General features: G+C 43.3%; 2 protein-coding genes across 3 annotated transcripts; both read left to right on the top strand.

Annotated features, from left to right (window-relative positions):
* Window positions 1-27,257: 27,257 nt before the first annotated feature.
* On the top strand, window positions 27,258-82,872 carry LOC143935290 (chemerin-like receptor 1). 2 transcript variants are annotated; one of them, XM_077459039.1, is made up of 4 exons: window positions 27,258-27,354; window positions 35,386-35,548; window positions 62,933-63,058; window positions 80,127-82,872. In XM_077459039.1, the coding sequence occupies exons 3-4, from the start codon at window positions 63,035-63,037 to the stop codon at window positions 81,318-81,320; spliced, it is 1,218 nt and encodes a 405-aa protein (XP_077315165.1). In that variant the 5' UTR covers window positions 27,258-27,354; window positions 35,386-35,548; window positions 62,933-63,034; the 3' UTR covers window positions 81,321-82,872. The 2 variants fall into 2 exon arrangements, with proteins under 2 accessions (XP_077315165.1, XP_077315164.1); XM_077459038.1 differs by lacking the exons at window positions 35,386-35,548; window positions 62,933-63,058 and having other exon boundaries at window positions 27,263-27,354.
* A 12,640-nt stretch (window positions 82,873-95,512) lies between these two features.
* Window positions 95,513-122,542, top strand: CDK5RAP1 (CDK5RAP1 mitochondrial tRNA methylthiotransferase). Its single transcript, XM_077459036.1, has 14 exons — window positions 95,513-95,657; window positions 97,977-98,248; window positions 101,949-102,052; window positions 104,292-104,326; window positions 107,002-107,102; window positions 107,869-108,079; window positions 109,413-109,533; window positions 109,686-109,916; window positions 110,992-111,089; window positions 111,859-111,914; window positions 112,694-112,824; window positions 112,926-113,075; window positions 115,938-116,078; window positions 122,145-122,542. The coding sequence occupies exons 2-14, from the start codon at window positions 97,993-97,995 to the stop codon at window positions 122,223-122,225; spliced, it is 1,716 nt and encodes a 571-aa protein (XP_077315162.1). The 5' UTR covers window positions 95,513-95,657; window positions 97,977-97,992; the 3' UTR covers window positions 122,226-122,542.
* Window positions 122,543-144,179: the final 21,637 nt, after the last annotated feature.

The following is a 144,179-nucleotide window of genomic DNA, read 5'->3' as shown; positions in this document are numbered from 1 at the left end:
GTAAGCCAAAGCAAATCAGGGTAGTATTTGACTCCGGTGCCAAGTATCAAGGCGTATCCCTGAAAGACGTTCATCTCACTGGTCCAAACCTAACCAACAACCTTGTAGGTGTACATATGAGGTTTAGAAGAGAGCCAGTTGCCATAACTGCTGACATTGAACAAATGTTTCATTGCTCCATTGTATGTTAAGACCATAAGAACTGCCTAAGTTTTCTGTGGCACCATGACAACAACATGGACAATGAGATGATTGAATACCGCATGAAGGTACATGTTTTTCGGAAATAGTCCCTCATCCGCTGTTGCAAAATACGGTTTATGAAGGACTGCCCTTGATGGTGAAAAGGAGTATGGCATGGATGCTCGACACTTCATTGAGAGAGACTTCTATGTGGACGATGGACTTACATTTTTACCTACAGGCGAAGAAGCCATAAACCTGCTCCAAAGGACACAAGGTATGCTTTCTGAGGCTAACCTCAGACTACACAAGATTGCTTCAAATAGTGTTGCTGTTATGAAAGCCTTTCAACCTGGCGATCAAGCCACAGGGTTTAAAGACTTGAATATGGGAATGGACATACCACCTGTACAGAGAAGTCTGGACCTATGGCGGTATTTATTAAAAGACAACAACAAAAGCCTGGGGAATGCCCAGGAAAAAAAAGCCTGCTTACCACCAGTTCGCAGACAACCAAATAAACCTGTCTAACAGTATGTGTTAAAAAACAGGAGTTTAGACTGTATGCATTTGCAAAGGCATGCCTGAGCCACAGAGCCACATCATGGCACCCTGGTATCTGTGGTCCTAACACTAAATTAAAAGACACTTATTAAAAAGACACCTTCAGCTTTCAAGTCAGCTCTGCAGACAAGTCATTTACGAAAAGTGGTGTTCTGTCAGTGGTGAACAGCCTATATGATCCATTGAGATTCGTAGCTCCCATCACCATACAAGGTAAATCCTTACTTAGACAGTTCTCAGAGACTATTAAAGATTGGGATGATCCACTGCCAATAGATCAGCTTTCAAAGTGGGAGTCCTGGAAACAATATCTACATGCCTTCGATGGGATCCGTATACCACACTGCTACACTTCTGCCTCCCTTGCCACAAGTCAGAGAAAAGAGCTTCACATCTTCTCAGATGCATCCACTGAGGCCATCACAGCTGTCTCTTACCTCAAGCTAAGAGTTTCTTCTAAACAAGCCCACATAGGGTTTCTGTTTGGGAAAGCTAAGTTAGCACCTAAGCCTGAACACACGATTCCCAGGCTTGAACTTTGTGGAACTGTGCTAGCTGTAGAAATAGCAGATTTCATACTGCGTGAGCTAGACATTCAGATAGATGACGTCACATTCTACACAGACAGCAAAGTTGTTCTGGGCCACATCTACAACCAGACTAAATGTTTCTATGTCTATGTCAGCAACCGTGAACTTTAGTTGACATGTCTTGAAGCCTTAAAGTGGTTGTATACTCCTTTTTTTTACTTTTACCTACAGGAAAGCCTATAATAAGGCTTACCTGTAGGTAAAAAAAATATCTCCTAAACCTGTACGGTTTAGGATATATTCCCCTCGATATGCGCCGCTGACTGCAGTGGCGCATGCGCACAAGGGGATTCTCGGCTGAAAGTCCGGCAGTGGCCGGACCCGGCCGGGATGAAATCTCCTGCGCGCACGCGCGGGAGTGACGATATTGGGGCTCCAGCCACTCACAGCGCCGGAGCCGCGATACCCGGAAGAAACGCCGAGGGAGCATGTCAGCTCCCTCGGCGTGGATCTGACCAGATGTCGGGCCTCGTTCTAAGGTAAGTATTTCATAATGAGCTAGTGTGTGGTGCATACTAGCTCATTATGCCTTTTCCTTTGCAGGTAGGAAAAATATAAAAACATCTGCGGTTTACTCCCGCTTTAAACGAAGAGTTATTGTTATTGCATTATATGCATGTTCTTTTATGTTTTTCAGGTCTTCGAGACATCCAGAAAATTACATTGTAATGTTATTTGCAGTTGCATCACTACCATTCTGATGTATATAGTGGCATTTACCATGCCAGGCGGGGAGTGTGCTGCCCCAACGGGCATTTTCTATGGGCGTTTATATTTAGTTCACATGACCCTTTGTGGTAATGCACTTGTGTTCTCAAGTTTATTTTCCCTTATGTATGACAAACTTCCTTTGTATGTAACCTTCCACCCTTCTTCCTGTGCTTTTATACTTCCTATGTCATCAATGCAACTATCAAGCCTCATGTAGCAGGGCACATGTATTCTGCATTGTAAGACAATATAATCTTTTAACCGCACAATACCATAACCTATTCATCTGTATCCTGTCATTTGCTGTATCCTGATGTTTAGAATAAAAGCACCTCTGTGGGAAGAATCGGTATTGGTGAGTTCAAGCTATCTGATGAGGATAGTCTTCAGTGATTATATCTTATAGCCAGGCATAGAGGTCTTCACAACAATCAGAGTCAGAATAGATGTATAGATCCAGTGATAATGTTGAATTTAATATATTAACTTTGTTATATTTAAATAATTAAATAATTGACACAAGGAATACAAAATTCTAAAAATAAAGATTTATTAATAAATGACATGAAATTTTTTTTTTACATTGTACATAAATTAATAAACTTTCCATTACTTTGGAATATGTATGCAGCTAAGCAAATAATAAATAACTGCATTAGATTGGGAATATTATGAGATATAATTAAATGCAAAGTTACAAATTTGAGCCAATTAACCTACCTACATGTCTTTGGAGTGTGGGAGGAAACCGGAGTACCCAGAGGAAACCCACGCAGGCACAGGGAGAACATGCAAACTCCAGGCAGGTAGTGTCGTGATGGGGATTTGAACTATCAGACCCTTTTTACTGCCAGGTGAAAGTGCTAACCACTACACCACTGTGCCGCCCTAAACCTATACCACCGCTTTAAGAAGGTTTTCGTGTTTACACGGCCATCCTGTTTGAAGAGAAACCAGATCCTAAAAAAATGATAGATAGCTTATCCCAATTACCAGTGAACACCAACTCATTGTTGTTTATGTATTCCAACTCCAAAAAAAATGCCAGCGTGTCGCCACTTCCTCGCCATAGAATCACAATGTCTTCTCTTGAAAAGAACTAGATCACAAGGGTGGGTAGGTGTTTCCACCACATCCCCTCCTATGGCCTCTGACCGAGCCTCTCTATTTGGCGATGGCTCCCTGGAGTCAATAACCTCATTGATGTTTAATTCCTGCCACTTATATACTTCGTTTTCTCTATAGTTGTTCCAATTCCTTTGGTATTTTTAAGTTTTTTTATGTTTGATGCAGGGCCGTCTTTAATATTGATTGGACCCTGGGCAAAAATTTTCTTAACCACCCTCCCCCCATGCAATTTCGCTCTCCACTTTCTCTGAGACATACAATAAATAGCAGGTAGACTTAAAATCAGTTTACTGTATCTGATCAGGCAGCAATTGCGATTGGTTGCCAGAGATTACAGTATATCATTACTGCTTACTGACTGGTTACTAGAGGTTACAACACTCCTTAAGGCTCACTGATTAGTTGCTAGAGGTTACAGCACATTTCTGCTTGTTGATTGGCTGCTAGAGATTACTGTACAGCAATACTGCTCACTGGTTGCGATAGGTTACAGCACATCTTCTCCTCACTGCAGGGGGGCATGATATACCTATGAATGCTGCCTTTATTTACATATCAATGCCGTTGGCCTCAGCTATTTACATATGAATGCCAGTATTTACATGTAAACACAGGTCTGCAGGTGAGTCATCTGTACACAACAATTAGTAGCAGCACAGGACTAAAACTTCAAGGGACAAGGGAATGTAAACTGGGATAGTTGGCAAGTATGAGGCAGCTGCTTTGGGCCCCACAACAATGACAGGGCCCTGGGCAGCTGCCCCTTTTGCTCTGCCTTAAAGACGGCCCTGGTTTGATGTCTTCATCAGCTTTAGCTAAAAACTTTTGTATTTGAGCAGATATTTCTTTGTATGCTGATGTGTCTTTGAATAGACTCCATCTTTCTTTTAATTCAGCTATTTTTGTGGCTATTTGTTGGAGCAGTGTGACCATATGCAAACGGAGGTGTGCCAGAGTCCCAGAGTCTAAGGAGCCACTTGGACTTCACCAGAGCCACTGGAGGTGCGGATGTTGCACTGCAAGGCAGCTCCCAGGTTGCGGCTCTCTAGCACACCCGTGCGGGCACAGTACATCCAAATAGGCTTAATATTACTTAGGTTCAGGTATTATTGTGTCCACTAATATCAATGCTTGGGGTTAATATTGCTTCTAAAGACACCAATCCTGGGGATTTTTGCACCCACTAACACCATTGTTGCTGGTTGTTATTGCGTCTACTGACCTCGTATCCTTTACAAGCAAGGAAGCTTCCATCTTAATTTCTGATCTGCAGTTCTCATGGTGTTGTATAGGTGATCAGCCATGACATCAGCCATATAATGTGTTTATAGTTTGGTTGAAAGCAACCTGTTCTGATTTAAAGTGTCCTATAATATGATAAAAAGTACTTTTGAAAATTGATAGTCCTTCAGTCTGTTAGATACCCTGCCGCCAGGTGCTGGCAACTGGCTAGGTGCCCTGTCACCTGGGTCTGGAAGCTCGCAGAGTGCCCTGCTGCTGGGGTCTGGAAGCTGGTTGAGTTGGCCGCAGATCAGATCCTTTAAGAAAATTACAACACTTGGAACTTGCAGCTCCACAAGGCAGAAAATATCCTAATGCTGGAATCCCATGGAATATCTGCAGGCTTAACATGGAATCCCTTAACCCATACTGCTGTTCATTTTACCAGTCACCCAGGCCTTACCAAGGAATTGGTTCCCCAGCATAGGTCCCCTAACACATTACAACTGGATCATGTAAAGTACATACTTGGTTTGTCATAGATAGTTTTAGGTTTCCTCCCCTATAGTCCCAGTATAATCCGCCCTGGGGGGGTGGGTGTTTCCACCACATCCCCTCCTATGGCCTCGGACTGAGCCTCTCTATTTGGTGATGGCTCCCTAGAGTCCATAACATCATGCCGCATGTTGACCTCCTTTATGCCAAACTCCAGAAGAAGGACATAGATTCAGTCCACATTAAGGGGAGCATCCAGCAGTTCCAGTGGGACATACAGACGATCAGGTAGCAGCCGTATTCCTCCTTTTCCATGTGTTGTTGTTATTATTATTATTTTTTTATTATTATTGCTCATACATTTTGCAGAGATTCTATCCCATCCCTGGTTGACGAAAGCAATCAAGGTGGTTCTCAACCGAAGAGGTGGGGCTCACTGAATCCAGGAGACCATAAACGCATTGCATCTGAGGTGAGTGTTTATTTGTTGCAATATTTGTCTTTTTGATAGCTCCCTTATAGATATGAAGATTGGAAAGAAAAATATTTTTCTTACAATATTCATATAAAAATTATGTGATCTAAAAGGATTTGTTATTCCCTCTAGTGGATAACATTAGTATTACAACCTTCATCTGTGTTAGCTGCCTGAATGGAGTTCTGAGAAATTATGGATTCCAAACCACTGAAACTGATCTCCCTTTATAACTTTAAACTGAACATTTTAAAATGACAAGTTGTAAGTTATGAAGGGAGATCAGTTTTAGTGTTTTTGAATCCATATTTTCTCAGAACTCTGTACACATGGAAAAGACATTCTTAGTAAATATGTCAAGTTGCATGCATTTCTGATGGTCAGGGAGCTAACAGAGATGACATTGACACCCCTAATTGACATCACTACCTAATTTTTGTTTTTATCCTTCACTCTATAGGTCTGTGATCAGGGCAGGACTTAGGGTGGTGAGGGCCCCTGGGCTTGAGTCACTTTCGGGCTCTACCTTCTATACATTACCGCATTTATCGGCGTCAGGCATATAACACGCACTCCAAGTTTAGGGGGGAATTTTAAGGAAAAAAACTTTTAGGTGGGAAGTTTAAGCAAAAAACTTACATTTAAATGCCCATCAATGCAGCCTTATCAGTGTCCATCTGCAGCATTGCCCATCCATCTGCTGCCTGCCCCAGTGTCATTTGCAGCCTTGTCATTGCAGTCTTGAAGTTTAAAAATGGCGGCAGCGAGATACAGAGTCCTGTGTATCTCGGCGGTTCTCGGGTCCTCTCGGTGGCTCTCGGGTCCTCACGCAGTCCCGAGCGGAGCCGAGAGTAACCAAGTGCACTTGGCTCAGCTACAGTCTTGCCCAGTCCCTGTGTTATGCCCATCATAGGGCGGGACTGGGCCTGACTGTGAGTGGAGCCGAGCCGAGTACACTCGGCTATGTATCTCGACGGGGCCAGCTATTGGGTGGGGCCCATGGGCTTGAGCCCAGTCAAGCCCAATGGTAAGTCCAGCCCTGTCTGTGATACCATACTATTGCACACCATGCAACGTTTCTCCTTCACAAAACACCTTGTTAGTGCCACTTTGCTTCAAGCAGACAGGTTTGAACAGTACGCAATGGAGTTTCCCGAGGATGCACTGAGTGAGACTTTGAAGGCCTATCCAGTGCTGAATAAAAATAAGTTAAAGATAGCTTGGTCTCATCTACCGCACACAAGAGTTCAAAAAGTGTAATGGTGCTGTGGACCTTTTCCAGCTGTTTGTGGACAACAATCTTGCTCATGTATTTAGAGAGACTGTGACTTTGCTAAAGATCTTCATCACCACACCCATGAGCACAGCAGAAGCTGAGAGGTGCTTCTCAACCTTAAAAAGAATAAAGACTTTTCTGAGAAATAGCATGACCCAGGAAAGGCTGAATGCATTGGCCATGCTGTCAATGGAAAAGAGAGTGGTGACAGAGATGACTGACTTCAACCAGAAGGTCATTGAGAAATTTTCAAGCCAGAAAGAAAGGAGAGCAAAATTTATTTTCAAATAGTTGGACTGGTGCTAACGTGAATTTGTATTTAGTCACCTTTACTCTGAGTCTTTTTGTTGTTTGTTGTACAATAAAGTTTGTTTGCTGTTGTAAAAAAAAATCACTGATTCGTGGTACTTTTATTGCATTCTTTAACAGTTGGTTTAAACATTGACATTTTCAATATTTTATCCAGATATATAATCTGTCCTGTGATTCTGGGGCTGTATACTCTGTCCTATGATCTGAGCTGTATACTCGTGACACTATGGGTGGAAGGAAGTGGAATACAGGGGACGGATTAGGTGGATTACATAAATGGCGTGGTTTATGAGAAGTGGGAGGGGCCAACAATGATGGGCGGGGTCATGATGGGCGGGGTCTGGCGCCCCCCCATCCAAAAACGTCACCAGCCGCCACTGCCGAAACGTGTGTTGCATACACACGGTCGGACAAAGTTGTCGGAAAATCCAAACGTTAGGAACGTGGTGACGTTTGTTGCGTAAGACGGGACTACGTAGAGGCTACGTAAAGCCAATAGCTTTGGTCTCGTAATTAAATCTGAGCATACGTGGCACTTTGTCCATCGGAATTCTCTACAAATGTTCAGAAAAAGTCATCTGATTTTTTTGGTTGAAAATTTTAGATCCAGCTCTCAAGTTTTTTCCGTCTGAATTTCCCGACGGAAAAAGTCCGATAGAGCCCACACACGATCGGATTTTCCGACAATATAATCTGATCTGACCTTTTCTGTCGGAATTTGTGTGTACAGGGCATTATATAAAGAAGGACACCATTATTGTAATATATTTTATATTCCAATAATAGTTATTGGATACGTTATACCGCTTTGTGTCATGATCTTTTGCAATGTAATTATTGTCCTGCAAGTAAGAAAATCACAACATGTAAATTCCGAAAAATGATATAGGTTTATTGCAATAATCATTGGGGTTTTTGTGCTAACTAAAACTCCAATTGCTGTAGCTAATATTGTTTACCTGGAAGAATTTTGAAATGTGAATTTCTCACGTATGTTATGGATGCGTGGCTTGATGGTCATGTTGTCTGTAATAGCAACTCTATGTAGTTGTCTTAATCCAGTATTATGTGCCAGAGCTACATTAACTGATTCTATGTTCAGCATGAAGAGCACGCTTTTAACAGGTTTTCAGAAAATCAGAAAAAGATGTAATCGCATATAAAATGTTTTTCTACGAGTATTCATTTTAAAACAGCAGGTTGTTATTTACCCAGTGCCATTCATTAGCAGCACCACATGAATTATGTATATGAGTGAATATGTATATGAATTATGTATATGTGGCTGTTCTCCCCACTTATCACTGAGTATCAAACCATCCATAGATGGCTGGATACACAGAGACAATGTAGCAAGTTGATCTGAGGGGTTGGTACCTTATGGCCAACTACAGTGATCCCATGATTATTATTATTATAAAGAATTTATATAGCGACAACAGTTTGTGCAGCGCTTTACAATCTAGAGGGGGAACAGTACAATTACAATACAGTCCAATACAGAGGGAATAGGAGGGCCGTGCTAATGGAGCATGAAGGGAGGGGGGGTGGGGTGGTACAAAGGGTAATAGCTGCCGGCGGATAATCGTATGGAGGTGTCTTGGGTATAGTTCTTAGGTGGATGTGGGATAGGCTTCCCTGAATAAGTGAGTTTTCAGGGAACGAATAAAGGCAGGGTAGGCGCTGATCGGAAATACTGGGGCAGGGAGTTCCAGAGAATGAGAGAGGCTCTGAGGAAGTCCTGGAGGCGAGAATGGGAGGCGCTAACACGAGAGTTACAGAACAGAAGGTCTTGGGAGGAGTGGAGAGGACAATTTGGGCGATACCTGCAGATGAGGTTGGTGATGTAGCTGGGGGTGATGTTGTGGAATCGCCTTGTATGTTTTGGTTAGTATTTTGAATTTTATACGGAGAGGTAGTAGAAGCCAGTGAAGGGATTGGCAATTGCAAATGTGCTCCAGGAAGAACATTCCTACAGATCCTAAACCTCGTGGACAGCCTTCCCAGAAGAGTTGAAGCTGTTATAGCTGGAAAAGGTGGGCCAACTCAATATGGAACCCTACAGACTAAGACTGGGATTCCATTAAAGTTCATGTACGTGTAAAGACAGGCATCCCAATACTTTTGACAATATAGTGTAAGTCAGTACATAATAGTGATATACAGATTGCCAGCTCATAGTAACATAGTTGATATACATAGTATTGAGAAAACACTCCAGTTAGTGCATGTGTAGTACAATAATATTAACTGTAACTATTTGCCATTCTTTGAATGGTACTTTTGATGGAAAATGAAGGACAGCAGAAAATGTTAACATGAATATAATTAATAACTCAGAAAGAAACAATGAAGTTAGAACTACTGTGTGCAGTAGTAGAAATCATGACCTTAACTTATACCAGTGTGTTCAATTTTCTGTTTGCATTCTGTCAACTTAATTTGTCTGTATTGTTAATTTCTTCTCTAATAAATGCTGTACAGAAAGTCTCAAAGTCTGAACTACTGTATTTGCTGGCGTATAAGACTACCTTTTACACTTAAAAAAAATGCCCAAAAATCGGGGGTCGTCTTATACGCCGGGTATACAATGCTGCCCGATGGATGTCAGCCCCCAAATGTCTGCTAATACTGTATGTGGCTTCAGCTACAACAGTATACCCTGTTGAGCCAATCCCGGCGAGCGATGTATTCTATTAATGAATACAGAGCCTGCTTGGATTGGAGTAACAACCTCGGCCAATCCGAGCAGGCTACATAGAGTAGCCTGCTCGGATTGGCTTTGAGAGAGAGAGAGAGAGAGAGAGAGAGAGAGAGAGAGAGAGAGAGAGAGAGAAAGGCAAGGGCTGATGATGCTACAGCCTCTGCCAATCCAAGCAGGCGTTGTATTCATTAAAATAATACACCGCTCACCATACTTCCCTGGGTAAATCCATTCACTGATCTCCTACTACTATACATCCTGCTATTTGCCTTTGAGGTCTCAGGCACCCAAGAGGGACAGGTAAATCTGGGATATATGACAGGGGGGTTATTAAATGCATTTTGGTGGACAATTCCCATAGAATGTAACCCAAAAGTGGTATAGGTTTGGTTAGTGAAAAATTCTACTTTCCAGAGTTGTGGCATTCAATAGATCTCTGTTTGTGTTATTATTGTTTGATTTACTTTATGACATATCACAGCATGGTGGATGAGTAGTTGGCATTCTTGCTTTGTGTTTTTTAATGGTTCTAATGTTTTTTTTAAATGGTGTTGCCTCAGAAGGGGGGTAGTCTTATACCGCGAGTATTGCCCAAAACCTAGGTTTTCACTTGAAAAATAGGGGGTCGTCTTATACGCCCAGTCGCCTTATACGCCGGCAAATACGGTATGTTAATTATTACAACCTCCCACCACACTTAGGACATCTATTGCATTCGGTGATTCAACCCACCAAAACCATATTTTTTCAACAATTGCCGTTGTCCCTAATACACTTCAACTTTTCTTAAGTGTTATGTGTTGCAAGGATTTGATCCCATTCAGTTTCATGGAGTATAGGGCCAAGCTTAGCAAAGTTTGCTCTTTTGAGCTTTAGTGGTCTTATACAAGGCTGGGATGGGGGAGCAGGAGGGGCAGCTGCACCAGGCACAGCAGTTTATTGTGGGGAGCGCAGTGTAGTGAGTTTATTCTGCTAGAGGCTGACAGGAGTAGCATCATCACTGTCAGCCAAGTCCTATAAGCAATGACAAGGACAGAGCTGGGGGGAGAGAGCACAACATGCACCTCCTACAAGCTTTTTCCTTCGCTCCTCCCACTTCTAGAACTTGGCTAGAAGCACTCTACCTTAGAAATGAAACGAACATTTTTTTTTGGAACTTTTCACTTTAAAAATTTTTTTTATTGTGGCATTATGTCAGATGTAACTCCCGCCTGACAGTGATCACGGGGGTAAATTTGCCCATAAGCCCACTTTTATCTTACAGAGACTCGGCCAAAACAATACCAGGGTTAAAGCAGCTAGCTGCTGCCACAACAATGGTATTTAAAGTCAAAGTAATGACTTACTTTTACTATGAGCTAGAGCTGCACAATTAATCGTTAAGAATCCAGATTGCAAATCTTTTCCCCTCACACTCTTAAAAAGCGTTTTGCGTTTAAGCCAACAGCTGTAAAAAATAAAAAAAGAATAAAAACAAGCAGTCTGCCATGTTTCACAACATTCCTCAACTGCTGAGATAACTATAAACATTGTAACATTTTGTACTTTAGATCAAAGGGATGAACTTTGGTCTGTAAATGAGGAAAGTTTGACCACTTAAAGACTAAACCTTATTCTGACACTTGTTGGTTTCAAGGTAAAAAAAAAAAAATTTGATAGAAAATTACTTAGAACCCCCAAACACTATATATATATATTTTTTTTACAGAGACCCTAGATAATAATATGGTGGTTGTTGCAATGTTTTATGTTACACTGTATTTGCACAGCGGTCTTTCAAATGCAATTTTTTGGGGAAAAAAATACACTTTAATGAATTTAAAAAATACTAAGCAGTAAAGTTAGCCCAATAATTTTGTATAATATGAAAGATATTATGCTGTGAGAATCGTGAGCGAATCGTGATCTTTATTCTAAGAAAAATTGTGATTCTCATTTTTCCCAGAATCGTGCTGCTCATCTACAGTGGTGTGAAAAAGTGTTTGCCCCCTTCCTCATTTCCTGTTCCTTTGCATGTTTGTCACACTTAAGTGTTTCGGAACATCAAACCAATTTAAACAATAGTCAAGGACAACACAAGTAAACACAAAATGCAACTTCTAAATGAAGGTGTTTATTATTAAAGGTGAAAAAAAATCCAAACCATCATGGCCCTGTGTGAAAAAGTGATTGCCCCCTAAACCTAATAACTGGTTGGGCCACCCTTAGCAGCAACAACTGCAACCAAGCGTTTGCGATAACGTACAATGAGGCTTTTACAGCGTCCTGGAGGAATTTTGGCCCACTCATCTTTGCAGAATTGTCCTAATTCAGTTACATTAGAGGGTTTTCGAGCATGAACGGCCTTTTTAAGGTCATACCACAACATCTCAATAGGATTCAGGTCAGGACTTTGGCTAGGCCACTCCAAAGTCTTCATTTTGTTTTTCTTCAGCCATTCGGTGGTGGACTTGCTGGTGTGTTTAGGATCATTGTCCTGCTGCAGAACCCAAGTTCGTTTCAGCTTGAGTACACGAACAGATGGTCAGACATTCTCCTTCAGGATCTCTTGGTAGACAGCAGAATTCATAGTTCCTTTTATCACGGCAAGTCTTCCAGGTCCTGAAGCAGCAAAACAGCCCCAGACCATCACACTACCACCACCATATTTTACTGTTGGTATAATGTTCTTTTTATGAAATGCAGTGTTCCTTCTACGCCAGATATACTTGGACACACACCTTTCAAAGAGTTCCACTTTTGTCTCATCGGTCCACAGAATGTTGTCCCAAAAGTCTTGGGGATCATCAAGATGTGTTGTGGAGAAATTGAGACGAGCTTTGATGTTCTTTTTGCTCAGCAGTGGTTTTCTCCTTGGAACTCTGCCATGCAGGCCATTTTTGCCCAGTCTTTTCCTGATGGTGGAGGCATGAACGCTGACCTTAACTGAGGCAAGTGAGGCCTGCAGTTCCTTGGACGTTGTTGTGGGGTCTTTTGTGACCTCTTGGATGAGTCGTCGCTGCGCTCTTGAGGTAATTTTGGGCGGCCGGCCACTCCTGGGAAGGTTCACCACTGCTCCATGTCTTCGCCATTTGTGGATAATGGCTCTCACTGTGGTTCGCTGGATTCCCAAAGCTTTGGAAATGGCTTTATAACCCTTTCCAGACTGATAGATCTCAATTACTTTCTTTCTCAATTGTTCCTGAATTTCTTTGGGTCTCGGCATTATGTGTAGCTTTTAAGGATCTTCTGGTGGACCTTACTGTGTCAAGCAGCTCCTATTTAAGTGATGCCTTGATTGTGAACAGGTGTGGCAATAATCAGGCCTGGGTGTGGCTAGAGAAATTGAACTCAGGTGTGGACAACCACAGTTATAGTATGTTTTAACAAGGGGGGCAATCACTTTTTCACACAGGGCCATGATGGTTTGGATTTTTTTTCACCTTTAATAATAAACACCTTCATTTACAAATTGCATTTTGTGTTTACTTGTGTTGTCCTTGACTATTGTTTAAATTGGTTTGATGTTCCGAAACACTTAAGTGTGACAAACATGCAAAGGAACAGGAAATGAGGAAGGGGGCAAACACTTTTTCACACCACTGTATGAGCCAGTCATCAAGTGGGTATAGGTCACAGAGACAGTCTTTTGGTGTTTTGTGTTATAGAAATTTCCACTGTGCCTTTAAATGAAAGTCCATAAACAATTTTCCACCAAATGTGCTGTTATAGGTGTGCCCTCACCCCAAGTGATGGACCCCATTATTGTACAATAGGAGGTCAATCTGCTCTTGAATTAAAGTAATCTCAGGACTGCAGATATCTTCAGTAAAAATCGCTGTCATCCACCACTTTCAAAGGCATGCCAACGGTCCCCGGCATATAAAACCAAATATAATCTCAATAGTGTAAAACCATAAATTATATTTGTTTATGAAAGTAGAAATGCACTTACAATATCAAAGAATGCAAAGGGCATGAATATATAGCTCTATTTACGTCAACCCAGCTCTGAAAGCAGGGTCACATTTTATTTTCATTATTAGTTTTCTGTTAGCTCGGGATCATATTTTCTTTTCATTTAAAGTTGACAGAGTTGTTTGCAGGAATACAGGAGTGCTGCACTGGTAAGGAGGAGGAGCTGGAGGGAGAAAGAGAACAGCCCACACAGCCAAGCCCTAGAAGTGGTACTGGTACTCAAAGTCAGCCTACAGCATCAGTAGCAACCCCTGTGTTTAAGACCATGTGACTCTGATGTAATCTCTATCTCTCACTTTATTTCCTTCTTCTGGGGTTTTCAAAGCCCCCTCCCAGTTACAGTAATACATAATTATACACAAAACTGTGTTATCAGCAGTTACCATTAGAGGGCAGTAGATCCCTACAAAATAAAACAAAGCCAGGTGATCTGACTTAAACAAACCCTTGCTTCTCCCTAAGCGCTGCATCTACATACTCTATATTGACTGGCAGGAGTGGTCTGTCTTTTTTTTGCATCTGGCTGGTCCAGTGCTATACATAATTAGTGCAAGGAGACAAGCAGAGGCAGAGAACACACAGCAGGAATGTCCCACAATGCCACTGTGAACTTCTGGGTCAACATGAAAGCTAATTGGTGGGTCTAAAGTTGTGCAATGATGTTTAGACAAGCAGGTAGCTGCTAGAAGAAGGTCCCCCTAGCTCACAAATGATGGTGGTGGTGGTGGTGGTGATGGTGGGGCAGTTTGACATCTTTGCCCGGGATCCTGAATGACCTTGTCCCTGATCTTGTCCTACCCAAATGTCTCTCTTTTCTGTCCTTTACAGTAAACATAACCACTCTGTAATAACTTCCACATCCGCAATCAGCTCTATGTTGTTTTAAATTAATAGGTCCAACAGAGTGCTGTTTCTAGTTGAGGCTTCCACTATTTGACCCAGAGAATTTGTTCAAGAGCCTTTGGTAAGGAGCCTTAGTTGAGTGTGCGGCTTAGTGTGCCCAGTCAATATCAGGATAGTTGACATAAGAAAGCAAAAAGCTTGCCTTCACCGAAAATGGTCAACCCCAACATTTATACACAGTGCAGAATAAGTTATGCAGGCCATACACAGTTTGAATTTCGAAATAATTTTCTTTCGAGAATCGTATCTAAGAATTTTTATATGAATTTCACACCATTAGTGGGCTGCAGCAACAGCCAATTTTCGTGCGGAAATCAAATTTGAGGAATCGGACATGGAAGTTTTTTGAGAACCGAACAATTTTCTAATCAATGATAGGGGAATCCTGCGAGAAATGTAATAAGAAAAGAAAATTTACAGAGAGAAAAGAAGATTCCCAGCCAAGAAAATTATTTTCTGTAGCAACATAAGGTGAAATTGAAGGCTTGGTCGGCCAAATTTTGAGAATCAATGGTGGCATCATCGGATCACAAAAAAAAAACAAATTTTCTGATTTTGAAAAGAAAATTTGTTCGAAATTCGACCATGTATGGCATGGCATAACCTGCATTAGGTTACGGTGGTTGACATTAAATAAGAGCAAAGCATAGCATTCTATAGTCTGTAATTGCCCCACTCTGTTCCTGTTGGAGGGGGTGTGACTCTTCCCTCCAATCAGCTCTCATATTGATTAGTGGTTCCAAATTAATAATAACTACTGCAGTAGGGAACAGACACAAAATATACACTCTGCGTCTTTCCAAATAACTGTTCTGCTTTATTATGACACAGTTGAAGGTTTTGTATATACATGATTATGTAGGTATCACATTAATATTACAATTGTACGTTTATGGTAACAAGGGGCGTAACATAGGCAGACTAATTCTAATCAGGACTCGAAAGAATGCAAAACATGTAATGAAAACATTATTAGTGCTGTGTGCACAGTGAGGGCATTGTGCAATACATACAAAATAGAATACAATTATATACAGAACTTACAAATTTAATTTAAATAGAGAAGACTGCAGATAGACAGGTATAACTTATTTAGGGGGATTTATTTAATCTTTGTTTATCACCTGAGTATTGTCAATTCACTGGGTATATGTGAGGGTTTACAATCACTTTAAATCAGCAATGGGGAAATAATCAGCTGTCAGGGGACCACAGGCAAAACTGGTGGCTAGTCCTTTGCCATCTGCCTGTTTTTTTTGTTTTTTTTTGGCAGAACTTCCTGAGTTCATTTCCTCTTTAGGACTGTTTGCACTATTTCGTTTGTCTAGGATGTAAACACGTGTAAATAGATGCTATGGCTTGTTACTATTTGTAACAAAGTGTATCCTAAGCAATCAGGGAAGATCCCGAAAACACAGGCAATATGTAGATAGAAGAACAGGGTGCAGATATACATCAGTTCAAAGGAACTTGCTGCCTGGGTTCACACTATTGCAATAGGAACAGAGGGGCGCCAGACTGCAGTATTAATTATAGATTCAATAAAAAACAAATAGTAATCAAAAGACAAGCTTAATAGGTACTCCAGGTCCTAATAAAATATAACATAAGATAGGTATATCTGGAATAATCCATCTACTACGTAGTTCCTCCCTTCCCCTCTTTTCTATCTTCTGGGAATCATTATTCATTTCAACCAATCACCTTTGAATTACCTTTTAATCATTTAATTAATGTATTAGTCATTTTCCAAAAGCGCTTTAACCACTTAAAGACCAGCCGCCACAGTTGGCTCTCCTGAGCGAATCGCCGTCATTGTATGTCAGCCACTTTAAGACCACTAGGGGGCCGCGATGTCCGCTAGCCACCCGCGATCACTCCTGAGAGAAGCAGGACGGGGATCTGTCAACGTAACAGACAGATCCCCATTCTGTCAGGGGAGGATAGACAGATCTGCTGTTCCTAGTGATTAGGAACAGCGATCTGTCTCCTCCTCCAGTCAGTACAATGCCCCCACAATTAGAAACACTTCCCAAGAGAACACTTAGCCCTTTGATCGCCCCCTAGTGTTAACCCCTTCCCTGCCAGTGTCATTTATACAGTAATCAGTGGCTATTTTTTTGCACTGATCGCTGTATAAATGTCACTGGTCCCAAAAAAGTGTCAAAAGTGATTTGATCTGTCCACTGCAATGTTGCAGTCCCACTAAAAATCGCTGATCGCTGCAATTACTGGTAAAAAAAAATAATAATAAAAATGCCAAAAATCTATCCCCTATTTTGTAGATGCTATAAATTTTGTGCAAACCAATCAATATACGCTTATACTTTTTGTAACAGAAATATGTAGAAGAAAACATATCGGCCTAAACTGATGAAGAAATTTTTTTTTTACATTTTTGGGGGGGGGGGGGGGGGATATTTATTATAGCAAAAAGTGAAAAATATATATTTTTTTCAAATTACTTTTTTTAATTTTAGAGCAAAAAAAACAGAACGCAGAGATGATCAAATACCACCAAAAGAAATCTCTATTTGTGGGGATAGAATACATAAATTTTGTTTGGGTACAACATGTATTGTTACATTTTCTGTTTGGTAAATCTTGCAGTACACTTTGTATACTTAGGTTTACCAAACAGAAAATGTGACAATTCAAAATGTCCAAACGTGAAAGATCTTGTGAAAATATTGCAGTGAGAGAAGAAGAACCTCTTCTACTCTGATCCCCCACCAGCAAAAAGACTTAAAGAGGAGTTCTGTCTGAAAAAATAAAATAAAAGGCAGCAGCTACAAATACTGCAGCTGCTGACTTACCTGTCCATATATATATTAAAGTGACAATACATATTACAGAATGATAATATAAAAACTAATATGAACTTATATAAAAACAGAGGCTGACAGTACTGGAGATCAACTGTTATCAATATAATAGTTGATATCCCAATCCACGTTTAATCCAAAAGAACCAAATGTCTTAAAGCGGAGTTCCACCCAAAAGTGGAACTTCCGCTTTAAGCATTTCTTGCCCCCTGACATGCCACATTTGGCATGTAATTTTTTTGCGGGGGGAGTGGTTACTTAGCTTAGAGTGGGACTTCCTGTCCCACTTCCTCCTGCCTACACTTGGCCGCCTAAGCGACTCCTCCTCTCCCCCTAGGCGGCCCCTTCCTCTCTGCAATTTTCTGGGACGTGACAGGTCCCAGAAGATTTCCTGGCCACTAGCAGAGCTTAGTACGACTTGCGCATGCGCAGTGCACGCCCAGCCGTGAAGTCCGAAGGCTGTCACGGCCGGGTGCCCACAGTGGCTATGACGGCACCAAGGAGTGTCTGTTTATTGAAAGTCAGCAGCTACACTTTTTGTAGCTGCTGACTTTTAATAAACTAAAAAACGTGTGGAACTCTGCTTAGGGTCAAATATCCACTGGGTTTCCCGCCATGATATCTATCTTTTTAAATCATTGCCTCGCTAATGGGAAGTACATTTTTCAAATCCTATTCATCGTAAAGAGGAAGGATTCTTTTTATTATATCAAAGATAATGCTGAAGAGGCTATGCCCCCTGAATGCATTAGGAATATTGGTGAGATTCCCACCAGTCCTTACATTCAATACTCGTATACTGCGGCCTACATTTGGCAGGCCGCACGGGCAACGAAGAAGATACACAACACCCTTGGTACAACAAGTAATAAAGTCCTGTATTGAATATTGTTTACAAGTGACATTAGATTAAAAGGATGCAGTTCAGACAGTATCACAATTTCTACAGACCTTACATATTTTTTTACATGGGTAAAATCCCTTCAGATCACCAAACATCCTAACTTTGGGAAGTTTATCAACCGAATTTGGGGCAATATGTACCTGCTCTACTGAATATTACATTCGATCTGTCAGGAAGAAAAGGACCCATGATTTTTTAATTTTTCAAAAGATTCCGGTGTTGAGAAAGTGCTAAAAAAAGTCAGACTTACGTTCAATGTTAGAGACAGGTTGAATTACATGCTCCAATGTCTGTTCTTATATCTTTTTTGAAGAAATCTATCCTTTGAAATATCAGCCTAAACAAAATAATCCTCTTTCTTGGAACAATTCTTCCTAATTCTTTGGAACCATCCTTTCAAAATTGCTCTCAGCCAGGAGGGATGGTGACAGCTTCCCACTGGAATGAAATCCATTCTGGTCGGTAATCTAAAAAAACATTCTTGTGAAAAGCTTGTCACAATTCCTAAAGATAACCAAATCAAAAAAATTGATTCATTGATTGATCTATATATTCTCTGCCTGGGAAAAGACTACGCTCTGGGTGCCATGGGAGTCGTGCAGTGAGTACCTGTTGGAGTGTACTGTCCTGTGTAGTGGCCAAAGGCAAAGGAATCCAGGGTGTACCTGTGTAATTGACTGGTGCGGTCACTGTTAGGTTGCTGTCTTCATCATATCCACTGTTCTCGGCTACAGTCCAGAAACCTATTATTCTCCAGACCATCTGAACTGTCCATCACATTGCTTCTGCTGTGAGCATCGTTCCAGGAAGCTGCTTGCAAGGGGGTGGGTGCCTTTCATTGCAACATTACATTGTCTCCAGAGGAGTTGGTGTGTAGGCAGTTGACCCATCTACCATTATTATCAGACACTACTGAGGAAAGAGTGTGAGTTGATCCCTCCTGCACAATCGGTTCTCTATTGTTGCGACCCCTTCATCTTTTGGCCTCTTTAGATATACATATATATATATTGCCATCCCTCAGCACACTCTTGCTACAGTTCACTAAGCGTCCTCCCTAATGGATAGTTGTTTGCATCAAATAGTAAAAGGAAGACAGAACTACATCTCGAATGTCTGCAGAATACAACCACCATTCTTAGTGCACTAGCAGGGCCCAATGTGAGCCATCAAAGATCCATCTTAGAGACTGCCCCACTCGTTCAACCTATATCCCCCCTTTATTGAGTGTTCATTCTGTCTTATTCTGCTAAAGCTTCCTACCAGTCTAGGCCTAGCATAGCCACCATTACATCATGCAGGCAATTTAGTTATTTCTTCTTGTTATATAAATCCTTGCCAGAATATATTAGTTCATATTAAAACAAAAAAGCATGAAAGTAGTAGAAACTTACAGAAATATTAGAAACTTTGGAGTAAATGGTGTAGTATGGAAGGGACTAGTGTGAGATAGAGTAGATGAACAGAATGATTAATGTTGAAAATTGTAAATGTAATTTTTATTGTTATGTACGTTTTTGATATACAATAAAGAGTGTAAAAAAAAATGAAAACAAAAAGTAAAATCATGGGCCATTTAACTGTAAACTGTACCAAGAATTGACCGTACCAGTCTAGTAATCAAAATCTTAAATTATAGTATTAATTCCGATTTCTTCCTTTAGACCAGAAGGTGATAAGGAATTAAGGGTAAAGATCCAATACATTTCTTCCGCACACAATCTTTTAAGTCTCTCAGCAGGGTAACAAACTTGATGAAACCCAAGACAAATTTTGCAAGGGACAGATGAAAATAATTCATAACTGTCCCAGAAAATCCGGGACCATTGGCAAGTATGGGTAACTGTGGACCTAGGCTAGGATCTTGTAACAAAATATTCCAATTATACTTCAGGATATGTTCCATATGTCTGAAATGATTATGGAATTGTGTGATAAACCTAATATCCTTATTATCTTTGTCCATGTTCATGGCTATGCTATTGTATAGCTTTATATAATTATTATAGGCCTCATCCACCAATTCTTTAGAGTATCCTTTGTCCAAAAACTTTGGGATCAATACCTGGCTTTGATCGATATAATCCTCAATGTTTGTACAGTTCTTGTCCAATCTGCAAAATTAATTCTAATGCCGTGTACACACGTCTGGACTTTTCGATGGACTAGGTCCGACAGAGTAGGTCAGACAGTCTTCCTGACTGACTTCCGGCTGAGGTCCGACAGACTTTCCGAAGGAGCGGACTTGCGCACACACGAACTGACTTTCCGGCAGACTAGGTCTGACGGACTTCCCGACGGACTTCTGACGGACTTTCAAAATGAATTGACTTGCCCACACACACGGAACTAAAGTCCGTCCATTTTGAATGTGACTCTAGGTAGGACGGGACTAGAAAGGGAAGTTAATCTCGCAGTTTTCATCGGCAAGATTGACACCTTGCTAGCCCCGTCGCCTGGTATGGTTTTTAAGGGGAACCCCCTACGCCGAAAGAAATGGCATGGGGTCCCCTAAAGTCCATACCAGAACCTTATCATGTTGAGGGCATGTGGCCTGGTACAGTTCAGGAGGGGGGGCGCTCGCTCATCCCCACCCCCTTTCCTGACCTGCTGGGCTGCGTACTCAGATAAGGGTCTGGTATGGATTTTGGGAGAACCCCACGCCGTTTTTTTCGGCGTATGAGGTTCCCCTTAAAATCCATACCAGACCTAAGGGCCTGGTATTCCCCTGGAGGGGCATTCCCTCTCACGCTCGCTGTGATAGGAAAATGTTTTTTTTCCTATTGCAGGCAGCGCAAGATGTACAGTACCCCGTCGCCGAGAACCAGCGTGATAGGATCGCGCTGGAAACATTCTCACAGACACGTGCTGTAGCTGCCCTTGCATCGTATTTGGTCCGTCAGACCAGCATATAGACGAACAGGCTTCCGGATAGGAACTGTGTCTGGCCGAACAAGATTTAAAACATGTGAACAGTGAACACCCCCTCAGCAATCCCAATATTTATACCCTTATACCCTATATTGTATAAATATTGGGATTGGGATTGCTAAGGGGGTGTACACTGTTGAGCTCTGTGGAAGAAGGGATGTTCCCTTTGAAACGTGTCAGCTGGCAGTGACTATTGTGGGTTCTTCTGTGACCTCTGGAGAGTTGTGTTCATCTGTGACTAGATGCTGCTATTTGATGACTATTCATATCGCAAGAATTTACATTACTGTTTGTGAGTAGTTTTCTTTTTAACCTTTCTAAAAAATATCATCCAATGAATAATGCACAAGGTTGGTGCGCCCTCTTTGTTTTTCTTTTATCTCCAACAATAAAGGAAGTCTGAACAAAGGACAACATTCTATGCCCTATCAACATGTTTCTAATGTATCATTTGTTCCCTCACAGGCACCCCCTAAGCACAAAAATGGACAAAGTATCAAACGTCAATATTATGGTGACCCCACACAAGGTCAAAAAGCAAAAAAATTTTTGTTTGATCATCATTTATCAACCAACTCTTTCCACAACACCAACACTTGGGTGCAAATCATCTATCTCTATGGTACAAGGTAATGTACAGATTCCGGTGATGGGTAATCTTTCAGCACTTAAATCACAAATGAGGGAATCTATCCCCCAATCCAACACTTTATCTTCCAATCAGTTAGCTCTGACTGTCACTGATTCTTCTTTTTTGGAACAGATTCTGGCCGGCACCAGGCCTCCGCAGTCCAATCACAACACAGATACACCAGTGACACTTCAGAACACAATGGGGATTTAAACACAAATGATGAAGACCTAAATATAATCAATCTTTCCTTGCAAAATTTGTCTGATGAAATGACAGTCCTCAAAAAAGGTTTAAACTTTTGTCCCAGTCAAGATGCTGATAAATCTGAAATATTTAAGGACCTACAAATTAATTTTAATCACTTCAGCCCCAGAAGAATTTCCCCCCTTCCTGACCAGAGCACTTTTTGCGATTCGGCACTGCGTCGCTTTAACTGACAATTCTGCAGTTGTGTGACATGGCTCCCAAACAAAATTGACATCCTTTTTTTCCCACAAATAGAGCTTTCTTTTGGTGGTATTTGATAATCTCTGCGGTTTTTATTTTTTGCGCTATAAACAAAAAAATAGCGACAATTTTGAAAGAAACACATTATTTTTTACTTTTTGCTATAATAAATATCATCAAAAAATATATAAAAAATTTTTATTCCTCGGTTTAGGCCGATACGTATTCTTCTACATATTTTTGGTAAAAAAATCACAATAAGCGTCTACAAAATAGGGGATAAATTTATGGCATTTTTATGGATTTTTTTTTTTACTAGTAATGGCGGTGATCAGCAATGCTAAAAAATTGCATTGATTACTGTCAAAATGTCACTGGCAGTGAAGGGGTTGACTACTAGATGGCTCTGTAGGGGTTAAGTGTGTCCTAGGGAGTGATTCTAACTGTGGAGGAAGGGGCTGTGTGTGACATGTCACTGATTAGCGCTGCCGATTACAGGGAGAGCTGATCAGTGACACTGTCCCTAGGCAGAATGGGGAGATGCTTGTTTACATTAGCATCTCCTCGTTCTTCCTCACCGTGAGACGATTGCGGGTATCCCCACGGACATCGGGTTAAAAAATCTATATCAAAAGCAAGACATAAGCACTAATTACACTCCACAAGAAAGTCAAGCGTTGGATCAGTTAATTTCCTTATTGGAAGAAAATTATCCTGCTGACTTCAACGATCACATCGATCTCTCAAAAACATTGGAACTAGTGGAGGAACAATCGCGATCCACCACAACTAATTCAAATAAATCAACACTAAAGAAAAAATCTGACCAATGTCCAGCTCCCAGTACTAACCTGAATGCAGCCGCTTTTCTCAAGTTGGTAAATAAAGACCTAGAGAAATTAAAAATACGAACAAAAACATCTACAAACTTAAATAATAAGGAAGCACAAGCTCTAAGAACTAGAACCATCTAATCACAATCAAACCTGTGGATGAAGGCGGCAACATTGTCCTACTGGACAATGACAGGTATATTGACATATGCAATAAGATCCTGAAAATTCAGTATCATATCCCAGCAGACATTGTTGAAAAATACAACAGGGATTTATATTTATTGGTTGATTCGGCATATCTTAACAATTACAAAAAAGTTATGAGAATTTATTAGAAATAACTTCCCCCGAGTTCCCACCTTCTATGCATACCCCAAAATCCACAAAGATGCACTAAATCTGCTGGGGAGCCCTATTATTCCAGGGAAAGAAGCAATTAGTGGGAATGCGAGTAGATTGGTAGATGAACACTTAAGACCTTTAGTTACAGCGTTACCATCCCATGTTAAAGACACCATTAATTTTTCACAAATTTTGGACAGTATCCATATTCCTGAAAATGCAATTGTAGTCACTATAGATGTTGAAGCTTTAGATAATTCAATTTCTCACGATAAAGGCCCGTGGCCATTCAACATATTCTAAATCAAGCAAACAACAAAGATCAAGTCTACAATTAATTCATCCTGTCCTTGTTGGAGTTTGTGCTTGAACATAATGTCTTTACCTTCAATGGCTCCCACTACCTCCAGATGCAGGGTGTGGCAATGGGGACTTGTTGTTTCCCCCGTCATATGCTAACCTGTATATGGGGGAGTGGGAGCGAATGTTTCTTGATGACAAGTCACTGTCGATGTATACGAATCACATACTAGGATGGTACCGATACATTGACAATGTTTTCATTGACATGCTCCAACAATGTCTAGCTAGAATGAACAAAAATGTATTTAATTTGGGCTTAACCAAGTCTCATGATAGGAACCACATCATCTTTTTAGATATGAAAGTATATAGAGGGGAGGAAGTCAACCTCTATACGAGCCTCTACAGAAAATCCACAACCGGTAATACAATCTTGCATGCCTCGAGCTTCCATCCCAAGGCACTGATAACGCTACGATAAGGTCTATAAAATAGAGGCTACCAAAGTACGGGACAGGCTCTTGTAGAGAGGTTATTCCCATGCGTCTTTAATAAGATCATACAAACGAGCGCTCTCACAATCTAGACAGAAAATACTATATTTGAAAAAACCCAAAAATTATGCCAAACCCTTACGAATTATCACAAAATACACCAATCAACAAGAAAAAATGTAAACAATCGTGAGGAAGTATTGGCACATGCTACTACTCGATTCTTCTTTGGGACAATTTGTACCTGAAACACCGCTCTTTACTTTTAAAAGGGCTACATTTGTCAGGGATAGACTCGTTAATAGTGAATTCAAAGGAGACGCTCGTAACAATCATTGCAAATAGAAAGGAACTTACATGTGGGGGGCATGCAACTACTGCACAAGTATACTCAAAAAAATCCTGTTCTCCCCAATGGTCAAATCTTCTTCGGTTGCTTCTACATTGGAAAAACGAAGCTTGAAGTATGCAATCTGGGCCTGCCATTAGGTCGAAACGCGAAGGTAGTACATGCTGGAAAATTCCCAAACATCAAATTCTTGATATTGGATCGTATAAATCCCAGCTCCAGGGGAGGGGACTGGAACAAAGTCCTCCTTCAAATGGAGCTGCGCCGAATCCACAATTTAAAAGCTACACAACCACCAGGGTTAAACAAGGCAATTTTCTTCAAATCTTTTTTAGAAGGCTTTTCATCAGGAGGTATGGAAAAATAACAGAAAGGTCCAGAAATATATTGCACTCATAGGACAGGGTATTATTCCTGGCTGCAATACACTGCTGACTAGCCTACTCAAATCAGTTCCTCAAACTCCCCTTTTTCCTCAAACTCCCATTTATTTCCCTTTATATTTACTATGATAGCTGATGTATCTAATATCAGTGCTGTGAATTATATTTCTATGTTGTTCGATGTGTTCTGTCTTTTTTTTGGCAATTTCTCATTTTAAATCTTGCGTAGTGCAGCCTAAAGAAAACCAATTCCTTGAGACAATTCAAAACTCATTCACTTGTATTGCCTTACATGTAGACTCCTTATACATCACTAGCTGTCAATATATTTGGCATAATCGATCTTGTAAAAATATTGAAATGATGTCTTTCATTCCTCTATTTATTTATTTTTCTTCCTCCACATTCCCCTAGAGAGGTCAATAGACGGCCCGGCACACAAAGCCGCCCGGACCAGGCAACCTGCGGTGGGTTTCTTAAGGCTACAGACGTTAGTTCCAGCTATTCCATCTGAATATTATGATACTTTAGCAACCCTATATAGTCTACACTTCCCTAGAACTATTATGTTCTCACTTGTAGGACACATCCACCTTTTGACCTCAGTGAGTTCCTTTGACCAATCTCTGTGGGGAACACGTAGAGATTTGAGAGTGCTCATTGTTTGAGCAATCTACGTGATGTAGTGCCAATACTATCTGTGATGATTGAGATATTGAGCCAAAAAAACACAGAACACGGTCCTTTTTATGTTTTTATTTGCCAGTTGATGTAATGTTCATCTGTTATACCACCCTAACACACGTGAGTGTTCCCTTAAAAGTAAACATTTGTATACCACTGAGTTGTAACAATACTGTACTCCTAAATATTATTGAGGGAGTAGGAAGGACCAAAAAGGGAGGGATTATTATGGTGCCAACATAACTCAAACAGAGAAGAATTTGTTCGATATAGAATTAAAAAAACATAAATTTTATTACAAAGAATACAAATTCAAATATAGCAATTACAATAATGATATTGAACAATTAAAAGTAGGGAGCACACATTTGCTGATAGCCTCAGATGATATAGGCCAGAATATACATGTGGGTCAGGTCTTCCCTACATGTTTCGCCAAGACATTGGCTTCCTCAGGGGAACAAGACGCGTGATCAATATGGAGACGTAACTCTATAAACAAAGAAAAATATAACAAAAACATACATCAAAATACAAGATATAATGTATAGCACAGAGGCTACATTAAACTTGAAGTTGAGGGTTAAACCAAAGAGGCAAGACAATACACACCACCCCCCTCCCACCAACCAGATGGAAAACAACACCCCCAATGGCCTCCATGCCTACCACTGCTATATCTAGACAAGACATAAAAGCAGGGGCACTGATAGAAGTCCTAGCAATCAGGGACACCTTTGAGATGTTAAATCCTTATAGAATGTGGACACTAAATTAATTAAGAAAATAAATAGAAAAGGAAGATCAAATAATACATTGGTGCCACGATCCACAAAAAAAACAGAGAGACAATTAGACATGGTGATAGAAAATAAGCATAAGCTTACCTATCAGAACATTCTAGATCAGGACATTCCAATTATGAATCAAAGGTTTATCTAACAAATTCTTCTCTGTTTGAGTTTTGTTGGTACCGTAATAATCCCTCTCTTTTTGGTCCTTCCTACTTCCTCAATAATTACTGGGATGAGGTGCCCTATCTAATTATGGACATACCTGCAAGTTTTTCCTAAATATTATTGTTTTTATACCTATTTCTCTACAATTATATTATAGATTTATTTTCCCTCTTCTACATATCCCTGAAGAAGATTTCTGTTCTCCAAAATGCGTTGGATGCAAGAGGATCATATCTGTCATGTGTTATGTATGGTGATAATGTTACAGATGTATATACATTCCTTGTTCAATATGTATAATTTTTTTATATGATATGTTTAAATAAATAACACTTCTTTACTACAATACTCACTCTCAAAATATTTGTGCCTTAAAAGTCCACTTTAGGTTTTTTCTTATTTTTGGTTCATATACTGGACATGGCACGTTAATACAGACAGGATTACCTGCTCTTTGCTTTAATATTCTGGTTATACATCCACATTACCATTTTTTGCTTTTGTTTATAGTAGGGTATGTATAGTTTAGTGTATAGAGCTCTCTTTAGACTTGAAAGTGGCTGTGTGCCCAATAATGTTGTCTGCCGCCCCTCCTGCTCATCTACTAACAGATGTGCGTGTCTTGAGTGATTCAGCTCAGTCTGTACGTTGTCCTTGGACTGCACAGGCGGCTTGCTGTTTCACTCGACCTGTGGAATGTACTTTGTTAAAAACAGCTACATGCCACGCCATCTGTTTACACATGTAAGTGGCTATATTTTTTTATTTCTCTTTTAAAGTTCCTTTTTACTAATGCATCTCTTCACCCTGTGCTTCTATCTACATATTGCCTATGCTTCTGGGATCTTCCCCGATCATTTACTAGGAGCAGTGGGGTGCATTTAACCCCTTAAGCTCAAGATACCAGCAGCATCCTTAAAACTAACCTAGCTCTATATGTTATTGGACTTTTTTAACACTGAATATTACTTTTGGGCTCATCCATATATTTTCGTACAGACTGTATGACTTCCCTTTCTTCAATAGTCCCATCATGCTCTATTGATCATCTACATACAGGACCGGACTGGCCTACCGGGATACCGGGACATTTCCCGGTAGGCCGCCTGCCCTGGGGCCTCTTTGAGCTGTGGATCAAGCAGGGCAGATTCTACGCAACTGCACTGCACGCCAAAGCTTCCGCTCTGTCCTTCCCTTTCTCCGTCTCGTATGTGGCACACATACACAGTGGCTGCACATGGTGGGCACTGTACTGGTGGGCTGCCTTTTGCGGGTACTGCACAGGTGGGCTACATTTGGTGGGCACTGCACTCGTGGGCTACATTTGGTGGGCATTGCACTGGTGGGCTGCATCTGGTGGGCATTGCATTGGTGGGAGGCATTTAGTTGGCACTGCACAGGTGGGCTGCATTTGGTGGGAACTGATAAGGCTGAATTTGATCGGCACTGATAAGCTGCATTTAATGGGCACTGGTGAGGCTGCATTTGATGGGCACGAAGAGGCTGAATTTGATGGGCACTGGTGAGGCTGCATTTGATGGGCACTGGTGAGGATACATTGATGCATTGATGTCTTGCACCTGAGAGGAGGCCAGCATCAGCGCCGCCAAGCCAGTCTGAGAGGGGTGATTGATGTAAGGGGAGTGAATACAATAAAGTAAGGGGGCACTGATATAAAGGTTCCCCCTTAAATCAGCCACCCCTTACCTTAGTGTATTCTTTCTGCGGAAAGTGACCTCTGGCCACCAGAGCACCCCCCCCCCTCACATTCACAGAGTCCCTGGGGGTCTCCCTTGATGATTGCTACACTTTTACCACTTTTAACTGGAATTTTCTCTTATATATAAAGCCCTATGTGCTTTCATATCTGTCTTATCTACATATAATACACTCTTCAAATGTGCTTTAAAATGCATTGTTTTCCCTTTTATGAATAAGAAAATGACATAATGATGTTGGGCTGGTATAATATTGCTATGGGGCTGGTATGAAATTTTTCCAGGGCTGATTTTTATAACCAGTCCAGCCCTGGTTACATATTGTATATTAAGAGCACCACAATTTTTGCCTTTGCGTTATAGTATGCTGTCACCTTTTTCAAGTGCCCTTTGGAAGAATAGCTACTGTAAATGTGGATATACGGTATATGTCCCTCTGTTTTGTGCTGCCCTATTCCTCTCCTACATCAGTCAACATGCTAACCTTTGTGTGCAGGGCCGCTGATAGGGGGGGACCACCAGCCCTCCTGTACTGGGCCCTGCCCTATAGGGGGGCCCAGAGGCAGAGGGGGGACTCCCACATTATAGGGACTATACTAATCCTGAGCTAGGGTCCCATGTAGTGTGCTTGGGAGGAAGCAGAAAGCAAATTATTTAAACACTTTTGGGAGTAATCTGCAGCCGTATGTCCAGACTATTACATACAGTACATTGCACAAGTCCCAGTCTCTTCTATATCGATACGCCGGCCGGGACTTGTGTAATGTAATTGTCTGGACATACGGCTGCAGATTACTCCCGAAAGTGTTTAAATACTTTGCTTTCTGCTTCCGGCTGTCCAACTTTGTGCCCGGGAGGAAGGAGCAGAGGTTTTAGAGGAGCTCAGCTTCTGGCCGGTCCCCACGCTCCCAGATCCAGAGGATCCAAGCCCCCCCACCATGGGTGTCCGCAGAACTTTTTCCAAGGGGGGGCATCATTTCAAGGCCACTCATGCTCTGCCCCTTTTCGACAATCTCATGAAAATCTTTCCACTGGTAATACATATGTGTTATATAACAGATAATTCATCTTCACTTTGTATTGGAAGTTACTCTGGCAGCTGTGTTCCAGGCCCATACAGCCTAGAGAATGTACATCTTTTACATTGCAATACATCTGTTGGGATTCCAGGGGGGGGCACTTGACCCTCCTTGCCCCCTGCTGCGGATGCCCATGCCCCCCACCCCAGGAGAAGCACTGCATGAGGACCCCAGATAAAAGAAGCCAGCAGGACCAGGTACTTGTGAAGTCGGGGGATGTTAGGTGGAGGTAGAGATTGGACCCGGGCTCTGAGCATAAAGTTGGCCATACTGCATACTGCTCTCCCACATATCTAAAATATTGTGGGTATTCACCGTGCCCAGAGTGAAAGTATTTTCCCTTCTGTACTTTCTATTGCGTTAATATATAGTATATGTATATTAAACCCTGCATTTCTCCATTGTACACAGTCCACGGGTTAGAGGGAGGAGTGCTCAGGTTCAGGCTTATGTGGGGGGCCCCGCCAGGTAGACTGTACGGGGCCCCATGATTTTTAACAGCGGCCCTGTTTGTGTGACACTGAAAACACCAGACAAAACAGTCGCACAAGGCATAAAAAAGAGAGTTTGCACACTATGGATCAGTATCCCTGGAAGAAAGTAAGGCAGATTGTCAGCTTGTTCTTTTTCTTTACTATGTTGCCTATGATTTGGACTTATGTGTTGCTGCACCGGATGTGATTTTTTTAGCTGGCATTTGTATTTATTCATCAGTTGTTGATAATTTATACACAAATACAATTGTATAGTTTTTTATGCAATTTTCCATATGGATTTGTTTCAAAATATTGATAATAGCTGTCTTACCAGATCTTCAGATTTTTTTTTCTACATTTCCAATATTATATGCCAATCCCAATGCTGACCATAGTGAGTCGGTCTTGGGTACAGATTGATATATCCCCACACAATATGACTACTGCTCAACACATATACATACATTGTTTCTCCATATAGAAGATCATACTAATGGTGCCAGGAATGTGAGCAACTCTATGCCCTTGTACACACGGTTGGAGAATCCGTCAGAATGTGTCCTATCGGACCGCGTTGTCGGATAATCCGACTGTGTGTGGTATGCATCGGACTGATTCCGTCGGACCCAATTTTCCAACTTGTTGGAAATATTTCCTGACCAACTGGTCCGATCGGACATACTCCGGTCATGTGTAGAGAATTTTGATCGGACCAAGTGCCACGCATGCTCAGATCAAATTCCTACATCAAAGCTATTGGCTACTAGCCTGAACGTAGTCCCATCGTAACGAAATTACGTCATCACGTTCTGAATGATTGGATTTTTCGACAACTTAGTCCGACCGTGTGTATGCAACAGTTTCAGACAAGATCCGACGGACAAAATCCTACGGATTTGGTTGTCGAAATCTCCGACCGTGTGTACAGGGGCTAAGAGTTCTGTATCTAAAAATGGGTTCGATTTATAGTTCAGCTTTAGGAGGAAAAAAAAAACTACAATTCTACCACATAAAACTTTTCTCTTAGAGAATTTTGTAACATCTCAGTTGTTTTTACATGTGGCTTCCTATTTTAATTGGAAAAATAAAAAGGTTTGAGAATTCCATTATTAAAAGGAAAGTAGACAAACTAAGGAGAGATCTGGATCATTAGCAAAGAGCATCTTCTTATGGAAACGATCCAAATGTAAATTTTGAACCAGTTCCCAACTTTGAAACTAGACATTTAAGGAAGTATAAATGGATCTATTGATCAAAAAGGCCCCAGACATAGGGGCAAGCACAATCAGAAAGGCCCTCCTAGGACAACTGTTGGTGATTCTAATATTATACTAAATCAAGAGAGGACTATCCCAAAACACCATCCTTTGTCAGATTGCAATACTTAAAAAAGTATCTGCTATTGTTTCCATGGATTCTAATACCCCAAGCAATCCAACTTTTGATAACAAGTCTACAAAAATATTGTATAGTCCAACTCATTATCCCCTTTTACTTCTTATGTCGCGTACACATGATCGGACTATCCGGCGGACTGTCTGCCGGAAATCCGACCTGTGTGTGGGCTCTGGCGGACTTTTTGTTCCCAAAAGTCGGTCCGGCGGACTTAGAAAGATGTTTTGACTCAAAATTGTTCGCCGGACTCGACATTGACTTCCTTCCCTAGTCCTGTCTACCTGGATCCACGTTCAAAATGAACTGACTTTTCTCCGTGTGTGGGCAAGTCCGTTCACTTCAAAAACCTGGCGGACTCCCGGATTGTCCACCGGACCAAGTCCGCCTGAAAAGTCCAGTCGTGTGTGGGCAGGTCTGCTCGTTCAAAAAGTCCGGCTGCAAAGTGCGGTGGTTTGTCCGCCGGATAGTCCGATCGTGTGTACGCAGCATTAGTGATCATTTGGGATGGCCCACCTTCCTTGGTTACATCATATGTCATGCATTGTAATGACAATAATTTAGGGCTTTCCTATATTCATTTAGTAGATCCTGAGACATTAGTCTTTTTCAGTGGTGGCTGGGTGCTTAATATATTCGAGGGGGCAGCAAACTAACACCAAATCAAACCACTCCCCCACCTCCCACACGTGGGAGATGGATGGTAATGCGAAGATCGCACACCACTCCTCCCAGAGATGGGCATAAATGCGGCGATCAAAACTCCCCCGCCACCCATGGGAGACAGACAGGAATGTGCCGTTCGACCCCCCCATGTGGGAAACAGACAGGACGGCGGTGATCGGGGCATTACCTTTGGAGTCAGGGGGAATGAAGAGCCGGGCCGTTGACTCTGTGGCCAATCGGGTCACAGGAACTGCTTCCTAATTGGCCGGGAGGAGAATCAGAATTAATATTCACTATTGTCACACAAGTGGGTGGGCTCAGGGCACAGAGCACTGCGCCTTGAGCCCACCCTTTTTTGAGGCCAATTAGAGCTTCAGGCTCTAATCATGTGCTTCAAAAAAAAAACCCCATTGAAATCCATGTGTCTGGCGCCCCGCATGTAGATTAGTGGGCCGGACAAATGGATAGGGAGGGCAGCGCCCATGTGCACGAGCAGCTGCCACTGGTCTTTTTAGATTTAGCATTGGGCTGGAGTTGAGACACTATAATCTTTAAGAACTATGTTAAATCGACTGCGCCTCATCTGTGCCCACCAGTGCCGCCTGCCAGTGCCCACCAGTGCATAACAGTGCCAGCAATCCGTGCCACCTATCAATGCCCATGAGTGCCACCTGTCAATGCCCACCAGTGGGACCAATCAGTGCCACCTAGCAGTGCTGCCTATTAGTGTCACCTACCAGTGCCGATAAGTGCCCATCACTGCCACCCATCAGTGCCCATCACTGCCACCTATGAATGCCAGCTATAAGTGCCCTTTAGTGCCGTCCATCAGTGCCACCCATCATAGTTACATAGTAGGTGAGGTTGAAAAAAGACACAAGTCCATCAAGTCTAACCTATGTGTGTGATTATATGTCAGTATTACATTGTATATCCCTGTATGTTGAGGACATTCAGGTGCTTATCTTATATATTGAAAACTATCAATGCGTGAGACCACCGCCCGTGGAAGAGAATTCTACATCCCTGACGCTCTTACAGTAAAGAATCCTTTATATCAGGAATATGCAATTAGCGGACCTCCAGCTGTTGCAAAACTACAAGTCCCATCATGCCTCTGGGTGTCATGCTTGTCGCTGTTAGAGTCCTGCTATGCCTCATGGAATTTGTAGCTCTGCAACAGCTGGAGGTCCGCTAATTGCATATCTCTGCTCTATATAGTTTAAGGTTAAGCCTCTTTTCTTCTAATTTTAATGAGTGGCCACGCATTTTGTTAAACTCCCTTCTGCAAAAAAGTTTTATCCCTATTGTAGGGTCACCAGTACGGTATTTGTATATTAAAATCATATCACCTCTCAAGCGTCTCTTCTCCAGAGAGAATACGTTTAGTGCTCGCAACATTTCATCATAACTAATGTCCTTCAGACCCTTTATTAGCTTTGTTTCCCTTCTTTGTACTCGCTCCATTTCCAGTACATCCTTCCTGAGGACTGGTGCCCAGAACTGGACAGCATACTCCAGGTGCGGCAAGATCAGAGTCTTGTACAGCTGGAGAATTATTGTTTTATCTCTGGAGTTGATCCCCTTTTTAATGCATGCCAATATTCTGTTTGCTTTGTTAGCAGCAGCTTGGCATTGCACGCCATTGCTGAGCCTATCATCTACTAGGACCCACAGGTCCTTTTCCCTCCCATCAGTGCCACCTCTTAGTGCCCACCATTGCCACCTATTAGTGCCCACAAGTGCTACCTCATCAGTGCCACCAGTGCTGCCTATCAGTGCCCATCAATGCCGCCTATCAGTGTCTATTAGTGCAGCCTATCAGTGCTCATCAATGCCACTTATCGGTGCCTATTAGTGCAGCCAATCAGTGCCCATCAGTGCAGCCAGGGCCGCTGATAGGCCAGTACAACTGACCCTGTTGTACCAGGCCCGACCAGCAAGGGGCCCCGGGCAACCTGAACAAAGAACTAATTATTGTAAAAAAAAAAAAAATCCTCCAGCCACCATGACCAAATATCATCCGCACCAACCCCGCCCCCCCCCATGGAATTTTTACATTTTTTTTATTCCAATAGCTCAATGTGTTTATGTAGATAGCGGCAGGGGGAAGGACTATTTCTCCTATATCGGGTGCGCAATAATGTCAGAATGTCTCTTCCATGCCAGCATCCTCTATAGTGCCTTCCCTGGTGCCGAGGAGTGAATTCTCCCCTCTGCTCTGTTTCTCACTCGGCCTGAGAGAAGAAGCAGTGAGGCGAGTGGCGGTGCCGGCGGGAGAAGAAAAAAAGGCATCTGACTGGAATAGATTGTGGACAGTTGCATTTCAGTCCAGGCAGCAGCAGGATCGGGGAGAAAGTGACTCCTGGGGCTCAGCTAACACAGGTATGTGCTTGCTTGGGGGGGAGGATTCAAGATCCATTACTACTGCAGCAGCATCTATACATTATGGCATTGGCGGCATGGGTGGCACTGTCTGCAGGTAGTACATGCGTTATGGGCCATAAAGCATGTGCTGCTTTCAGACAGTGCCACCCATGCCGCCAATGCCATAATGTGCTGCAGACAGTGCCACCCATGACGCTAATGCCATAACACATGCAGCATGGGTGGCACTGTCTGCAGCCCAATACGGCATTGGTGGCATGGATGACACTTTCGGCAGGCAGCACGTGCGTTATGGCATTAGTGTCATGGGTGGCACTGCCTGCAGCACATTACAGCATGGGTGGAATGCGCATGTGCTGCCTGCAGAGACAGTCCCACCCATGCCACCCATGCTGCCAATGACGTAATGTGCTGCAGAGACCGTTTCAAGGCAGGGTCTGGGGAGGGGCCAGGGGTGGAGTCTGAGGTGGGGCTGAAGAAAGGAACCAGGGTGGGAGCTAAAGGGGGCCCCATCAGGTAGGCTGTACGGGGCCCCATGATTTCTGTCAGTGGCCCTGAGTACAGCCTCATCAGAGTACATCAATGAAAGAGAAAAATGACCTGTTTGCCAAAAAATGTATACATATAACGACAGGTCACCGCTCAGACCATACCAAGGACAAGTCAGGGGAACTGTGGGCATAGGACACCTATATGGTGACAGCAGAGGACAGATCAGCCCCCCCCCCCCCCCCCAGCAGGACATATGTCTGTGCTACTCCTAAAACCTAGAGAGCCTGGAATAACAAAGAGACCCTCCTCCACTCCAGGGCCATTACAGATGACTTCTCCCCTACCTCCGGAGCTGACACTTTTACTACTGTTTGATTTATTGTGTTCTTCCCTTGCATTGCATATCCTTTGTATACTTACTAATACTAAAGTTTAAAGCGTAACGCCTCTTTTGTTGAGGAAAAAAAATTCCCTATTTATGTACTTTGCAAGGACTATAATAGCTTTAATGAGGAAAGTTAATGGGCCTGCATCCTTTTAAACAATTTGTAATTTTTGTTGCAGGGGATGCCTAAAATCTGACTTGTATCTTAGGCAGACTTCTGGGAAAATTGGTGAGCCAATCACACAAGCAGGAAATGGTGTTTCTGTGTACAGAACAACTTCAATTAGCCATTTTGCTTTGCATTTATAGAAAATTACAGTGACTGCAGATTGAAAAGGAAAGGTAATTTTTAATAACATTCAATTACAATATGACTTGTATTGCAATTGTACACACTATAATATTTTTTCTTTATTTGCTATTTTTTTCCCCACAAAAGTGGAGTTACCGTTTACTACGGAAAGATATCTGCCTTAGCAATTCTTGTTCTTATCTGCCTTAAATAATTTTAAGTAAAATACTTGTTTACTTTGCTACAGTGAGTGCCGATTCACACAGGAGCGACTTGTCAGGCGACTTAGCCGCCTGACAAGTCGCGCTCCGTTCTGTACAATGGAACCGTTCTAATAGGAGCAACTCAAGTCGCCCCGACTTAGAAAAAGGTTCCTATACTATTTTGGGGGCGACTTCAGGAGACTTGCATTTACTTCTATACAGAAGTCGTTTTGCAAGTCGCTGCTGAAGTCGTGTGCAGGTCGCGTCTGTGAGTCGCACTGCAAGTCGTGTCGCCCCTGTGTGAATCGGCACACTGCAAGGTCAGGGCAAACTTTGGGGACAGTCATCTTTCAGTGGCCCTCATGGGTGTGGAGCTACAGAAGGTCACCATTTGTCCCTGTTTCCCAGGGACACTCCCTGTTGTGAGAGGTCTGTTCTTGATGATCAGGAGTCCCTTGATTTGTCCCCGGGAGGGAGCCAGCAGAGCAGGCCCCAACGCGTTAAATTGCACGAGAGAGGCCTGAAGAAGGAGCGCATGCTCCGCAGATGCATCGCCTTTTCCCTCATCATGTCCTGAAATTACGTTATCTTCGGCTCCCTGTGCATTCCAGGACTCCAGGAAGTGTCGGCAAACACCGGGATGGTCTGTTCGAATGCCCACCGCAGAAGCCATCCAGATGTACAAGCTTCATAGACGCTCTTACACTTTGTGCTCAACCGTGTCTGATATTATACCCTTGAGAGAACCTGTATCCACATTTGCATTAAATCATCCTACTTACTACACTTAGATTGGCACTTGTGCTTTCTCCTTAGTTAAATTACCCAAGCAGCAATTTAAAAGTAGCACTGCTGGAGCACCCTGCATATGCACAGTGATTCATGCTGCCACGCATGCGCAGTCTGCTCTGTGTCATTTTGGATTTACAGCATAGTGTGATGAGTAGGAGCCTGTGCACTGCAAGGATTGCAATATACTAGCCAACTCCCTGGGACAATACTGGGCCCTGGGAATGACAGACACAATCTGCAATCTGTGAGTAACTTGCTTTCTGAACCCTCAACTCTTAACCCTTGTACACACGGTCAGACATTCCGACAGAAAATGTCCGATCGCACTGTGTTGTCGGATAATCCGACCGTGTGTGGGCTCCATCAGACTGTTTCCGTTGGAATATCCGAGTTTTCCAGCTTGGCTATAAAACTTTCCGACAACATGATCGGATCGGACCTTGTCCGATCATGTGTAGAGAATTCCGATCGGACAAAGTGCCACGCATGCTCAGATCAAATTCCTACACCAAAGCTATTGGCTACTAGCCTGAACGTAGTCCCGTCGTAATGAAATAACATCATCACGTTCTGAACGATCGGATTTTCCGACAACTTTGTCCGACCGTGTGTATGCAACAGTTTTGGACAAAATCCGACGGATTTGGTTGTCGGAATGTCCGACCGTGTGTACAAGGGCTTAATCCCGAACCTCTGAACTGTCTGCATGGCTTAACCCTAGCCTCTGAACTCTGTGTGTTACTTATGCCTGACCCCTAGACTCTTTGAATTACTTAATCCTGACTCCTGTACTCTGTGTATTAATGAATCCTGACCCCTGCACTCTCTATATTAACTATTCTTGATCCCTGAACTTTTAGTGTTAAGCCCCATACACACTATCAGATTTTCTGCTGATTTTTGTCTTCAGATTTACCAAAACCATGTAGTGCAAGGGCCTGTCTGATTGTATACACATTGAAACTCCTAAGGTTTGTCCTCATATTATATGGTTTTGGTAAATCTGAAGGAAAAAGTCAGCAGATAATCTGATAGTGTGTATGGGGCTTTAGAGACATCTGACTACTTAACAATTTGTGCTTAATGGATTTGCCACTCATATTAACAAAATAAGCATCACTTGCAAGTTTATGGCATTGAGAGTTTTCATGTTCCAATAATCTTGTTGTGATGTGTCTCCAGTCGTTGCAACCTTGTACAGTATTAACTGAGTCTGCGTGTACTTTTCCTGGCCATAATATAAGCAGATGGAACAATGGACACTGTTTTTTTTCCCTCATTAAGAGTGACCCATTTTCTTTGAACGCTGGACCCTTGTATGCCTTTTCGGTAATAAACAACATTACTATTAAATGTTATGTTTATTGTGGGCTGGTTAGGATGGAAGTCCCAAAACATTTCCATGGAAATTCCTGCTTTATGCAATTCTTGGGAAAAAAGAAAGTAGTCTTCTTTTAATGGTGATTTCTCTACTCCAGATGGCATTTTGGCAGGCAGAGGTTCCTGTGTATTTTCTCCAGTCGGTAGATAAATTTCAACATTTGACGCTGTTTCAAGATCTACAGCATCTTCTTCTGCCACTGATTCTATTGGTTCATCACTGATCTCAACAGGAGCATCTTCATGAGGACCATCTTAATGAGGAACAGCATCTTTTTTTTTAACCAAAGAATGAATCAATTTTCCTAGTAGACGCCTCATTTTGTCTTCTTTGCCTACTTAAGACCCCTTTCACACCAGGGCGTTTTGCAGGCGCTATAGCGTTAGAAATAGCGCCTGCAATCCGCCCTTAAAAAACCTGCACCATTGTCTGTAGTGTGAAAGCCAGAGGGCTTTCACACTACAGCGGTGCGCTGGCAGGACGTCAAGGAAAAGTCCTGCCAGCAGCTTCTTTGGAGCGGTGAAGGAGCGGTGTGTTTACCTCTCCTTCACCGCTGCTCCCCATTGAAATCAATGGGGCAGCGCTGTAATATCACCGTCAAAACGCCGCTATTGCGGCGTATTGCCAGCGGTTTTAACCCTTTCTCGGACACTAGCGGGGGATAAAAGCACCCCGCTAGCGGCCAAAATGCGCCGCAAATCCGGCAGTAAAACGACGCCAAAAATAGCGGCGTTTTACCGCCCATGCTTTGGGCGGTGTGGTGTGAAAGGGGTCTTATTTTCTTTTTGTAGCACCACTTTTATGTTTATAAGTTCTAGACATTGCCAAATTATTTTTTATACCTGATGATAAAATAAGGAACAAATATCCCTTGAAATTTGTGAACAAACATTAAAGCGGAGGTCCACCCTAAAGTGGAGCTTCCGCTCATTGGAACCCTCCCCCCTCCAGCGCCACAATTGGCACCTTTCAAGGGTGAGGGTGGTGCAGGTACCTGTACAGTACAGGTATCTTCACCCACTTCTGGGATAGCTCTCTGCGGAAAGGGGCGTAGATCTACGCCCCTTTCCGAAAGTCCCCTGCTGCCTGCTGGGAAACACACAGATCCCAGAGGCAGCGGGTCCATCCTTATTGCGCAGCGCGACTCGCGCATGCGCAGTAGGGAACCGGGAAATGAAGCCGGAAGGCTCCACTTCCTGATTCCCATACCCAAGATGGCGGCGGCAGCACCCGAGAGACGATCGAGAGATCGGCTTCGGGTGCCGACATCGCGGGCGCGCTGGACAGGTAAGTGTCCTTATTTTAAAAGTCAGCAGCTGCTGTATTTGTAGCTGCTGGCTTTTAAAAAAAAAAACGGCGGAACTCCCGGCGGACTCCCGCTTTAACTACAACGTGCTTTAACCACTTGCTGACCAGGCTTTTTTTGGCACTTTTTGTTTATATCAGTATTTTTTGTTAGAAATTTGTTTGTTAGAAAATGACTTAGAACCCCAAACGTTATAATTTTTTTAGCAGAGAACCTAGGAAATAAAATGGTGATCATTGCAATTTTTTATGTCATGTTTTACGTTTATTATGCTATTTGCACAGCAGTTTTTCAAACGCAATTTTTTTGGGGGAAAAAATAATTTTAATGAATAAAAAACAAAACAAACAAAAAAAACAACATTTTTTTTTAAATGTGAAAGATGTTACACCAAGTAAATAGATAGATGTCATGCTTTAAATTTTTGCACGCTCGTGGATGGCGACAAACTACGGTACTTAAAAGTCTTCATAGGCAAAGTTTTAAATGCCTTTAGAGGTTACCAGTTTAGAGTTACAGAGGAGGTCTATTGCTAGAATTATTGCTCTCACTCTGTTTTCAGTGGTACCTCATATGTGTGATGAGAACATCGTTTACATATATGTGAGCGTGACTTACGCATACGTTCGCTTCTGTGTGAGAGCACAGAGGGATTGAGACGCTTTAAAACAAAAAAATGTTAACGCTGTCCCTACAATTGTTTTTATAAGGATGACAGGTCCTCTTTATGGAGAAATGTGGGGTCAAAAATACCCCAAATCTCTTCTTTACCTTTTAAAGCTAAAGATCTAAAAAAAAGAATAATTTGATTTTTTGCTTTAAAAAGAAAAAAAATGATTTACTTTCAGCTTGAACCAGAAGTGACGTCATGACAACGCTCCAGTCCTCCAAAGCCATAGAGTCGATCAAAGAGAATCTACTCTTTATTCACCTACGGGAGCAGGTGGCCACATCGTCTGATTGTTTCTAGGGTGACCCGGTGGAAATGATAAGCCTATGAAACACTGGATTCCAGCGGCTCATGAACTGCTCGGAATGCATTCATGAAAAATCTGGCCATTGGTTATAGTACCGGGTTATAGCTAATAGCTTCAGTCATAATCCCAGTAAACCACTTGCAAACCTCAATGTATATATACATATTGCAGTCAGCAAGTGGTTAACAGACTGCCAAGTTGGAAGTTCAAGTGGTTTTGACCTGTCTCTGAATAGGTGGTTTTGCACTGATTTTGAAAACATAAGCCAGCAACAGGAAATCTAAAACACAAAAAACTACATGTTACATGTTACACCCGTTTTTAGGGTGGAACATGTAACATGTTCTCAGTGCTGCAGCAGCTCCCTGCTGACTCCCCTCTCTGTGACAGCAGTACAGGGAGACGTTTGCTGTACTAGCTGTCACTTTTTGAAAACAGGGCGGACATGTGGGGCTCCGCCCACACGGGTGCATCATTGTTTTTTAGAGTTCTGTGTGTGAATAAACTACAAGTCCTGGATCTTTTGCAGCTTGTAGTTTTCAATAGGATATCATGATGCTGTTGAGCACTGTGGTAGTTCATTGAGTCTTCCTGTCAGTGTGGAACTGCCTGCTTGCATGGCACCAGCAATCTGCTGATCGCTGTTGCAATGTTTTACAGACTCTGCAACAAAAAAATAATAAATACAAATTTTTTACCTCCAAAAAATGTGCATTTATATTTTTTTCTAAAAAGGTGAACTTAGTTTTTAACAATTTACCTCATGGTGAATAAATCTATTACTGAATACACCTCATAAGTAATTTTAACCCCACATAGTCATTTAGGCTGCTTTCACACTGGGGCGGTATTCAGGCGTTACAGCGCTAAAAATAGCGCCTGTGTAACGCCTGAAAAAAACCGGCCCCTTTAACTCCAGTGTGAAAGCCGGAGGGCTTTCACACTGGAGCGATGCGCTGGCAGGACGGTGAAAAAAGTCCTGCTAGCCGCATCTTTGCAGCGGTGAAGGAGCGGTGTATTCACCGCTCCTACCCATTGAAATCAATGGGACACCGCGGCAATACCGCCGGCAAAGCGCCGCTGCAGCGGCGCTTTGCGGGCGGGTTTAACCCCTTTTCGGCCGCTAGCGGGGGTTGAAACCACCCCGCTAGCGCCCGCACACCGCCGCTAAAACAACGGTAAAGCGCCGCTAAAAATAGCGGCACTTTACCGCCGATGCCGCTCCCGCTGCAGTGTGAAAGCAGCCTTAGTGTCCCCACAGTCAGTGTCCGTTAGCACCAGATTGTCCACCACACTATCACAGTTACAATAAAAGTTGCTGATCACCTTTATTACAGTATAGCTGCATACATTCCAGTATATATCCCCCATAGTTTGTAGACACTACAACTTTCAAACAAATGAATCAATATACACTTATTTGGATTTTTGTTTTTAATAAAGACATGTAGCAGAATACATTTTGGCCTAAATTTATGAAGAAATTTAACTTTTTATAACTTTTTATAACAGAAAGTATAAAATATAGTTTGAAGAAAAAAAAATTTATATATATATATATATATATATATATATATATATATATATCCTTTTTCGTTTTTATAATAAAAATAAAAATGAAAAAAAAACACCACAGGTCAAGTGGTTAAACAGAACTTTAGTGCAAACAAACTCATCATACCCAATTATTTGGTAAAATAGAAAAGATTGGGTTGCGTTGAGCAAATAGATACCAAGCATGTCAAGTCCTAAAATTCAGCACACCTGTGGAATCGTAAAAAAAAAACCTACTGTACCCAAAATTCCCAAAGGAGATTTTTTAAGGGCCAGTTCACACCAGATGCAGCTCCGTTTTTTCTGCACCAATACAGTCAGTCAGTTCCAGTCTGTTTCTGGAACTGACTGCATGGTGTGAACTAGAGCCATTGGAATACATGGAAAACACCGAGCATGCATTTTTAATGCAGAAAAAAAGCACATGGAATTGCATCTGGTGTGAACTAGCATTAAAGCCTTTTCAGGTTATCAGTTAAGAGTTAAAAGGATTGTAAAGTAAATATTTTTTTTTTTTTTTTTAAATAACAAACATGTTATACTTACCTACACTGTGCAGCTCGTTTTGCACAGAGTGGCCCCGAACCTGCTCTTCTGGGGTCCCTCGGCACCTGTCTCTGCTTCCTCCCGCAAGTACTTCTCACGTTCATGCAAGCTCCTTCGTGAGAAGCATCTGTGGGCGCGCTCCCGTGATACAGCCGGCGCTGTATCACACGGCCCCACCCCCCGGCGCTCCGCGTTCAGTGGATGTGATTGACAGCAGCGTGATCCAATGGCTGCACTGCTTTCCATCCATCCACTCCAGCCAATCAGCGGCCAGGCTGAGCAGTGAAGAGGACGGCGGGGACGAACGCGGGATATTAGAGGGGTCAGGTAAGTAAAACGGGGGGGGGGGGGGGCTGGGGGCGCAGGCAGTGTCAGATGTTTAAAACATTTATCTTTACAACCCCTTTAACTATGAATTATGGCCCTAGAATTGCTCTCACCCCGAAGTTGCGGTGGATACTATACATGTTTCCATTATTGTTTACATACATGTGCTCGTCCTACAAAACGCTTTTTATATAGAGTGTGTGAAGGGATTATGGGCGTGCTTTACACTTTTTTCAAATAATTTTTATTTACTTTATATCATTTTCACTGACCACCAATGTAAGGAACATTCTTCTCACTGACAACCATGTAAGGGACATTCTTCCCACTGACCACCAATGTAAGGAACATTCTTCCCACTGACCACCAATGTAAGGAACATTCTTCCCACTGACCACCAATGTAAGGAACATTCTTCTCACTGATCACCAATGTAAGGAACATTCTTCCCACTGACCACCAATGTAAGGAACATTCTTCTCACTGATCACCAATGTAAGGAACATTCTTCTCACTGACCACCAATGTAAGGGACATTCTTCTCACTGATCACCAATGTAAGGAACATTCTTCTCACTGATCACCAATGTAAGGAACATTCTTCTCACTGACCACCAATGTAAGGAACATTCTTCTCACTGATCACCAATGTAAGGAACATTCTTCCCACTGATCACCAATGTAAGGAACATTCTTCTCACTGACCACCAATGTAAGGAACATTCTTCTCACTGACCACCAATGTAAGGGACATTCTTCCCACTGATCACCAATGTAAGGAACATTCTTCTCACTGACCACCAATGTAAGGAACATTCTTCTCACTGACCACCAATGTAAGGAACATTCTTCTCACTGATCACCAATGTAAGGAACATTCTTCCCACTGACCACCAATGTAAGGAACATTCTTCCCACCGACCACCAATGTAAGGAATATTCTTCTCACTGATCACCAATGTAAGGGACATTCTTCTCACTGATCACCAATGTAAGGAACATTCTTCCCACTGACCACCAATGTAAGGAACATTCTTCTCACTGACCACCAATGTAAGGGACATTCTTCTCACTGATCACCAATGTAAGGAACATTCTTCTCACTGACCACCAATGTAAGGGACATTCTTCCCACTGACCACCAATGTAAGGAACATTCTTCTCACTGATCACCAATGTAAGGGACATTCTTCTCACTGATCACCAATGTAAGGAACATTCTTCTCACTGATCACCAATGTAAGGAACATTCTTCTCACTGATCACCAATGTAAGGAACATTCTTCTCACTGATCACCAATGTAAGGAACATTCTTCTCACTGATCACCAATGTAAGGGACATTCTTCTCACTGATCACTAATGTAAGGGACATTCTTCTCACTGATCACCAATGTAAGGAACATTCTTCCCACTGATCACCAATGTAAGGGACATTCTTCCCACTGACCACCAATGTAAGGAGCATTCTTCCCACTGATCACCAATGTAAGAGACATTCTTCCCACTGATCACCAATGTAAGGAACATTCTTCTCACTGATCACCAATGTAAGGAACATTCTTCCCACTGATCACCAATATAAGGAACATTCTTCTCACTGATCACCAATGTAAGAGACATTCTTCCCACTGATCACCAATGTAAGGAACATTCTTCTCACTGATCACCAATGTAAGAGACATTCTTCCCACTGATCACCAATGTAAGGGACATTCTTCTCACTGATCACCAATATAAGGAACATTCTTCCCACTGACCACCAATGTAAGGGACATTCTTCTCACTGATCACCAATGTAAGGAACATTCTTCCCACTGATCACCAATGTAAGGGACATTCTTCCCACTGACCACCAATGTAAGGAGCATTCTTCCCACTGATCACCAATGTAAGAGACATTCTTCCCACTGATCACCAATGTAAGGAACATTCTTCTCACTGATCACCAATGTAAGGAACATTCTTCCCAATTTTTCTTTATTAAAAGTCTTGCAATCATTAAGCGTAAAATCACAATATATAAATATACATAAATATATACATATTTACATAAATTAAAATGAATATAGCAAAACTGCTCTCAAACCAAAAAAAAAAAAAAAAAAATACTTTACAGCAATAACATAAATCCTATTACGACTCACACCATTACACCAGACATCAAACTTGTGAGGTTAAGAAACAATCCCGTACCCATTATGCATGCAGCCCTTCTTCAAAAAGAAGATACTAACCAAAAAAAGCTAAGGGAGTGAAAGAACCAGAAAAAGAAAAGAGCTCCTCACCCAGAGATGGGCAGTTCACCAAAGGCAGGTCTGATATTCCTCCACGCCCTTATCCAGACTGCCCGAGGCTCCCTGCCCTTCTCAAGACCCCGAATTTTCCCAACCTCACCCAGAATATCGTGCACCACCACCTCAACAGAGAGGACTTTCTTCCGCAGGGTAATCTGGCACCGTGCATTCCATGTGAAGTAACGGACAACTATACTAACTAAAAACAGTGTATCCAAATCAAAATCCCAGTGAGTCGGGAATGCCCCATACACCCACTCCGCATAACTCATGCGATAGAAAAAGGGGATGCCTAGAGCCCTCCCCACCCTTTTATACACCTCTATGTTAAAGGGACACTGGAGCAAAAAGTGGTCCATAGACTCCACTTTACCAACACACTCCGCTCTAGGACAATCCCGATCATCCACAGGGCGATGCTTCAAGTTCCCTCTCACATAGAGCCTTCCATGGAAGGCAAGCCAGGCTTGATCCCTAAACTTCAAGGGGATTCTTTCTAAATTGATTAAACGCAACCCTTCCCTCATTACAGAGCCTGGGCAATCCCTTAAGGCCAGTGACACACTGAAAGCAGAGCCCAAAATCCTCTTCTCCAGAAGCTTCCTGGGGAGGGACTTGATATCCTCCACTGTCACCTGCCACTGCCGAAGTATTTTCAGACACGGGGCAACATAAGCCGGGAGCTTGCCATGTCGGACTCTCAGACTTTTCACTGGCCCGCCATCTTCCCAGGATCGCAGAAAAGGCCTAAAACAAGATTGAAAAATACCCACCCATCCCGGCGGGTTCTCTGCTAGCATGTTACCAAGATTGTACTTTAAAAACAGCAGAGAAAAGAAAACTATTGGGTTGACCATTCCTAGGCCACCCTCCCGCCTAGACAGGTAAGTTACATTGCGTTTGATCAGGTTCAGCCTACTTCCCCATAACAGTTGGAAAAAGCAGCTGTACACCCTTGCATAGAGAGATACTGGCAAGATACAGACGAAGCTGACATATAAAAAAATTGGGACCAGGTACGTTTTGATCAAGTCAACCCTCTCCCTCAATGAAAGCTTCCATTTCTTCCAACTTGCTACTTTGGCATTGGCACACACCAACCTGCTTTCCCAATTTCGATGACCATAGTCACCAGGACCAAATTTGATGCCCAACACTTTAATTTCCTGCTGGGGCTCTGGGAAGGCATCCGGAAGTTCGAAGCTTTCACCTTCCTCACCCATCCAGAAAACTTCACTCTTTTCATGGTTGACTTTAGAACCAGAAGCCTCCGTGTACTGCTCTATCATAGAGACCACCTCCTGCGCCTCCTCCGTTCCAGAGACAATAACAGACACATCATCGGCATAGGCCACGACCTTCAAAGGTGGCACACCAGCAATGCCCAAAGGCACCCCGCACAAAGATCCACTCTCTAGCCTTCTTATGAAGGGGTCGATTGCGAATACATATAACAGGGGGCTCAGAGGACATCCCTGGCGCACACCAGAGCCAACCTCAAAAGGCCGTCCAACCCAACCATTAACCAGTGGGAAGCTCTCAGCCCCTTTATATAATGTCTTCAGCCAATCTATAAACCTCCCCTGCAGGCCGTATCTACCAAGTAGCAAATACAGGTACTCGTGATTGACTCTATCAAAAGCCTTCGCCTGATCCAATGCCAGCAAGTACTTTCTCCATCCAGCAGCCCTGCATCGTTCCAAAGCCTCCCGGACAGCTAAAACCGCTGAAAAGGTACTTCTACCTTGGACCGAGCAGTGCTGATGACTGGACAACAAATCGCCTGCCACTGACGACAAGCGCCAAAAAAGAATCTTCGCCAAGATCTTTCTATCAACATTGAGAAGACTGATGGGGCGCCAGTTCTCAATCATTGAGGGGTCTTTACCTTTTGACAGAAGAATCACAGCGGATTGCCTCATGGAGGGAGGGAGCGAACCCTCTTCTAGACAGCTGTTATAAACCTCCGCTAAAAAGGGAGCCAGAATGGACTTAAAACACTTGTAGAATTCAGCTGTCAACCCATCTGGCCCAGGTGATTTTTTGGTAGCCAGCTTCTCTATAGCATGGACTACCTCATCCACTGAAATTGGTTCTGTCAAATCCATCAAAGGCAATGTACCATTTCCCAATCCTGGAGTAGAATCCAGAAAGCTTTCCATCTTGTCCCGACAAAGGTCCTTTCTTCCCAGAAGGTCTGCATAATATGATCTGAAGATCTCCAGGATCCCTGATCTGGACTTCACCAGAGAACCCGTACTATCCCTCAGGCCTATGACCGTCTTAACTGCTATGCCTTGCTTACAGTTCTGGTAAGGATCAGGCGAGTGATATTTTCCATAATCCCTCTCCAGAACCAAGGAGGCATGCCGGTCGTATTGACACTTTCTAAGAAGAAACTTCACCTCAGAGATCTCCCCTGGATCTCCTCTATACGAGACAAGACGATCAAGCTTCCTCCGCAAATGCTGGTAGGCAATGTACATACCAAGCTGCTTCTTCTTACTTATGGCCTTGAAAAGTCCAATCGCCCTTTGTTTCACAAGCTCCCACCACTCTGACTTAGTGCTGCAAAAGTCCAGAATAGAAACCTGTGCCTGGAAAAAATCCTCAAAGGATTGTCTTACCTCTACGTCTTCCAGGAGAGCCGAATTCAGTTTCCAGGTACCCCTTCCCCTGGGTGGAGTGTCCGAGGCATTCAGAGTCACAGACAGCATACAGTGGTCAGAGAACTCCACCGCCCTCAACTCAGGAGCCGAGAAAGCAGAGTTCTCCTTTAAAAAAAACCTATCTATCCTACTCTGACTATTCCCTCTCTGAAATGTGAATCCCGTGCTGCCAGGGCAGTGCTTAATATGCACATCTACCAGGCCTGCTTGTCTCACCATATCTCTAAGAAAAACGCTATCGTACGCCAGCCTGTCTATGGAGCCTCTCCTGTCTTCAGGCCTAATTATGGTGTTAAAATCACCTCCAAAGACAACCTGCTGGGACGTAAAAAGGAAGGGCTTGATCTCTGTGAGGAGGCATTTCCTGCCCCATCTTGACTGCGGTCCATAGATATTAATCAGACGCAAGTCCTGCCCCCTAACAGAGACGTCCAAGACCATGCATCTCCCAATCTCTACCTCAATTACCCGCCGGCACGTTACCATATCGGTTTTAAAAAGGACCGCAACTCCGCTGCAGGGCTCAGCCGCAAGAGACCAAAAGGAGGGACCGCATCTCCACTCCCTTTTTGCTAGATGGACATCGGCCAAAGTATTGAGCCAGGTCTCTTGCAAAAATAAAATCTCGGCATCAAACTCGCTGAGCAAAAATAAGGCAATATCACGAGCTCTTGCAGATTTCATGCTGGCGACATTAATGGTCGCCACCTTTATCGGAGTGGGAACTGCCATCAGGATGATTGGGGTAGTCGTTTCTTAACCTTTGCCACACTCTCATCACCAGAAACAGCTCTCTTCAAACTATGTGACTCCCCCTCATCCATGGATGATAAAGAAAAAGATATATCAGACATCCCATCACCTGACAAAACTGAAAAAGGGTTACCAGGAGGAACCCCTCCTGGGTCCGACTCTGAGGAAGAAATAACTACTTTATTTGTCTTCCTCTTCTTCTTTTTCTTCCTCCTAAACGTCTCCCACCCCTCATCATCTGAATCCCCCTCAACAGAGGGTGAGACATGGGATATGGACACCCTTCCATCCGCCCCACCCCCATCCAGCACCCCCACATTCCCCTGACCACGTTTGCGCTGCCGAGGGACAGGGACCGGAGGCTGAGAAGGAAGATCCGCTAAACCTGCCCCCCCAGCAGCCTCCGCTAGTCTGGAGGACCTACGTACAGCAGGAATAGGGACAACCACATGGGGGACAGACTTAGGGACCACATCACTAGAGGGAACAGAATCTGAAACAGAAGGAACTGACACAGGAGGGACAGACTCAGGGACCACATTACCAGGGGAAACAGAACCTGAAACAGATGGAACAGACACAGGAGGGACAGACTCAGGGACCACATTACCAGGGGAAACAGATGGAACTGACACAGGAGGAACAACAACAGTTACAGCGGCCTGATCCTCCTTATCCAGCCTCTGCAGCTCAGCCTCCAATCCTTGCAGGTTATGTAAAGCCTCTGGACACTTACTGTAAGGATGGCCAAGCTGTTGGCACAGATTGCACCGAATTTGGGTACAATCTTTCGCCAAGTGGTCCAGACCCTGGCATAGCGAACACTTTTTACGGGTGCAGGTAGAGGCAAAATGGCCCTTTTCACCACATTTATTGCAGACTTTGGGCTGTCCCTGGTAGAAAATAGTCAGCCGATCTCTTCCCAGAAAAGCTGAGCAGGGCAGATGTTGGACTACATTGCCCAGCACCCCCAGTTTTAGTGACACCGTCCAGGCCCCTGTCCATATCCCATGCTCATCCAGGACCTTCCGCAGTGGAGTGAGGACCTCACCATATCGGCGTAGCCATACTATCAAATCAGCCTCTGGTATGGATTCGTTACGCACCAGGATGGTCACCGATTTTATCAGAGGCTGCCTGGAAATCACCTTTGGCACCAAACCACTCCACTGCGAAAGGCCCTGGCACCTCCTATGTCGCTCCCAAAATAAATCCAACCCCTCAGGTTTTACAAAAGATAAATCAAATTCATAACTCCCCACTGGGCAAATCAAAGCAAAAATATCCACAGCTTTAAACCCCATTTCCAAAATCAACTCTGCCACCCTCCCCCTCACTGGTGGGGTCCCCTCCCCCTCCCACTTGAACTGAACCACATTCCTCCTCCTATACCCACCACCAAACCCCCCTATATTGTGACCACCAATATTTACAGCATTCCCCCCACCCTCCTTGGTGCGACTCCCCACAACAGATGCATAACTCCCCATATTCCTCCCAGCAGAAGAGATATTTGTGTGTTTTGAACTGTCTGAGACATCTTTAGCAGATATCGATTGTACAGATTTGGTCTGTACAATCGATGAGTCTTTCCTCTGAGCAGAGAGAGAAATGTCATTTTTGTTTTTCCCAGCAGTATTAACCCCTTCACCATCACCACCACCACCCACCACATTCATTGTTTTATCATGACTGTCATTGTTAATACTTGCTGGTATATTCACATGTCCTGCAGTCTTCCCAGCAGTGTCAGTTCCCACTGCTGTGCTGGTGGAATCTTCAGCTGGCCTGTTCTCTTCCATCAGGACAGGACTTTCTGCAGAGGACAGTGCAGGCTGGACTGACACATCCATGGCTTCCACTGCACATGGTGCAGTATTCTGATCCCCTCCCCCATCAGCATCAATCAGCTCTGCTGGAACACAGAGAGGCTCAGGTGAAGCAATCACATTGCAGGTGTCAGCCACAGTGTGTGAAACACATGCAGCAAATGTGGTAGTGGAACTACAGGTCTCAGCACATGCGGGTGCAGCAACATCCATGTTCAGGGGATTTGGTGCAGGTTCATCCTCATTCCCTGGCTGATTCTTCTGAACATCCTCCGGGACCTCTGATGGATTATCAGACATTACAAGCTTGTCTCCTCTCAGGGGGGATTCCATCCTCTGGATGAAGGTCAGGGTGCCATTCTCACTCTCAACCCCCTGGCTGGTTGCCGCCGGCGACTCCAAGGCCTTACATGGGGGGAGAGGAGCAGAGGCAGATGGACCCGGGTCATCCATATGCTGAGGCTGATCCACTGAACACGATGAGGACTGGCTGACAAACCTTCTCTCGTTTTCAAACTTTTCTTTAAATGCTCCACTTTTTTCTTTTAGTTTTCCCAACAATAAAGTTTGCTGCTTTACTTTTTCCTCTAATTCCTGTAGCTCAGGCTTCATGGCGGTGCGATTCTTACTCCAGGCCTGGAAGTATTTGGCTTTGAAGTTTTTAAGCTCCACTCTCAAAACTTTAAGTTTCTCCTCCGCTCTCCCAATCGCCCTAAAGCGATTAACAACCTTAAGGCTGAAAACGCTGGCATCCATACCAGGGCCCGGACCCACAGACAGATCCTCCACCTCCTCCTCACTGGGCCCCGTGTCATCAGGGGGATCCATCTCAGGGCCTCCCCCAGGATCAGGCATTATTCCTGGGCCGAGCTAGCAGGCAAGGCCCAGGCTTGAAAAATGGGTGGTTCTCACAGAGAGCTCTTTGGGTGTGTCCTCCTCCTCCTTCCCACTGATCACCAATGTAAGGAACATTCTTCCCACTGACCACCAATGTAAGGAGCATTCTTCCCACTGATCACCAATGTAAGAGACATTCTTCCCACTGATCACCAATGTAAGGAACATTCTTCTCACTGATCACCAATGTAAGGAACATTCTTCCCACTGACCACCAATGTAAGGAGCATTCTTCCCACTGATCACCAATGTAAGAGACATTCTTCCCACTGATCACCAATGTAAGGAACATTCTTCTCACTGATCACCAATGTAAGGAACATTCTTCCCACTGATCACCAATGTAAGGAACATTCTTCCCACTGACCACCAATGTAAGGAGCATTCTTCCCACTGATCACCAATGTAAGAGACATTCTCCCCACTGACCACCAATGTAAGGAGCATTCTTCCCACTGATCACCAATGTAAGGGACATTCTTCCCACTGACCACCAATGTAAGGAACATTCTTCTCACTGACCACCAATGTAAGGAACATTCTTCTCACTGACCACCAATGTAAGGAAAATTCTTCTCACTGATCACCAATGTAAGGAACATTCTTCTCACTGACCACCAATGTAAGGGACATTCTTCTCACTGATCTATATATATGGAATAAAGTCACTTAGCCCAGGTTCACACCGACAGTGGGAATGAAATTGTGCAAGTTCAGCTAAACTCGCACAATTTCATACCCTCATGTCAGCGTGAGTTTGGCAGCGATTTCAGAGACAACTGTTGCTGCATAGACGTCTGTAGAAATCGCACCTAGAAGTCGGCAAAAGTATTATAGAAACTACTTTTGGGAATCGGTGCAGCGCCACAAATGCGGCATCGCACCGATTCAGGGAGTGCCATTGCCGGCAATTGCTGATCCTTTGCCATGCGATTTGACACAAATCGCATGCAAAATTACTCCAATTTGAACCAGGGCTAAGTGCTATTCCCTATATAACACTGATATCTATACAACAAATGGCATTCAATGTACCAGATATCAGTGTGCACTAGTGAATAGCACTTACCACCTGGTAAATAGGCACATCATCATCATTAATAAACTGCGTGACAGTACCTCACCTATTGACATCATCCCCACAAAACTACTGAAAGAATGCTCCGACATCGTGGCTCCAACCATAACCCACCTCATAAACCGATCATTCCACGAAGGGATTGTTCCCAGCATCCTCAAACAAGGCATTGTCAAACCTCTACTCAAGAAACCAAACCTGGACCCTCAGGATCCAAACAACCGTAGGCCGATTACAAGCCTCAACACCATTTCTAAGATCATGGAGAAAGCTGTAGTACATCAGCTACAACTTCACCTGGATACTCACAAACTCCTGGACCCGCTGCAATCAGGCTTCCGCCCGGGTCATGGAACAGAAACAGCTCTCCTCAAGATTTGGGATGACGCCCTCGAAGCAGCAGATGACGGAGAGCCGTGTCTCCTCGTACTGCTAGACCTAAGTGCAGCGTTTGATACAGTAGATCACAATACTCTACTCGTCCGCCTCACAGAAGTAGCCGGAGTCCAAGACATAGATCTCCATTGGTTCGCGTCCTTCCTAGGAAATCGGTCACAGACAGTGAAACTAGGAAAATTCCTCTCCGAAACTCGGGCAGTCACCTGCGGAGTCCCTCAAGGCTCTCCATTGTCACCCGTTCTCTTCAACATTTACATTCGCCCACTCCTTCAAATCATCAGATGCTCAGATCTCTGCTTCCACTCTTACGCTGACGACACACAACTTTATTTCCGGATCAATGGAAAAAAAGATCACCAACAACAACTTGAAAACTGCCTCAAATCAATAGAGGACTGGATGACCACCAACTCCCTCCAGCTGAACCAATCAAAGACAGAGCTTCTTATCTTACACCCAAATCATAAGCCCGCAACCAAAACCTCCTGGTCTCCACCAACCGTCTTTGGTCAGACTATCTCCCCAAAGACCAAAGCGAAGAGTCTCGGGGTTATTTTAGACGCACAAATGTCAATGGATGCGCAAATAGGATCTGTAGTCAGTCGATCTCACCATCTACTGCGCATGCTTCGCAGACTCATCCCTTTTATCCCAAAGAATGACAAAGCAGTGGTAGTTGGAACAATCATTAATTCACGACTGGACTACGCAAACTCGCTTTACATAGGATTACCACAATATCAACTTGCGCGATTACAACTGATCCAAAACACGGCGGCAAGGCTGATAACAGGAAAAAAACCCTGGGAATCCATTTCTCCTTCACTGAGGAGCTTACATTGGCTAACCGTAAAAAATCGGATCACGTTCAAGACCCTTTGCCTCACCCACAAATGCGTGCATAGAGAAGCTCCGCAATACCTAATGGAGAAAATAAATCATTACACACCAAACCGCAGTCTTCGATCAGCCAACAAAAACCTCCTCCTCGTGCCCAAAGCCCGGTATAAATCCAAGGGTGATCGGAGATTCGCTGTCCAAGGGCCTCTGCTATGGAATGCTCTACCAATCAACATCCGCCTGGAAGAAAATCACCTGGCTTTTAGGAAAAAACTCAAGACCTTCCTCTTTTAGCAGATGATCAAAGCTCGCCACAGCGCCTAGAGGCGATTCAGTTCGCATTGCGCGCTATATAAGTATTTCATTCATTCATTCATTCATTCATTCATTCACATCACAGGGCAAGAAGAAAGGAATATTCACATGGCTAGTTGAGGTTCTTTTTATATCAACACAGTCAGACACACTAACTAGCACTGCTATGCTGTCTCTGTCATTATCACACTGACCTGCTGCTGCACACAAGGCAGGTCAGTGTGGGTGCCGTTGAAAATTGTAAGATGACTCTGCAGTCTGCACCCCTCTGTGTGAACTCTGCAGCCTCCAGCTCCTTCACGGTCTGTCCCCCGTGGCAGCAATGTATGGCCCCGCCCCTCAGCTAAATTCCACAGGGGGAGAGGTGGCCGGAGAGCGCCTGTCACTTAAATCATCCCCGCAAAGCTGATGGCTCTGATGATCCATCCCATTCCCAGCTATCTCGCTCCTCTGTGCCTCTCTAGCGGAATCAGCCAGGCGAGATGTAATGGTTCACTGGCAGACAGTGGCACTGCTTCCTTATTCTGACTGCATGATGAGCTTCAGGCACTGCCAGGGGCGGAATGAGACGGCCCGGGCCCTCCCACCACGGGGGCCCTCGGGCAGCCACTGAGTGACCGAATGGTCAGTCCGCCCCTGCCCCTGACCCATGAACTGTATGCTTTCCAATCTATTGTCCCATAGAAACATAAGTTTCTATTTTTTTTTAAAGGAGTTGATAGAGCTTTCAAAAGTCCTGGGTGGCTTAACTCTAACGTAAAAATGCATAAAAAGCAAAGGAGAAGGCCTTTAAAAAATACAAGGCTGAGGGATCATAATCAGCATTACAACTTTACAAACAATGCAACAAGAAATGTAAGGGTGCAATCAAGGTGGCTAAGATAAAACACAAAAGGCACATAGCGAGAATAAAAAAGATCCCAAGAAATCCTTTAAGTATATAAATAGTAAGAAAGAAGGAAGTTGGATCATATTGGTCCCATAAAGAATGATGAAGTCTGGTTACTAAGGATGGAGAGATGGGCAAAGGTATTGAATTTTTTCTTCTCCTCAATCTTTACGAGGGAAACAGGGGGGCTTCAGTAACCAAAACTTCAATGTTTATCCTCCTGACACGTCACAGGAAGCACCCTCATAGCTAACAGAGGATATAATTAGAAATAGACTTGAAAAACTTAACATTAATAAGTCACTGGGACCAGATGGCTTGCACCTGAGGATTCTTAAGGAATTGCCAGACCATTGTTCCTAATTTTTACGAACAGTCTACTGACTGGAATGGTAGAGATTGGAAAAAAGCCAATGTAGCACCAATATTTAAACAAGTGCCAAGTGCCCTGGGAATTACAGACCAATTAGCCTAACATCAATAGTATGCAATCTCTTAGAGGGCATGATAAGGGACTATATATACGATTTTAGTAATGAAAATGGTATCATTATCAGTAATCAGCATGGATTCATGAAGAATCATTCTTGCCAAAGCAATCTATTAACCTTCTATGAGGAGGTGAGCTGCCATCTAGATAAAGGAAGGCCCATAGATGTGGTGTATCTGGATTTTGCAAAGGCATTTGATACAGTTCCCCATAAATGTTTACTGTACAAACTACGGTCCATCGGCATGGACCAAAGGGTGAGTGCATGGATTGAAAACTGGCGTTCAGAGGGTAGTGATAAATAGGGAGTACTCTGAATGGCCTGTGGTGGAAAGCGGGACCCCCCAGGGTTCTGTCCTGGGACCAATCCTATTTAATTTATTCAGAAACGACCTGGAGGATGGGATAAACAGCTCAATCTCAATATTTGCGGACGATACTAAACTAAGCAGGGCAATAATTTTTTTGCTGGATGTGGAAACCTTGCAGGAAGATCTGAACAAATTAATGTGGTGGGCAACTACATGGCAAATGAGGTTTAACCACTTGCCAACCTGCGCACGCGGATGTACGTCGGCAGAATGGCACGGTCAGGCAAATGGGCGTAGAGGCACATCCTTTTAAATTTGCTGCAGTGCCATTGCATGTGCGCCGCCACCGGCGCGCCAGTCGGGGCCTCCGTGAGTCCGATCGCGGGTCCCGTGGACTCGATTGCCGTGGGTATACCCGCGATCGCCTCACAGGGAGAAACAATGTAAACAAGCATCTCCCCATTCTCCCTAGTGACAGTGTCACTGATCTCTGCTCCCTGTGATCGGAGCAGAGATCAATGACATGTTACACACAGCCACGTTCCCCCACAGTTAGAAACACTCCCCAGGGCTCACTTAACCCCCACACTGCCACCTAGTGGTTAACCCCTTCACTGCCAGTGTAATTTACACAGGAATCAGTGCATTTGTATAGCAATGATTGCTGTATAAATGACAAGGGTCCCAAAAATGTGTCAGAAATGTCCGATGTGTCCGCCATAATGTCGCAGTCAAGATAAAAATTGCTGATCGCCACAATTACTAGTAAAAAACAAATATTAATAAAAATTTACATAAAACTATCCCCTATTTTGTAAACGCTATAACTTTTGAGCAAACCAATCAATATACGCTTATTGTGATTTTTTTTACCAAAAATATGTGGAAGAATACGTATCGGGCCAAACTGAGGAAAACATTTTTTTTTTATATATTTTTGGGGATATTTATTATAGCAAAATGGAAAAAATATTTTTTTTCAAAATTGTTGCTCTTTTTTTGTTTATAGCGCAAAAAATAAAAACCGCAGGGGTGATCAAATACCACCAAAAGAAATCTCTATTTGTGGGAAAAAAAGGATGTTAATGTAGAAAAATTTAAAATAATGCATTTGGGTGGAAAAAATAAGAATGCAATCTACTCACTGGGGGGGGGGGGGGGGGACCTCTGGGGGAATCTAGGATGAAAAAAGACCTGGGGATCCTAGTAGATGATAGGTTCAGCAATGGCATGCGATGCCAAGCTGCTGAAAGCAAAGCCAACAGAATATTGGCATGCATTAAAAAGGGGATTAACTCCAGAGATAAAACGATTAATTCTCCTTGTACACGCGGTCGGAGAATCTGTCGGAATGTGTCCTATCGGACCGTGTCGTCAGATAATCCGACTGTGTGTGGTATACATCGGACTGATTCCGTCCGAATCTCCGTCCGACCCAATTTTCCAACATGTTGGAAAGATTTCCCGACCAACTGGGCCGGACGGACCTAATCCGATCATGTGTAGAGCATTTTCATCGGACCAAGTGCCACGCATGCTCACATTCAAATTCCTACATCAAAGCTATTGGCTACTAGCCTGAATGTAGTCCCATTGTAACGAAATTACGTCATCACGTTCTGAAAGATCGGATTTTTCGCCAACTTGGCCCAACCGTGTGTATGCAACAGTTTCGGACACAATCCGTCGGACTAAATCCGACGGGCAAAATCCGACGGATTTGGTTGGCAAAATCTCCGACCGTGTGTACGTGGGCTAAGACTCTGGTCCAGACGCACCTGGAGTATACCGTCCAGTTCTGGGCACCAGTCCTCAGGAAGGATGTGCTGAAACTGGAGAGACTCCAGAGAAGGGCAACCAAACTAATAGGGTCACCTTAGTTATGAGGAAAGATTCAGAGCACTGAACTTATTTTCTCTGGAGAATACTGGTGATCCCACACTAAAATATTTCTGTGAAAGGGAATTTAAAAAGACACACGGCCATTCACTAAAATTAGATGAGAGGTGGTTTAACTTTAACCACTTTCAGACCGGACCATTTTGCTGGTCAATGACCAGAGGTCTTTTTACAATTTGGCACTGCGCTGCTTTAACTGGTAATTGCGCGGTCATGCAATGTTGTACCCAAACAAAATTTGCGTCCTTTTCTTCCCACAAATAGAGCTTTCTTTTAAAGGTATTTGACTGACTCTGCGATTTTTATTTTTTGCGATATAAACATAAAAAGACCGCAAATTTTGAAAAAAAAAAGATATTTTCTACTTTTTGTTATTAGAAAAATCCAATAAACTCAATTTTAGTCATACATTTAGGCCAAAATGTATTCAGCCACATGTCTTTGGTAAAAAAAAAGTCAATAACTGTATATTTATTGGTTTGCGCAAAAGTTGTCACATCTACAAACTAAGGTACGTTTTCTGGAATTTACGCAGCTTTTAGTTTACGACTGCCTATCTCATTTCTTGAGGTGCTAAAATGGCAGGGCAGTACAAAACCCCCCCAAATGACCCCATTTTGGAAAGTAGACCCCCTAAGGAAATTGATAAGTGGCATGTTGAGCCCATTGAATATTTTTTTTTTTGCCTCAAGCGAACACAAAGTTGTCACTAAATGATATATTGCTCACACATGCTATGGGCATATGTGAAATGACACCCCAAAATAAATTCTGCTGCTTCTCCTGAGTACGGGGATACCACATATGTGGGACTTTTTGGGAGCCTAGCCGCGTACGGGGCCCCGAAAACCAAGCACCGCCTTTCTAAGGGCGTAAATTTTTGATTTCACTTCTCACTACCTATTACAGTTTTGAAGGCCATAAAATGCCAAGATGGCACAAAACCCCCACAAATGATCCCATTTTAGAAAGTAGACATGCCAAGCTATTTACTGAGAGGCATGTTGAGTCCATGGAATATTTTATATTTTGCCACAAGTTGCTGGAAAATTACAAACTTTTTTTTTTTTTCACAAAGTTGTCACTAAATGATATATTGCTCACGCATGCCATGGGCATATGTGAAATGACACCCCATAATAAATTCTGCTGCTTCTCCTGAGTATGGGGATACCACATATGTGGGACTTTTTGGGAGCCTAGCCACGTACAGGGCCCCCGAAAACCAAGCACCGCCTTCAGGCTTTCTAAGGGCGTTACAGTTTTGAAGGCCATAAAATGCCAAGATGGCACAAACCCCCCCCCAAATGACCCCATTTTGGAAAGTAGACACCCCTAAATTTAGGGGTACACTAGTGAGACTAGGTAATAAATGGTGGGTGCCCTGAAACTATAAAAAAATAACTAACCAACCAGCGTCACCTGTAACAGTTATATGGTGATCACTGGTGAAAGGGTTAACTAGGGGGCAATCAGGGGGCTTTATGCGGTAGTATATGGGGGTCCCTGGCGCTATAAAAAGCTGCGGCGAACCTAAATACCTACCTGCCTAACTAGCGTCACCTGTGACACTAATACAGCGATTAGGGGGTACATTAGAACTAAAGGGGGCTAACCCTAACTGCCCTAACAGTTATTACAGTCACAAATGACACCAATGCAAAAAAAAAAAAAATGCAATTGGTGTCACTGTGACTGGGGGGGGCAGGGGTAATTGGGGGGGTGATCGGGGGGTGAAGGGGGGTGTGAGTGTGCCTGGCATGTTCTACTGTGTAGTGTCGTGTTGGTGCAACTCACCGATCCTCTCTCCTTGGTGCCGGAACGAAAAATACCGACACGGTGGAGAGATTACATCACTTCCTCTGCCTGTGTTTACATTACAGGAGAGGAAGTGATGTCACGGAGCATTTCCATACGTCGGGAGCGATCGCGAGGGGGTGGCCATGAATGAATGGCCGCCCCCTCATCCCGGATCGCTCCCGAACGAATACCGACCGCTGCAGGCACCGGGGGAGGGGGGCCCGATCGGGCCCCCCCACCCGCGGGAAGGCAGGGACGTACAGGTACGCCCATATGCCTGCCCGTGCCATTCTGTCGACGTATATTGTCGTGCGGCGGTCGGCAAGTGGTTAAACTGCGTAGAGACTTCCTTACTGCATGAGCAGTAAAAATGTGGAATGCTCTTCCACAAGCAGTGGTTTTAGAATTGATAATTTCAAAGAACTATTAGATAGGCACCATAACATACAGGTATATACAATGTAATACTGACATAAAAGCATACACACAGGTTGGACTTGATAGACTTGTGTCTTTTTTCAACCTCACCTACTATGTAAGATCTCAACATTTTAGAATGCATTAAGGTGAAAAACCTTCTGTGCTGCAGCTGCCCCTAGAGCCCGCATTTTACCTACCTGAACCCCCCAGCGATGAGAACGAGCACAGCAGCTCCAGCCGCTGTCACAGGTCCTCATTGGATAGACTGATAGCCATTGGCTCCTGCTGCTGTCAATCAAATCCAGTGACATGGGAACCGGGGGTGGGGCTGAGTCTTGCTGTCTGTGTCAATAGATGCAGCAGCAGGACTCGGGAGCGCGTGCGCATGAGTCCCCACATGGAATGCAGTTCTCTCTGGGGGGGTGGCACTCTATAAAGAGGAGGAGCCAGGAGCACTGCCAGGAGACCCCAGAAGAGAAGGATCGGGACCTCTCTGTGCAAAACCCTTGCACAAACCTTTACAAACACTTGTAAACCATAGAATGTGATAAATGTGATGAGTGGCGCTAGTACAAATATGTGCTACCACTGCTAGTAATCACCACAACTATTTATAAATGCCAAATAGTGATGTTCATAATAATAAATAGTGAACTAAAATCACCCACAATAACTCCGAACCCAGCATACAATGGTGCTATGAACAAAAAACTAAAATACAATCAAAAGTTCAGTCCTGTATAAAAAAAATGTGTGCAATCCTACAAAGAAAATATAAATATAATTGTCCTCTGTGCAAGATTTCAATCCAACATGTGCATGAACATGTGAAAACAAACTTGTAAACCTTACCCACATACCCAGAATATCAACACTTCTGGAATTTTTGTTTTCTGGAGAAGACTTATGAAATAAAAAGAGGGGGATGTGGGACTTTAAATGAGGTGAGTGGGATCACACAGCTCCATCCCTATCTATATGCAAGAAAAAGAGGGGTTGGGACTTTAAATGAGGTTGATCTAGCATGGCTAAAAGATGAGTCAATGCAACAAGACATGTTTTATTCATTAAAAAACATGGCGTGGCAATGTGAGTACATTCATAGTAAATAAGCATAACAATCACATATTATTGGCCAGATAGTCATGAAAACAATCATAGCAACTTGGAGATGACATATTGAGGTATCGGACAATAGTCCATAGTAAAGAATCGCTTGAAAAGCAGCATGGTGGGGTAGCTTGGGAGTGGATGAAATAAAACCATCTAAAAAGAAAATGGTGCATCAAAATTGACCCAACGCATGTTTCATGGTTTCCTACCACATCAGGGGTGAGTGCACCAATGTATGTCAATTAAGTCTAGGCCATATTAACATGAAAACTGGTGGCTGCTTGAAATGTTCATCCTGCAAGCTGAGGAAGGGGCCCGAACGCACACAACGATTCCCAGAGAAAAGGAAACAAGTGGTCAAAAAGAAAACCATTTGGGCTCCAATGCTAAACCTGTGACAGAGAACCATGATCCACAGATCTGTGCAGTATGCTGCTGGTGGTGCTACCAAGAGAGAGACTTTAGCCAGGAATTTCTTATAAAAGGAGTAGCATTCAGCCCGGTCTTCTGTCGCCGCCGCCTTCCGTTCTTCTGCCGGGCCACCGCGCCTTCTTATAGCTCTTTTGCAGGCGGTGGCCCGGTCTTCTGTCGCCGCTGTCGCCGCCTTCCGTTCTTCTTCTTCTTCTTGTTCTTCTTCTTCTCCAGGAGATGTTGACACGACGCTCTCTCCGGCCGGAATGCCAGAGCCGCCCTGCGCTGCCACTTATATAGTGACAATGGGGCGGTGTCACATGGTATATGTCACATGGGTTGGTCACATGGGTTGATGTCACATGGTGACCCCGCCCCCTTACGATGTCATAGTCCCCATGTGACATCAACCCATGTGACCAACCCATGTGACATATACCATGTGACACCGCCAGATACCCAAGAGTATTCCATTACCCTTTCCCAAAAAAATCTTATACTTGAGGCTTTGGACAGAGTCCCTTTTATGGTTCATTCCTTTACAGTGCAGTTATAGTAATCTGCAGCAATCATTTTGTTCTGACCGTTTATAAATGGTCAATATATAATTTATGCCAGTGGAAGAAATAGTGCCCCATCATTGGTGTCAGTGGAAGGAATAGTGTCTCATTGTTTCTGTCAGTGGAAGGAATAGTGCACCATCATTGGTATCAGTGGGAGGAATAGTGTCCCATTTTCTTGTCAGTGGGAGTAATAGTGTTCCATTGTTTATATCCATGGGAGGAATTACTGTATGTCATGTTAGTGTTAGTGAAAGGAAGAGTGCCCAATTGTTGTTAGTATCAATGAATGGATTATGCCCCACTGTTGGTGTCAGTGGGAGGAATGATGCCTCGTGGTTGGTGTCAGTGGAAGGAATAGTGTCCTCTTGTTGGTGTCACTGGAAAGAATTATGCCGCACTGTTGGAGTCAGTGGGAGGAATGATGCCTCATTGTGGGTGTCGGTGAGGGTAATAGTGCCCCAAGGGCCTGAAAAGGGCAAGCAATGGGCCACTTCCAGTTTGCAGACCACAGTTTGGAGATCACTGTGTTAGAGCAATGGAGTGAGGACTCCAGAACTCCAATGGAGTGAGGACTCCAGAACTCCAATGGAGTGAGGACTCCAGAACTCCATTGGAGTGAGGACTCCAGAACCCCAATGAAGTGAGGACTCCAGAACTCCAATGGAGTGAGGACTCCAGAACCCCAATGGAGTGAGGACTCCAGAACTCCAATGGAGTGAGGACTCCAGAACCCCAATGGAGTGAGGACTCCAGAACCCCAATGGAGTGAGGACTCCAGAACCCCAATGGAGTGAGGACTCCAGAACCCCAATGGAGTGAGGACTCCAGAACTCTAGTGGAGTGAGGACTCCAGAACTCCAATGGAGTGAGGACTCCAGAACCCCAATGGAGTGAGGACTCCAGAACCCCAATGGAGTGAGGACTCCAGAACTCTAGTGGAGTGAGGACTCCAGAACTCCAATGGAGTGTGAGAGCGAGGGAGCACAGATTGGTAACTATACCTTGCTAAGGAGGAGAAGTCTATCAGGGGGCACACTCACTTTGCCCTGAATAGATAAAATGACGGTGTCTTTTTAAAGGAAAACAAATATCAGCACTAGGACAGAATAGAACCAGAATTGCTAACGGCATCATTAGCTGAAATAGTAAAATGAAGAAAAAGAATGACTGTAAAAACAAGGTAGATTTCTTATTTTACTACATTCCGATATTCATTACCTTCAGAAACATTCATAGTTCTTGGGGTACTCTAGTAGATCAGCATAGCATGAATTATAAATGACCTATTAAATAACCACAACCTTAACATTCCATTAAGATTCATTTACAGTCACGTATGCGTCAGTGAAGTGTGACTCCATTATTCTATTTTCCAGTGTAAATAAATGGAGTGCAGGAAACCAAAAAGATTTTCTTGCCTACATATAAATATGAGAATGCCTTGAGAAGTGGTTACTTACAACTGACCAGCAGCAGGAATGGAAACTACTATTTATGAGCAGGTAAGACTTTCTACTAGAACACATAGGGAGGAAGACATACAGGTAAATCTATTATTTATTTTTGCATTTGTGAAAGATGGCAATTAGAGACACGCTTCTGCATATTTGACAAGACCAGTGCTATTAACCAGCTATTAGGACGGGTTTAAATAACAATTTTCTTGGGCGGGGTAATACATCCTACAATGTAAAATATAGAGGATAATGTATCATTGTGGAGATTTTTAAGGATATTAAATATCGACGTTTCAAGATTCCAACATGGCACATGGCCATTATATATATGGTAGATCTCTGTTTTGATAAATAGATAGTATCGGCTCTCATTGGCATAAAGAAGTAGTGAGGATGGATGGATGGATGGACGGGCGTTGATAGACAGACATAGATAAACACAGTGGGGGGGAATTAATAAAAAGTGTCGTTCTATCTCAACTGGAGCTGTTTCCAATAGTAATCATCTTATATCTTTCATTAATTCCATGCAGCTTAGAAAATAAAAAAAATGTAAAAGCTCTTTGGCTGCACTCCAGTCGAGACAACTTTTTCCTTAGACAACTTTTATTAATTCGACCCATTTTGACTGATGAACAGACAGACTTTTATTGTCATGGACTGAGTGGGTGTTTTTCTGCCAAGCTCCCATGGCTGTGGGCCTAAAATACCTTGTTAGTCTTGGATTCAAGTCTTTGTACATGGGTTTTATCAGAACTCTTTGTACATGTGTAGTGGAAAGTTGAAATTGCAGAGATGTTTGTCTGCATGAATATCAGATAAAACATTTGGTTTGAATTATTGAAAAAGAACACTTTTTTTTTTTCTGTCGAAATGTTCTTTTAGGCTGTAAACAAAGAAAAAAGTTTTAATATATGACCAATGCACCTTGTTTTGTTAATTCCCAAATGGAAACCAAGCTGAAAGCCATGTCGTAGCATGGGGCCACCACCTTATACAGATGATAAATGCCCTTTAACACAAAGTAGAGTTAAAACTACATGAATCCCCTGTTCTAGATTGAATATTATTTGGAAAGGGCACCTAATGCCTTATAGCAGTTGTCTGCAAACTGCGGCTCGGGAGGCCAGATGTGACCCTATGCTTGGCTTTATCCAGCCCTTGGGGCACTATTCCTTCCACTGTTACCAAACACAATTCTGCCAACAGTGGGGCACCATTTCTCCCACTGACTTCAATAATGTTGAAACTATTCCTCCCTATGATGCAAACGATGAAGCACTATTCCTGCCCTAATACGAAATGTGAGGGGGTTTAGGAATATTTAGGAATATTTCAACTCCCGCTGGCCACCATCTGCCCCCCCCCCCCTAAAGTCTGAAAGACAATAAACTGGCCTTTGTTTAGAAAGTTTGGAGACCCCTGCCTTAAACAATAGGACTTTTGCCTAGTTTATATCCTGGTGATCAATTTCTTTTAAGTGCAGGGTAAAACATGCTGTCGGTAAAAACAACTTGGACATTGTTGAAGTGAACATCGAGGTTTAACCTACTAAACCCTTTATTTTAAGCTTTTGCTACAAAAGGTCCACTCAGATTTTGTAGCTGCAGTAATATGTTTGTTACCACTAGGCCCAGCAATACAGCATACACTCGATTTTCAATGGCACCCCAATACACTAAGCTACTACATCTCTAATTGACAGATGCATTGCAGCACACCACCACGCATGGTAATATGCTGCAATAATTTTTTTGGGTATATTACGATGGATTGCTAGCCCATTCAAAGGAATTTAACACGTGGTTGATTTACTAAGAAAACGCCAAAGTTCTGGTCGCTCTACATTTAATAGTGCCCAATCAAGCCATTTAAGACTTCAACTAGGTGACATCCGAATGGCTATTAGCGGTGAACATGCATCTGTAAATGCTGAATCGAGGCAAATCTGCGTTTCCTGCCAAGTGCCAATTGCTACCAGGATTATTATATGGAACTGAATTGCAGCCATGATCACATAATTGTGAATAAAACATTTTTATGTGAGATGTTCTATACCTCGTGTGCATCTATTTATGTGTATTCTAATTAGTATTCCTAGTTTGTTTTCTTCTTTTGCTAACAAATGCAGTTACAGTTACATATCTGTTATATGTTTTTTTCCATGTTAATTTCATTTTTTATGTGACTAAAAAGCAGTAATTATTTATGTTTATTCTTTAATACTACACTATTATGCAAGTCTCGGCAATGGCTTAGTGGTTGTCACTGATGTTTATAAAGTGCTCAGGTTATGAGTTCAAAACTCTGCCAACCTACCACCCACCTAAAGCGGCTGAGGTGCATTTTCCAGTGCACAAGCAAATTAAAAGCAAAACATTTAAATTGCACGTTAACTAGTGTGTGATTTTGGAAATCCACGCTCTAATATTTTTAAATACTTACATACCATTGCACGCATTTGAAGAGGTAACATTATGGAATCAACCAAACTAATGCGCATTGGCTAATTGCAAGCTTTCTAATAGGTAATATCCTCTATGGGATATTGAACCCATGATTGCTCAGGGCCCAATTCTTTCAAGTTTGAAGTGCAGACCACTAGGCTACTGGGCTGGGCACAGGCATGGATAAAAAATACATTTACTAGTGTTTGATTTTTTTAATTTTGTAATGTTTTGCATTTGAGGCATTAATATCATGGAAACAACCATGCCCATGCTGATGTGACATTGGCTAGGCATTCAACTATTTTTTATCAAAGATACAAACACAATTAACTGCTTCAGCCCCAGAGGATTTTACCCTCTTCCTGACCAGAGCACATTTTAACTGACAATTGCATGGCCCTGCGATGTTACACCCAAAGAAAATTGACCTTTTATACAGCGATCAGTGCTATAAAAATGGACTGATCACTGTGTAAATTATACTAACAGGGAAGGGTTAAACACTAGGGGGCAATAAAGGGGTTAAGTGTGTACTAGGGAGTGATTCTAACTGTGGGGTGGGTGGGCTACCACTGACATGACAGTGATCACTGCTCCCGATGACAGGAAGCAGTAGATCCCTGTCATGTCACTTGGCAGAATGGAGAAATGCCTTGTTTACATAGGCATCTCCCCGTTCTGCGGCTCCGTAACACGATCGCCAGGACATCGGCAGACATCAAGTCCACGGGTCCTGTGGGCACGGTCGCGCTGTACGTGGCGTGCACGCACCCGCTAGCCCTGCCAATTGATCTGGGGATTTGGGTGGTCTGTTCATGAGACTGAAAAATCTGATGATGATGGTGATGGTGATGGAAATCCATACCCAATGGGATATAGTGTTCTTGGAGCAGTATGTACGCTATGGTTCCCAGAAGTTTAAGGTGGGATGTCAGGCCACAAAAATAGGAATTGGAGCTTGAAGAATGGTTCAATTACTTCAATGAGACAGGTGTCAAGTTCCTGCAATTTCTGACACTTAAGAAGAGAAGCATATCGGTTTGGGGAGAAGCAGTCTGGATGGGGAGATCAACAAGGACGAGCTTTCTCCACATAAAGATGATGAGGAGTATAAGGAAAGGTCAACTAACCTTAAGAATATATTGGAAAAAGAAGAAAACAAACAAGAAAATTAAAAAGAGAAAAAAGTTTAATAGTGATGTGGGTGACTAAAAAACAGGTATTGTTTTTGACTGGCAGAACAAAATTTTAATAGCTGATGGTGAGTTCATGTCAGCTATGCACACTGCTCCATCTCCCCCTCCGCAAGCAGATGCTTATCATTTTAACCAGAGTACCAGCTACCAGTCAAAAAATCTGAACACCTCTATTAAACGGCCTAGGGGAGGTCTTCCTACCGATCACCAGATAGGAAACCTCTCCCGCAACGACCACGCCAGCCAGGGCCTCCCTCTAAGGGTGGCAAAAACAAATCCCCACATCAAGGCCCAAGGAATCAGAGACCTAATAATTGAAGACAAAATCAGGCATTCTCAGGGTGAAGATCAGTATTGTCATTACCCCATATCGACTCACAATCGGTTCTATCCACTTCAAGATGGGGCCTTTCCTTATGATGACGAACAATATGACTATTACTCATCCAACCAACACACACATTCTCCTTAGAGATTTGGACAATATTAAGATTAAGAACGCTAAAATGTAGAGGGAACTACAAAAAGGTCTTGACCAATTGTACTTGCAGAAAGAATTGGTCATTAGACCGACTGACGGGGGGGGGGGATTATTATCCTGGACAAAAGTGATTATATGACTGAACTGGATAAGATAGTGGCTGGCCAAGAAACTTACATACCTCTTCGGCCAGACCCTTAACATATATACAAGAAAGAATTAGAGAAGATTGTCGATAGAGGTCACCTCTGGGGATAGTAAATAAAAAAGAAAAAGCTTTTCTTGTTCCGGTGGCACCCCTCACACCAGTTATTTACTACCTCCCAATGATCCACAAGAATCCTGTCCACCCACCTGGTTGTCCCATAGTGAGTGGAATTGATTCCATCACCTCCAAAGTGGGGAAGTATATTGATTATTATCGTAAGCCACTCGTTAGGTCTTTACCATCTTACCTTAGGGATAGTAAACAGGTAATTCATTTGATCAAACATTGTAATTTTAGAGAGGGCATCTGGTTAGTAACAGCAGATGTTACATCCCTTTATACCATTATTCCACATTATTGGGGGTTTTCGTCCGTAGAATTTTATTTAGACGGAGATTCAACGTCCATAGAATTTTATTTAGAGGGAGATTCAACACTTAACTCTCAACAAACAGTATTCATTATGGATCTTTTGAAATTTGCAACTGGTTCAAGCAACAATTTTTACTTCAAAACAGAGGCATGGCTATGGGGGCTAAATTTGGCCCAAGCCTAGCCAATCTATTTATGGGCAAATGGGAGGAGGACGTCATCTATGCCCAAGAGAGACCAGAATTGGTCCTATAGGCCAGATATATTGATGACGTCCTCCGCCTGTGGAATGGCTTGAACATTAATGATGGAGAGATAGAGTTTAAGTATGAGGCCGACCAGTGTTTAGTACATTTTTTGAACCTCAAAATTTGGGCAGAGGGAGATCAGCTTTTGACCTCTACATACTTTAAACCTACCGATCAAAACTCTTTCCTCCCTATGGACAGTTGCAATCATCAATCTTGGTTGAATTCAGTCCCCAAGAGCCAATATATGCGTCTGAAACATAATTGTAGTAGGACTGCAGATTTTGAAGCACAGGCTGCAGTACTTAATGAAAGATTTATTAACAAGAGATATTCTGGTGCCACTTTAGAATGGGCAGTGGCGAACACCCATGTAATGAACAGAGATTTACTTCTATCTGAAAGAACTAGTAACTTGGTGGCCCCTAATGTGTGTGATACACCCACCACCAAATTTATGTTATTTCAGAATATGACAGGATTTTATAAATGTAATACATGTTCTGTATGCTCAATTAACGGGGTTGCCAATAAGAATACTACTCAGTTCCTAGAGTACATGTCAGGCCTTTAATAATAAGACCTTTATAACATGTTCTATCCCTAACGTAGTATACCTTCTTACCTGCCTGTGGATTCCAGTATATTGGATGCACTGTGCGTCCATTGCAGGTTAGACTTAATGAGCACATAGGGAACATTAGAAGAGGCTTTAAGGGCCATCTGGTCTCCAGGCACTATTTGGAGGTGCATAACAAAAAGGCGGCTGGCACTTGTTTTATAGGTACCAATAAACTTAAATTGCATTGGAGGGGGGGTTCCAGACGTCGGGAAATTTCAAAACTTGAGATGAGTTAAATATATATGGTCAAATGCCTTAGACCTCTTGATTTAAATTCTGATGTAGAGGTGAATCCTTTTATTGATAATGCTTAAATTCTCCACTTATTCCTTTAGAGCACTTTCACACTGGGGTGGGCTGTTGTTGGCAGCAAAGTGCCACTAAAAATAGCATTGTTCTTGTATCGCTTTTCAGCCACTAGGGGGGCACTTTTAACCCCCCACCTAATGGTCGAAAAAAAGGGTTAAAAGTGCCCGCAAAGCGCTGCTGCAGCAGCACTTTACCAACACTGCCCATTCAGTTCAATGGGCAGGGGTGCTGTAAGAGCGGTGTATACACCAGGCCCCAAGGTAAACTGTGCCGCACATTCACTTCATATACAGAGCCCTGAGTATGTGTGTGCAGGCCCATATGGCAATAGTAACTTCAGTCCCTTTGAAGAAAGATGAGGCTTTGTATCTTCAGCTAACCACTCTCGTTGGTGCACTTAAACTCCTGAATAGCAAAGCAAATCAATGCAATGTATCTAGGGGTGGCACAGTGGTGTAGTGGGTAGCACTCTCACCTAGCAGTAAAAAGGGTTGCTGGTTCAAATCCCAACCATGACACCACCTGCCTGGAGCTTGCATGTTATCCCTGTGCCTGCGTGGGTTTCCTCTGGGCACTCCAGTTTCCTCCCACACTCCAAAGACATGCAGGTAGGTAAATTGGCCTTAGTAGGGGGACCTTGGATTGTGGGCTCCTTGAGGGTAGGGACCAATGTGAGTGTGCAATGTACAGGGATAGGGACAATTGTAGACACTCACTCAGGATGGACTGGTGTCATGTATCTGAATAGCCTTGTGTCCTGCAGCACTACAGGTGTCAGCAAGGTGACTAAGAGCAAGGATGTCTGTATACAGTTTCTATACAACTTTATCTGTGTGCAGTGTCCTTGTTTCCTGCAAATGGGCAAAAGCTCTCTCACATGCAATCAAAGCCCAAATGAACATCCTGGAACAGGCAGTCTCTTCTAATGATCCAACTGGTCACCTCGCACTGGAACCCTTCACACCATCAGTGGAGGTGCATCTGGATATGCACCTGGGATCCCCCCACTCTCAGGCTGGATGTCTCAACTGGCTGTGGATGCTTGAAATCACATGGTGGACCCCCCTAGGTCCAGTCTCTTCCTCTGCCTCATGGCTTCTGAATTCCCTCAGGCAAACAAGATGGAGTCTTTGGTTCCTTTTCTCCAGAGCATACTGGCTCTTATAGTTACAAACAGTTCAATCTAAATGTGAAACTAGTCCTGAGACTACAATTCCCTGGAGGTAATCACTCTGTTGGCAGGATGTGATGACACAGAGTCTTAGCTGGCACTAGAGGGAAATAGTCTCACGGCAACAATGTTGCAAAGTGTCTTCTGATACTGCAGGTTAGATAGCCAGCTCCCTGCTACACATAGAATAACATGGAGAGGTGTTTTGAAGCTGTAAAAAAATGCATGGAACTCCTAAAAGCAGGAAGAAAAATGCCCTGTGTGCACGAGGCCTAATTGGCAAATGCAGCAATTTAGAAATTGGATGAAAGGTTTCTCACTGGGAACCACTTTTTGAAAGAGAAACAGTGCATTTTATATACAACTATATAGATCAGACAAAAATGAGGGTCGAATGAAGAGGAAAGAGGGACAGAGGGACATTGATCCAAATCAGGGACAGTCCCACAAAATCAGGAACAGTTGGGAGCTATGGTAGAGTGAATCTGTAAAATGCTATCCCTGCAGCTGTGCTAAAATCTGAAAACCCACTCAGAGTACTGTGAGTTTTATACTGTATAATATCCCTATGGCCACATTGATTAGAGGGTTTAGACAGTGTTTAGTGGAAATCCATTTTGTTCATTCTATGTGATGCAGCCTTGTTCCTTGCAGGAGACAGAAGTGGTGAGGAGAATCTTCATACAAAATAAGAATGTGTCATCAGTGTGTATTATTGGATTCCAGGGTCTTTAATGGGTGAAGATGAGAATGACACACAGAATCACAAATTATCGTATTTACCGACGTATAACACGAACAGGCGTATAACACGCACATTAATTTTAAGAGGGAAGTTTCAGTTAAAAAAAATGTAATTTTAAATAAGGAACTTTAAATCAAAATAGGGGGCAGTACCCATCTGCAGCCTCACCATTGCCATCAGTACAGCCTGATCAATGCCCATCTGCAGCCTTGCAAGTGCCATCAATGTAGCCTCATCAGTCCACATCAATGCAGCCTCACAAGTGCTATCAATGCAGCAGCCTCACCATTGCCATCAATGCAGCAGCCTCACCATTGCCATTAATGCAGCAGCCTTGCCATTGCCATTAATGCAGCATCCTCACCATTGCCATCAGTGCAGCCTGATCGATGCCCATCTGCAGCCTAGAGGGGACAGGGAGGGGGGCAGGATGAGCGCCGACAGATTACATACAGTAAGAATCTCCTATGATAGACAGAGCAGTGGTCCAATGGCGGCTCAGGAGACGGGACTTCCTATTATAGAGGCCGCCTAGTAAACAGGACATTCTCATTGTATGTAATCTGATGGTGCTTGTCTTGCCCCTCTCCCTGTACCCTCTGGGGCAGCTAAAATTAAATTATTTGTGTATAACACGCACAAGCTATTTGCACCCGATTTTCAGGGTGAAAAGGTGCGTGTTATACACCAATAAATACAGCAATTGCTACCAGTTAACACATGTTGTACTGCATAATTCCAGGATGAGTACAACACCCCGGGGAGCTGCTTGTGTCCGCATCAGCATCTGATTGGAGTACCTTTTAAAGACCAATTCCAGGCAATAAGTGAAAGAATTCAGTGGGCTAATAATGCAATCCTGTAAATGTAGCAATCACAAAGTTCACTCAAATGAGCTTAATCTGAGTTCTGTAACCAATTCCAGACATTACACATTATTACACAGAGCAGTGCTGACTAAAGCAAACGTATAATATTGCAGCTTACCAATTTTTAGATGTGATTGCTGCATTTACTTACTTTTTTAGACTTTCTTTCTATTTTCATCTGGTGATCCAGCCAACAAGTCTGTTTTTCAAAAGTGCAAGCTCTCTTGCAGATTACAGAAATGAGATAAGCCATTTAACACTGGCATGGGGTGCTTACAGGGAAAAAGTATTCATACCCCATGCAATTTTCCACATTTTGTCATGTTACAACCAAAAAGTAAATGTATTTTATTGGGATTTTATGTGATGGACCAACACAAAGTGACACATAATTGTGAAGTGGAAGGAAAATTATAAATGGTGTTGTTTTACAAATAAATATGTGAAAAGTGTGGCGTGCATTCAGCCTTCTTTACTATGATCCCCCTAAGGCCCCTTTGACATCTGTGCGACTTCTACCATTCATATCTGTGCGACTTCAGAGTAGTCCCTGCAATACTTTGGTCTAACTTTGATGCGACTTGAGGTGCTTAGACCTCAACATTACACAGGGATTGCTTCAAGTTGCTTCAAATTTGTGTCAAAATCGCGGCAAGAAAAACGCAACTTTCAGGTCACACAAGTGTGAAAGGGGCCTAGATAAAATCTAGTGGAACCAATTGTCTTCAGAAGTCACCTAATTAGTAAGCAGAGTGCACATGTGTGTAATTTAATCTCAACATAAATACAGCTGTTCTGTGAAGCCCTCAGATGTTTGTTAGAGAACCTTAGAGAAAATACAGCCTGAGCTACAACGAAATGGTTTAGCTCAATGGTTATGCATGTGTTAGAATGGGTTAATCAAAATCCAGACCTAATTCCAATTATGAAACTATGCAAGGACTTGAAAACTGCTATACATTTACGTTTTTGGTTGTAACATGACAAAATGTGAAAAATGTCAAGGGGTATGAATACTTTTTCAAGGCACTATAATTCAGACTAAAAGGTCACAGAAAGCCTTAGGGGAAATATGTGGTCACTACAGCCTCACAAGGCCAGTAGAAGACATAGTTACATAGTTTGTCAGGTTGTAAAAAAGACACAAGTCCATCTTGTTCAACGAAAAATAAAATACAATCCCATATACACAATCCTTCACCCACAGTTGATCCAGAGGAAGGCGAAAAACCCCAGCAAAGCATGATCCAATTTGCTACAGCTGGGATGGAAATTCCTTCCTGATCCCCCCCGAGAGGCAATCAGATATTCCCTGGATCAGCTTTACCTATAAATGTCAGTACCCAGCTATAGTATGTACATTTAGGAAAGAATCCAGGCCTTTTTTAAAGCGGGATTGCACTGTGGAAAAAAATATTAAAAGCCAGCAGCTACAAATACTGCAGCTGCTGACTTTTAATAAATGGACACTCACCTGTCCCAGGGTCCAGCGATGCCGGCAGCCGAGGCCGATCGATCGCTCGGCTCTCGGCTACTGCCGCCACCATTCTAGGTGAGGGAATCAGGAAGTGAAGCGCTGCGGCTTCACTTCCCGGTTCCCTACTGCGCATGCGCCAGTCGCGCAGAGCAATAGGAATTGTCCGTGCTGTCTCTGGGACCCGTGTGTGTCCCAGCAGACAGCGCGCAGGGGCAGGAAGAGGCATAGACTCCCGCGGGAGTCTATTCCCGGAAGTGGGTGTAAATACCTGTCTTTGACAGGTATCTGCACCCCCCTCCCCCCTGAAAGATGCCAATTGTGACACCGGAGGGGGGGAGGGTTCCGATCAGTGGAAGCTCCACTTTAGGGTGGAACCCCGCTTTAAATGCGTGTCGACCAGCCGCCACATTTTTACTGAAGAATGGCACAGCTGGGTGAAGCAATGTTACCTTAAGTCGCTTCACCTTTTGGCCACTAGGGGCGAGCGCTCCTGTTCCTGGAGCCGATCTGAGTGCCCAGTGGGCACGATTATCGCCGGACACCTGCGACCGCTCGTGACAGAACCGGCATATGTGTGTGTAAACACACAGATCGCGGTTCTTTCAGGGGAGCAGAGAGAGATTGTGTGTTCATACTAAGTATGAACACCAATCTCTCTCTCCTCCTAGACAGTCCCATCCCCCCTACAGTTAGAGCACACCCAGGGAACACTTAATCCCTTGATCGCCCCCTAGTGTTAACCTCTTTCCTGATGGAGGCGGCGACATTCACTTCCTGCGCTAGTCCCGTCTACCTGGAGCCACGTTCAAAATGAACAGACTTTTCTCCATGTGGGCAAGTCTGTTCATTTCAAAAGTCCGGCGGACTAGCACACAGACAGCCGGATTGTCCGCCGGACTGCCGAGTCTGGCGGACTTAGAAAGAAGTTTTTTTTGACTCAAAATTGTCCGCCGGACATTTCGGCTGTCTGTGTGCTAGTCCGCCGGACTTTTGAAATGAACGGACTTGCCCACACGGAGAAAAGTTCGTCCATTTTGAACGTGGCTCCAGGTAGACGGGACTAACGTGTAACATGTAGAGCATTCCTGAGCTGAGTCATCTATGATACATTGTTTCAATTTTTTCTCCTTATTGGCTTTTCTTTATCCTTTCCTATGTTATATATGTATCATAACAAAATGGAAATGTATGAGCCTTTTGTTTAATTGTAATGTAATTAGATCATATTGGCGGTGTAATCGCTATGCTCTGAGGCAATTAATGTATATCTTGTTTTTATAAATAAATATTGTCCAAAATTGTTTTAAAGAAAATGTGTGTCTATGCCTATAAAGTCCATCACCTTCAACAATAGTTGTTCTTTTCCTTAGCAAATTAGACACAAAATTAAAGTATTTAACCACTTCAAAACTGGACACTTTTACCCCCTTCCTGCCCAGGCCAATTTTCAGCTTGTCAGTGCTGTCAAAATTTGAATGACATGCAGTCATACAACACTATACCCATATGAGATTTTCATCCTTTTTTTGAGACAGATACAGCTTTCTTTTTTGTGGTATTTAATCACCACAGGGTTTTTATTTTTTGCTAAACAAACAAAAAAAAGAGTGAAAACTTTGAAAATAAAATTTTTTTTTCTCAGTTTCTGTTATAAAATTTTGCAAAAAATTAGATTTTTCTGCTTCACCTAGGTGCGCTGATGAGGTTGCACCAATGGGCACTGATAAGCTGCACTGATGAGGCTGTATAGATGGGCACTGCTAATGAGGCTGCACTGATGAGGCAGCACTGATGGGCACTGTTAGGTGGTACTAATGGGCACTGATAGAGTGGCATTGACAAGCTGCACTGATAATCATTGCCCTGATTATTAGTGTAAGCAACGTACTGACAGCCTTGCTGGTTATCAGAGTCTTTCCTCAGGCACAGTGTGTGAGGAAAGGACTGCAAATAACCAGCAAGTCTGTTTACGTGTGATCAGCTGTGATTGGACATATCACATGGTAAAGGGCCACTGTGATTGTTCATTTACCATTATCTGTGTTCATCAGCTGTGTTCTTTAACCACTTGCCGACCAGCGCACGACGATGTACATGGACAGAATGGCACGGGCAGACAAATGGGCGTACATGTACGTCCCTTTAAATTTGCTGCCCTGCCATCGGGAGCATGCCGCCGGTGGCGCGCTCCCGCGCTGGTCGGGACCCCCGGGAGTCCGGTCGCGGGACCCGCGGACTCGATCGCCGTGGGCATCCCCGCGATCGTCTCACGGGACGGTTGAATGGAGGAAATGCCGAGTAAACAGCATTTCTCCATTCTGCCTAGCAACTAGTGACGCTGATCTCTGCTCCATGTGATTGGAGCAGAGATCAGTGTTCACTAAATGAAAGCCCAACCCCCCCACAGTTAGTAACAGACCCCTAGGAACACTTAACCCCTACACTGCCACCCACTGGTTAACCCCTTCACTGCCAGTGTCATTTACACAGGAATCACTGCATTTATATAGCAGTGATTACTGTATAAATGACAATGGTCCCAAAAATGTGTCAAAAATGGCCGATGGGTCCCCCACAATGTCGCAGTCACAATAAAAATTGCTGATCGCCGCCATTACTAGTAAAAAAAAAAATAATAAAAAATTATTAATAAAAATGCTATAAAACTATCCTTATTTTGTAAACGCTATAACTTTTGCGCAAACCAATCAATAATCGCTTATTGCAATTTTTTTTACCAAAAATATGTAGAAGAATACGTATCGGCCTAAACTGAGGGAAAAAAATGTTTTTTTATATATTTTTGGGGGATATTTGTTATAACAAAAAGTAAAAAATAATGCGTTTTTTTCAAAATTGTCGCTCTATTTTTGTTTATAGCGCAAAAAATAAAAACCGCAGGGGTGATCAAATACCACCAAAAGAAAGCTCTATTTGTGGGGAAAAAAAAGGACGTCAATTGTGTTTGGGAGCCACGTCGCATGACTGCGCAATTGTCAGTTAAAACGACGCAGTGCCGAATCGCAAAATGTGGTCTGGTCTTTGACCAGCAAAATGGTCCGGTCTGAAAGTGGTTAATAAAGTATTCCCTATGATTATCACCATCTAGTGGCCAAAATTTAGTATATTTTCCCATTGAGGTATTTCAGAAATTTACTAGATTGAACTGATGATCAAAGGGATTACCCTATGTAAACCAGAGAAATTCAGCTGCTCCAGGTGGGTTTAGGGCCTTTAGGCAAACCAAGTTGAAATAAACACGCTTGTAGGTAGGGGTGCACGCCCTATCACTGCAACAGATGTATGTAGAAAAGAACAAGGGATGACAGCACTCCCATACATGATGCAATAACGATGTATTTCCAAAATGTAAAATCAACAACATACAATGGTGTGCAACAGGGGAAAGCAGGTGACGCATTTCACATGACTAGTGTGCTTTGTCAGAATCTTGCATAAGACAAACTTCACATGTATTCAATTATTCAATTAGGTGATTGAACTTTTGCTGTTTCCAACTTTTTGTTCTCTCATACAAACGATTACACATGGTTCAAATTGGACCAGAGGAACACAGGAACGTTCTCAAAACAGGAATAAAAAATATATATTTATAAAGAAAAAAGATACGTAAATATATATATATACATGTGAGTGTCCAAAAGGAAGCAAATGGAAACAAAAAATGAGAACAAAAAATTGGAGAAACAAAAATAGAACAAAACTAAGCAAAACAAAAAGTATATAGAAAATAGAAAATGAAAACTAAAGCATACACGCCAACTGTTATGTGCTAAAATACGAGCATGTGTCCCGTCCAAAAAAGTTTCTGGAGGAACAACTAAACTCACAAAAAAGCAAGAACAGAAAACAATATACTGTGGAGTGATCAATCACGTACCATTAATTTGAAAAAAATCATAAAAATATATATTGTAATTAATCATAAAAATGTGTTACATTCCATTCAAAATGAAGGCCTATAGGAATTCTAGTCTGTAGTAAAAAGATCCAGAATACCCCACGTTTGCATAGGGTCCTGAAACTGTCAACGCCCCTCCTGGGGTTGACGACCTGAATTTGCAGCAGTGAGGTATCCCCTCTATGGGCTCCATTAAAGTGCCACATTATTTTTATGTTCTTTCTCTATGTCATAGACATGATCATGTAATCTGTCCCCAACATCTGCATCTGCATCCTACATAGTGAATTGCACAAATTCTACACGTTATCAGATAGAGAAAGTTTCTGTTGTTGCAATTTATAAAAGATTTATTCTTAAAAGATCTATGATTTGCAGTAGAAAAAAAATGGTCCTTCCACACTTGAATGTCCCAGTGAAATCTAACTATGTCCTACTGTGAGTACTGGAAATGAAATCACTGGGAGACAAGGAGTTTGCCAAAGTAGGGGCTCGTCGGGATACCTTCTTAAAACCATTAGACTTTTCTCATAGCATTGATCTTGAAATAAAATAGGTATATGAAAAAAGAAAGAGAAAGAAGCGGGACTATTACGGTGCTATACAGTCAATTTAAAAAAGGAAGGATGACCCCCCTCAGGGGGGAGTGCAGAGACACAAATACTATATAATGTAAAAATAGACAAAAGCTTTATTATACATAATTCTTAAAATAAAATCGAGTTTCAAAATTACAGATACTAATACAATAATTAGGGGTAAAATATCCACACTTGATTAATTGATTCAACTGGAATTATACTTGGCTGTTCTGATGGGGTCCCAACATGTTTCGACTAAACAAAGGCTTCTTCAGGGGAGTCAGTAATTGACATAAGGTGGTCGTAAAAATAAGAATTCACTGTAGTGAAATACAACAAAAGCTGTGAATTAGATCTCAAAAATATAGTGCAGCCCAATCCCTTCATGCTCATACATTTTATAGAAGACATCAAATAAATTTAGAGAGACTTGTGTCTGGGATAAATAATACGCCTACCTATCTCCAACCAAGAGCCCCACCAACACGATTAGGTAGAGACACCTATAGGACATGGAGAGCGGACCAATAAAGAGATCCCCAAATGGTGGCTGCAGAAGATAAAAGGAACAGACAAATACCCACTGTCATTAGAATTTATAGGGCCCAATGGGCTCCCATTATTAGATTACCATACTACAGGAAGTTACAATGTGATTTGAAGTTAAAAGACATTGGGAGCCTACCTGAAACAATTAATCTTTGGTGTATCTCATAGGTATATAGGTAAATAGGTATATGGTGTGCCGTAATCCTTCTAATTTTAGCAAGCTCCATGCTAAACAGAATGGAGAAAATAAGAGTGTCAGTTAAATTGGGTTTATATTTATGTTTTTGTGATATTACGTTTTTTCTAGGCATAGCCTCTGTAATGTTTTGAGCTCTAAACTATAACCTCGATCACGAAACTTATTGCACATTCCCCCTTTTTCTCTCTGGAAATCACTCTTCTCAATGCAGACTCTGCACAACCTCAAAAATTGGCCAACTGGTATCCCACGGGTCATAAGACCAAGGTGCCCAGAGTCTGCATGAAGAAGAGTGTTCCCTGATATTAGTTTCCTATAACGTTTAGAGCTAATATGGTCTTTCTCACTAAAAAAAGTGACATCAAGAAAAGGAATAGACCTGCTATCCAAAAGGAAACAGCAAAAGTTCAATCACCTAATTGAATAATTGACTACATGTGAAGTTTTGATAAACATACGTGTATGGTGTTTGTCTTGTGCAAGTTTCTGACAAAGCACGCTAGTCATGCGAAATGCGTCACCTGCTTTCCCCTGCTGTACACCATTGTATGCTGTTGATTTTACATTTTGGAAATAAATCGTTATTGCATCATATATGGTAGGGCTGTCATCCTTTGTCCTATGTAACACTCACCCCCCCAAGGACTTACTTGATATGATGGGTCCACTATTCTCTGCCACAATCCCGTAAACCACAGTCCTGGCAGCATGGCTGGTCTTCTCTGGACGATTGTGTGTTTGGCAGTCCCTCTGGCTCTGTCCTCAGGAATCTGGTCCTCATACAGGTCCTCAGTGTCCTTGTGTGAGTACAGACACACACACATATACACACACACAAAACACAACAGGTTTGCACTCTCTGATTCCCCTCACTGCAAAAGCCCAGACCACTCAATTTCCCTCTCTGTTCTCTTCCCTCTTGTTATAGCAATGTGACCCTGGTGTTGTAGTCTGCAGCCTATCCATCTCCACAGCTCTGTGCCTCCACAGGACTTCATCTCTCAGAGTCCAGGGCACTTGCATCATCCAGGTCGGAAATAAAGATGAGCGGCTGCATTGGCAAGTCCCCATTGCCCTCACAGACCTCACCACCACAGCAGATACTCCATCTGTTGGGAGGGGAGAGAGAGCAGACAGAATAATAGATATGTAAAAAGCTTTGCCAGCAACTATATGTCTAAAATAAACTAATGAGAGCTGCTGGCACCCAACACATTCCCATATACTGTACATGTGCTATCCTAAAATGTTTGTATATTATAGACAGATGAATACATGCCCCAGCTCCAGTGGCAGAGGGTTCAGGGGGGGGGGGGGGGGGGCAAAAGAGAATGGGCACAGGATCACACAGCCCACATCACCACTTGGCTGAACACCTGGCTACACCTGTTGGAGAAATGATGGCCAGAGTGAATGCAGAATGTACACATAGAGACAAACCCAGCAGAACAGTGGCGGAGGGCAAAGGAGAGTGGGCACAGGAGTACACAGCCAACTCCTCCAACTGACTGCACAACCAGCTACACCTATTAGAGAAATTGTGGCCAGAATGAATACAGCATGTACAAAAGTGTGACATTCATCCAACTAATGTTTTATAAAAAGATCCCATTATGCTTCAGTATATTGACAACATGTATGCTGCATATCATTCTGTTCTATTTTACAAGTATAGCTAATACTATTTTTAAAAATACTATATATCCCCTTACAGGTCTCAAGAATGGAGAAGGAGATTCTTTCTGAAAATATATGTTACGACTTTTGGGACTCAAGAAATCAAACTGCCACAAGCAAGTTCAAATACTTATCAACAGATATCAGCCATGTGGTCATGGTGCTCGCGGGTATTACCTGCGTGATTGGATTATTCACCAACTCCGTTGTCATCTACATCACCGGCTTTAAGATGAAGAAGCAAAAGTCAAGACTCTGGTTCCTGAACTTGGCAGTGGCAGACATTTTATTTCTGATGACCACTCCTATGAGACTGATGATTTTATTGTCAAAGAACTGGACCTTGGGATCATATATGTGTAAGCTGAGCCATTTCGCCTATGTGTGTAATATATACTGCAGCGCTTTCCTTATAACAGCTTTATCTATTGATCGTGTCTTGTCAGTGGCCAAAACCTTGTGGCACCATAAGATCTTCTCCCAGCGCATTTGTTTCTGTATCTGCACGGCGATCTGGATGGTGGTCTTGCCTCTGGGAACACCGGCCATATACTATAATGACGTAAACATGGTTGAAAACACGACAAAATGTGCGTTCACCCCTTTTCTCTATGATACTTCCAAGAACGATAGCACTCCGGAAAAAATAATGTATATAAGTTTCGCTTTAGAGGCCATAAAAATAACAAGCCAGATGAATGACACGTGGGAGCCGGCTGACTTTGTGAGATTTCCGCAACACCGGAACGAATGTAAAGGCAGCATGTGCTGTGCTGATGACACTTCAGTAGCATTGTATAAAAAAGGACAGGATTTTAGTAATGTGTCTTTTATTCCAATACTAGTCATTGGATATTTCATACCCCTTTGTGTCATGATCTTCTCCAACATCATTATTGTCCTACAAGTAAGACAATCCCATTGCATAAACTCCAGAAAACTATATAAATGTATTGCTATACTCATCGGGGCTTTTGTGCTAACTAAAACACCATTTGCTGTAGCTAAAATGATTTATTTGAAAGCCGTTAACGATATGGATATATCATTTATGAAATACATGCGTGGTATACGGATTATTCTGTTTGTGATAGCGAACTTAAACAGCTGTTTGAATCCAGTATTGTTTGTGCTAGTGGGTAGTAAAGCCAGAGGTCTAATAATTAACTCTGTATTCAAGTGGACACCTTCATCAAGTTTCAAAAGATCAAATAAATCTGTAGGCAAATAATAATCTATAAAGTGTTTAAAAGAAGAACAAACCTTTAAATATTAAAAATGAGCGCTCAACTCTGGGCAGCTAAAAAGTCATCACTTGCAGTGGGGTTAATAGCTCGTTTTGTCTATGGGAGATTGAAGCACTGAAATTACCTGATCCTCCCCTCCGCAGGCAGGTGGCGCTCCTTCACAATCCGGCAGTGGACCGTCCCTCGACGTCATCACGTCTAATGCAGCTTTGGTCTTGATAACATGAGGACCCCAGATTGCGGGAGAGTGGGGGTGAAGAAGCTGGGAGTGCACTTCAAGGGGAGAGTGAGAGTTCCACTTCAAGGGGTCATTTTTTAGTTGCCTGGAGTTGAACTTTAACTGCTTCCTGTCTGGAGCAATTTTGACTTTTTTCACACACATGTTAAAATCAGTTTGTTTTTTTTCTGAAAAAATCACTTGGAAGCCCCAAAAGATTATATATTTTCTTACAATCAGGATTAAAATACGTTGTACAAGAGAAACAATGCAAAAAAACATTATAATGGTTTACATAGAGGGCAGCACAGTGGTGTAGTGGTTAGCACTTTCACCTAGCAGCAATAGGGTTGCTGGTTTCAATCCCGACCACAACAATATCTGCCTGGAGTTTGCATGTTCTCCCTGTGCCTGCGTGGGTTTCCCCCGGGTACTCCGGTTTCCTCCCACACTCCAAAGACATGCTGGTAGGTTAATTAGACCCTGTCCAAAAAAATAAATAAATAAATTGGCCATAATATGTGTATGTGTTGTTAAAGGTTAAAGGACCACATAAAAATAAATAAATAAATAAAAAGCTGCAGATGGACGCCAGTGAAGCGTTTCAGTTTGCATAGGTAGCGCTATACAAGTCATTCATTCATTCATCTTTGAGGATGATGGATGTAAAAAAATATCTATTGCACAGCCCGACATGTTTCGCTATTTGCTTCTTCAGGGGATGTGCAATATAACAATACAGACACTGATACAAGGATGAAAAGAGAGAAAAAAACAATATATATAAAAATGAACAACTATTGGAATAATATAAGGACACTTTGTCAGACCAACACCACCAAAGCTAAGCTTACCCCCTGCCATATCCATCTACTGTCAACCACCGCCTAAAGTTTCACACCTGCCAGCAAGACCCACTGTAAGTATTCCATGCAGTCATTTTTTTTGTAGTGTTCCTATTCACTCTTTATTGGCAATGTCCAATATGACATTTTGAGTCACTCTCCTACCCATGCCTTGCTAAATTGCTTTTTAAGTAAGTATGTTTTTTTTTATTAATTTAAATATATATTCTAAAGCCTAGGCTACCTATTTTATATAAACTTTTGATAATCAATCAATTTTTGAATAGTCAACATGGATTTTTGTCCATCTTCTGCTGCTTTGATCTGGCAGCAGAATCTACTATCTTACTTATACATACCTCCTTGGTATGTTTGTCTTCTTTTTTAGCTTGGTCTTTTTCTGCCCTCTATGACCGCATGGAATATTTACTGTGGGTCTTGCTGGCAGGTGTGAAACTTTAGGCAGTGGTTGGCAGTGGGTGGATATGGCAGGGGGTAGGCTTAGCTTTGGTGGTGTTGGTCTAACAAAGTGTCCTTACATTATTCCAATAGTTGTTCATTTTCATATATATTGTTTTTTTCTCTCATTTCATCATTGTATATTACAGTGTCTGTATTGTTATATTGCACACCCCCTGAAGAAGCAAATGACGAAACATGTCTGGCTAGTGTGCAATAGATATTCTTTTACATCCTTCCATGATCCTCAAAGATCATCTGTGCAAAAAATTGTAAAGTTTTTTTGCATTGTTTCTCTTGTACGACGTATTTTAATCCTGATTGTAATAAAATTGTATGAAAAATTTTCTATATATTTACTTTGGAATCATTATTTTGCACTGTTAAAATCCCTTTTCTCAATCTCTCTTTACTACATTTTTCAAATTTGGGATGTGGTGCCAACCTTAATGGGTGTTTTTCATGTAGCCGGACCAAACTGAATCTATTATATATTTTCTGATAGCAGAGGCCATGGAGAATGGTGGCTGTTGCAATTTTTTATGTTGCATGACATATGCATAGCCGTTTATCAAATGCAGATTTTCAGAAAAAAACACATACATTTTAGTGTACGCAAACATAATATAATATACCATATATACGCAAGTATAAGCCAACTTTTTCAGCACAAAAAAGCCCCCTCAGCTTATACTCGAGTGAAGATGTCCCGCTGTGTCATGCAGTCTTAACTGTTCAGGGGCCATTCACTGTAACAAAGCCCCGCCTCCTCCTTGTCCGTGATAGCCAGAACACTGAACAATGATACAGTGCTAGCAAACTGAATCAGTGTTCCGTCTATCACGTACGAGGAGGAGGCAGGGCTTTGTTACAGTGGATGGCTACCAAACAGTTAATACTGCATGACACAGTGGAAGACACCTGCTTTTTTGTTTATCAAAGCTGCAAATGGGCACAGTGAGGCTGCAGATGGACACAGTGAGGCTGCAAATGGGCACAGTGAGGCTGCAAATGGGCACAGTGAGGCTGCAGATGGGCACAGTGAGGCTGCAGATTGGCACTGATGATACAGGTGGGTACAGGGAGGCTGCAAATGGGCACAGTGAGGCTGCAAATGGGCACAGTGAGGCTGCAGATGGGCACAGTGAGCCTGCAGATTGGCACTGATGATACAGGTGGGTACAGGGAGGCTGCAAATGGGCACAACAAGCCTGCAGATGAGCACAGTGAGGCTGCAGATGGGCATTGTTTACCCAGTAGCTGCTGCATTTTCTACCCTAGGCTTATACTCGAGTCAATACGTTTTCCCAGTTTTTTGTAGTAAAATTAGGTGCCTCGGCTTATATTTGGGTCGTCTTATACTAAAGTATATACAGCAATACCCATTTTTTTGGTTGACTATAAAAGATGATGCTGCATTGAGTAAATAGATACCAAACACTGAAAAGAAACCATTGGACTTCGTATTGCTTTAGACATTTGTTGAAATTTTAGATTTTTTCACAGTGGATTATTTTTGTCATATCGGTATGCATATTCATTTGAAGAGTGGATTACGTTAGCACTGATTTATTTATTATTTGTTTTTGTTGCTGTATTTTGTGTATTTGAGATACCAAATATGTGAAGATTAAAAATTGTGCTCGCCTCTGAAATGGTGACAATCTACAGTACTTAAAATTATACATGATACTTAGATACTTAGATAATAGACTTTACAGGTTGTCGGTTTACAGTTAATCATGAAGTAAGGCCCTAGAGTTATTGTTCTCACTCCTAAGTGCATGGCAATACCTTGTTTGTGGTGCAATCACTGTTTACATATGCGTACCGGACATTTGCATTTGCTTGGGGGGGGGGGATGCTTTTAAATTTTTACATTTTTTTTAATTTATTTTATTTAAATCTGTTGTAAACCGCAGCTGGTAAAAAAAAAAAAAAAAAAACACCTGTAAGGCATTTGTACCTTACCTTAAAACGAAGCCCTCCCACGGTGCCTGGTCACCGCTGAGAGGGCTGACATCCCCCCCTATCTTTTCTTCTGGGTTTGCGTGCTTTAGCTGTGTGATTGGCCAGAGCCGCGATGACATCACCTCTGCGCATGCGCGCGGGAGCCCTCGTTTCCGGCACGAAGCTCTGAAGTTCTGGCAAGGTATGCCGAACCTTCAGAGCACATGCATCAGTGATATCACTGGCTACATGCAGGGTGAATACCTCCTAACCAATGTATGTTTAGGACATATTCATTTTACCGACAGGTAAGCCTTATTGTAGCCTTACCTGTAGGTTTAAAATAACAAAGCAGGCTTTACTACCACTTTCATTTTACTTTTTGGTCACTTTTTTTACTTTATTTAAAAAAAAATTCCATTTAACTTTATTGTTATTACAAAGGGGTGAACAAGTCCCCTTGTGATAACTTATAACCTTATAACGTATAACAGGTACTCTTCATATTAATCAAGACTCCCGTAGTACAAACATTTAAATTGGATTTATAACCAAAGTGCACACTTGATGAATATATCATGTATTAATATTATCAACGTTATAAAACAGAAAGATATGCAGATCCATAGCTCTGCTTAAGACTTGCCTCTCTTACACATAGACATCCTGGGTGGTGGCCATTGTAATCTGTCTCCACTCTCCATTAAAAATATGAAAGCATGTCAGTCGCACTCCACTTAGCTCCACTTAGTATTTTTTTTCAGAGATTGATGAATTGACTGCATATAGTAATGTCTCCACCCAAAAACCAACCTCCTTGACGCGTTTCACCACTTCTAGTTTGCTCATAAGGATAGGGGAATCCATTGATTATTGAAAAATACTGCAAGAGGGGCTAAGTGGAATACAGCTAACATTCTTTCTTCAACATTATCAAGTCACCATTTTTGGGGGGGTAACAAACTACTTCTTTTTGCTTGTGTATAAATGAAAACAGATGGCTTCTGAGATGCCTCGTGTTTAGGAATGCCGAAGCTGCTTAGGTCTCCTGGCCTCTGGCTGGCTAACAGGTGCTTTGTTGGTGTTTCACATTATCAGAGCAAGTAAACAGTTGAAATGCCTATCAGTCAGTTAAATTAGAGCTAAAGGCAAAACTCTTTTTTTTTTTCATTTTCGATAGAGTAAGGGAGGATTATAACAGTTCTAATCCATCTACACTCTGTCCAAAACTGTCCAAAACTGTCAAAAATTCTGTTGGTTATGTTATTAGGAATCCTACTCCCGTCTCTATTGTAGAACACTTGTATAAGTACTGTGACATTCAGTTTCCTAATATATTATTAATTTTTGCCATGTGCTTTTATATAACATTGTGGTATTACATAAGCATAAATGTTGTTGTTTTTTTGTTTTTTTATATTACACTACCTTCAGTCTTGTGAAATAAATGTTTATTTTATAAACTTCACTGTCTTCTAAGTTGCATTTCTAGAAATATATTATAATTTCCCACTTGTATTCAATGTGATATTTTATTAAAGCGGTTTTATAAAAGTATACAAGCCAATCAGTAAAAACGTTATATGTATATTTAACTTTATATATTATATTTAAAGTGTTGTTAAACCCAGGACCCTGCATTTACTATATCTGGTCTCTCATAGCGCAAAGAACATGGAAATGCAATTATTTTAGTAAATATAAATGGCTAAATACCTTTTTTCATTAGCAGTATATAGCAGTCTTGTGACTTCTATCAGTACCTGGTTAAAACTTGTAGGAGGAGTTTTCATACTACACTGAGCTGTCCTATCAGGATCAAGGACCCCTGGCAGTGCTGATTGGCCTTGTGCTGATCACATGCACTCACCCAAGAAAAAAAAAAAACTCTCTAGCAATACACACCAAACTGAGCATGTGCAACCTGACTACACAATGTCTGTCATATCCGGACATGTTTTGAGGACAGTGAAAAAAGGGAAGGAACAGGGAGGACCGGATCAAACAGCTTTTTTACATAATGCAGAGGATTAACCCCTTAGGTTCCACAGTGAGTATAACAAACATGTTTTACTGCATTCACAGACAAATTTTACTGTTGTGGGTTTAGTAATATTTGAATATAATCTTTAATATGTTAATGAAATTTTAATCATCAATGTTTGTATTTTTGAATCTGCAGCTTTCATTAAAATAATACTGTCTGGTATGTATAATGTTTGCGGTGATCAATCAACCAAAGAATGTTTTTTCTTCTCTATTGCCAGGCGATGAAATAAATGAATATATACAAAAAAGAGGGACTAATAGGGGGAGATTCTTAGTGAAACTGGGCCCAGGCTATGGACAGTGATCCGCTGTTGATTTTTTTTTCTGAAATAGTTGACAGATGGCTTGGAGACGAAGCACCGCCTCTGTTTTTTACCTCTCCTCTGCTGCTCAAATGACCGAGGCCTAACAATTAAAAGCAGCAACAATAAAATCGCTGCTCCTTTTCCCTTATTTTTTCTGGCAGCCGGGACCTGGATGTCAGCCAGGTGGTTAATGTGAACAGACAGTGTGGGTGAATCTGCCTGGGTTTAATTCACCAACAGTTGAGCAAATCTTGTTCAAAATTTGGTGAGACTTAGAGGGGAATCCCATTGAAGTTAAGGGTGGCAAATCTTGTCAATTACCTCAGTCTACCCCTAGTAACAGGGTAAAGGGTGGGGCCAGATTGCCCAGTAGGGCCAGGGGATTGTTATTGGCCACAGCTTGGCCATCGGGATTAGTCCTCACCACCTGTGCAGAGAAGGCAATGAGCCCAAGGACAGGGCTCAGGAGGGATGGGAAATTCTGAGTGCGGGAGAGCCAGGGCGTGGGGGGGAAAGTGTTCCCCCATGGTGCCTGGGAGAAGAGAGAGATACTGTGGGTCTATCTGCTGTTGCTGTTGGGAGTCCAGGATCACATTGCTCCCATAACTGTCTGTTGTTGCCACTGAGAGCCCATGAGCTAAGTTGCACACAGGGCTGAGTGGTGATTTACTTTTCCTGCTGTTCCTTATTCCAGTGAGAGACTGCAGCTGAGATCTGGTGAGAGATTGTGGCTGATTCTAGTCTAGTAGGAGTAGGCAGCTGCTCCTGACCACCCATCTGCTACTGCAGGACAATGGATCAAAAGTAGAGAGACCCTTTGCTGGCCACTATTAGACATCCTGAGACTAACCACTGTGGTGAGAGGCCCTTTTGGCCTATTACATTCTGTATTGCTTGTTGGGTGGAATAGCGCTACCCCTCTTCCAGGGGGGTGTCTTGGATCCTTTACTTCTAGGAGCATCCTTTCCCATTGGGACTACAAATACCCTCAGGAGGGAGAGATGAGTGCTCCAACAGAGACTAACTGCCCCAATGCTTTTAGGCTTGGGTTATAGATATTGTCCAACTGACCATGAAACTGGCAGGGCCTTTTGCTTGTAGGTAGGCTATCTTTTAGCCAAGTGTGATATATTGTAAACTGTTTAACATTGCATTTGTTTGCTAACATTTTCCTTTTCAGGGCTTTTGTGTTAATAAAAATATTTTTAGGTGTGTTGATGGTCACCTGGGTCCAGGTACAGGGTGGGTTATCACTAGTTCAGAGTAGAAGGATGTTACAGGACTTGTGACTAGGCTGTTAGTGCCAAGAATGTACCAGTCCTATCCTGCTTCTTCTTTGAGCACCCAACTGCCTGTAGGGCTACCATCTCGGGCAAGTTGTTCCTAGCCAGGTGCCTGCTCAAACGTTCCCCAGCCTGAGGCCTAAAACTTGAAATAAAGGAATGTCCACACACCAATGCATTTAAGTACTTTACTGCAACTTCACATAGTCACATTATTTCCTGGGACATTTCACTTTTGATATACCAACGTTTCAACGCAGCGCACCACTTGCATGAATTTACATCCTGCAGTAGTCATTTTAGCCATCTCGCTTGTCTCACCTCCCTGGGAGCACCACAGGATTGGGACCACTACTCCATGTATGCTATGTCCAGTGCCTTAGGCTTTTCATCACCAAGTCACTGCATAGGGCCCTTTAGATCAGCTCCATGCAGATCCACATCTTGATTCCCATACTCCGTCTATCTGTTTCGGACATTCTGTCTGTCTGACAATTTCTGGGCTTTCCTCGCAGCTGTTTCCATTTCTGTTCCCATTATTTGTGTTTGTTGCTTTTATTCCCATTTTCATGTTGCTGTTTGGTGTTAATGTGCAATAAATCTAAATACTTTTACTACAAAACATGAGGAACCTACCAGTTTAATTAATTTGTTGGGGCAAAGGTCTTCTTATACCCCTCCTCCTGATAGGCCAATCTCCTAGCGCCTGGGGAGACATCCAGGGGCGGATCCAGAGTCTAGTCTCGGGAGGGGCACTGACAGAAAATTTTGCGGGCAATTTGTCAGGGAAATGGCTGGTGTTGGCGCTTCATCATCACGGCACCATGGTTGATATGGTGTCAGGATGATTGAACTGCATTATTTCTATTATTACATTGTAATATAAAATTAAATAGTTCAATTCACCATAATGTAGAATCAGTGGGAGCCCTGAGTATGTCACTTGCCACCGTCACCTGCCACCAGATGTAGCTTGTCACTTGTCACCATTGCCTGCCACCTTATGCAGCGTGTCACTTCCCACCGTCACCTGCCACCAGATGTAGCTTGTCACTTGTCACCATTGCCTGCCACAAGATGCAGCGTGTCACTTCCCACCGTCGCCTGCCACCAGATGCGGATTGTCACTTGCCATTTCCCTTGCCACCAGATGGAGCGTGTCACTTCCCACCATCGCCTGCCACCAGATGTGGATTGTCACTTGCCAATGTTGCCATGTCACTTGCCACGTCACCTGCCACCAGATGTGGATTGTCACTTGCCAATGTCGCCTGCCACAAGATGCAGATTGTCCCTTGCCAGTGGCTGTGTCCCAGAGGGAGGGCGGGCAGTGAGAGATGATATAATCTCTCTGCTCACTTGCCTGCCGGCCCACCGGTGTCCTGTCAGAAAGCCATCAGAATATGAAACCGAAGTGACGTTGCGGCCATCTTGGTACACTCGTCCCTAGTAAGCCTAGAGTTAGAAGTTGGCAAGCGGACATCTTTATACACTCACCAGAGTCTTGCTTTTCACAGTTATTTTTAACAGTAAACTGTGCTTATATACAGTTGTATGCAAAAGTTTAGGAACCCTTGACAATTTCCATGATTTTCATTTATAAATATTTGGGAGTTTGGAAAAGCAATTTCATTTTGATCTATCAAATAACTGAAGGACACACTAATATTTCAGTAGTGAAATGAGGTTTATTGGATTAACAGAAAATGCGCAATATGCATCAAAATTAAATTAGACAGGTGCATAAATTTGGGCACCCCAACAGAAAAATCACATCAATATTTAGTAGAGCCTCATTTAGCAGAAATAACAGCCTCTAGACGCTTCCTATATCCTGTAATGAGTGTCTGGATTCTTGATGAATGTATTTTGGACCATTCCTCCTTACAAAACATCTCCAGTTCAGTTAGGTTTGATGGTTGCCGAGCATGGACAGCCCGCTTCAAATCACCCCACAGATGTTCAATGATATTTAGGTCTGGGGACTGGGATGGCCATTCCAGAACATTGTACTTGTTCTTCTGCATAAGTGCCCGAGCAGATTTTGAGCAGTGTTTCGGGTCATTGTCTTGTTGAAATATCCAGCCCCGGCGTAACTTCAACTTTGTGACTGATTCCTCAACATTATTATGAAGAATCTGCTGATATTGAGTGGAATCCATGCGACCCTCAACTTTAACCAGATTCCCAGTACCGGCGCTGGCCACACAGCCCCACAGCATGATGGAACCTCCACCAAATTTTACTGTGGGTAGCAAGTGTTGTTCTTGGAATGCTGTGGTCTTTTGCTGCCATGTATAACGCCCCTTGTTATGACCAAATAACTCAATGTCCATCAGTGCCTCCTCATCAGTGCTATCAGTGCCACCTATCAGTACCACCCATCATTGCCACCTATCAGTGCTACCTATTAGTGCCCATCAGTGCTGCATATCAGTGCCGCTTCATCAGTGCCCATCAGCGAAGGAGAAAACTTACTTATTTACAAAATGTTATAACAGAAACAAATAATTTTTTTTTAATTTTTTATTTTTTTAATCATGTATTTTGGAAAAAAAAACAAAAAACAGTGGAGATCAAATACCACTGAATGATAGCTCTATTTGTGGGAGAAAAAAACGATAAAAATGTCATATGGGTACAGTGGTGCATGACCGTGCAATTGTCATTCAGAGTGCGACAGCGCTAAAAGTAGAAAATTGGCCTGGGTGACACCGGCCTGCTGGACACAGGTGAGGCTGCATTCCTGGGCACAGGTGGGACTACATTCCTGGGCATAGGTGAAGCTGCATTCCTGGGAACTGGTGAGGCTCCATTGCTGGCCACAGGTGAGGCTGCATTCCTAGGCACAGGTGGGACTGCATCCCTGGGCACTAGTGGGGCTGCATTGTTGGGCACGTGTCCCTTGTTACCACCTCAAAAAGTTGGGAGGTATGTGTAATAGGGCCATGTCATGGTGTCCATTTAAGGGGAGAGCAGAGGTCTGTGGTGTCCCATGATGCCGGCCGTGGTGGGGGTGTCAAGAGCTCCGGATCAGTGGGTGGGTAGAGTGGGCAGACGTCACCGAGAAGACGGAGATGCACTGGTGGGTGTGGCTAAGGCTGCATTCCTGGGCACAAGAGAGGCTGCATTCCTGGGCACAGGTAAGGCTGCATTGCTGGGCACAAGTAAGGCTGCTAGGCTGCATTTCTGGGCACAGGTGAGGCTGCATTCCTGGGCACAGGTGGGGCTGCTTCCTGGGCACAGGTGGGGCTGCATTGCTGAGCACATGTCCCTTGATACCACCTCAAAAAGTTGGGAGGTATGTGTAATAGGGCCATGTCATGGTGTCCATCTCAGGGGAGAGCAGGGGTGTGCACCATCCCATGATGCTGGCCGCAGTAGGGGGGGGGGGGCAAGAGCTCTGGGTCAGTGGGTGGGTAGAGTCGGCAGACATCACAGAGGAGATGGAAAGGCACTTGGGGGGCGTGGCTAAGGCTGCATTCCTGGGCACAGGTGAGGCTGCATTCCTGGGCACAAATGAGGCTGCATTCCTGGGCACTGATGAGGCTGCATTCCTGGGCACAGGTGAGGCTGCATTCCTGGGCACAAGGGGGGGCTGCTCTCCTGGGCACAGGTGGGGCTGCATTGCTGGGCACGCGTCCCTCGTTACCACCTCAGAAAGTTGGGAGGTATGTGTAATACGACCATATCATGGTGTCCATCCCAGTGGAGAGCAGGGGTCCTCGGCATCCCATGATGCCGGCTGTAGAAATGGTGTCCAGAGCTCTGGGTCAGTGGGTGAGTAGAGCAGGCAGAGGAGACGAAGAGGCACTGGTGGGCGTGGCAGAGCACACATTCAGAGCATGTGTGCTCCTTTATCAACTTTTTTTCCATCTACATTGGATGGATTTTCCTTTATTTCCTGTTCCATAGCCAAAATCGGAAGTGAGAGGAGATCCCTCCAAAGTGAGAGAATCCCAGGGTGACACCAGGATTAGTGTCCCCACTGGAAGATTTCCCCCACCCCATTCCTGTTTTAGTGACAAAATGTGGGACTTTTTTTCCCCTTTCGGTAAACAGGACAGAAAGAGAGGATGTATTTCCTTAACTGAGACACAGACAGCAATAAGAACTAACATTTATTCTTATCCCTCTCCACTCTATCCAAAATCCCCCAAAAAGTTTCACCTTAAAGCGGAGGTCCACCCTAAAGTGGACCTTCCGCTCATTGGAATCCTCCCCCCCTCCGGCGCCACAATTGGCACCTTTCAGGGGGGGGGGGGTGCAGGTACCTGTACAGTACAGGTATCTGCACCCACTTCCGGGATAGCTCCCTGCAGAAAGGGGCGTAGATTTACGCCCCTTTCCGAAAGTCCCCCGCTGTCTGCTGGGAAACACACAGATCCCAGAGGCAGCGGGTCCATCCTTATTGCGCAGCGCGACTCGCGCATGCACAGTAGGGAACCCGGGAAATGAAGCCGAAAGGCTCCACTTCCTGATTCCCATACCCAAGATGGCGGCGGCAGCACCCGAGAGACGATCGAGAGATCGGCTTCGGGTGCCGACATTGCGGGCGCGCTGGGCGGGTAAGTGTCCTTATTTTAAAAGTCAGCATTTGTAGCTGCTGGCTTTTAAAAAAAACAAACGGCGGACTCCCGGCGGACTTCCGCTTTAAATTATACTTTAACCACTCTCTGACCAGCTGCAGCAAGTCGGCTCTGCTGCGCGATCTGACGTACCTGTGGTCCATACATGTGAGATTGCGGGCGCACGAGCATCGCTGGCAGCATACTCGCACTCCCATGGCTTGCAGCCCATGGGTCCAGCTGACTCGATGTCCACTGGCTGCCCGCGATCGTTGTGCACAGAGGCAGAACGGGATCTGCCATTGTAAACAGGGGGCCGTTCTGACAGGGGACATATCAGAGATCTTCTGTTCTCAGTTATCAGGAATAGGGATGAGCTCCGGCGTGTTCACACACTCCACGTGCAAAGCCCTCCAGGAAGTCGGCGCAGCGCTGCGCTAATCACAGGCAGTGAGACATATCCTCGATGTGTGCTTGCAGAGATCGGGAAATGTCTGACTGCTTGTGATTAGCGCAGCGCTGGGCTTAGTTCCTGGCAGGCTCTGCATGTGGAGTGTGCGAACACGCCTGAGCTCTGACTGCTTGTGATTAGCGCAGCGCTGGGCTTAGTTCCTGGCAAGCTCTGCATGTGGAGTGTGCGAACACGCCTGAGCTCATCCCTAATCAGGAACAGTGATCTCTGTTCCTAGGCAGCCCATCCCCCCCTCCAGTCAGAACACACCTAGGGAACACATTTAACCCCTTGATCGCCCCCTAGTGCTAACCCCTTCCATGCCAGTGTCATTTTTACATTGATCAATGCAGTTTTATAGCACTGATTAATGTAATAATGTCACTGGTCCCCAAAAAGTGTAATTTGGGGTCAGATTTGTCCGCGACAATGTCGCAGTCCCCTAAAACTCACTGATCGCCACCATTACCAGTAAAAAAAAAAAAAAGTCCCTAAATCTACCCAGTAGTTTGTAGACACGATAACTTTTGCGCAAACCAATCAATATGCGCTTATTGCAATTTTTTTTACCAAAAACGTGTAGAAGAATATATATTGGCCTAAATTTATGAAGACATTTTTATTTTTTGATATGTAGTATAGCAAAAAGCAAAAAATATATATATTTTTTCCAAACTGTTGCTCTATTTTTTGTTTATCCACTTGCTTACTGGGCACTTAAACCCCCCCCCCTGTCCAGACCAATTTTCAGCTTTCCCCACTGTCGCACTTTGAATGACAATTGCGCAGTCATACAACACTGTACCCAAATGACATTTTTATAATTTTTTTCCCCACAAATAGAGCTTTCTTTTGGTGGTATTTGATCACCTCTGCGGTTTTTATTTTTTGATAAAATGTTTTAAAAAGACTGAATTAAAAAAAAAATATATTTTTTTTATATTTTGTTATACAATTTTGCCAAACAGGTAATTTTTCTCCTTCATTGATGTACGCTGATGAGGCTGCACTGATGGGCACCGATGGGCTGAACTGATGGGCACCAATGGGCTGCACTGATGGGCACCAATAGGGAGGCACTGGTGGGCACTGATAGGTGGCACTGATAGGCGGCACTGAGAGGTGACACTAAGAGCTGGCACTGATGGGTAGCACTGAAGGGCATTGATAGGTGGCAGTGATGGGCACTGATGGGCACTGATAGGTTAAACTGAAAGGCAGCACTGCTAGGTGGCACTGATGAGGCACTGATTGGCACCACTGGTGGGCATTGATAGGTGGCACTCATGGGCATTGATAGGTGGCAGTGGTGGGCACTGTGGGCAATGGCAGGTGGCACTTGGAGGCACAGAGGAGCAGGCAGATGTGCCTCCTTCCTCTTCGGGGCCGTTGTCCCTTGAGCATAAGCCGGTGATCGGCTTTTTTTTCTCCTCACGTTGTCAGCATGAGGAGGAGAAAAAAAAAAGCATATTACTGAGCTTTTGTTTATACAGGTGATCAGCTATCATTGGCTGACAGCTGATCACATGGTAAGGGGCCGGGATTGGCCCCTTACTCGGATTGGTGATCATTCGAGTCTCATGACTCAGTGATCACAGCCCTCCAGGTGGCGCATGGGAAGCGTGCAAAGGGTAGGACGTCCTATGACGGCCTCCCGGAAATTCAGGTCCGCGCTGTGGCCGTCATTCGGGTATAGTGCGGACCTCAAGTGCTTAAAGCGCAAAAAATAAAAACCGCAGAGGTGATCAAATACCACCAAAAGAAAGCTCTATTTGTGTGGCAAAAAGGATGCCAATTTTGTTTGGGTGCAACGTTGCACGACCGCGCAATTTGCCAGTTAAAGCGTCGTAGTGCTGTATCGCAAAAAAATGGCCTGGTCGTTAAGGGGGAAAATCCTTCTGGCCCTTAAGTGGTTAACTCCTAAAAGCTGGGACAACCCCTGGTAATCAGGTATCAGTCAGTAGCTTCTGCATTTACAATCTGACTAACAAGACACAATTAGTGTAGCTCTGCCTTTACACGTTCTGCCACTAGATGTCGCTGTGGTAGTGTAGAGAGCGTCTCAGGCTGATGACGTCGCTGTGTTGTCTCCTGTCCTCTGTCAGTGGAGGTGCCCATGTGTGATCGCTGTGCTGTGTGCAGGGTGCCCGGATCTCCTACTGCCCTGTCTTCTGTTTTATAGGGATATGCAAACGTGAGTATGCCTGTGTGTGTGTGCTGTAATACTAACTACAAAAGACTTGTGTGTTGGAGAGATGTTTTGCTCACAGGGCAAGGGGCATCTGAACCTGCTAGGAGGTACATGGAAAAGCATGGCATCATAATAAATGGGGCCATCTACTGAGAGGGTTGCTGCTCTTCTGATAATGCTATCTGCCTGGCTCTCTCTGGCTCCTGGCACAAGTATGCAGCCAGTGAAATCTGAGGGCATCAGAGCTCCTAGGTCTGCCTATGTGTGTCAGTGACTTGGGGCCAGGCAGCTGGCATTTCCAGAAAAGAGAGCTTAGCATTGTCAGGCTCCGTACCTCTTTAGGTCTCCTGTTAACCACTTCAGCCCCAGAAGGATTTGCCCCCTTAAAGGGGTTGTAAAGGTTCGTGTTTTTTTTCACCTTAATGCATCCTATGCATTAACCACTTAAGGACCGAGCCTCGTTTTGAGATTTTGCTGTTTACAAGTTCAAAACATTTTTTTTTTTTTTGCTAGAAAGTTACTTAGAACCCCCAAACGTTATATATTGTTTTTTTTAATCTAACACCCTAGAGGATAAAATGGTGGTCTTTGCAATACTTTTCTTCACACCATATCTGCGTGGCGGTCTTACAAGTGCACTTCTTTTGGATAAAAAAATAAGACAACAGTAAAGTTAGCCCATTTTTTTTTTTTTTTTTAAATAAGATAATGTTACGCTGAGTAAATTGATACCCAACATGTCACGCTTCAAAATTACGCCCGCTCATGGAATGGCGTCAAATTTTTACCCTCGAAAATCTCCATAGGCGACATTTAAAAAATTCTACAGGTTCCATGTTTTGAGTTACAGAGGAGGTCTAGGGGTGTGTGATTTGATCACCATTTTCATATGCGGGAGCTACTCATGTATGCGTTTGCTTCTGCGCCCAAGCTTGTCGGGATGGGGCGTTTAAAAAAAAAAAAATTCGTATTTATTTTACTTGATTTTATTTATTTTTATGTAAACATCCCTTGTAATAGAAAAAAAGCATGACAGGTAAATATACACTGGGACCTCCTGATGCCCGATCACCTGCTTCATACATCCATGTTATGCTTCTTCTTATCCTTGATTCTGTAAGTGTTTTTAATCTTGTTTGGGGATATTAAAAGTTTTAATTCTGCACTTAGAGGCGCCTTTTTGCTTTCATTTGTTTTCTATTGGAGATTGCTTCCCTCTTTGAGTGCAGCCCTAAGTGTTTGAAGACCACTTCATCCTTGTTCCTGCTTTGCAGGAACATAGAATCAATACCTTCCCTACTGACAGAAAGGCAATCTGCCTGGTTGTCATAGGCAGACTGCCATTCTGCTTGTGTCCCAAATGATCGGGGGGTGCCAGAGGACATTGAGTCTGCCGGACCCACTTTTTGAATCCCGCTGTGTGCAGTCACAGGGGGACTGGGTCACCCGTGGTGCACCCCAGACCTGGAAGTGCAGGATCATGTACTAGGTACGTGATCCTGCGCAGGAGAGCCGCCTTGCCACTATGACTAATATATATATATAATTATAATGTGCAGTTCGGGAAACAAGTTCCATCCCTTCCTCCTGCCAGAACTGAGATCTGCCTTGTTTGCAGATCTCAGTTCTGTGTCTCTGCCCGACAAGCGGCAGGTTTCAGGCAGACATCAAGTACCCAGCACCCACCGATTGACTTCCACTGTGTGTAGTCACAGCGGTAGCGAGCTTCCAGCGGCGTGCATGCGCTACCGCAAAGTGTGGGATCACATGTAATATATATATATATATATATATATATATATATATATATATATATATATATATATATATATATATATATATATATATATATATATATATATATATAGGGCTGTTACTGATTAAAACATTTTTTTTTTTATTAAACTTTAAGAAAATATCCACATCTGCCCCATCCGCAGAGTAGACGGAACAAGTAGGCGGGTGATGATGACATCAGCGCGCCGCTACTAGGCCGCCACCGGGTGCACCAAGATGGCCGTCACTCCGGAGCTAGTCCGAAGCCGTGGACTTTCCTATGGGCGAGACCGCGGAGCTTAATCCGCGGATCGTCCTGATCAAAGAAATTAACGCTTAATCAAGCAATTAATCGTTAATTTCCGCAGCCCTTATATATATAGTGATCCGGTGGACAGCAAGCAGTTAATACACTTCTGGAGTTCTGCTTTAAATGCAAATTGTGGTGATTTTATATTTATCACAATTGTTCAGTTTTCTGGAATGTCAGTTTTCTTTTTCTGTTGTAGTAAATCAGCTTTTTCATTTTGGATTTATGTACTGCAGGTATTAGGTGCCACCAATGGAACCCTTAAAGTTATCCCGTCTTCTTTTCCGAGCCAAAATATTGCTGTCCTGGAGACTTTTATCTACCGGTGTTTCCAGCTCTCCGAAAACTGCGACAAGGAAGGAACAGTTCAGTTCCAGGCTGAGTACAGGCCCAAATCTTAAAGAGTTTATTGCTAGCACTACTCCAGCAGCGGCTGTGCCTCCACCTATAGAAGAAGATGCACCTCATTATATCACGGACTGTTCTTCACCACCGGTGAATAATAAAGGTTTGTTTAGTGGACCGCAGTGCTTGTTGTTAACCTGGCTTTGGGAAAGTTTTATTTCTTTTTCCAAATTGAACTATAGGCAGAACTTTTTTTTTTTGGATAGAGTAAGATAGGATTATAACCCGTCAGATTTTTTATTTTTTTTTGCCATCTGTGACCCATTGTGGAGATTTTCCTTTACTACCCATCCCATAGCCAAACAGGAAGTGAGAGGAAATCCCTGCGAATTAAGGGGACCCCCAGGTCACCAGAACTAGTGTCCCCATTGGAAGATTTCCCCTCTATTACCTTTCCAGGGACAGCCCAAAATTTGCGCTTTTGCTTTGACTTTTATTGATAATAGTAAATGGGACAAATAGAGCGGGAGCGTGCGCGCAGGTCCCTGGAACTCGATGTTCGCTGGCGACCTGTGATTGCGGTTTCTAGAAAACTACTTGGAACCCCCAAACATTTATATATGTTTTTTTTAGCAGACACCCTAAGGAATAAAATGGTGGTTGTTGCAACTTTTTATGCCACACGGTATTTGTGCAGCGATTTTTTTCAAACACGTTTTTTTGGAAAAAAAATCTGTTTCATGAATAAAACAAACAAAAGAAAAAAACAGTAACGTTAACCCAGTTTTTTTGTGCGCGTTCATTGACTGGCGTCAAACTTTTGTAATAAAAAATTTCCATAGGTGGTGCTTTCAATTTTTTTTACTGGTTACATGTTTTGCGTTACAGAGAAGGTCTTGGGCTAGAATTATTGCTCTCGCTCTAACGTTCGCGGTGATACATCACATGTGTGATTTGAATTTTATTGTTAATTTTTTTACACTTTTTCCCTTTTTAAAAAAAATATTTTTTTATCACTTTTATTCCTATTACAAGGAATGTAAACATCCCTTGTAATAGGAATGGTGTGTGACAGGTCCTCTTTATGGAGAGATGTGGGGTCTATAAGATCCCACATCTCTCCTCTAGGCAGGAAAGGCTGAAATCCCCCACAAAATTCACAATTCCAGCCTTTCTTGCCGAGTCCCTGGCTTTGTTTACTTCTGCCGGCCTAGACGTGACATCATAACATTGCACTTGGGCCTCCGAGAGTCTTAGCCCTTGTACACACGGTCTGACAACCAAATCCGTTGGATTTTGTCCGACGGATTTTGTCCGAAACTGTTGCGTACACACGGTCGGACAAAGTTGTCGGAAAATCTGATTGTACATAACGTGATGATGTTATTTCATTACGATGGGACTACGTTCAGGCTAGTAGCCAATAGCTTTGGTCTAGGAATTTGATCTGAGCATGTGTGGCACTTTGTCCGTCGGAGTAGGCTACACATGATCGGAGTATGTCCGATCGGAGCATTTTGCCGGAAAATTTTACGAACAAGTTGGAAAAGTTGGTCAGTCGGATATTCTGACAGAAACAGTCCAATGGAGACCACACACAGTCGGATTATCCGACAAAACGGTCCGATAGGACACATTCCGTCGGAATCTCCGACCGTGTGTACAAGGGCTTAGAGATTGCCAGGGACCATCTGTCCCTTGGTTTTCTCTATGACTCTTCCAGCGCCGATGGATTCCTTCTCAGGGTCCCCGATCGTACAGGGGACCTTGGAGAAGCGCGGGCGGCGGAAGGGGTGTCCCCTCCTGCTGCCTGCAAGAACACACGATCGCATTTTCCGAAAACACAATCCGATCGCATATTTTCCGTCGGAAGTTCCGACCTTGTGTTCAGGGCATTACGGATGTACAGCAGCTGTACAGCTCTTTCTGCACCTCCAAATGTTTACATCCGTCTGGGGACCGATGCATCTCTCTGGACGCAGATAAGCTTTAAAAATGTAAAGGATAAGTTCACCTTTGGAACATGTTACATGTTCCAGCTCCTGCACCGTCTCCCACCCAATCCTCTCCCTGTGACAGCAGGAGGGGGTTCCTCTCCCCACACACCCAGTGTCACTTTTTAAAAGTAGTGCAGCTGTGCGGGGCTCTGCCCACACAGCCACGTCAGTCGTTCAGTTTCTTGCGAATAAATAAACTACAAGTACCGTCAGCCACCGCCCCAGATGTACTTGTAGGCTGAATGAACTGCACGCATGCTGATCAGCTCTCCCGTAGTTCATTCACACTGCCTACAGGTCTGTTATGACATCACATACAGAAGTACGTGTATCAGAGCTATAAGCAGTTGCAGGAGCCTGACATTGCACCTGTAATCTGCTGATCACGGCTGTAACACTTTTCAGCCTGCTGTTTTACATAGGTTGAAAAAAAGACACAAGTCCATCTAGTTCAACCCCCCCAAAAAAATAGGGTTTTAAAAAAGAATAAATGCACATTTGTTTACCTGCAAAAAGATGTGTGTTTTATTATTTTTTTTCTGTAAAGGTGAACTTATCCTTTTAATGAAAAGCAACTGAAAACAAACTTATGTTAAAGCGGTTGTATAGTGTTTTTTTTTTTTTTTTTACTTTTACCTACAGGTAAGCCTATAATAATGGTTTAGGAGATATTCCCCTCGCAATGAGCTGCTGACAGCATCGGCGCATGCGCATAGGGGATTTTTGGATGAAAGCCCAGCAGACGCCGGTCCTTGCCGGAAAGAAATCTCCCACACGCATGCGTGGGAGTGACGATATCGCGGCTCAGGCTACTCATAGCGCCGGAGCTGCGATACCCGGAAGAAACGCCGAGGGAACATGTCAGGTCCCTCTGCGTGGATTGGGCCAGATGTCGGGGCCTCGTTCTAAGGTAAGTATTTCATAATGAGCTAGTATGTGGTGCATACTAGCTCATTATGCCTTTTTCCCTTGCAGGTCTAAAAAAAAAAAAAACATTTTATTTTTTATTTTTTTTTGCTCAATAAACAAAGAATTTTGCTGGCTGGCACTTTGCAAGGCAATATACATGAATGAGATGTTATTTCCAAAATAATTTCTGTTTTATCAAAAGCAAATGTACCTGTTTAATATTTGGGGGAGTTTTCTCAGAATCAGCGACCAGTCAGATTAGGTAATGGAAATTACGTTCCGTCAGCTGCGCATGCATGCACCGCTACCAGGTTTCCTAATCTGACAGAACACCTGCAGTCAGAAGAAGGTGGCAGTGGACATCTTGCTACACCCAACTATGTCTTGAATTTAACAGTAATTTTAGAAATATGCAAGTGAGCGTATATAACTAGAGTATAGTTACATAGTAAGATTGAATAAAGACACCAGTCCATCCAGTTCAACCTGAGTGAGTGTAAAATATAAAAGTGTAAAGTATGTTGACATGTACAGTGCTGTTTTGATGCTACATTCTGAAAGAAGCTGGACGTCGACAGCAGTAAGATGGCAGAGGCCATGTTGGTACACCCCTCACTGCTCAGCGCTAAACCTTTTAGGCTTTCAAAATGAAACATGCAAACAGCATTTATTTTTATACGCTCACTTTATTGCTAAAATTACTGCTAAATTCAAGACGTAGTTAGGTGTAGTAAGATGTCTGCTGCCTTCTTCTGACTGCAGGTGTTCTGTCAGATTGGTAAACCTGTTAGCGGTGTACGTATGCACAGCTGACGGAACGTCACTTCCGTTACCTATTCTGACGTGTCGCCGATTCTGACGGAGCAGGGGCATTAGGTCTATTTTTAAAGGTGTGATGCTATAGAGTGCAATCTGTATGTTGAGTAAGATTAATATATTATGTCTTTATTTCCTTAGTGTATTTTGAAACGTATGGATGTCAGATGAATGTGAATGATACAGAAATCGCTTGGTCTATCTTACAGAAAACCGGATATGTCAGAATGAATACAGCAGCTGAGGTAATGAAACCAATATAGAAACACTGCACTGGTCCGTGTAGATCTATTTATTGTCCATACAGCACCATTTTTTTTCTTAAATGGACTTATGCCTTACATATGGGTTTGGCATATATTGCCAGTATAACAAGTATCTTTGAAATCGCATCCAAATGTGTATTGAGGTGATTACATTACAGCATCAAATTGTGAAGTTTCGGGCAGTGTGGGTCCCCTTCATCAGGAATGTGATGTCATATGCCTGATGAAGGGGACCCACACTGCCCGAAACTTCACAATTTTATACTGTGATGGGATCACTTCTGTAAACTTTTGGACGCTATTTCAAAGATCGATGGTATACTGACTTATATATGCCTTAACTTTGTATCTATACAGGTTCCCAGCTGGCAGTTGCTACAGCACCCACTTGTTACAAAGCCATTTCCAGGAACATGTGCAATGGGAATATTTTGGGGATTTTCCATATAAGTTTGGGTTAATAATATCACAGGTGGAGATATCTTGCTTCCTCTGTTCATAGGACATATACGTGGATAGTGAGTATTTCAACCCAGTATCCATGCATAACTGAAATATCAGCTATGGAAAGCCCAGATCTGGGTTTTTGAGTTATGTCCTTATAATTTACTGATATTGCCTCTTGTGGGTATATTAATAAACATTAGCAACAGATGTCCATACCTTTTTTTTTACTTTTTTTTTTTTTTATAAACTCTGCAAACTTTTGCCATGTAATTTTTAACATGAAATCAGTCTCTGATGTAAGGAAAGAATACAGTTCAGTTACAGTTACCCCCCCCCCCCCCCCCCACCATCACATTATCGACTGACGGAGGTGCCTGAACTTCATGTCACAAGGCTTCTTTATAGAGACTGTGACCAGCTCAGTACAGATTACAGGAATGAATTAGAAAATTAAATTTTTACATTCTTTTTATTTTATTTTGATGCAAAGGGTGAGTTGGTTATGTGGACTTTTTTGGGCAGTAGAGTTAAATTTTACTCCAAGTCAGGCTGTCCTAAACCCCATGGGCATTCATGATGGATATTTATGGGCTGAGTTACATTCTGATGGGTAGTCTTCCTGTTATAGCTCCAAACATTCCTTCCTTCATCCTTTGTGAAGCACATTTCTTACTTCCTCTGGATAACAAAACAGTTCTAAATAATTTTACAGCTGAACTCTCAGCAGATACAAAAGACAGCCAATACAACTCTATATCAGCAAATAGTATCAAGTCCACAAGTTCTCTTATAAGTACTAGTATATATACTAAAGCAGCGCTATTGTATGACAAGTTGGATCAGAACCGCCAATCTCCTCCGCAGGTACTCGGATAGATAGGAAAAAAAAACTCCACATACAGTGATTCCGTTTACATTTTATTGTCACCAGCTTCAAAGAATAACAGTTTCCAAAATCTTCCAATAGATAAAATACACAAGAGTGTACTAAATAGCCTTACTTACAGCTCTCAATAGCAGCGGGACATTCACCATGAAAGCGCAGCGGCTGCTAGTTACTTCTGGTTCGTCCCTTCCTAGCTGTGGAACGCAAAACGTCACTTCTGGTCGCCGTAAGGTCATGGCGTGACGCGTTTCGTCATCACGACTTTGTTATAGGGCCCTCATTTCCTGATGTGTTTACAATCATATGAAAGCTTGTCATACGGTGAAGTGACAATAGCGCTGCTATAGTATGTGTGTGTGTGTGTGTGTGTGTGTGTATATATATTAGTGTGTTGGTAATAGCATTTTAGCTCTGGAGCGCTGAGAGAGTGGAAGGAGGCCTTGTTTTCCATTTTTTTTTATTTATATAAATAATACAGCTCTGTAAAATAGTACATAATTACAGTGAGCTCAGACTGGAAAAGGAAGACACAATATTAGGAGGCAGTCAGTTCTCGTGCTGATAGGAGGAGCGAGCAGATTGAGAGGGTCCTAAGCTCATCAGTTGCTTCTCCTTCACTGTCCAGTCACAGGATAAAGGTGGGAAGGAGACATGAAAGTGTTCTTTACTGCAGTAGAGAAACAAATCTGGTCCCCTGCCAAGTAGACAATTTAAATTGACAGAAATAGAAAATCCTTTGGCAGGTAAACTCGCTCCTATCTGTGTATTTAATCTGTATATTTGCTGTTTGCCTGGAGTTAAGCCTTAGGTTGCGGTGATCCTCGAATTATCATTAGCACCTTTCATGCATCCTTTCAGGTATTGATTCTCTCCTTTTTATTCTAGGCTGATGTGATCCTTCTGGTTACATGTTCAATCAGGTAAAGCCTCCATTTTAAACTGAATGGCATGTACATGTGGTTGCTATTGTTTGCTTTACCATAAAATATCATAAATACAATAAGAGCTGCACTGACAATCACATTTATGTGATGAGATGTGCTAACCAGTGGGGAAAACAGCACAAATTATATAAGTGAATGGAAAAAAGATTACTCTGTATATGGTTAGCATAGGCAAACCTATGTAGGTTATAATCAACCATATTTTTTTTTTTTTTATAATACAAACAACATACATAAACAATATGTTAGAGGGATATATATATATATATATATATATATATATATATATATATATATATATATATATATATATATATATATATATATATATATAAATTTTTTTTTTTTTTTTAAATAACAGACATGTCATACTTACCTCCACTGTGCAGCTTGTTTTGCACAGCGTTGCCCTGAACCTCGTCTTCTGGGGTTCCCCGGCAGCTCTCTCTGTTCCTCTCTCGGCTACTCCCCACATCAGATAACCCCCTGGGAGAAGCGCTCTGCCGGGGGTTACCTTGCGGGCATGCTCCCGTGTCCAGCATCGATAGAGGCCAAATGCAGGACTCGGGCCCCGCCCCCCACGTCAATGGATTTGATTGACAGTAGCAGGAGCCAATGGCTGCACTGCTATCAATCTATCCAATTAAGAGCCGAGAACCCCGGGCAGAGAGAGTGCGTCCCCGTGGGACAAGTTTGAGGGTTCACGTAAGTAAAAGGGGGGGGGTTGGGGGCTGGGAGGCCGGTCACTGGTGTTTTTTCACCTTAATGCATTTAGGTGAAGAAACATGAACCTTTGCAACCCCTTTAAAGCACTCAAAAATCCCCAATTAACATGATGATACCATGGTAGGGAGAGTGATCTGGACATCTGTGTTTATGCAGAAGAAGTGGTTAGGGGTTTACACTTAGACTAGGTTCACACTTGTGCTGGTGGTTGCGGATGCCAGAATCGCACCTGCAACCACCCGCAGCCGAAACGCACTACTCTTTTACAGAAGTGCGGAGTTGCCATTCACTCTTAACCGCACCCCCACACATCTAAACATGTAGCACTTTTGCGGTTTAGGAAATTGCATGCTGCAAAAGGACTATGTGAATTCCTTGCGGATGCAGTTTTAAAAAGGTGAAGGCACCTTTTTTCCTGCAATATCCGCAGGCACAGCAACCTATTCAAGTGAATAGGCTGCTATGCGCACGCAAATGCAGGCTGCACCAAACACATAGGTGTGAACCAAGCCTTAGAGTGTAATTGGGATAACACATAATTTTATATTTGTTATATGTTTCCATTAATCTAGCAGAACGTAATTGCTGCTTACCTTTTCAAGTAATTGGTACAATAAATATTATTCGAGGGTTACGGATTCCCTCTATTTATAGCACCTATGTATTACCTTGTTTATCCCTTTAGTTAGCTAGTCTATTAAAACTCTGATCACATGTGACTGTTGATATCACAGTAATGCAAGGTTAGCTATGGAACCAAGCACACTGCTTAGTAAAACTAAGTATTATTTTTTCCCCCAAGAAAATAGGAAAAGGCTAACATGAAAATACTACAGAAACATATTACAAAGCATATAATACAAGAACATCAAAGATACTTATCGCATGGTCTCCTCGGCTGGGTCCAAAATGGTAGAGAGAGAGCCAATGCGGCTCAGAAAGCCACTAGGCTTGAACCAAGAGACAAGGGTAGAGAGAGAGGATGCTCTCTAACTAGTTCAGTCCTTTATACTTCAATCATACACCATCCAGATCTGACCTCATTGCCATCCCAGCTAGACTTTTGACGAATCACAGTACTTATGGGGAATACATTACTGTCTGTCCTGCTGTATTGGTCTCTAGGGGCAGCATTGTCCATGAAGGGGGTGGGAAGGTATATTTAGTATAATTGTTTTTGTCTGTACTGTGCTGGCAAATCTCATTATCTGTAAACTATTAGATGTGAACATTGTATTTCCTTAAAGCCAGGTACACACTAAAGTTTTTTTTGTTTTTTGTGCACCTGAAAAAAAACTGACGGCTCCGGTCTGGAGCCGCTATACTAACCCAGCATGGTTAGTCCAGCAATCTCCCCCACTGAGCTGTTGTGCTCTGACAGGGGGATGCCCCCCCCCCCCCACCAGAACACTCCGCTCAGCGCTCTCCGCCATTGGCTGAGTGCTCTGATTGGGAGTCGGTTGGCTGCTGGTTTTCCACTGAGGGTGCCTCCTGGTAGCCCATTATACTTGCCTTCCCTCCCCATCAAAGTATACCCACTGATCCACACTGCCTCACCACCTTCCCACTGCAGGAGTCCACCCTGAGTAAGCACCTGGTCAGATGGTGTCAGGGCTTACCCAGGAGTAGGATGTCTGTGCCCCTATACCACCAAGGTGCAAGGTGGGTACTTCTTAAATTTGCTAAAACCTTCATCACTGGAAAAACTTACATTATTGTATCTATTACTAATATATAGTATAGGTGTACTTTAAATTACTAGTGTAGTGACGATGTTGATAGATATGGTCAAAAATAATAAACCATATTGATAGATCCAGGATGTATTACCTTTTTGTTATTTTTATTTTAAAAAAATTTTGTCATCCGTGTCAGGATAATATGAGCCCTTATTTCTTAAATACAATTCTGTTATTTGTTGGCAGAGAAAAAGCAGAACAGACCATTTGGAACCGTTTAAAGCAACTTGCACATCTTAAGAAAACTCGAAATAAATCCCAAGGTCCTTTGAGGATAGGACTGTTAGGTAAGTGCACAAAATCTATGCCAGCTACCCTTAGGTTTGGAATAATGGGGGAATTATCATAGTGTTTGCTTATTCTTTGTTACCATTTAGAGCCCATTCAATCCAAGAGCGTGGCGCTCTACTAATGTTTTTGAGGTGCTTTTTGGCCACTAGGGGGGCACTATTAACCCCTGCTAGTGGCTAATGAAGGGGTTAATAGCGCCCGCAAAGCGCCACTGCCGAGGCACTTTGCTGGTGCTTCGGCAGCGCTGCCCATTGATTTCAATGGGCAGGGGAGCCTTAGGATCAGTGTATACACTGCTCCTAAAGCGCCTCAAAGATGCTGCTTGCAGGACTTTTTTTAGTGTCCTGCTAGCGCAGGGCCCCGCCCCAGTGTGAAAGTCCTCGGGCGCTTTACAAGGGCTAGTTTTACCGCTAAAGCTCCTGAAAAGATGCCTCCAGTGTGAAAGGGGTCTTACAAGTTAACAAACTGTCCTTTTTATGTTTTTCATATTTATGAAATCCTACAGAATTTGCTGATAATAGTGGGCTTTATAATAAGAAAGCCCAGCAGTTGCTGCCAGCTTCCTGACTGTCTCTGTCTAATTGAACCTTCATGCAAGGCCTTGAAATGTAGAGGGAGGACACATCCTTGATTAAATAGCAGTCCAAATTACAACCTATTATTCAAAACACGGTAAAATGGCAAAGCAGAGGTGATGGGGAAAAGACTCGACAAGGCTTTTTTCTAATCATTATGTTGTGTGCTTTTCTTGTCTTGGTGAAGGATGTATGGCAGAACGTCTGAAAGAGGAAATCCTTCAAAGAGAGAAGCTGGTGGATGTACTAGCTGGTCCTGATGCCTACCGTGATTTGCCTCGACTTCTTGGTGTGGCAGAAACGGGCCAGCAAGCTGCCAATGTTCTCCTTTCCTTAGATGAGACCTATGCTGACATCATGCCTGTGCAGACTTCTGCAAACAGTATTTCTTCTTTTGTGTAAGTGCCTTTAACGTTCATTAATACGCCAATAGAGCCATCACCAGAGAAACTCATTTTAGCTTAATTTTTTTTTTTCAATTTAATAATTTCTTAGGGAAAAACCTTTCCATTGGTGGTCAGTATATCACTATCTTGGTGCACAGGTGTAAACTACTGCTTCTGCTCTGAGATAGCCAGTTAAAGCTATTCTGGCAAACTAGTCCTGACAGTGTGATAAAAGAGAACGGTGCAGCAAGGGGTTAAAATACATATATTAATTTACCAATAATTGCAATATCCGCCGACATGGTAAAACTCCAAAGGCAAGCTTAGAATCCACATTACAGCATAGCTAGAAGATAATATCCAGTTGGCTGGGAACTGCCAAACTGAGGCCAGCAGAAACACGCTAGATCCACCCAACCTGAGAAAGAAGCGGTGGCGGCAGCTGCTGCTACAAACATGCTTGGATCATCGGAAATCATCGTCTTGCACTGTCTTCCTCTTATCTGCAATCTGCTTGCAGCCGCTGAAGACACTGCTGTTTTCCCTAGAGTGGGTCCAGCATGCTTCTGCTGGCCTCAGTTTGACAGTTCGCTGGGACTTTTGACATTATTTCCTGTCTGTGCTGCAATGTGGTTTCTCTGCTTTCCTTTGCAATATTTCATTTCGATATTCCATAAACATTATGGTACAAAGGCCTGTCCGATTTTATATCAAATTAATGGATTGTTGTTCTCCTATAACATGGATATGCAATTAGTGGACCTCCCAGCTGTTGCAAAACTACAAGTCCGATCATGCCTCTGCCTCTGGGTGTCATGCTTTTGGCTGTCGGAGTCTTGCTATGCCTCATGGGACTTGTAGTTCTGCAACAGCTAGAGGTCTGCTAATTGCGCTTTCCTCGGTAGTCCCCCGGCACCTCTGCACCGAGAACCGAGCCATCCAACACAGCCGATTGCTCAGTTTTCAGAGATCCCTGAGCAGAGAACTGTAGACTGTCAGTCACAGCTCTCTGCTCTGCCCCCTCCTCACTCATTGGAGCGCTGAGCTGTGGAGGGGGCGGGGATGACCAGCTCATGCTCTCAGTGGCTCACTAAGAGGCTGAGCTGTGTGTCCGTCCAGGCACCTGGCGAATCCCGACTTCCATTGTCATGATGACGCGGTGCCTGGAGTGACAGCAGTGGCGTCAGCAGAAGCGGATTTCAGCCACCTCTCTGCTGAAATTGGGTCACAGGAGTGCAAAACGAACTCCTGTGATCCATAGGAGAAGTCCAACTACAAGAGCTTTGGCTGTACTTCTCCTTTAGGGCAGATTTTAGTTCTCTTATTTAACCAAATTTCCTTTCAGCTCCATCATGCGAGGATGTGATAACATGTGCACTTACTGTATAGTTCCCTTCACTCGTGGCCGAGAACGAAGCCGTCCAGTCCACTCCATCCTGGAAGAAATTAGAATGTTGTCTGATCAGGTAAGTAGATATGCATTGTTTACATAAATATATCACCTCCCAGCAAATGCAGATTTTAAAGTGCAATGTACACTTGATTAGGGTATCTGAACGCTTTTTAGCTTGAGCATCACCAACAATATTTTGCTTTTTAATTTTATCTTTTTTTTCAGGGAGTAAAGGAAGTAACATTACTAGGTCAAAATGTCAACAGTTACCTTGACAATTCTTCAGTCCAGTTCCTTGCTTCAGAAGCGTCTCACCTGAGCCGTGGTTTTAGTACGGTCTACAAGCCTAAAAAAGGAGGGCTGAGGTTTGTGGACCTTTTGGATCAAGTCTCCAGAATAGATCCAGAAATGAGGATACGATTTACCTCTCCGCACCCCAAGGATTTTCCAGATGAGGTTGGCAATACTGTAGTTTTCTGTGAAGCAAACTTATTAACCACTTGCTTAATGGGCACTTAAACCCCCCTCCTGCCCAGACCAATTTTCAGCTTTCAGCGCTGTCACGCTTTCACTGACAATTGAGCGGTCATGCTACACTGTACTCAAATGAAATTTTTATAATTTTTTTTTCTCACACAAATGGAGCTTTCTTTCAATAAAAGCCAGAAAGAAGTTTTTGAAAAAAAAAAACATGTTTCATAGTTTGTTATAAAATTTTGCAAACGGCTTGGTAAGATTAAAAAAAAAATTTGCAAACGGATAATTTTTTTTCCTTCTTCATTGATATTCGCTGATGAGGCTGCGCTGATGGGCACAGATACAGCGAAACTGATAGGCACAGATAAGACAACACTGATGGGCACTGATAAGATGGCACTGATGAATGTTACTGATGGTCACTGGTAGGTGGTATTGATAGGCAGCACTGGTAATGACGCACTGATACATTATTTTTTTTTTTCATGCGGCACTGATAGGTGGCACTGATGAGTGGTACTGTCGGCACTGGTAGGTGGCGCTGGTGGGCACTGGTAGGTGGCTGGTAGGTACCTCCACGATCAGGACCGATGTCCCTCTCTCAGCCGCTGGTGATCTGCTTTTTTTTTTAATAGCCGATTGCTACAGCTTACATCACATAATCAGCTGTTATTGGCTGTCGGCTGATCTCGTGGTAAAGGGTCGGGATTGACCCCTTACTACGATCTTTGAGCAGGCGAGTCTCATAGACTCGCTGATCACAGAGCGCGCTGTAGCCGTCTTTCAGCTATATTGTGGACGGCAAGTGTTTTTTTTTTTTTTTTTTAAGGGGATAACCTGGTGTTGCCATATTGCATTTCATCTGCAGCGGTGCCTGGCTGTGAGGGGGGGGGGAGTCTGTACAATCAGTTTTGATAGTATTACAGTCTGATTGCTGAGCGATATAAAGTTTTCTATTGATACTGTGTTAATTCACTAAAGGTCTGGATCAGTTGGGTTGGGGATGTCCTGTTGCCTTCACGCTAATATTGTCTCCCTTGTATTTGCCTTGTAGGTCCTTCACTTACTAAGAGAAAGGCATAACATCTGCAAACAGCTCCATATTCCCGCTCAGAGTGGAAGTAGCAGGGTTTTAGAAGCTATGCGGAGAGGGTACGTTTTTTTTTTCCCCCATTTATTTTCTTAGGTATTAGGGCTAAACCAAAAAGAAAAAAATGTGGAAAAATCACTTTTTCTTTCCTGTTCATCAAGGCACCTGGGACGTCTTTCGTCTCCTGGGTTATACTGCTGCCAACAGGAGCATTGGACTCTGGCAAAAAAAGGACAACCCCTGCAACTGCACCACCAGCACACTTCAGTTTTGTTAAAGTTCTGTACTAGGGCGATGTGCGGCTTCGCTTTAGCTTCCCTGTGAAAAAAATACTTCTTTGCTAGCAATTTTTTTTTCCATACTCTTCAACACTCTTCATTTAATACTCTGTTACATTTCTACTAGACCTGGTCTTCAATTGCAGCTATGTGAATTGCAGCCTAGGGTGGCATGGCCAAGGGTTGAATGGCACTGTCAGATCCAGTTGTATTGGATGTTGCAGGGATAGCCTGGAAGTGACCTTAGGACACTGGGTTCTATGATGCCTGGTGTCTCTAAATGAATGAGAGAGAAAACAGGATTTTTTTACTTACTATTACATCTTTTTCTTAGAGTTCATTAGAGGACACAGGTCCCACCGACTCAGTGTTTGTCATCATATTCTTGGTACTGCTGGTGGTGTTATCCTGGGCTTGCTTACAGTTTTTGTGTTTGCCAGTGTCTAATTCTCCTGCAGGTGGCAGTATAACCCTTAAGGCGAAGAATTCATGCGTCTCTCAATGGATTCCAAGACTACTGTAATACAAAAATCCTATTTTCCTTGTTTTGCAGATATAGCAGAGAAGCTTACATTGATCTGATACATAATATAAGAGAGCATATTCCAGGTAGGTTTTCACTTTTTTGATTTTACTCATCACTAATGCTCCTCACTAGAGGAGGAGATTTACTCATTAAAGTGGTTCCAAAGGCAGAAGGTTTTTAACATTAAAGGAGTTGTAATGTCAGAAGGCTTTTTATCTTAGTGCATTAAGATAAAAAGCCTTCTGTGTGCAGCAGCCCCCCTAACACTTACATGAGGCCCCCCTCTGTCCAGCTATGTCCACAAGTGTCTCGGCCATCCGAGATTCTCCCTCCTGTTTGGCTAAGGTACAGCAGTGGCGCCATGGGCTCCCGCTGCTGTCAATCACAGCCAGCAAGGAAAGTGGAGGTGAGATCCTGAACTGTGCTCTGTGTCAATGGACATACACAGCCGACTCGGGAGGGAGCACCTATGAGTGCCCCCATAGCAAGCAGTTTGCTATGAAGACACTTGGCAGGGGGGAGGGGCCAGGAGCACCAGCGGGGACTGCAGGGGAAGAGGATCTGTGCCTTTTTAAAAATTATTTTAAACTTCAATCAGCTTGACAATACCAGAGTACATTTACAGTCCATGTCCAGGTGTTACTGAAACGTACCCCCGAACATCCCTTTCCCTCTCTAGGTCATGTCCCAGCAGTAGTGGACAGATTTGATAAATCGCATATATGTATTGCAAGCATGCATTTCGATCATGGGGCACATTTGTGACTTCTGTTGAGCTGGTAAATTACAGTGAAATATGGTATTCAATTAATAAAATTATATTATGTACTGTATGTAATAGATTCTTCTGCCTTTATGACAGGTGTGAGCCTCAGCAGTGATTTCATTACTGGGTTCTGCCAGGAGACTGAGGAAGATCACCAACAAACAGTTTCCCTGCTAAGAGAAGTGTCCTACAACTCAGCTTTTTTATTTGCCTACAGCATGAGGAAGGTAGCTTGACCATATCAGGTGGCATTCTTTGTGCCTGAGACTTTAGTGTTTTTTGGCTTAATAGTCATTGGTCCTTTTTTTTTTTTTGTTTGCTGTTTCAGAAAACGAGAGCCTTCCATAGGCTGAATGATGATGTCCCACCTGAAGTGAAGAAAAGAAGGCTTGAGGAGCTCATTGCAGTTTTCAGAGAGGAGGCTGAACGGGTCAACAGAAGAGAAGTTGGGAAGAAACACTTAGTTCTGGTAGAGGGAGTGAGTACCTTATGTTCACATTGGATAGATTGGCTCTCACCATTCTTCCTTTAAAAGTTGAACCCTGAACCATAAACTACTAGCGGGTAGCCAAAACAATACTAAATAATGATCTGAACTTCATTTTTATAAATTGTAATCTTTTGTAAAATTTGCCACCATCATTTCTTACAGCACATTCTTTGTACAACAAACGCTCCTGTATGGGACTCTAAAAAGCGGCAGCTAAAATATATTAACAACTAGTAACATAACTAGGACGACCCCAGCAGAGTGTTCTAGAATAGCATTTATTTTATGGATGCCTTCTTTGTAGATATTTATTTGCTTTAGTTGCTACTACTACTGTGCCGCCATTCTCATCATAAGTGCAGGTCCTTCATGGAGCTCTAGGAAGAGCTGTTAATCAAAGAGGGGGTGACTGGGCAAGTACCAAGTTATATTAAAGGGGTTGTAAAGGTTCGTGTTTTTTCACCTTTATGCATTAAGGTAAAAAAAAACACCTGGGAGTGACCGGCCCCCGTGTTTTACTTACCTGAATTCTCAAACTTGTCCCACGGGAATGCGCCATCTCTCTGCTAGGGCGTTCTAGGCTTTTGATTGGATAGATTGATAGCAGCGCAGCCATTGGCTCCCACTGCTGTCAATCAAATCCAATGATGAAGCCTCAGGGGGGAGCGGGGCCGAGTCTTGCATTCAGCGTCTATTGACGCTGAATGATGGACTCGGGAGCGCGCCCGCAAGGAGCGCTTCTCCCAGGGGGTTATCTGATGTGGGGAGGAGCCGATGGACCCCAGGAGAGGAGGATCGGGGGCCACTAAACGAGCTGCACAGTGGAGGTAAATATGATATATGTTTTTTTTTTTTTTTTTTTTAAATAAAAGAACCTTTAGTGTCACTTTAAAGTTTATGTCTGGGCACAATAAACAAAAAACATATGCAGTTTATGCACATATCTCCATGGTTATCCCTTTTAAAAATGTTGCAAGTACAGATAAATACCTAATGATCCTAGAAATTCATTGAGTTCCTGATTTCCCAGTATGGGCTGACAATACTGCCTCTTCTGTACTGAAACTCCAAGAAGTGCTGTCAGCTCTGCCTGAATTATCATTTGCTGGATTACAGAACTCCGCCTATACCAGTTCATGTTCGGGAGATTCCCACCTGCATTCATTGATCTTTTTGTTTTCCTTCAAAACAATGTTCCTACCTTGACTCCCAGGAGTCTGCCAACAAATAATATGTAGATGAAGGACCTTTGTGACATGTAGTTCTTAGGGGCATACCTACAGTATATCAACAGAAACTGATTTAGGAAATTAGGAACTGGATTTCTGGCAGGATCAACAGGTATTTTTTTTTGTACTTGCAGAATTTTTTTACACAGACATTGGAAAATACTGTATGCATTTGTTGCAGAGATTTACAATATATTTAGTTTTTTCAGCCAAACACAAATTTTATTCTTAAGGTCCTTAAAGAGGAGCTCCAGCTATTTTTGTGTTTATTAAAAGTCAGCAGCTACAAAAAGTGTAGCTGCTGACTTTTAATAAAACAGACGCTCTTGTCACACTTGTCCCAGGATCCAGCAATGTGGCCGCCTGAACCCTCGATTCTCTCCCTTTTATCTCCCCGGTACCGGCATTACAACTGTGGGCACCTGGCTGTTGCAGTTTGCAGCTTCACAGCTGGGTGTGCACTGCTCATGCGCAAGTCTCGCTGCGCTAATGAATGGTTGGGCAATCTTTTGGGACCTCTGACGTGACTTGTCCCAGGAGATTGCAGAGAGGGAGAGGGGAATTATGCTTGAATTGCCCAGACAATCCAAGTGGAAGTGGGCACCTGTCAAAACTCCGTACCCGTGACATGCCAAATATGGCATAGGAGGGGGGAGGGAGGAGTGCTTAAAGAGGAACTTCCCTTTTTCAGGTGGAGCTCTGCTTTAAGATTTATGGTCCTTGTAACGCAACAGATCTACAATGAACACAAATGGGGCATATCAATTGCTTCAATTGTTAAGTTGAGAATACATTCCAGGGAGAGCAGTCTTTCAGTTAGACCCTAAGGAGATGAGAGCAGTTACCGTATGAAAGGGTTGGCGGTGTCTGATTTACCCCCTCTTGCACACTGTACCTTTCAACCCCTATCCTGTTCATTGGACAGTGAACTATTATCATCAACTGTCCAATGAACAGGGAGCTGACCCGGGAATCCAGAAATCTGACCAAGAGTTAAAGGTGTTGTAAACCCTTTTACAAGCACTTTTCACTACCACTAAACCTATAATAAAGCCTACCTGTAGCTACCGTGGATATCCCCTATCCCCTGTATCAGCACTGAAGCAACGTTTCGTTCGTACCGTTGCTTCAGCTGACGTTCTGTTACTGGCGGCTCTGGCCAATCACAGCACCGGAGCCTGCTATACCCAGAAATAACTCCAGGAGACATGTCACTGGGTAGAGCAGTGTGTCGGGACCACTGCAGGGGCTTCAATCTAAGGTAAAAAAAAAAAAAACACCTGCAAGAAAAAGGCATAATTAATTTTTCTTTTCTTTTTTGTGGGTTTACAACCGCTTTAATAAAGCTAAACAGGTAGTACAGTGATCCTACAGACTAGTGAGGGGGAGTGTATTACTAGAATGGCTGGCCACATTTACAGTAAACATCTATGCATTTCAACTGTGTATTGAGCTGTTTGCTTGGAGCAAATATAGAATTGGAATAATAAATCTGTTATCCAAAAGTACATGAACAATAAATATCAATGCGCTATAAATTTGTGTCCAACGTGTAAACAGCATGGAGTTCTCTTGGCAGGTTTTTAGACCTCAACTACTCACATCTTGACATGTCTTCTAGGTCAGTAAACGGTCATCAGCAGAATTATGTGGAAGAAATGATGGTAACATCAAAGTGATTTTTCCTGCTCCTCCTGCGGCAAGCAGCTCTTCACCTGAGACTGAAGTTCGAGTCAACCCAGGAGATTATGTATCAGTAGAGGTCAATATATATACTCATTCCTCGCTAATTGACTATATATATATATATATATATATATATATATATATATATATATATATATATATAATAAATATTGTGTATGTGCGGCAACAGACATGCAGTCAATATAAAAAAAAAAAATGTTTATTGCTAAATAATTACATAATATATAAAAAAAAAACTCCATTCATAGTTTTGTGTCCACAATGACAACATGTGACAAACGTTGTATGTAAAAAATTGGCAACAACAATAAATAATACATTGTATAATAAATATGACTACTGCATCAAGATAATACGTTGTAGGGTAAATGTATAACAGCCATTCTAGATGACACAGACCACCTCACAGTGTAAAGATAAAAGCTGTATATATGAAACTGGTTAAACCATCCAATGAAGATGAGATGCATCGAATTATCCACACGCGTTTTGTGGATTTAATCCACTCTTCAGGGGTAGCAATAAACATTGTGTTTTTATATTGACTGCAATTCTGTTGCCACACATACCTCAGATAAAGTCCCATTTTTATTTCTTTGCTCTCTTTTCCTGATCTTTTTTCTCCTCTTCCTGCCTTTCTTTCTGCCTTTGTAAATTTTTGCATTTATCTACATAATATGTTGCATTTTCCATCACCAGTCCCTTTGAAGCGTATGCTGTTTTCTAAGGGAAGCCGTTGATTTTATTAATAATTAATGCACATTGGAGACACACTGTGCTCAGTCCATTTCACTTGTATGAGCCTATATTCCCTACAGGTTTTACACTGAAAATTAGGATCTTAGCCTAAAATCCTCAATCATATATTGTGGCATTTCCCCTAGCTAAAGACTCACATTATAAATAAAGGGATCCCAGAGTGTAGACAGCTTACAAATACAGTTGAATCCAGGCAACAATGTGCCAAGAGCTGATTTTTAAATTCAGTTGTTCTCATAAGTTTACATACCCTGGCAAAATTTATGATTTCGAGAATATAAATGAGAACACAAAAACTTTTCTTTCAATCGTGGTTAGTGTTTGGCTGAAGCCATTTATTATCAATCAGCTGTGTTTACTCCTTTTTTTTTTAAATCATAATGACAACAGAAACCACCCAAATGACCCTGATCAAAAGTTTACATACCCCAGTTCTTAATACCGCATATTGCCCCTTTAACATCAATGACAGCTTGAAGTCCTTTGTGGTATTTGTTGGTGAGGCTATTCATTTCCTCAGATGGTAAAGCTGCCTATTCCTCTTGGGAAAAAAAGCCTCCAGTTCCTGTAAATTCTTGGGCTGTCTTGCATTAACTGAACATTTGAGATCTCCCCAGAGTGGCTCAATGACATTGAGGTCAGGAGACTGAGATGGCCACTCCAGAACCTTCACTTTATTCTGCTGTAGCCAATGACAGGTTAAAGCGGTAGTAAACCCGCACATTTTTTATTTTTTTTTAAACCTGCAAAGCAAAAGGCATAATGAGCTAGTATGCACCGCATACTAGCTCATTATGAAATACTTACCTTAGAACGAGGCCCCGACATCTGGCCCGATCCAAGCCGAGGGAGCTGACATGCTCCCTCGGCGTTTCTTCCGGGTATCGCGGCTCCGGCGCTGTGAGTGGCCGGAGCCGCGATATCGTCACTCCCGCGCGCGGGAGATTTCAGTCCGCTGCCAGATTTTGACGGCGAGAAACCCCTTGTGCGCATGCGCCGCTGCAGTCAGCGGCGCATACCGAGGGGAATATCTCCTAAAGCGTACAGGTTTAGGAGATATTTTTTTTACCTACAGGTAAGCCTTATTATAGGCTTTCCTGTAGGTAAAAGTTAAAAATGTGGGTATACAACCACTTTAACTTGGCCTTGTGTTTTGGATCATTGTCATATTGGAATGTCCAAGAACGTCCCATGCGCAGCTTCCTGGCTGATGAATGGAAATGTTCCTCCAGTATTTTTTGATAACATACTATAACATTTGATAACAATTTTGACCAAATTTTCTATGCCTTTGTAGCTCTCACATTCCCAAAACATCAGCGATCCACCTCCGTACCTTTCATCATAGGCCTTGTTGACTCCTCTCCAAATGTAGCTTTTATGGTTGTGACCAAAAAGCTCAATTTTTGGTCTCGTCACTCCAAATTACTTTGTGCCAGAAGGTTTGAGGTTTGTCTCTGTGCTGTTTGGTATATTGTAAGTGGGATACTTTGTGACATTTGGGTAGTATTGGCTTTCTTCTGGCGACTTGACCATGCAGCCCATCTTTCTTCAAGTGCCTCCTTACTGTTTATCTTGAAACAGCCACACCACATGTTTTCAGAGAGTCCTGTATTTCACTTGAAGTTATTTGTGGGTTTTCTTTGCATCCCAAACAATTTTCCTGGCAGTTGTGGCTGAACCAATAGTTGGTCTACCTGACCGTGGTTTGTTTTTCAACAGAACCCCTCATTTTCCACTTCTTGATTAGAGTTTGAACACTGCTGATTGGCATTCTCAATTCCTTGGATATCTTTTTATATCCCTTTCCTGTTTTATTCAGTTCATCTACATTTCCGGCAGATCTATTGATAATTCTTTGCTTTCCCCATGACTCCAGAAACATCAGTGCAGCACTGGATGAAATATGCAAGGGACTGTCAGGAGTCCAGAAACTCATTGACCTTTTTATACACACACACACTAGTTACAAGCAAACAGATCACAGGTGAGGATGGTTACTTTTAATAGTCATTCAAACCCCTTTGTGTCAACTTGTGTGCATGTTATCAGGCCAAAATCACCAGGGTATGTAAACTTTTGATCAGGGTCATTTGGGTAGTTTCTGTTGTCATTATGATTTAAAAAGAGTAAACACAGTTGATTGATAATAAATGGCTTCAGCCAAACACTAACCATGATTGAAAGAAACGTTTTTGTGTTTATAATTCATATTCTCTGAAAAATGGTCTAGAAATCATAAATTCTGGCAGGGTATGTAAACTTGTGAGCACAACTGTAACTATATTCATTAACTACAGTTGCAGATGAGGCTTTTTTTTTCTACTGCCTGTATCAATAATAATTTGCTAGTAAGTATGGAGACCACTTTAAAGCTCTTTTCCCTAATCCTCTTCCATCAACCTCTCATGCTGTGCACCTTTTGAGCTCCTCTCAGCTTCCTACCAGACTGTAGCTGCTTCCCATCTATATCCAGAATAAAAGGACTAATCAAAATCCTGTGCCACAAACCAAAATATATATATATATACACATGTGTTATCATACAGTGCTTTGTGCTTCACTAAATTATTCAATAAATCACATAGAGGGAAAATCGCTACATGACCCACTGCACACTTAGAGGGTCATGATGATTCAGTAAGCAGCTTGTAGATTGTGATTTATTGAAGAATTCAGTGAAGAAGATTATGTGATTAATTGAAGAATTCAGCAAAGGAAAAAGCAGTGCATGGGAGTAGCCACACGCATCGCCCACTAAGCAGCTACTGTACAGTTATGGCCGAAATTGTTGGAACCCCAGAAATTTTTCCAGAAAATCAAGTATTTCTCACAGAAAAGTATTGCATTAACACATGTTTTGCTATAAACATGTTTATTCCCTTTGTGTGTATTGGAACAAAACAAAAAAAGGGAAAAAAAATGCAAATTGGACATAATGTCACACAAAACTCCAAAAATGGGCTGGTCAACATTCTTGGCACCCTTATCTTAATATTTGGTTGCGCACCCTTTGGAAAAAATAACTGAAATCAGTCGCTTCCTATAACCATCAATAAGCTTCTTACACCTCTCACCCGGAACTTTGGACCACTCTTCCTTTGCAAACTGCTCCGGGTCTCTCTTATTGGAAGGGCGCCTTCCCAACAGCAATTTTAAGATCTCTCCACAGGTGTTCAATGGGATTTAGATCTGGAACCATTGCTGGCCACTTTCCACTCTCCAGCGCTTTATTGCAATCCATTTCTCTGTGCTTTTTGATGTATGTTTGGGGTCATTGTCCTGCTGGAAGACCCAAGATCTCGGACGAAAACCCAGCTTTCTGACACTGGGCTCTACAGTGCGACCCAGAATCCTTTGGTAGTCCTCAGATTTCATGATGCCATGCACACATTCAAGGCACCCAGTGCCAGAGGCAGCAAAGCAACCCCAAAACATCATTGAAGCTCCACCATATTTCACTGTAGGTACTGTGTTCTTTTCTTTGTAGGCCTCATTCTGTTTTCGGTAAACAGTAGAATGATGTGCTTTACCAAAAAGCTCTATCTTGGTCTCATCTGTCCACAAGACGTTTTCCCAGAAGGATTTTGGCTTACTCAAGTACATTTTGGCAAACTGTAGTCTTGCTTTTTTATGTCTCTGTGTAAGCAGTGGGGTCCTCCTGGGTCTCCTGCCATAGCGTTTCATTACACGCATTTCACGGATAGTTCACGCCGACACTGATGCTCCCTGAGCCTGCAGGACAGCTGTGATTTCTTTGGAACTTGTTTGGGGCAGCTTATCCACCATCCGACTATCCTATGTCCCTGTTCATGCCCAGAGAGATTAGTGACAGTGCTATGGGTTGCAAACTTCTTGATAATGTTGCGCACTGTGGATAAAGGCAAATTTAGATCTCTGGAGATGGACTTGTAACCTTGAGATTTGTTGATATTTTTCCACAATTTGGGTTCTCAAGTCCTCAGACAGTTCTCTTCTCCTCTTTCTGTTGTCCATGCTTGGTGTGGCACACACAGACACACAATGCAAAGACTAAGTGAATTTTTTTTTTTTTAATCTGCTTTCAGGGGTTATTTTTATATTGCCCACACCTGTTACTTGCCACAGGTGAGTTTAAAGGAGCATCACATGCTTGAATCTTATTTATCCACAATTTTGAAAGGGTGCCAAGAATTTTGAGCAGCCCATTTTTGGAATTTTGTGTGACATTATGTCCAATTTGCTTTTTTTCCTGCCTTTTTTTTGTTTTGTTCCAATACACACTAAGGGAATAAACAGCAAAACATGTGTTACTGCAATACTTTTCTGTGAGAAATACTTGATTTTCTGGAAAAATGTCTGGGGTGCCAACAATTTCGGCCATGACTATACTATGTAATGAGCCTGTAAACAGCTCCAAGGCTACAAACAAACTTGGAGCTCCTCGAATCCTTTCTGGTGTGTAACAGTTTGGCCTTTTAAATCCTTTGCTTTAAAGCGGTAGTAAACCACTGCAGAAAAATAAAGAAAACCTTTACCCTGTAACACAAAATGCATAATCTGCTAGTATGTATCGCATACTAGCACACTATGCAAGACTTTCCTTAAAACAAAGCCCATCCAGCCACGTGCTGTCACAGATGACAGGGCTTCCATCTTCCCCCAGTCTTCCTCCTGGGTTTGCAGGCCTCCGGCTACATGAGTGGCTGCGATGACGTCACTCATGCCCTTGGCTATGGCGTGGGCTATGAAGGTCCTACACTAAAAGCCGGACCTTCAGAGCACATGCGCCAGTGATGACACTGACTGCATGCAGTGTGAATATCTCCTAAACTGTGCAAGTTTAGGAAATAATCACTATATCTACAGGTAAGCCTTAATATAGGCTTACCTGTAGGTACAAGTGGAAAAAGTGGGTTTACTACCACTTTAAAAGATGAGAGGAGCTTGATCTGTATATCGGCTGTGTCCACAGCCTTGTCCTTCCACCCATGAGTATGCAGAATATTATTATTGAAATACGTCAAGTACAGGCACAAAATAGGGTAAAATTTGGATATTGCCCACAGGGGACTGTAGACACAGACAGGGACGTCCCACTGTTGGAATATCCAAGACCTGTAGGCAACCAGAGGCTACCCCAGTAGTCCACCAGTAGCAAAAAATATCCTTTTGGGTTGGACTGGTCATTTACCTGTGCGTGACAAAATAATTTGCATTTTGGAAAGAAAATACACAATCTGGAAAACATGTGATCCGTCCCTTGATTGTACAGTCCTGCATGTCAATAAGCAGAAATATAGTCCTTTTATGTTACTTATGGAAGTACCGAAAATGCTACTGGATGAATATTTATTTTTATTTTTTTATTTTTATTTTTTAGATAACGTCATCTAGCTCACAAAGCCTTAGAGGAAGACTCATTGGGCTGGCCAGTCTTCAGTCATCACCTGCATATTCCTGACTATGAAAGTTTTCTTCTGGATTAATAGGATGAAGCTTATACATGATATTTACTGTATATTTGTTTCTACTGTATTTATGATACTTTTAGTAAAACTAAATGTGTGAAAAATGCTATTTTTACATATGCCTTTAAATGCATTATGCAGAGTTTTCCTGTATTGGACATACAGTAAAATAGAAATTTCCACAGAAGGATTGTAACACTGTGTGATTTACTTCTTTTTGAACTATGTATCCACACCGTAAATCTGTTTTACTATGCTGGAAAAATAAATACCGGTAACTATATTCTTTTATTAAAATAAATCAAACAACTGTTTTTTTTTTTTTTGTTTTGTTTTGTTTTTTAAAGTCAAATACAGAAATCCTTTTCATGTTTTTTATGCTGCCCATGTCTCCGATGGGGAGATTTAGCCTCTCTCATTGTCTTGGTGCTCATTACCACCAAGGAGTAATTTAACACTACTTAGACCCCTTTCACACCAGGGCGTTTTGCAGGCGCTATAGCGTTAGAAATAGCGCCTGCAATCCACCCTAAAAAAGCTGCACCATTGTCTGTAGTGTGAAAGCCCAAGGGCTTTCACACTACAGCGGTGCGCTGGCAGGACGTCAGGGAAAAGTCCTGCCAGCAGCTTCTTTGGAGCGGTGAACTAGCGGTGTGTTTACCGCTCCTCCACCGCTCCTCCACCGCTGCTCCCCATTGAAATCAATGGGGCAGAGCTGTAATACCGCCGGCAAAATGCCGCCATTGCGGCGTATTGCTGGCGGTTTTAACCCTTTCTCAGCCGCTAGCGGGGGTTAAAAGCGCCCCGCTAGCGGCCGAAATGCGCCGCAAATCCGGCGGTAAAACGCCGCTAAAAATAGCGGCGTTTTACCACCCATGCTATAGGCGGTGTGATGTGAAAGGGGTCTAAAGGTGAGGGGATGGATGGATTGACTTGGGTATAGTCAGCCTGCCCATATATGGATCGAATCTCAGCCAGTCTCTGAACAGGTTGAGATTTGATCCATCTATGGCAAGTTTTACAAATGCAAGTGAGAAAATAGTAGTACTAAATTATTTTGAATTCGGAAGAGCACAAATTAAGACCTCAGAGTTCACTCATCTCTTCCTCACAATAGACATGTTACAAAGGAGGTCTAGAGCTAGAATTATTGCTCTTGCTGTAACATTTTTTGGCAATACCCCACATGTGTGGTGAAAACAATGTTTACATATGCATGTGCGACCTACGTATGCTTTTCCTCAACGAACTGGTGGAAAGTTCTAAACTAAGTTTAGAAAGTATTATTTTAATAAAAAGGTAGTTGATGCTTGAAAAAAACAGGTCCTCATCTGCCCTTGAAAGCATGAAATAAAAATAAAAACCCTGTTCTCATGCTTTGTAAAAAGAAAAAAAAAAATAACTCTTTACATTTTCCCTAACCGGAAGTGACTAAATGCTCATTGCTTTCAGTCTTCTAGACCAGGGGTCTCCAAATTGCGGCCTGAGGGCCAGATGTGGCCCTTTGCTAGCCTTCATCGGGCCCTTGGGGCACAATTCCTCCCAGTGATATAAGGCACTATTCCTCCCACTGACACCAACAAGGAGGCATTATTTCTTCTACTGATACCAATGATGGGATATTATTCCTCCTACTGACCACCAACCCTAAGGTCATATTTATTCTGACTGATGCTGGGTCTAGGACATTTTCTGCCCCCCACTGGCAACAATCCGGTCCAGTCTGAAGGACAATAAACCCGGCCTTTGTTTGAAAAGTTTGGAGACCCCTGTTTTAGACCATAAAGAGGATGGGGGACATGGGCAATAGATAGTCTAGATAATCTGTTGGGATGGAAGAACAGTGGGAGAGGATGGGGAACGACCCCTCCTGCTGTTTATAAACGTGATTCTGTGGCTAGTTAGCCGCTAGGATCACTTCTACGGTGTAGGGCATTGCAGGCTGGAAAAAAAATTATACTGGGGTTATGGCTGACAGCTGCAGCCATGGCCCTAGTACAAGGGTGTCCAAACTTTTTTCAAAGAGGGCCAGATTTGATCAAGTGAACATGCTTGAGGGCTGACCATTTTGCCTGATATTCTTTAAAATTCGGTCTAAGGGTGTTCGTCCGAGCACGAATACACTGCCCAACAAGAATTCTCTTGCCTTTGTGCTGTGTGTGGTGAATAGATGAGCTCGGGTGTGTTATTCGGATATACCGTATTTAATTGGCTTATAGCACGCACCTTAACTTTAAAGGAAGTTTCAAGAAGAAAAATCTTAAATGCAGCCCCCACCGTGTTGCCATGCATACAGCCCCCATTGTATTGCCATGAATGCAGCCCCCACTCCACTGTCATGAATGCCGCCCCCACTCCATTGACATGAATGCAGACTCACCATTGCCATCAGTGCAGCCTGATTCATGTCCATCTGCAGCCTCGGAGGAGACAGGGAGGGGGGCGGGACGAGCGCCAACAGACATACAGGAGAAACTCCTGTTTTTATCGGCGGCCTCTTTAATTGAAAGTCCTGCCTCCTATGATGGACAAAACAGTTGTCCAATGGCAGCGCAGGAGACGGGACTTCCTTTTACACCGGATTCCATGTAAACAGGAAATACTCCTCTTCTGTATGCACGGCACTCATCCCACTCCCTCCAAGGCAGCCAGCATATCTATCTTTTGTGGCGCCCGGCGCTCTGGGATTCGTTGGGGGCCACAACAGATGTATATGTCAAAATTACCAGGCGGGCCACCTGAAACCGGAACACGGGCCGGAATTTGGACAAGCCTGCCCTAGTATAACTGCTTGAACCCAGTGACGTGCATGTAGGTTACTGTGTGTCACGTGGTTAAGTTAAATGAGATAATACAGTAAAGGGTAACTCACAAAGGAAATCTGATTTTGCCCATTCAGCCATCTAGAGCAGGGGTCCCCAGCCATATCATACTGATATCAACAACGGGGCACTATTTCTCCCATTGACACCAACGATAGGTCACTATTCCACGCAGTGATATCTAAGATGGTGCACTATTTCTCCCACTTACACCAATGATAGGACACTATTTCGCTGACTGATACCAATGATGGGGCACTATTGCTCCCACTGATACCAATGAGGGCCATCTGTGCGCACTTTTGGCGTTCTCACCCTGCTGCTGCTCGCCTGTGAGCGCTGCAGCATAACTTCGGCGTTCCCACGCACCACGTCATATGTGACGTGCCCACAAGGTGGAACTCCACCTTGCACATGCTGGCCAGACTGTGCGAGCAGCACGCACATGTGAGTCGCTCTGCGGAACATCACCACCAATAACTTGGCCTCCATGCGAGACCTGTGTGCCTTGTTGCATGTGCAGCTGCTGCAGCGTGGCCAACGTTGAGTTCCACCTGGTGGGCATTTCACAGATTAGGCAGTTCTTGGGCAGGTTCAATTCCTTTTGGAGCTCAGCCAGCCGAGCACTGTCATTATATGACCGGCGGAAATGCACAGACTTTCCTGGCCTGCCACAGGACATCCTGTAAGCCTGGGTACCTACCCAAGAAACGTGAGCCACACAGGGTCAGTTGTCCTTGTCGGAGGGCAGAGAGGAGGTTGGTGCCATTGTCGCAAACCACCATTCCTGGCTAAAGCTGGCATGGCGTCAACCACCTCTCAGCCTGCCCCTGCAGAGCTGACAGAATATCTTCCCCAGTGTGGCTCCTGTCCCCCAAGCACACCATCGCAAGCACGGCATGGCATCTTTTTGCCTGCGTATTTGTGTAGCCCCTTGAATGCCTATGAAGCACCACTGGTTCCAAGGACAAAGCACAGGAAGAGGCCATGGAGGAAGAAGAGGGGGTGGAGGAGAGAGGTGTGTCACAACCAGTAGTAGCATTTTCTAAGCATGGTGGTGGAACAACCTCCAACACTACTGCACCTTGTCCTGCATCCTTCCCAGCTGCCAGAAGAGTCACCCAATGCACCATGAAAGATAGGTAACGTCTCTGTCCATGCCTGCTGGACCATGAGTCAGCGGTAATATGCACCTTACCACTGACCGCCCTGTCCAGCGAGGCATGGACATTGCCTTCCACATGCCGGTAGAGAGCCGGAATCGCCTTCCGTGAGAAAAAGTGCAGTTTGGAAACCTGCCACTGAGGAACTGCACATTGCACAAATTCACAGAAGGGGGCAGAGTCTACCAACTGAAAAGGCAGCAGTTGAAGTGCTAGCAATTTAGCTAGCATTCAATTGCTGGGCATGTGGATGGCTGGGAGTGAACTTCTTTCGACGGTCCAGCAGCTGGGGCAGGGAAATTTTCCTGGTACAATCGGATGTCGGTGTACTGCTAGCAGAGTGCCCACAAGTACTTGGCTGCGACACACCTAATTCTACACCTTCATTCCTCTCAGTGCAGGTTTCAGAGAGGACTGAAGGTATAGTGGGGTTGGAGATCCCAGCTGATGAGGAGCAAGGAGAGGTCCGCTTTGCTCTTTGGTGTGGGTCTTTAAGGTACGCTTGCCAACGAACTGCATGGCCGATCAACATATGTGTCTGGTCAAGCATGTGGTGCCCAAGCGGCTGATGTTTTGGCCACGTGAGATACGCTTGAGACATATGTTGCAAATAGCAGCGGTGTGATCTGATGCACTCGTCTCAAAAAAGGCCCACACCAAAGAACTTTTGGAATAACGCACAGAGGCAGCACCCTGAACAGGCGGAGCTCTGTGGTGTGATTCAGTCGGTGTGCTGCCCTAAGGCTTGGTCATCCACTCTACCAAGTCTTTGGCATGTTGCGGCTCAACACGCCCAGCTGCCGAAAATAAGGACAAGCGTGTCCCATGGCCACGTGCTGCTGAGGATGCACCACGTCCACGACCAGCACTGTTGCCTCTAGACACAGAGCCTGCTTACCCTCTTTGATTGGCTCATGACTGTCTGCCTCTCCTTGTTGGCCTTCCAGACATACTAATGGCCTGTAGGGAGATGAGAACACCAGCAATTGGAGTAGCTTTAGATGCACACTGAGCAGATGACACAGTACACCGACTGTAATTACTGCAGCTGCCTGCCTGTGGTATAGGATCTGACGAACACCAGCAATTGGGGTAGCTTTAGCTACACACTGTGCAGATGACACAGTACACCAACTGTAATTACTGCAGCTGCCTGCCTGTGGTATAGGATCTGAAGAAAACCAGCAATTGGGTAGCTTTAGGTGCACACTGTGCAGATGACACAATACGCCAACTATAATTACTGGAGTTGCCTGCGGCATAGGATCAGCAGAACACCATCAATTGGGGTAGCTTTAGGTGCACATTGTGCAGATGACACACTACACAGACTGTAATTACTGGAGCTGCCTGCGGTATAGGATCAGCAAAGCACCAGCAATTGGGGTAGCTTTAGGTGCACACTGTGCAGATGACACACTACATGAACTGTAATTACTGCAGCTGCCTGCCTGTGGTATAGGATCTAAAGAACATCAGCAATTGGGGTAGCTTCAGGTGTACACTGTGCAGGTGGCACAATACACCGACTGTAACTGCTGCAGCTGCTTGTGGTATAGGACCAGATCAACACCAGCAATTTGGGGTAGCTTCAGGTGTACACTGTGCAGATGGCACAATACACAGACTGTAACTGCTGCAGCTGCCTTTGGTATAGGACCAGAAAAACACCAGCAATTGGGGTAGCTTCCAGTGTACACTATGCAGGGGGCACAATACACCGACTGGAACTGCTGCAGCTGCCTGTGGTATAGGACCAGAAAAACACCAGCAATTGGGGTAGCGGACCAGAACAACACAAGCAATTGGGGTAGCTTCAGGTGTACACTGTGTAGGGGGCACAATACACCGACTGTAACTGCTGCAGCTGCGCAGGCGGCCTTATATAGTGTGGGGCGTGTACTAAACCCCCTGAGCCCTAATTGGCCACAGGCATCCTGCCTGTGGCCAATTATGGCTCGCTTCGATAGTGGCGCTGTGATTGCCCAAGCATGCGGATCATAGTGCATTCTTGGCCAATCATCAGCCAGCAATGTACTGCGATGGTGCAGTGCATTATGGGCCGTGATTGCCACTCGAATTTGGTGTGAAAGGCCCATAATGTTCTGATTTTGCCAAACGGGCGAATCTATACATATGAAATATGCGTGTAATATGGATTGCGCTAACTATCACCACAATTATTTAGTGCCAAATATCACTTCCACAGTGTTTAATACAAAATCCCATAACGTGCCATGCCTCAATTAAATTCCTCACTTTACTCTCATCCCCTTATATAAAGCGCAGTTTATATGGACAATATGGATAGAAAATACAAACATAAAAAATATGTGAACAATATATAAAAATAGAAAAAAATAGAAAAACTATTCCAGTGCCACATGAAAGGCTTTCCTGATGACGCAATACATTTTGCAAAATGCGTAGAGGCTGCTGGGAACTCAGTTTTTGTCACTTCTGGTACTACGGAAAAAAGAGGCTCGGAACGCACTCGCAGACTGTGGGACACACGCCGCCACTAGCAGGGGATTGGAGCATTAGCAAAACAGGTTTGAACACCATCCCCACACATACGGCTGGACATGCTTGGTGCTGGCGTAGGCACAAGTGAGTTTAAATTTTAGTTTTTTACATTTTAAATAAACTTTTTATTACATACTACACCATGATGGCTATTTATATATCTCTATGAGGAATAATTAGAGCAAGAGGCCCCCATACACTGCTTGGAAAGGCTGTTGGTGAAACCTTTAAACGGAGTAGTTATCCTAAATGAACCAAAGGCGCATACACAGACTCAATCTGGTGAGATGAGATGAGATGAGATGAGTAGTGATGGACGAACTTCCGACGGGATGTTTTGCGAACGCGGACGCGGCCGATAGTTCGTGAACCAGAGCGTTTGCGGCGGGCCCCATTGACTTCAATGGGAGGCGAACTTCGCAAACCTATAGGTCAAATTTGCTGCCACAAAATAATTATTAGCTGTGCAAACATAGTCCCACCACATGGCCAATGACATAACACATGTATGAGGTGAATCTGGGATCGACAACTACAAGCATTCTTTTTTTATATGGGAAATTGTTGTGACAATTCAGGACTGTGGAGCGCATGAAGGCAATGGAGGAGACGGAAGGTCAGGGACCAGGGTAGGTAAAGAAGAGGGTGCAGGAGATGATCACCAGCAGCGTGACATACAGCAATGACACCTACACCGTGATAGAGCCATCTGACAACAGCACCGTGATACAGAGCACTGACATCAGCAGCGTGACATACAGCAATGACACCTGCACCGTGATAGAATCATTTGACAACAGCACTGTGATAGAGAGCACTGACATCAGCAGCGTGACATACAGCACTCACACCAGCACCGTGATATACAGCACTGACAGCAGCACCGTGACAGAGCGCACTGACATCAGCACTGTGATATACAGCAATGACACCAGCACCGTGATATACAGCACTGACAGCAGCACCGTGATAGAGAGCACTGACATCAGCAGCATAACATACAGCAATGACACCAGCACCGTGATATACAGCACTGACAGCAGCAGCGTGACATAAAGCAATCACACCAACACCATGATATACAGCACTGACAGCAGCACCGTGATAGAGAGCACTGACATCAGCACCGTGATATACAGCACTGACACCTGCACCGTAAGCAGCCCCAGGAGGAAGTCAGAATAGCACAGGGATGGTGGGAGCCCCTCATAATGAGCATAGCACAAGGATGGTGGGAGCCCCTCATAATAAGCAGCCCCAGGAGGATGTCAGCATAGCACAGGGATGGTGTGAGCCCCTCATAATAAGCAGCCCCAGGAGGATGTCAGCATAGCACAGGGATGGTGTAAGCCCCTCATAATAAGCAGCCCCAGGAGGATGTCAGCATAGCACAGGGATGGTGTGAGCCCCTCATAATAAGCAGGCCCAGGAGGAAGTGAGCACAGCACAGGGATGGTGTGAGCCCCTCATAATAAGCAGCCCCAGGAGTAAGTCAGCACAGCACAGGGATGGTGTGAGCCCCTCATAATAAGCAGCCCCAGGAGTATGTCAGCATAGCACAGGGATGGTGTGAGCCCCTCATAATAAGCAGCCCCAGGAGGATGTCAGCATAGCACAGGGATGGTGTGAGTCCCTCATAATAAGCAGCCCCAGGAGGATGTCAGCATAGCACAGGGATGGTGTGAGCCCCTCATAATAAGCAGCCCCAGGAGGATGTCAGCATAGCACAGGGATGGTGTGAGCCCCTCATAATAAGCAGCCCCAGTAGAAATATGACACCGCTCAACCTCTTCAAAGAGGAGGGTAGGGGCATATAGTACGGTGTGCTTTTTTTGGACAAGGAAGTGAGCCAAATGAAGTGTGCTTGATTAAAAAAATTGTTTATAGACATATACATGGTCTACTGGTCACATGTGTTGAATTCCTCCGAGATCCATGTCTCATTCATTTTTAGAAATGTGAGGTAGTTAACACTGTCGTGAGCTAGGCGAGTACGCTTATCGGTCACGATCCCCCCTGCTGCGCTGAACGTCCTTTCGGACAGGACACTGGATGAGGGGCAAGCCAACAGTTTGATTGCAAATTGGGCAAGCTCTGGCCAGAGGTCAAGCCTGCCCACCCAGTAGTCCAGGGGTTCATCACTCCTCAGAGCGTCCACATCGGCCGTTAACCCAATGTAGTCGGACACCCAACGGTCTAGGCGTTCCCTGATGCTGGATCCGGATGACACCTGTCGATGGGTCGGCTGAAAGAATGACCTCATATCCGAAGTCACCAACACATCTTCAAACCGGCCTCTTCTTGCAGGCGTTGTTGGATTGGTACCCGCAACTCCTTCTCTGGGAGTGGGAATTGCTCCTCTGCCAGCGCACGCAAAAGCAGAATGCAGCATTTCTCGAAGCAAGGCCTGGAAGTGCTGCATTCTGACAGCCCTCTGCGACGGCGGTAACATTTCCGCCATTTTGTGTTTGTACCGGGGGTCTAAGTACGTTGCCACCCAGTACTGGTCCTTGACCCTTATGCTTTTTATATGGGGGTCCCTATTAAAACACTGGAGCATGAAGGCCCCCATTTGCACTAAAGTGGAAGCGGTGTGGTGGCCTGGCTCCTGCTCATCATCCAGGATAATGTCGTCCTCTTCATTCTCCTCTCCCCATCCACACACAACAGGGATCCCAGAAAGGTTTAAAGCATGCTCTTCTTGCTCCTCCTCATCCGCCCTGGCACCATCCTCCTCTGACTCCTCTTCAGACTCCTGTTGTTGACTTGTCTCAGATAGAGTAGCCCCCCCTGGGAATTCATCCAGCATTGCGACTTCCTCATCTTCCCGCTCCTGCTCCTCCACAGCTTGATCAATGACACGACGCAATGCACGCTCCATAAAGAAGGCATAAGGTACCATGTCACTGATGGCGCCATGGCTGCGACTGACCAGTTTGGTGATCTCCTCAAATGGCCGCAGAAGTCTGCATGCGTCGCGCATGAGCAGCCACTGGCGCGGTGAAAAAAACCTCAGCTCCCTAGAACCGGTTCTGCCACAGAGTTCATACAGGTAGACGTTAACTGCACGTTTCTGCTGGAGCAGCCTATCAAGCATATAGAAGGTTGAGTTCCTTCGCGTGGGGCAATCGCAAATAAGACATCTGACCGGCAGATTGTGTCGCCGCTGAATGTCAGCAAGGCGAGCCATGGCCGTGTAAGATCTTTTGAAATGGGCCGAGATTTTCCTTGCCTGCTGCAAGATGTCCTGGACCCCAGGGTATTTGACAAGGAATCGCTGCACGACCAAGTTTAAGATGTGTGCCATGCATGGCACGTGCGTGATTTTGCTCTGTTTCAATGCGCTAAGCATTTGGCACCGTTGTCACACACCACTTTACCAACTGTCAAATTGAGCGGTGTTAGCCATTGATCTGCCTGTGAACGCAAAGCTGAAAGGAGTGCCGGGCCAGTGTGGCTCTTGGCTTCCAGGCACAACAGACGCAGCACGCCATGGCAACGTCTCACCTGGCATATGGAATAGGTTCTGGGGAGCTTGGGCGGTGCAGCGGAAGAGACGCTAGCAGCGGAAGAGACGCTAGCAGCGGAAAAGGAGGAGTCAGCTGAGGAGGAGAGGGAGGAGGATGGAGTAGGAGGAGGAGGAGAAGAAGAGTCAGGCCTGCATGCAATCCGTGGCGGTAAAACCAATCTACACGGGTGCCACGGGTTACATGCTTGACGGCCATCAGAAGGTTCACCCAGTGGGCGGTAAAAGTGATATACCTTCCCTGCCTGTGTTTGCTAGACCACGTGTCTGTGGTCAGATGTATCTTGGCACTGACACTGTGTGCCAGAGATACATTCACTTGCCGCTGAACATGGCCATATAGCTCTGGGATGCCCTTCTCTGAGAAATACTTCCTTCCTGGGACCTTCCATTGTGGTGTTCCAATGGCCACAAATTTGCCAAAGGACTCCGAGTCCACCAGTTTATATGGCAGTAGTTGGTGGGCTATGAGTTCTGACAAGCCAGCCGTCAACCGTTGGGCAAGAGGGTTATGCGGCGTCATCATTTTTTTACGCTCGAACATTAGGCCCACGGAAGCCTGCCTTTTTGCAGAAAAACGTGAGCTTGGTGTGATGGAAGGTGGAGTGGAGGACAATTGTGAGGAGAGAGGAGAAGAAGTAGAAGACGAGGCTGGACGGTGAGAGCCTGCAGTGTGGCTTTGTGTGTTCCGTTGCTCCCACTCGGCTCGGTGATGGCTGCCCATGTGCCTTCTTAAGGCGGTCGTCCCTAGGTGAGTGTCGGGCTTACCGCGACTAATGCGTTGACTGCAAAGATTGCAGATGGCAGCGCTATTGTCAGCAGCGGACACGTTAAAAAAAAGCCCACACTGCGGAGCCATGTGCCGGTGTCCTGGGAGCGCCAGATGTGACTGTACATGGTCGATGATTCGCTCCTGATACATTTGCAGTCTGCTTTGTCCCTCCTGTGCAATGTAAGTTATTCCTGCTTCTCCTCCCTATCTGCTGGTCCATATCTCCCTCTGAACTCCCCTCCTCTTCCTCTCTTGTGGGCACCCACGTGACATCACTAGACACGTCATCATCAACGTCACCTTCCCCACCGCTATAAGTAGAGATTGCGGAGTAGGCAGCAACACCGGGGACCAACCTCCTCCTTGGGCTGATCCGGGTACTGTCGTCAGACTGCTGAGTAGCGGTTGTTGCTACCTCCTCTTCCTGATCTAATACCAAGAGTGGCTGCGCATTAGAAATTTTTTTGAAAATTTTGAAATGGATCGAAAATAATTCCTGTGACTCAAGCGGAAGGTATGTGGTGGTGGTGGTGTTGGTGGTGGTAGTGTCTTTGGGGGTGCACATAGCAGAGAGTGAAGAAGAGGGTGCAGATCGAGAGGATGAGGAGGGTGCAGAAGAGTAAGGCTGAGTGAGCCACTCAACCAAGTCTGGTGCATCCTTTAAAGTAATTGAACGCACCTTCTGCAACTTCCCACTTTGGCTCAAGGCTGTTGCTCCTGCCCTACCCCTACCACCCCTGCGGAAGGGCCTGCCTCTTCCTCTGCCTGTCATTTTTTAAATGACCCTGTGACAAAACTCTCAGTCCCTATACCGATGAAGGACTGCTGCAGTATAGGGCAGCGGTCAGCAGTAGCGCACCTCAACCCTATGTATTGTGGACCGATACCAGTCCTTACAGAATAGCAGACTGTACCTCACTCAACCCTATGTACTGTAGCACCCTAGACAGACCAAGTTACCAGTCCTGATAAAGAGCTTTGTGGAACAAGTGAGTTGTGACTGATTAGCAGAAGGGCAGCAGTCAAGTATAAGTATATATTTAGAAGAAAGAATATTATACGTGTACAAGCCTATTACCATAGAGATGAGACGAGACGAGACGAGGAGAGACGAGACGAGACGAGTACAAAAACAAATGTGTCTTGCCTACAGTCAAGCATGGTGGTGGGAGTGTCATGGTCTGGGACTGCATGAGTGCAGCCAGCACTGGAGAGCTACAGTATATTGAAGGAACCATGAATATTTGCCGCAGCTGTGATGCTGCACTTTGCATGTGTACAGCCCCATCTAGCTCTAAAGGTAGAATTTAGATGGGCAGCAAAATCACAACTCAACTGTCTGTTTTTCACTGCCCCCCCACCCCCCCATCAACTACTAGTGTGAAACAGCCATAATGGAGTGTGTGCAAAGATGGTGCAATCATATTGTATAGTGCAGTGGTCCCCAAACTGTAGCAGGGGGCCAGATGTGGACCTTTGGGACACCATTTCATCTACCGATACCAACAGTGGGGCACAATTCCCCCCCCCCCACTTACACCAATGAAGAGGCACAATACCTCCCAATGACACCAATGATGGGGTCCAATTTCTCTCAATGACGCCAATGAGGGGGCACAATTCCTCCCAAGGACACCAACAATGAAGCCTAATGATACCAATGATGGGGCACTATTCCTCCCAATGACACTAACATTGGAGCCCAATTCCTCCCAATGGCACCAACAATGGGGCCCAATGACATCAATAATGGGACACTATTCTTCCCAATGACGCCAACAATCTTCTACGCCAAATGGCCACAGTCCGGTCCCCATAGTGTTTTAAGGACCATAAACTGGCCCTATGTTTCCAAAGTTTGGAGACCTATGGTATAGTGCATGTCCAGCTTCACTGAGCCAGCCTAGGAAATACACACACCTGAAGGGACGCCAAAGATGTTTTTTTTGTGTGTACAGGTATTAAAAAGGAATTGGAAGTAAAAGGAGCAATAAAGATCTCATAACTGTTTTCTAATAAGAGCTGAGGAGAGGGGGAAAAAAATTCTCTCTCTCTCTCTCTCTCTCTCTCTCTCCTTGAAAAACTATTCATACCCCTTACATTTTCCACATTTTGTCATGTTACAGCCAAAAACGTAAATATATTTTATTGGGATTTTATGGGATAGACCAACACAAAGTGGAACATAAATGTGAAGTGGGAGGAAAATGATAAATGGTTTTCAAATTTATTTACAAATAAATATTTGAAAAGTGTGGCGTGCATTTGTATTCAGCCCTCCTGAGTTACTACTTTGTAGAATCACCTTTCTCTGCAATTACAGCTGCAAGTCTTTTTTGGGGATGTCTCCACCAGCTTTGCACATCTAGAGAGTGACATTTTTGCTCATTCTTCTTTGCAAAATAGCCCCAGCTCTGTCAGATTGGATGGAGAGCTTCTGTGAACAGCAATTCAAGTCTTGCCACAGATTCTCAATTGGATTTATGTCTGGACTTTGACTAGGCCATTCTAACACATGAATATGCTTTCATGTAAACCATTCCATTGTAGCTCTGGCTGTATGTTTAGGGTCGTTGTCCTGTTGGAAGGTGAACCTCCACCCCAGTCTCAAGTCTTTTGCAGACTTTAACAGGTTTTCTTCTAAGATTGCCCTGTATTTGGCTCCATCCATCTTCCCATCAACTCTGAACGCTTACCTGTTCCTGCGGAAATAAAGCATCCCCACAACATGATGCTGTCACCACCATGTTTCACGGTGGGGATGGTGCGTTCAGGGTGATTTGCAGTGTTAGATGTCCACCACACATAGCATTTTGCTTTTAGGTCAAAAAGTAAAATTTTGGTCTCATCCGACCAGAGCACTTCTTAAATATGTTTGCTGTGTCCACCACATGGCTTCTTGCAAACTGCAAATGGGACTTATGGTTTTCTTCTTTCCACCCTTCCAAAAAGGCCATATTTGTGGAGTGCACAACTAATAGTTGTTCTGGGGACATATCGTCCCACCTGTGGATCTCTGTGGCTCATTCAGAGTAACCTGCTTTGCTGATTAATGCTTTCCTTGACCAGCTTGTCAGTTTATGGTGGACAGCTGAATACAAATGCATGCCACACTTTTCAGATATTTATTTGTAAATAAAATTGAAAGCCATTTATCATTTTCTTTCCACTCCACAATTATGTGCCACTTTGTTGGTCTATCATACAATCCCAATAAAATACATTCACTTTTTTTTGTTGTAACATGACAAATTGTGAAAAATGTCAAGGGGTATGAATACTTTTTCAAGCCACTAATACATACATACATACATACATACACACACACACACATACACTTTTTTCTAACTAAAAGAACCACAAAATAAAGACACAGAATACCAAAGTATATGATGCTGTAATTTATTGTCAGAGATGCAGCGCATGTAGAGAAGGCATTCTCTTCTACATGAAATTTATAACATGTGTGTACAAGTCTTGGGTTGACTTAATACTCACAAATTTGTGCAAGAGAGAAAGAATTAATCAATGATTTTTAATTAAGAAAGGCACAAGCCAAGTTCTGAGTTTATTTACTCCACCTTCTCACAATCGCATTGGAACCCGTTCTGCAAAACAAAGTACACACAATGTTTAGGTCCAGCAGTTTCTGGATGCAGCAAGACAGTAAGGCTCAGTTTCCACTATTGCAACCCCAAAGTCACTCGATTTTGTGGTGATTTTTTTTGCCGCAATTTGAAGCGATGCCTGTGTATTCTTGAGGTATATGGACCTCAAGTCGCATCAGAGTGAGTACAAACTAGTGCAAGGACTACTTTGAACAGATATGAATGGTACTCATTGGAAATCATGGGGTACGACTTGTAATGCGACTTTTCAGTCCCAAATCGCATGAAAAGTCGCACTAGTGGAAACTTAGCCTCACACAAATTAGGGAGAACGATTTTGTTTGTGCAGTGACTGCATCCCCATACACTTACATTGGCTGCCTGCATGCAGCACCTGGTGGCTCAAGCCACTTAAGTACATGGCTCATTCATGGTCTATGGGCTTCAGCGCTCATGTGAATGAGGCCTAACAGAGGCATTTACATAGCACACCTCCACCTGATCCTTACTTAACTTTAAACTTTTAAAAGTTAATGTCCCAACCTCAGAGCTGACACAGAAGATGTTGCAATTATCTTTAAGGACTCATGACTATGGTAAGACACTTAATTGTTACCCACAATTAGAGAGGGGGGGTTGTCCTATGCATATGTACTCGTGATAATAGGTGTCCCTCATTCCTATCTCAGAAAATTGGGAGGTATGTGGTTGTCACTGTCAGGTGGGGGACTCCTTTTCTTCCATTACCACCCATTCCAGAGACAACCAGGCTTCCACCAGTAAAACACATAACACTTTAACCCAGGCATTGGCTGTAATCAGCATATTACTCACAGCAGAACATCACTCAGAGGCTTCTTGTTGTGAAAAGTAGTTTTACTTTGCAGTACTTCAAACAGAACAGTCCAAACACTGGGTCACATACTGTAGCTTCCCAATCATGGTGAATACAATTTGCTGCAGACCTTACAGCATAGTCCCATTAGCATAAAGAGAACATGGTGGGGAGAACAGTTCCAAGGAAGAACCTCAACCTGAGACTCCTTCCACCTCATAAAGGGGCACCCTACATTACCACCAATGCTGTATCCTGGCCTAGGCCGTCAAGGGCAGCACTTTAGCACTTTGCAGGGGGGGCAGCACAGAAGAGTCCTCATCAGCTTGCACTACACTGTGTAGCGGCAGTCTTATGGGGTGGACTGGGCTGAGAGGCAAATTAGTCTAACGCCCCCATAAAGCGGCCACACTGCTTCCGGTATGTTGGCAGCAGTCATTCTGCAACTTTGGGGGGTGGGGGACGCCACTTCTTATTTTATCATCCTGGACCACAAACCTTCCTCACTGTGCTATATTATATTATTTCTGCTGCACCATTGGCATGGTTATATCTTCTCAGTCCTCTCCATAAAATTATCAGAAACTTATACTTAAAGTAGAACTATAGGCAACAATTTTTTTTTCATTTTGGATAGAATAAGGGAGGGTTATAGCCCCTGTAAGTTTATTTTTTACCATCCCTGTCCCATTGCAGAGATTTACCTTCACTTCCTGCCCCACAGCCAGACAGGAAATTAGTGGAAATCTATGAAAATTAAGGGAATCCGTTGCCCCCCCCTCCCCCACGCGGCCTCAGAACTAGTGTCACCACTCGAAAACATCAGGGCGGTTCTTAAACAGCAAGGGGTGTGGTCTGACAGGAAGGGGTGGGTCATATTTAAATTAGGGGGTGCACGAGGTTTAGTCAGGCCTAGGGCAGCACAAAACCTAATTTCACTACTGATCACCACTCCACCACTAGGAGGAGCAACTGTTAAAAGGAAACTTCCACCTGCCTACATGTTTGACTGGTGTTCAGCTTTAAAAGTACACAAACTCTTCCATACAAATGCAGACCTACCCAAACCTGTCTTGATATCATCGTTCTGTAATCTTGTGCACTGGAAAGGGGAGGAGCAGCACTCAGAGTCAACAAAGCTCTATCACTTTATTTAATGTGTATTGCTTTACATAACTTGCGGAGAAGAGGAGAGCGCAGAGTGATGACTTCATCAGTGAACTGCTGCTCCGTCACAGTTGTTCCTGGACCAAGCTCACTCGCAGTACATTCTGCAAGGAGGTCTAGTACTCATCTATTATGTCTTGCATGGGAGCCTGGATCAGAAGAGTGACTAACCAGAGTGACTTTGACAGGTAAATGATGGAAGTTTAGCTTTAAACACTTAATTATAAAAAGCAAAATAAAAACTTACGTAATTATTTGAAGGTGAACATTTTGATGCAAATGGAAAATATGGGATGATTGGAGCAAGGGATGGTATTCCTGAATCTAATGCACCTGCAGAGAAACACAATGTATAAACCAAAGGCAAAAGATACTGTAGATAGACAAGGGATTTATTTATTTATTTATTTATTTAAAGCGGTAGTAAACCCGCTGACTTTTTTTTTCTATACCTGAAAGGGAAAGGCATAATGAGCTAGTATGCACCAACAAAACTGTGGATTTTTTTTCCAACGGATGTTGGCTCAAACTTGTCTTGCATACACACGGTCGCACAAATATTGTCCGAAATTCTGAACGTCAAGAAGGCGGTGACGTACAACGGGACTAGAAAAAGGAAGCTCAATAGCCAGCGTGCGTGGAATTTTGTGCGTCAGAATTTTGTACACACGATTGGAATTTATGACAACGGATTTTGGCGGATTTGAGAACCAGCTCTCAAATTTTGTTGGTCGGAAATCCCGACAAAAAAAAATGTCCGATGGAGCCTACACATGATCAGAATTTCCGACAACAAGCTCACATCGAACTGTTGTCGGAAATTCCGATCGTGTGTCAGGCTACAAGGCCATCTTTTTTACCACTTAAAGTGGAGCTAAACCCAAAAGGAGAAGGCCAGTTTGTTTGCACCCTTCACTGCCACATTTGGCACCTGGAGTGGAGTGGGTACCTGGTTTTGAATTCGGCCCCCCTCTTTCCACTGCAGTCTTCTGGGACACATCACAGATCCCAGAAGACTACAGGACCATTCTCAAAGTGAAAGACCCCACCCACGCCAATTGAAGGGCCTGGTATGTACGGGGGGGGGGGGGGGGGGACCCATGCCAATTGAAGAGCCTGGTATGTACTGGGGGGGAGGAACCCATGCCAATTTTTTCTTTTTTTTTGATAGACGGGTGTTGGCAATCGTAACCATGAGTCATTTTAAATGGGATTTAACGCCTTTTTTTTATTTAGAAATGTTATTTTTGCTGCAGCATGTATTATTCATGCTACAGGTTTGCCACTTTACACATCAAAGGGACCTCCCCAGGCACTATTTTTAAAGGAATTTAAGAATAATTAAAATCATTGCCCCTGAAAAAAACGATTGTTTTAAAAAAAAAAAATTTGCATTGATACATGTCCCCCAGGGCAATACCTAGAAACCTGTAGCCCCTTTATGGCCAATTACTTCCATATAAGCCTTCAAAAGTGGCACATTTTTCTTGTTCGGCTCCCAAAGACTTCAATGGGGTTCACCGTTCGGATTAGAACATTTCGAGAGTTCTGCTGCAAAACAAACAGGGAGGTGTTCAGACCATGTCTAGTTCTCAGTTATACTTACATTGTAAATCCGAGACTATGTTATCAATGGAATATTCAATTAGGTATTTAGTTGAGCCAAGAAGCTAAAAAGACAAAAAAGATATAATTTTAGAAGAGTTATATAGTTTTCACATTTTATAACATTGAGAACTATGGTACAAATAAAGATATCAGCGATATTGTCATAAAGACAGTCCTCAGAACAGAAATGTCTTGGAGCTCGACTTTAAAAAAACTAAATAAGCACAGTGGCTAGAAAACACTCTTGCATTTGTGTGCTATGTTTCATGCCACCTGGGGCATCCATATAGGGCCCTGTTACAGCCCTATTTTGGATGATAGGGAGTAGCTACTGTTGGCATGCCTAGATATCCTTCTAGTTCCTCCTACAGTTTTAGTTTAGTGTGCTCTTGAACAGTTTTGCCTAAGAGGTTGCTAGTCAACTGTGCCTTCCACTCTAATTTGTTTAAGGATATAAATAGGGAGTGAAGCCTGTTGTCTTGGTCAGCAGTGAGAAGAGAGAGTGAAACTAGTATTGTCTAGAGAGGACATCTAGGACCGCGTGGGCCCCAACAGAACTAAGAACATAGGCTGTCCATGGAGAAGAAGAACTTCCACTTTGGGGGGATGCCATCTGTTCCTTCTCCATAGTAGGCCACACCAGGGAGATTGAGCACTCTGTTGAGGGCATACTCTGGGGTGGGCAGAGATCTGAACTATCATTATACAAAACTCTAAACCATGCAGTATGGACATATAAATGGACTGTTATGTCATAATGCACTATTGGGACTATATTGAAATGAACTATTTTTTTGCCTGTTGCACAAGTAAAAGAAAATTCCCAGCAAGAAGCACACAGTCTCAATCATCTGCTGGTGCGAATGTTGGCCTATACCTGGAGAAAAAAAACGAAGTGTGTAGAATGGCTCAGTCATTGTACTGGTCATTGTTGGATAAACAGTATTTCCCATGTAGGACAGGTGGGTGGCACAGCCCCAACGCACCTGACCTGGAACCACATGGGGCTCTCTACAACTTGGCTGTGTAGAATCCAAGACCATCTGGTGCCATGGAGCTAGAGCCAGATCACAGAATAAAGGTTTCCACTCCCATGGCTGCATTAATTCTCATAGGCTCCTAATACGGGGACTGGCTTATCAAAAGCGACTACAGGGCATTACACTGAGGTTAGAGTATTCTTGTGAGCGCTTGAATAAATATCACACATTATTTAGAAAACTGCAGTCCAAGGGCACATCAGAATACATCTCTTGCTCCTTCAAAGCAATATGTGCTGGTTGATGTGGTCTACATATCTTATATGGAAACTGGAGATTATAACAGGTACATCCAACTGGGACAGACTTAAAGTGGATGTAAATCCTCACATGTAAGTTTTACATGTATATCTTCTGTCTTCTGCTTTCTATACTCTTTAGAAAATGCACATCATCTTCGAAATTTTTCTTCCCATTTCAGCAGTAGGAGGGGAGTCTAGGCATACACTGTGTGTGATCTGATTGGAGGAAAGGCACACCCCCCCCAATCTCTCTCTAAGTTCCCTCCTCAACAAAAAGTTCCAGCTGTTTTTATCTCCCTTGTCGGAGAGCTTGTCAGAGATAACAGAAGAACAGAGCAGCAGAAAAATACAGCACTCGGAGCTTTGGAGAGAGATAAGTATACACTACAGTTCTACATGCCCAGGTCAGATTTTATGAATGGACTTTACATCCACTTTAAGCCCCGCACAAACGGGCTGAATGTCGGGAAACATTGGCGGGTAAAAAAAAAAAGGGGGGGCGGGGTCGACGTTTGACCAATTTATATGTTGGACTGTCTGACAGAAGCAGGCCGCTTGGCCAGCTTCTGTAAAACAAGCACGCTGTAAAACCAGCAGCAGACCGACTCCTGATCAGTGCTCTCAGCCAATGGCTGAGAGTGCTGATCTGAGAGTTTGGGGTCGGGGGCGTCCCTCTGTCGGAACACAACAGCTCAGCAGGGGAGATCACTGCACTAACTCTGCATAGTTAGTACAGCAGCTCCAACCGGAGCTGAAAGTTTTTTTTTCATTCAACCTGCTGGGTTGAATGAAAAAAGACTCAGTGTATACCAGGCTTTAGACTGGACTGTCAGATTATATATACACAATTGGCCTTGAAACATCTTGACAATCCTAAAAAGGGTTAGTTAACCACTTGCCGACCACTGTTGGCATATATACGTCAGCAGAATGGCACGGCTGGTCAAAGTAACGTACCCGTACGTTACTTTGAAATTTGTGCCGTGCGCATGCACGCCTGCCGCAAGCTCCGTGACCGTGCCCGCAGGACCCGCGGACTTGATCGCTGCAGGGATACCCGCGATTGTGTCACGGAGCTCAAGAATGGGGAGATGCCGATGTAACAGCATTTCCCCATTCTACCTAATGACAGGACACTGATCGTCTGCTCCCTGTCATTGGGAGCAGCGATCATTGTCCACGTCACATAAACCCATCTCCCAATCAGTTAGAATCACTCCCCTAGGGCACACTTAACCCCTCCCTGCCCCTAGTGGTTAACCCCTTCACTACCAGTGACATTTTTTACAGTAATCAATGCAATTTTAAAGCATTGATCGCTGTATTAATGCCAGTGGTCCCAAAAATGTGTCAAAATTGTCCGATATGTCTGCCATAATGTCGCAGTCACGCTAAAAATCATTGATCGCTACCATTCCTAGTAAAAAAAATATATTATTAAAAATGCCATAAAACTATCCCCTATTTTGTAGACGCTATAACTTTTGCGCAAACCAATCCAAAAACGCTTATTGCGATTTTTTTTACCTAAAATATGTAAAAGAATATGTATCAGCCTAAACTGAAGAAAAAAAATTTTTGTTATATATATTATAGCCAAAAAATTTTTTTTTTCAAAATTGTCGCTTTTTTTGTTTATAGCACAAAAAAATAACACAGAGGTGATCAAATACCACCAAAAGAACGTTCTATTTGTGGGGAAAAAAGAACGCTAATTTTGTTTGGGAGCCAAGTTGCACGACTGCGCAATTGTCAGTTAAACCGACACAGTGCCGAATCGCAAAAAGTGCTCTGGTCAGGAAGGAGGTAAATCCTTTCGAGGCTGAAGTGGTTAAAGACATAAAAAAGTAAAAAAAATAACATATACAATCCCCCTTATATAATAGCCAAGTGCTCATACGTGAGGCGCTGGGGCCATGCATCCAACGTCAAATGTCCTGCCATCTAGACAGGACGGAGAGCCCATGGTAGAAACAGCTTCAGAAGTGAGGATCATTTTTAAAAACAGAAATCAGGCGAGTCTATTTATAAAATACCATTCATAAAAGATGAAAGTAATGTCCCATATATTTCCTAAGAGATTATTGCCTGTATCGTCCGCTCCATCTAGTGGCCAAAATGCAGTATTGTTTTCCCCCTGAGGTATTTCACAATCAACTTGCATGAATGCTTCTGACATTTGGGCAACAAATATTATGCAAACAGACCGGAAAAATTTGTAACGCATATAGATTTTTTTTTGTTTTGTTTTTAATGTCATTACAGGATTTTTGGAAATTGGGTTTGCTATTTACATTCTATATTTCCTGCATGCTAAGTAAATGGAGATTTGTTTCAATCCATATTCAGTTAGTATGCGTTTTGTCTGCTGTTATGCTCTCCGGTAATAGGAAAGATCAAATGTAATAAATGCAAAAGTTTCAGTACTTACTTCAGCATCTCCTTTGCTGGCAAATCTCCCACCTTTGCTGCTTATACGACTGTTAGAAATTGATCTATATTAAAAAAAAAAAAAAGCACAAAAATGATTATACAGTGGAACCTTGGATTAGGAGCATAATCCGTTCCAGGAGAATGCTTGTAATCCAGAGCACTCGCATATCAAAGTGAGTTTCCCCATAGAAGTCAATGGAAACAG

Source organism: Lithobates pipiens, unplaced genomic scaffold (assembly GCF_037356315.1).
Source record: "Lithobates pipiens isolate NorthernLeopardFrog02 unplaced genomic scaffold, aLitPip1_a1.2 Scaffold_28, whole genome shotgun sequence".
NCBI classification, from domain to species: Eukaryota; Metazoa; Chordata; class Amphibia; order Anura; family Ranidae; genus Lithobates; species Lithobates pipiens.
This window is presented reverse-complemented; position numbering and strand designations above follow the sequence as displayed.

What these genes read in the sequence shown, in the direction of transcription:
- LOC143935290 (XM_077459038.1), top strand. Translation starts at nt 27,307, where the DNA reads ATGTACTTTGTTAAAAACAGCTACATGCCACGCCATCTGTTTACACAT. An exon ending in CACGCCATCTGTTTACACAT is followed by an intron (nt 27,355 to 80,126) that starts GTAAGTGGCTAT and finishes ATCCCCTTACAG; the next exon opens with GTCTCAAGAATGGAGAAGGA.
- CDK5RAP1 (XM_077459036.1), top strand. Translation starts at nt 97,993, where the DNA reads ATGGAACCCTTAAAGTTATCCCGTCTTCTTTTCCGAGCCAAAATATTG. An exon ending in TATAAGAGAGCATATTCCAG is followed by an intron (nt 111,915 to 112,693) that starts GTAGGTTTTCAC and finishes CCTTTATGACAG; the next exon opens with GTGTGAGCCTCAGCAGTGAT. An exon ending in TTGCCTACAGCATGAGGAAG is followed by an intron (nt 112,825 to 112,925) that starts GTAGCTTGACCA and finishes TTGCTGTTTCAG; the next exon opens with AAAACGAGAGCCTTCCATAG.